Source organism: Orcinus orca, chromosome 11, assembly GCF_937001465.1.
Source record: "Orcinus orca chromosome 11, mOrcOrc1.1, whole genome shotgun sequence".
Classification (NCBI taxonomy): domain Eukaryota; kingdom Metazoa; phylum Chordata; class Mammalia; order Artiodactyla; family Delphinidae; genus Orcinus; species Orcinus orca.
This window is the reverse complement of record NC_064569.1, coordinates 10,802,138-10,946,316: the sequence shown is the minus strand read 5'-3', so window position 1 is coordinate 10,946,316 and position 144,179 is coordinate 10,802,138. Positions and strand designations below refer to the sequence as shown.

Genomic DNA, 144,179 nt, shown 5'->3' with positions numbered 1-144,179 from the left:
CAAAAAAAAAAAAATGTCATATTAAGTTGCTTTTTTTGTTGTTGTTCATGATTTTTTTTTCCTTTGCGTCATTAGTTTTCTCAAAATCATAGTTTTAAACAGCAAGCTGTGATGTGCTTCTGAGTACGTGGCTTTCAGATATCTGTGGAATAAACTTATAGAATTGAGTTTTATGTGTATCTTTTCAGACACACGTCTGTTAAATAAAGTGAGATGTGCTCATGTATATCTTTTCACAGATTTCCAGGTAGCTCATGTGTGGGGTCTGAAACCTTCTTAAGTTTTTGAGGTTTGGTATTAGTTAATCATGATTAAACAAAGAATTTAATGAATGTTTTTCATCTACTATTTTGGTATATTTCTTCCTTTATTTCTGTGGATTATTCAGTTGATTTGGAATCACACATTTTTCATGTTGCACTTTTCATTTGACATCACAATTTTAGGATTTTTTTATGACTACCAAAAAACTCTTCGGGAAATATAATTTTCAAGGGGTTCTGTTACCTACCCCTGGCTCCCACCATCTGTCTTCCGCATCAGCCTTTACCAGCACAGGAAGAACCGGAAGGCACATTTCTTCGGTAGTTGGCTGTATGATTAGAAATCAGTGTGTGTATGGGGCCCATGAATATTTTATTGATAGCAGTGGTGAAATAGAGCGTGTTTGCTGTTTTAAAATATGGCTGCTCAGATGTAATTCAAAAGCTGTTCAAAACAATTTAATCACCTTTATTTGTACACAAGCACTTAGATATGGGCAAGTGCTAGTCTTTGATCAATGTCGATCAAGTCATTGGCATAGTGAACAAAGCCCGGAACCAACCCGGATGGTTCTCAAGGGATGGGGACATGTGTGGTCAGGTCACAGCTCGTCTCTGACTCTGGGTGCGCATCCCTGGTGACTGTTGCTCTGAGCTTGCAATCCACTAGTTCTCTTTCCTGAAAGAGAAGGTACTTTCAGGATGTCAGGTGAATTCTTTTGGAGCAAGCTTTAAGATTCATTCTCTAAAACCTCAGAAATAGGAAGTCTTCCTGGAGGGCTAACGGGCTAACCTTCACTCCCTTAAAGTCCTCAAGAGAACTGTGTGGTTAATGTGGGCCATAGGCAGCCCTTGGGGCTCTCATTGGATGCTCTGGTGCCCCACTGTATTCTCATGACCGCAAGGCTTTTGAGAGGCAGTTACAGGGAGAAGCTTCTTTATCCAAGGTGGCAGTTTTTTCCTTGCCTCTCTGACCTCTGCAGAACCAAGAGGAATAAACAAATGGTTGGGGAGTAGAGAGAGTGGGAGATACAGCTTCATTCTGGCCTGTGTGATGTTTCAGCTCATGGTGTCTGGGAATCGTGGACCTTCATCGCGCCCTGGATCACTTCGGGAATTTCATTTATTCTATTCCCAACATAGGAAGGATAAATCTAGCCTGCATGATATTTCATTATGAGAATTTGAAATAGCTTCTTAAAAATAATATTCTTTATAAGGGAACTAGGACTAGAGAACCATGAGGCTATTTTATTGAATTTGACATATAAGCATTAAATACAAATTAGAACTGGGCCATTGGGAGCTGGAACTTCTGATTCCTTTCTTCCCCTGTGTTACTATAGCCCTGAATGAAAACCTTTTCTGAGAGTTAATTTAAGGATCTCACCTTGGTTTTTTGGGACAGTTGTGTTTAGCCTATGAAATTTTAACTCAACTCATTTAACAATTATTTACACATGAGTCACTAGGATGGTTTCTCTGGGTTTGAATCTGGCCTCTACCGTTTTTTAACTGTAAGATCTTGGGCAAGTATATTTGTCACGAGCAACCAATGATACGCCCATGTTGACTGCTGAGCATGGTGCAAAGTAAGTGCTGAGTGAATATTGGTTCTTGTCATTATTTTTATTAGATTGTACACTTCTAAATGGCAAGACTGGTCTTACCTTTATACTTTTAACAACTTAGAAGAGTGCCTTGTACATAGTAGGCATGTTGGATGTGATTAGTTTCTTCAGTTGCTTCTCTTGGGTCCTAGCAAGTCTTTTTCTCCTTGTAGCTTTGATGGTAGGTTGTGGTGATGATGATGGTGGTGGTCCCGCAGCATGTGTAAGACACATGTAATCTACTATTCGGAGGCTAAATAGAGGGTTCAATTTTGCAGGTGCCAGTCTGACACCTTTTACCAGCCCCATTGTAAATATCACTTTAAAAAGCTTTGTAAACTGTATTTTTTCTTTAGAAAGCTTGAGTGGCTGCATCTGTACAGTAGGTGAGAACATTTAAATTTAGAATTACTAAGGAGACTGTCAGATTCCATGAGGTTGAGAATAAAATCCCAAATTGGCAGTGAAGGAGGGTGACCCTCATTGCATTTGTAGCACACCTAGAGAAAGGCACTAAATAATGTCTTGGAATGACCATTATAGGTTTAAATGTAATTCAGTGGAGCCTGTAATTTTCTCAGGGCTTTGAAGCTCAGTGAAGTTACAAGCTGGTCAGGACCTTGAAGGGAAGATGGGGAGAGCATTGATGCAGGGGAATGCAAGGAAGATGCTCTTCCTTCTTGAATAAGAATCACAGTCCCATTAAAATAAAAATGCCAGAGTCTTGGCAGAAAACACAGATTTGCATATTATTCACATGTATTTGCATATCTAGTTCAAGAGGCTCCATCTTCAAGTATGTAAAATAAATAGTGTAATCTGCTGCAATTGTGTTCCAATCCAGTTTCCAGGGCATTGCACAAATGAAATACATAACGCATTTAAAAATCACATTCCAGAAGACGGAAGATGGCCATCAGCTAAAGGCGGCTGCGCATCAGTAATCCTGACAGGGAGCAGAGATTGTCTGGCTTGGCTAAAGTACAAGAGAGGGAAAGCCACTGCCCTCGAGTGTCCTCACCTGCAGAGGAAGCCGGCTCGGATGAGTCCTGGGCCCACTGGAGTTTGCAGCTTCGGAGACCAGGCTGCCCAGGGTATGGCCTCTCTCCCAAAGTGGAAAGTCTGCATGGTGCCCAGATAGCACTGCTTTCCCTTAAATCCTACCTGAGCCGGGCAGGAGTCACACCATGTACAGGGTATGGGTGAGATGTGGACCAGACACCCCCCATCCACTAGATTTCACGGGCTCTTTCAGTTTGGTCTTAGAGACCTAAATACTCAAAATGGTTCAAATGACAACAATGAGATAAGGAATGATGGGGAAACATCATCCCATCATAGCTATAAGCCTTCCTACAGCATCCCTTCTCCTCAATAAACATATACACCAAGGGCTTCCCTGGTGGCGCAGTGGTTGAGAGGCCCGCGTGCCGCAAAAAAAAAAAAAAAAAAAAAAAAAAAATAGCGGGAGAGAGAGGGAGGAGGATGGGTGGAGGATGTACCAAGTGATAGGGTCTGAAAAGGCATGAGGCAGTCAGGTCCTTACTGGGAATCTGGAGAACTTTGTGTTCCCCTAGAAGGAAGAAACTGTCAAGAGCCAGACAGAGGCTCAGGGCTCTATTTGGTGGCTGGAGTTCAGGGCAAGCCTCCACCTGTAGTAGGGGGTTTTTGAGCCATCAGGGAGGCAAGGTGGGCCTGCCGTATGGTCAGGACCGGCACCACAGGTAGGCAGCAGGGCCTCAGTTCCTCTTAGGCACAGGGAGGACAGAGTTAGGATAGGAAGACCATTTCAGTCCTCACTCACTGGAGGGACCCAGACTGTTGCCTTGACCAGGCTTTGCTTAGAAGCCTGAAAAAGATGAAATCTGCTGACGAGCAAGGCTGAAGAATGGCAGCGACTGACGGCGAGCTTTGTGCCCCTGCTTGTGCTTCTCTGTACCTATTACCACTGGGTATTTTAGTTTTCTGGGCTCATATTTACTTGTGAGAAACGCAGCTCTTTTTGTCATTTGAATGAAAACCAGGTGTATGCACCTTGTACTAGGGCAAAATTCCATCCTTGCTGCCATTCCACAGATGCTAGGAGGTTGAAAACACAAGCAGTTTGGAAAAATATGGGTTTGGCATGGTCCTGGGGAACAGAAATACTTTACTGCTGTTCACATTGTGGTTTCACATGCCAGCCTCTCTTCAATTTTAGGTAAGTCGTGTAACCCCTTCCTCTTGGTTTGTCCATTTACACTGGGTGCTTAATACATACAGACCTTGTGGAGGTTTGGTGAAAATTAATTAGGTAACAGTTATAAAGTAGTTGGAAGATAAAGCACTCAATAATATTAAGTTGGGTAATTGTGCTTACCTAAAACCCTCTCAGCAGACTCAGATAGTAAAGCTTTTTTATGTCCTATCCTGTGCTAATAGGCGATGACCATGTTGTTTTCCTTGCCTAGAGATGCTATATATATGAATTTCAGGGTTAAATACAACTGTCTCTCTGTCCCCTTTTATACTCATTCTCCTTATTCCCTCTTCCTCTCTCGTCTCCTTGCCTTCTCTTTCCAATGCCAATTCAGCTGTTTCGTTGTTTGCTCAACTGACTTGGAATTGGCCCAAAGTAGCAAACAGGCTTGTAAAAGTGGATGAAGGTGGACTGCGGACTGCATCGGTCCCAGGGCTCAGTCCACAGCCACTAAGACAGAGCTGTTGTCACAATACATTTGAGGACATGACATGGTTTCCTTCATATTTCGGAGTGAAGCTGCTATATAAATGTAGTACCTGTCCCCAAAGCAGGCTGCAGAAGTAAATACCTAAGAGCTATTAGCCTTCTCTGCTTCTCAAGATTGCTCCAAAGAAATAAAATCCATGAGATCCAGAAACCCCCAGTCTTCATTACTCACTTTCCATAATTATTACGTGTCCTGGATGAGTGGGTAAGTGTAAGTAAGTCTGAAATAAATCCCCAAAGTGTCTGAAAGCAGGTCACTTTGACTAAGAATTGAATTATTCTTTTAGGAGTTGTGATTTCCTTTTATTTTTTTCAGCTTCCATTCATGCCATCGTTTGCTCATCTTTTTGTAAGAGTTCTATTGAATCCTCTGCCTTATCCTCCTGCCCCTATATATTAGTTTTTTTTCTTTTAAATTTAATTTCAGGGGTAGAGAGAGCAAGCACCCTTTTTTTTTCCCATGAAAATTTCTCTGTACTTAATTATGAAGGTATTTAAAATCTTCAGTGGTGGTTTATTTTATAAGAATTCATTGAGCTGTGTGCATACTTATAATGTATGTACTTGCCTGTGTAAATGTTACCAGTTAATAGAAAGTGTTTTAAAAGTCACTTAGGTTATTCAGATTTTTGTAAACTGTTTTCTTCTTTGTGTTTTCGTTTCTTCTGTCTCACTGAAGTTTTTTCAAAAGCATTTCAGCTTATTTTTGTAATTATTTGGCTTTTCCACACTCCTCCAATTGGGGCTCCTTTATCTATAAGTGCACAGTAGAATCACTTGGGGCACTTATGAAAAATGCAGATTACCAAATTTCATTCTCAGAGACTCTGCACCACCTTTTCTGGAGTCAGGCCTGGGTTTCTACAGATTTTGCCAAGTGCTCAAGTGGTTCTGAGGCAAGGTGCTTGCAAATCATCTTTGGAGAAACACTGCATTGGATGTGAGTTCTTTAATAAACTATATACCTCGCCCTCCTTTTGTCCTTTCTGTGCACGAGTACTCTATCTTATGAACAAGTTCTATTCTGAAAGTCAGTTTCTGAGACTCTCGTTTAAAACTGGTGGCACAGTGGTTAAGATGCCGCGCTCCCAATGCAGGGGGCCCGGGTTCGATCCCTGGTCAGGGAACTAGATCCCACATGCATGCCGCAACTGAGAGTTTGCGTGCCACAACTAAGAAGCCCGCATGTCACAACTAAGGAGCTGGCGAGCTGCAACTAAGGAGCCCACCTGCCACAACTAACACCCGGTACAACCAAATAAAATAAAAATAAATAAATAAATAATTATTTTAGAAAAATAAAACTTAAGAATACACGTCTTTCGGGAAGGTTGGTAGATTCCTAAGCCAACATGTAAAAGCCTAGTTAAGCTTTCCAGAGTTTGTTACCAGCACTTCCCAAACCTTGTAGCTGGCAGTGCTGGCGTGAGGGAAGTGGGGATCCGGATACAGGTCATAGGCAAGGGGCAGAGACGGGGGCCCCTACCATAGTAGGAAAGCATTTATATAAAGACTGAAGTAGACATGAAGGAAGAAAGAGTGAAAATTCTTACATTAATCGGAAGAAAAAAGTTCGTTTGGGGGAGTTTCTAACCATACCCAGGTAGAAAGGATGCTCTTCTCTTAAGGATGTATATCTGTGCTTTCAATTTAGAGAGAGATTTCATCTTCATTTAGTTGTCACTTAGGTCAGTGTTTTTGGCTCTGACTGCTCTTACTCTGTGGTTTCGTATTTATCTTTCATCATTGCAACGTTTTCTACAACTCTGTGTACGGCTGACACCTGGAAATTGATATAAAATACACAGAAGTTACTCCCTAAATTGTCTCCCATTCCTGGCTTCTCCTTCCCAAAACATTGGTGTAGAGAACAATTTTAATATAATTTTAGTCTCCCACCTTCTCCACATCTTACTGTGCTTTACTCCTCATCAATTTCAGATCTATTATCTCCTCTCCAGCAATTTTTTTTTATGGCCTGATTATCTTCTACATGACTAGCTACAACCTTCGTGGCGGGGCTTCTTTTTGTTATACTTCAGTCAATCTGATAAACTCTAATCAGAATAACGCACTACATGTGTAATTTAAATGCACCACTCATTGCTTTTCAAGTCCTTGTGAGCAGGCAAGCTCATAGAAAGAATCTTGAAGCAAAGGCAGAAAAAAAAAAAATTCCAGTGAAGGAAACAAACTATTCATGACTAAAAAAAATTCATCAAACTAGAACTAGATGGGAACTTCCTCAACCTGACAAAGGGCATCTGTGCAAACCCTACAGGTAATATCCTGCTTAATGCCAAGAGACTGAATGCTCTACCCTTAAGATTAGGAACAAGGCAAGGATGCTTCCTGTACCACTCCTCTGAACCATTGTATTGAAGGAGGTCCTAGCCAGTGTAACAAAAAAATAGAAAAAGAAGGGAAAGGGAAAAATAAAACTGAATTTATGATTGTCTATGTAGAAAGTAGCAAAGAATAGACCCAAAAAAGCTATGAAAATGAACCAGTAAGTTTGGTAAGGTCACAAGGCCAAGATACAAAAATTAATTGTGTTCATAAATGATATCAATGTACAATTAGAAATGGAAATTTAATAGTTTGCCTCTGCTAATTCCAAACTCCCATTACTTCCCTCCCCTACCCAGCACCTCCCCCCCGTCCTTGGCAACCACAATTCTTTTCCCTATATCCGTGAGTCTGTTTTTGTTTCATAGATATGTTGATTTGTATCATATTTTAGATTCCACATATAAGTGATATCATATGGTATTTGTCTTTCACTTTCTGACTTATGTCGCTTAGTATGATAATCTCTAGGTCCATCCATGTTACTGCAAATGGGATTAGCAGATGCAAACTATTATATGTAGAATGGATGAGCAAGGTCCTACTGTATAGCACAGGGAACTATATTCAATATTGTGTGACAAGCCATAATGGAAAAAATATGAAAAAGAATGTGTGTATATATATATATATATATATATATATATTTGAGTCACTTTGCTGTACAGAAGAAATTAATACAACATTGTAAATCAACTATGTTTCAATAAAATAAAAAAAAGAAATGGCAATTTAGAAACAAATTTACAATATCAAAAACATGATATTCATAGGGGTAAATTTTATAAAATTTCTGACTTAGTATTGTTAAGATGTCAGTTTTTCTCAAATTTTTGTGTAGATTCAACACAAGCTCCTTAGAAATCCCAGCAGAATTTGTTTGGTAGAAATTGACAGATGATTCTAATATTTACATGGAAAAGCAAAAAAGCCAAGAGAGCTTTGGAATAAAAGGATACAATTGGAGGACATACACTGATTATGAGACTTACTATAAAGAAACAGTAATCGCTAATGTGGGAATGGCATAAGAATAGATGTAGAGGTCAGCCAGGCTGCGGAGATAGTTCAGAAGTAGACTCACACACGTGGGCAATTGATTTTTGACAAAAAAAGAACCTTGACCCATATCTTATGTCATGTAAAAAATTAAAAGGTATCATAGAACTAACTATGAAACTAAAACACTTTTGGAAGAAAACAGAAGAAAAATCTTTTTTGTTTAGGTAAAGATTTCCTAGATACACAAAGAGCATGGACCATAAAAGAAAAAGTGATAAACTGGACTTTATTAAAAATAAAAACTTTTGTTCTTTGAACATCATTGTTAAGGAAATGATAAGATAAGCCACAGAGTGGGAGAAAATACGAGCAAAATACATATCTTATATAAAGGACTTGTGTCTAGAATATATAAAGAACCTTTACCACTCAATAGTATGACAAACAACCCAATTAAAAAATGAGCAAAAGATACTTTATCAAAATAGAGATACAGATAGTAAATAAGCACTTGAAAAGATCCTCAACATCATTAGTTGGCAGGAAATTTAAATTAAAATCATAGTGAGATACCACTAAACATCCAATAGAAATGGATGGATTTTTCTTTTTTAATTAAAAAGGAAGGAAGGAAAGAAAAAAAAAGAAAACTCACAAGATCAAGTGTTGGTAAGAATGTGGAAGAACTGCTGGTGGGAATGCAAAATGGTATAGCCACTTTGGAAAAGTTCGGCAATTCCTTATAAAATTAAAATTACGCTTAGCATATAACCAAGCATCTTCATTCCCAGGTACTTAAGAAAAATGAGAGCATATGTCTAAGAACTTTATGTGAATGGTATAGCAGCTTTATTCATAATCACCAAAAGTGGAAACTCCCAAATGTCCATCAACAGTGGATGGATAAATACTTTGTGGTACATTCATACGGGGAGTTATCACTTGTCAATAAACAGGACCGAGTACCAGTACAAGCGACAATATTGGGAAATCTCAAAAGCCACTATGTCACGTGAAAAAAGTCAGACACAGAAGGTTGCATACAGTATGATTCCATTTATAAGATGTTCTGGAAAAGGCAAAATTATAGAGACCAAATCAGATCAGTGGTTGCTAGGGGTTGGAGTGGAATAAGGGATTGATTGTAAAGGAGTTCATAGAGAGAACTTTTTGGGTGATAGAAATATTCCATATCTTGATTATGATGGTGGTTACTTATATACTGTATACGTTTGTAAAAACTTATAGAACTGTACACTTAACAGGGTGAATTTTAATGTATGCAAATTATACTCCAGTAAACTAGACCTAAAAAAAGAGAATTTTGTTATTAGCTAAAATTTACATACTGATGTATGCATGAATGAATAATTTGTCAGTTCCATTTAAGAATAACAGACTTCCTCATTCACATGGTACCTTTCAATTTATATGCTACCTTTATACATATTTTCTCATTTAAGTCTCATAACCCTGTGAAATAGGGTTATTTTCACATCATTGTTCACATTTAGAGAGGACCACGTCTCTGAGGTTCAGAGAGCCTAGGTGATGTGCTTAATGTCACATGGTAAAACTTTTTCAAATCCAAGCCTTTTCCCACAATTTCTCAGTGCCTCTTTAAAAATGAAAAAAGAAAAACAAAAGCTGTTTTTCATTACGGGTTCCTTGGGTGCTCTTTATTCCCTTTGACTAGCTGGGGATTCCTGCTTTGGTGCCTTGCACTGATTCTCCGGTCCAGACCAACTCCAGGGAGCTTCCTGGTGCTTCACTCAGTCCCTTCCCCCCCATCAGAGCTCTTCCATTTCCTCAGATTTTAGATCTCCTGGGAAAATGCTCTTGATGAGCCCAGAGTCACCCTGGGCACCCACTGTGCCCCCTTCCTTTGGCAAATGTGGCACATATGGTTTGTGTCGGATGTAACTAGTCGATCTCTACGGTATTTCTTCATCTGTCTTTTGGAGAGATTTGTGTAAGAAAGAGCCTGTTGACTCTGGACAAGGAGACAGATGGAAACTTGGAGAATTGGTATGGGAATGACCAAGCGCATGGCTGGGAGAAGAACCAGCGAATTTCAAGGCATGAATGATTATTTAGGTGCAGGGGTAAAGGCTTAGCCGCCTTTTCACTAAACTCTGTGGAGTTCAGACTGGATCAGTTATGTTTCTGTCAAGCGACATTGCTGAGTGTCTGTAGACTCTTAAGGCAAGAGGAGACTAGGAAACAAGATGTCAGAGTTTAAAGAAAGAAAAATGTAGTTTGGCAGCCAGGAGGAGATGATTCTGGTGGGGATATTTTGATGTGAAGTGAAAGAAGAAATATGGTTGAATGAAAACATCAGGACCTTGCATCAGGTGATGAGGAAAGAATTTGGTGGGAAAACAGAGAGAGTAGCAGGGTCTGACTTAGACCTGAATATAAATTAGACAAAGGAAAATGACAAGGGCATATGAAGAGCTGTGAAAGCATTTCAGACATGTCAACCTTGAAGTGAGGCCAGACAACTAAACAGATGGATAAAAGTGTAAAACAAGACCTTTCTTTACAGGTTAGGAATGAGTAAGATTTGAGCCACCAGCTCAGTTGAGGGGAGGAGAAAGTATAAGGTTAAATTCTGGGTAGAAGTGAAGCTGCCTGGAGAGACAAGATGAGGAAAGAAAAAGAGTGGTCCAGAGAAAGTAAGAGAGCAGAGGCCGAGGCTCCCAGAGACATTCAGATGTAAGCAGACCGAGGAAAGCAAGGAGGTTAGGCTTCCGGAGAGATGATGAGATGGGGCAGAAACAAATAATGAATCCTGTCAAGCACAGCCAGGGAAAATGAGAACAGCAGGAAGAAAGAGGCAACCGGGGTTGTTCGTGAATATATCGTAAGTGACTTGTGTCAAGGTAGTTTTAGTCAAATGGAGGGGATGAAAGTGCGAAGACACTCAAAAAGAACTCAGGAAGAGGAAATTCGAAGAAAAAGAGAAGACAGATTTGAAAAGAGAGGTGAGGAATGGAATGAAAAGGATGGAGGAGAGGCCAGATGAATGAGAATGAGTTATTCTCTCTTGCTCTCTAATCCACGCACATGCAAAACCTTATACCTATTCATCAGCCACAGTGAGGCCAGAGAGAATTTGCAAACTGAAAAAAAGGCCGCCTGAGGATGAAGGGTTTCCGTGAGGCTGTGAGACAGCCTTTGAATGAGCAAGTGAGAATCCTAAACTGGAAGAGCTGAGGGACTCGATTTAGGATGGAGATAAGAGGAGGAAAGAGGCTTCGGAGCCCAGGGGCAGTTTGAAGGCAGTGGTCCAGGGCTGTGGTGTTGAGGTTCGTGTTACCAACAGGGAAATGTTCATGTTGAGAAGAGGACCGTTTCCATGAATAGTATCTCAATCAAAAGCGCTTCAGTGAATGGCATTTCATCAGTACTTCGGTTTCTTAATCATCATAAAACTGGGATCTTCTCAACAGGTCTTTTATGGCCTCAGGGCCTAGAAGGATTTACCATGCTGTAATAGGCCAGCCTGGTTGATTTCCCAAACAGCACTAGAGTTTCATTCGCCTTGGAAATTGAGACTAAACCGATTTCACGATCGGAGATCTTTTCCTTCCCCTCTCTTTCTTCTGTCATTGCTTGCCGCCTGTCTAGCAGTATGTTAAGCACCTTAGCTGAGCACCCAGATTTCTCTGTGTCCCTTTTCAGCTTTATCTCACGACTACTCTTTCCATGAACTCTTCTTCTGGCCAGACCATGCCGTTTACCGTCCCTGTGAAGCTTTGTGTCTCACTGCTTTGCTGCCTTAGTGCTGCCTGCCTCACTTCTGTTCCTGCGCTCAAGCTCGATTCCTCACCTCAGATACCCTCAGAGCTGCTTCCAGACAAAGTTGTCCGCACTACCGAGCCCAGAGCCAGCCTCCCTCTGCTCGCCTCTGTAGTTCTTTACATCCTTCATGCCATCTGACGGTCCAGTGTTGGGGAGTCTCTGTCGTCTCCTTGCTGGAGTGGGTAGTCCTCGTGGGCAAAAGCAAAGTGTTAACTCCCTGGAACGCTTCTCTGTGATTCGCAAAGTGAGTCTTCAGTAAGGATGTGTTGATTCATTGGACTTTTGAGGGGAAAGGGATAGGAGCCGGTGTGTGAGGTTGAGCTTTTTGCTTTCAAAATCGATTTTTTCCCAGTTTTATTGAGATATAATTGACATACAGCACTGTATAAGTTTAAGGCATACAGCATAATGAGTTGACTTACATTATTGTGAAATAATTACCACGTAAGTTTCGTTAACATCCATCACCTCCTATGTCAAGATCTGATTTTAACGGGAAAGTCATGTACCCAAGTCATGTACCCAATACAGGGAGTGCACTCATGTACCCTGAGTGCACTCCCTGTATTGGACAGGCAGATCTCCGTGGGTGGATTGTGGCGCTGCCTGCGACTGAGTTGTGCGGGGGAGAGGGGTTCATTTGGCCTGGGCGGGGCCTGGGAAGGGAGGTGCAGGCAGTGCCAGCTGGCCTCACCCTACCATCTCTATGGTGATAGTGGACATGGTGCTGCAGGCCTGATGTACATGCTGTTCTAACAGTGTAAAAATGCTGGACTCAGGCAGACAGAACAGCTACTTGCTTTTTAAAAACAATGAAAAATGTGAAGGGTGGCCGGATTACAACTATATTATTATCATTACAGCAAGGGAGCCACAAACATTTTGTTTTGTTCTTTTTCACTATTTTAATTTCTTTTCCACATATTAAGAAACAATACAGAGTTAACTGTCACGTTTCCTTGAAATATTACCGTTATGGTTTCTTGTGTTGCTGTATTTCTTTGTTTATACTTTGGCTTATAATTTGACAGTGAACATTTGACTCTAAAAGTCATTTTTCCATGAAACAGATTCCAACCAAACCAAAGAGAAAGAACGAAAGTTAAGGCTTCCTTACCCAGTTTGTTTCTTCAGCAACATAAAGTCCCATTTAATGACCACATCTTCCTTCATGAAAATGCTTGGCTTTTCTCTGGGTTGTGCTTTGGAGTCATTCTGATAATTGCTTGGTGTATTTTTATGATGCCCAATGCTTTTATATTCCCCACTCAAAATGCTAGCTCCTGGAGGCTATTCTCTTGAAATATTCTATAGACGTTTATCCATTCTTTGCAGGGGGGCCAGGCGCCCAGAGAATGTTACTGTTTATCATACTGCTGACCGAACCTGGACCTGAGGATAAGCAGGAAGCACCGTCTGGAGGGGCCATACCTTATTCAGTGGTGGGTGGGGTGGAATTCAGGTCCTGGTTTTGCCATTTTGAACCTGAGAGGCTCCTGGGCATTATGGAATGCAGAAGGAATCTGTATCATTTATGGTCAGAGTAGGAAACGGATAGCAACCCTCAACTGGTTTAATTTGAAGAGAGTTTAGAAAAAGGACTGTTTACCAAGATGTGGGCAATGCACAGAAACCACAAGAGGTGGTACAGTGTCCTGAGCTAAAAGTGACCTGGCGTAGTTACCACCATTTTTAGTCCCGAAGGAGGAAGCTGGGAGTGATAATCTGGAATCTGGAGGGGGAACTGGGTAGAGAGAGCCGTGTGGAAAAGGATGTTTCATGGAAGCCATGACCTTCAGTCCAGTGATACAGCCAACCTGCCATGAACCCACAGGGAGGGAGGCACGAAGGGGAAATACCCCAGTCTTGGCTTTCTTGTTCCCTCTTTCCTCCTGCTTGGGCTGTCTGTTGGGTCAAACCCAACTGGAAGCCAGAGGATTAGGACGTCCATTGATGTGCTCCAAACAGGACTGCCTCCCAGGGCTCAGAGAAGAGGAGAGGAGAGTAGGATGTTGAACTTGAGGGGGTATGGAAGACAGATTCACGGAGTTTTAAAGCCGGAAGAGACTTTGAGAACAACCAGTCCATTTCTCTTACTTCACAGATAAAGAACCAGAGCCACAGAGAGGCTAAGTAATTCTTTCTAAGTCACCTGGCTTGTTAGCAGTAGGGTTGTAACAGGGCCTGGGGTTTCCTAATCCTCAGATCTGGGTCCCTTCTACTACACATTCTTCTCGTACAGTAATTGGAGAGGGAGAGGGTGAGAAGTGAAATTAGAGAGGTATGTTTCCACTTACAATTAATTCTCTGAGTAGGTTCTCAATTCCACATGTGAGGTTAAAGGGATTTAAGCGAGCTCAGAATTCAGTTATGATTGGTAGCGTGGTGAACAAATATGGATATTGATGGCAAAAATAAAGATGGCATTTTACGTTAAGAAACATATGACTGCCCCTGAAGTTGGCCTGATAACCAGCCAGCTCAAGTGGTGTGGCTCTTGTTCCCTATTGATTCTGGCCTTGCTACCATGCTCTCTTTGAGGTCTTTTATGGCCTCAGGGCCTTGTTTTAAACCTAGGCTTTGAGTGAGGGCTGAATCATGTTTGGGTACCATCCAGCAGCAGCAGCAGCGTCTTACAACTTAGAGACCAGGGGAAAGAGGTCTAATTTGTACACATATGTATATCACCAGTATAGGCATTGATTTACCCACATATGTACATGTGCAAATGAACACTCAGATACATAGACAATTATCAGCTAAGAACACTGACCTAAGCATGACCCTGTAGAATATCAAGAAGTTGGGAATTGTATTGGTGTTTATGGTATTTCCCCTCATGTTGTAACCCTTGGGAGTGAAGGACCTAGACTAGTGCCTTCATTTATGTGTCAATGGAGATGGAGAGAATCAACTTGTTATTGGCATTCTTAGGTACTTATTTATTGGTTCATTCATTAGTGTCGCCAACAGACGTTTATTGAGCACCTACCATATGCCAGGCACTCTGCTAAGTACTGGACGTAGATAAGGAAGACACGTTATCCTTGACTTCACTTCATTAGGATTTGCTAGAAAAGCTATCTTGTTAGCCAAGCTAGTGAGAATTGGGTTCTCCCTTCCTATATTCCATGCAGGGAGAATCACTATTAGTAAGTGAAGGTATGGGTTCCAAAGATAAGAAATGAATGTTTTTATGTAGTTGAAGTTATCATGTTACTTTGCACAAAATTTGGTGGCTGTTTGGTGGCTGGTGGGAGATGGGGGAATAGGTTCTACTGCTGGGTGGTTCTAGGATTTAAAATCTATTTTAGGGACTTCCCTGGTGGTCCACTGGTTAAGCTTCCGTGCTCCCAATGCAGGGGGCCCGGGTTCGATCCCTGGTTAGGGAACTATATCTTACATGCAGCAACTAAGACCCGGTGCAGCCAAATAAATAAATAAATATTAAAAAACAAAACAAAACACTAAAAGCTTTAAAGAAATAAAACAATCTATTTTAAATATTGTTTATATTGGATATCAGGTTGTTACTTGTAGACTAGCTTTTAAAAACAACCTGTGTCTAAGGTCGGTAGAAATTGTACTAAAGCTGGAGAGAGGGGTGGGAGGGAAGGAGTCTTTGACTTCTATCTAAGTAATCAAGGCAAAAGAAGCTCCTTATCTGTCTCTGAACACAGTATATTCATATTCAGTAAGTAAATATCAGGTACGTGCTATTTGCTAGATGCTTTCAAGTAAATTGTTTAATATTCACAACAACTCTGTGACGTGAGGATAATCACCCCCATTTTGTAATGAAGAAAATGAGGTCCAGGTAATTTAAGTTACTGCCTCCCCTCCATCTAAGGGGAGTAAGTGTCAAAGCCTAGTGTCAATTCTAGATCTTTTGACGTCTAGCTCCTTGCTTTCTCCCCTGTATCGTAATATCCTTCTAACTAATATTTTATTATTTTTGCAGTTTCAGTATATTCATTACTATTCCTGCTTATGTGTTAGTACTTAGCTTGTTAATCTCCTGATCTCCCAGACAGGGTTAGGCGGCCTCCTGTGGAGCACTGAGCATGCTCTTTTCTAACTCATCACATTGTACCGTAATTTCCTGTTTATTTTGTTGTCTTGGACACTAGACTAAAGGCTCCTTGTGGACTGTATTCCATTCAGTGTCGGATCCCATCTCCTAACACATTCTCTGGTACATGGAAAGCATTTAACAAACGTTTGTCCAGTGAGTGAATCTTCACAATTATCCTGTGAAAACTGTTACTGTCTCACGTTTTACAGATGAGGGGGCTGAGGGTCAGAGAGGTAAAGAAACTGATCTAAGATCACACAGCAAGTTAAGAGTAAATGTAAAAACATGTTCTCAACTCCAGAGTTTTGCTATCTCCACCACAACGCAGCACGATTATTATTGCTGTTGCAGAACAGGCTTGGTCGAGGGTTGCAGTGGCTTGGGATGTACTTAGGCAGTAGAGTAGATCATATGGGGGACTTGGAAATGGCCCTCCTCAACACCCCAATTTTAAATCTATTTTAACACAGGCTGTTTATCTGCAGCTCAGAACACCAATGTGTTCTGGGTGGATGCGTATGGTTCTGGTGGTCCCTGTTCCATCCCTGGCTCACCGTTACCCTCCCAATATCGTCCTTTGACCTCCTTCCCAGGTGACATTTTTTCCTGCTCCCCATGATTCTCTTTTTATCATCCATCACCCATTTTTACTGCTCATCCCCCCTCTTAATAGTCAGTGACAAGCCAATCATTTTTATTAACACTTGAAAATGCTGTTTTGCTGTTAAACCAATACATGCAATTGCCCTAACCTGCCAAATGGTGATAATCAGAATCAGGTTTCCAAAGGTCTGGATTTCAGCAGGGCTGCCTACACTGTCCTTGGAGGCATATAAATTAATTATAATTAAGAACCGTGTGCAGATGTTAGAAGAGAAATTTTGGTGTCTGCTCTTGCAGAATATTGAAGAAAAAAAAACCATCAGTGGCTGTTGCTGATGAGAGTACAGATAATCACCTACATTTGTATTACAAATTTCTATGAAAATGCGTACATATAAAGTGATTTATGATCCTTTGTTTGTTATCTGTTCAACTCTTGTGTCAAGCAATTGGGTGACAGTAGAAGTGATACTTCTGCTTTGTGCATACAGCGGGAAAAAATAGGTCAGATACAAAAGCCAGGATCTAGCTCCTGGAAGGGTGCAGAACAAGGTGGTAGGTTGTAGAACAAGGCTCAGGTGGTAGGTCTGCTTGGACTGAGTGAGAACAAGAAGGCTCTTAGGTAACAGAAGTCCTGCCAAGGAATTCAATGGCACATTGGCCCTTTGCAATGCTGAGGCCATCTTCTCATAGGGTCTAGGGGACTGGTGGTCTTTGGAACGGCATCCTTACTTGCTTTATGTAGGAGGACTTGATGGAACCATCTGCTGGATCAAAGGTTTAGATAATTTTTTCCTGTATCTTTTCCCTCTCTCCCATCTATCCTGCTCTTCCCTGATCGAGTACTTTCCCAGAAATGACTTAACTAAGGCTCTGAGTTCTTTGATTGTCTATTTACATTATTTGTTATGACTGTGGTATGTTGAAATGGATTTGGGATTAGCTCTGCACAGAAGTATGTTTAGATAAGTTAAATCCCCCGACAGGACCAAGGAGAGCAGTTTATTGCCATGTCAGTCACTACATTCAAAATGGATTCGGCATGTTTACGGGATGTCCAGGTAGACTTTTCTTTCATCACTGGTTTCATAGGCACATAGTCCCAGACCCCAAACCCCAGATTACCAGGCTTTCTTACCTTGTTCCTTATGAAGAAAGAGCAGGGGCAAGGGAGCTCAGAAGCTCTAAGAGTTTGGATGATGATAACAGTATGAAAAGAGGAGAATAACAATGCAGAGAGAAGTTTTAGGTTCTAAGTCCACTAATATTAAAGATAGGTGCCTTTTATATGTTATTTTTACAGATTTAGATGAAGTTTAGATGTGTTTAGCAGACCCTAAATGCTTCTGGAGGATTGAAATTGGGTTTCCAAATGCCCTAAATACATAGATGGCATTGTGTTTCTTTTGCTAGAAATGGATATTAGTCTTGTACTTCAGAATGGCATTGGATAGATGTTTGACATCTGGTGTACTCCTACTTTCTGCTTCAGATGATTGGGGAACACATTTATTACCTAAGCTAAGCATTCGGACTCAAAAAAGCACCTCTTTGGTTCAACATTTGCTGTGCCTCTATAAATTTGAATTTAGAAAGTATGACTTAAAACCTGAAATTGACTTGGAACTTAAACGTTTTAAAAAAATGTGTTAATTAAAAAATTTTTATTTTGGATCTGTTCTGCAGAGTTAAGTTATTCATACTTTGGTGTTCAAGGCACACTTTCATTACTGGTTCAGATAAAGATGTCTTGTTTAATTAACTTGCTCTCCATGTACCTTTATTCTTCTATATATCTTTTAGAGTAAGATAATAAAATTCCTTTAAAAATCCTGCTGTTATTTTGATAGGAATTGCCTTCAAGTTACGGATTAATTTGGGAGAAAATAGAACTTTCTAAAATATTATGTTATCCCCTCCATGAATTCGTCTATGATTACATTGTTCAGGACTTCTTTCATATCCTTTAGTAGAGTTTCAGATTTTCTCTGCAGAGGTCTTGTGCATTTTTTGCTAATTCCTAAATAATTTATAGTTGTTTTTGTTATTATGACTATTATATTTTCTGGTTGGTTAAAAAGAGCTATTGATTTTTTTATAAGAGTATTATTTATCTAGCAATCTCATTCTACCCATATTAATAAATAGTTTAAAATTCTGTTGGACTTTCTCTGTAGACAACCATATTATCTTCATGTACTGCTATTATTTTCTCTTTCCTTCCCATCCTTAACACTTTTGTTTTCTTGCCTATTTTATTTACCAGAATCTCCGGGAGCAGTGATAGCACTAACTCACTGTCAAAAAAAATCTGATTAAGAGTTTTTGGTGTATACACTTACCAGGTAGACTGATGATCTCCTTCATTGCCTGTCATCAAGGAGTTAAAAAAATATTCTAACATTTATATCATAAATAGGTGCTGCCCTTAATCAAATGTGTGTTCTTCATTTTTTTTTTGAGATATTCATATAAATATCTTGTTTGGTCCATGAATGTGGTGAATTATATTCTGATATTAAACCGTCCTTGCATTCCTTATATAAACCATGCTTGAATATTATTATTAAAATATACTATTTGTTTTGGTTAGCTAATATTTTGTTTATGATTTTTTTGCCTTTAGGTTCATAAGTGAAAGGGATCTATGATAATCTTTTCTTGTACTGTAATTATCTGGATTTAGAATTCAACTTTTCTTGTTTTTCTGTTTTGTTCAACTTGTGTGAACAAGGCTCATTTCCCCACGTGTACCTGTTTTACTTCCTTTTATTTTGGCAAAGATGGGGTGGGGTGGTTTTGGTGTATTAGGGTTGGGGGCCTTTGATAACCATTTTATTTTCTTTAATGGTTATTATTCACATTTTCCATATTCTTTTGAAACTTTTTGCTTTTTAAAATTAGATATTTATACATTAAATTTAAAAGCAACTAACTTTCATAATATTCTTTTTTTTGTTTTTGTTTGTTTTTTGGGTTTTTTTTTTGCGGTACGTGGGCCTCTCACTGTTGTGGCCTCTCCCCTTGTGGAGCACAGGCTCCGGACGCGCAGGCTCAGCGGCCATGGCTCACGGGCCCAGCCGCTCCACAGCATGTGGGATCTTCCCGGACCGGGGCACGAACCCGTGTCCCCTGCATCGGCAGGTGGACTCTCAACCACTGTACCACCAGGGAAGCCCCATAATATTCTTTTATTATTTTAAAATTTCTACTGTATATGTTGTTATTGTCCCTTTTTCACCATCAGTTTCATTTGCATTTTCTCTTTTGTTTCCTTGATTGGTCTTGTCAGAATTTTGTCTAGTCTTTCAAAGGATCAACTTTTGGTTTTGTTTTTTTCTTTTCTTTGCTTTCTGTTTCATTAATTCCTGCCCTTATCTGTATTATTCAATTCCTTCTTAGGGTTGACTCTGTTAATTGTTCAATATGAAAATTTAATTACAATTAATTATTTTATTTTCTTACAAGTGAATTTAAAGGTATAGGTTTCTCTCTAAACCGTTTCATTTATGCTCTAGAAATTTTGGTATTTAATATTTTCATTGTCATTCTAATCAAAGGATTTTTCAGTTTCTGTTATGATTTCCTCCTTAACGTGTTATTTAATATTGTTTTTTAAAAGTTTTGGATGTGTGATATGTTTAGCTACCTTTAGAATTTTATTTGTAAATTTAATCACATTACAGAAAAATGGCAGTCATTCATATTGATTCTTTGGAAGTTACTGAAGCACTTTTGTAGAGCTAATATTTTCCATGTGCTAATAAAGAATATATATTCTCTCTTGTATATGTTGCTAGATATTTGAAATAGTTCAAGCTTATTATTCATGCTTTGTTTTGTTTTTTGATCATTTATGTCATTGTTTATATTTTCTCTGTTGGATTTGTCTGTTACTCCCCAGGGTAATTTTAGTTATTGCTTTATGCATGTCAAGCCTGTATTTTTAGATTCATGTATATTCATGATTATAGTATCTTCTTGGAACTGGTATGTGACATCTCTCATTGTCACTTTTGATGTTTTCACCTTGAATTTTATTTTGTCGTGATATTAAAATTTTGATAGACATTCTCACACTGCCCTCCAAAAAGGTTATACTCATTTATATTTCACTTGACTTATACTGTATGAGACTCCTTTCCCCCCCACATTCTCCTGTGTGACAAATTTTAAGGCCTGTGCATCCTAACTTTCTGTCTTTATTGGTAGCTTGGGAAACTGGACCTGATGCATAGTTCTGGCACTTCTGATCTTCATTTTATTCACTGCCTATCATATTCTAATCACAGTCGCCTTAGTTAGGTCACTCGAAACAGCGTCCTGACTCCATTAAGGATGGTGCTTGGAAAATTTGACTTACTCATCTATTAAATCACATTTTATCCTTCTTTTGGGGTTGCCCCAGGATTCAGTTTTCTCTGAGAACAGGATTGGCCCAGCTTCTCACTCAAATATGTCTTCCCTTGGAGCCTACTGTGGGCAAAGTGTCGCCTGGTCCCTGTTGGTTACCCTGCACTGGTGGTAGGCATGAACACAAGCTACTGTGGCCTTCTGCTTGCTGTAAATCTAAGGGCCACTCAACTCAAGGCTCAAGGAGGCAGAGGATCAGGAGGTGACCAGTTGACTCTCTAATCCTGATGCTTTGTTTTTGGTTCTGCTTGTGAACCCTCGTGTCTGAATTTACAGCATGATTTGGGGGTGCCGAGTTCCACCGATCCCCATTACTGCCCCTGGCCTGAATTACTCTTGAATTCTGCTGCACTTGACTGGTAAGCTGTCAGTGGAGTTTGCTGCTCCCCTGAGGCCATTATGCAGCATCTTCTTCAGGGAGTTAGAACGTCAGGGAACTCATATCTCTTGCCACCCCCCCCCCCAATCCCCACCTCCACCTGCACCTCCACCCTCCCCTGCCCTGAAGTTCCTCTCAACATTCCTCTCAGACTGTCTGCCATTCTCTCCCGGCCCACCTCCCACATGCTGACCTGGTGCATTCAGGCTCCTTGAACAACTTCTGTAGAAGCTTAAAGGTGACATCCTTTGCATCTCTAGAGATTTTATATTCTTCAAAGCACTTCCAGCTGCATATTATCATTTGATCCTCACATAAAACTCTCTCAGGTATTTAGGTTAGGTATATTATCCGGATTTCACAGATGAGGAAACAGAGACAGTGGTGAGGAATTGCCTACCCTCAGGTACTTAGTTACTGTGGAACTGCTATTAGAACACAGTTTGGTTTTGGTTAGTGAGTTTGTTTATTCATTCATTAATTCACACACTCATACTGAGAGGCAGTAGAATGGAAAGAGCAAGGGTTTCGGCGACAAACTTTGGTTTGAAACCTGATGCCAAATTATTAGCTGTGTGATCTTGGTCGTGCACTTAGCCTCTCTCTCAGAAGATCAGTTTCCTGATTGGTAATATGGGGGAAACTATATCATGTTTATATGTGATTTAACAATCCATGAAAAATAGTGTCTGGCATATGGTAGATTATAAGTAAAATATTACTATAAATATATAATATATAAAATAGGTTACTAGTGTAGGTAAAAATGGCCAAACATTGACAATTTTATTATGGTAGAAACTCAGCGGCTACCATTTATTGAGTCCTTCCTTATTGTACGTATCCAAGGCACTGCTAGGCCCCAAGAATTGCAAATACAAGTGAGGCAAGGTTTTCTTGTGTGTCTGTGTCTTCTACTAGACTGTGGTCCTGGAGGGTAGAACCTGTCTGCGTTATATCCCTGACACCGAGAACAATGTCTGCTAGGGAGTGGGTGCTTAATAAAAGCTTAATAAAAGTGCTTAATAAAAGTGGGTGCTTTCTGAACTGAAAAGGTCCCTGCCCACCAGGAGATGACCAGCAGTGAAGACAGGCAGATACATAATCATATACTCTAATACACTGTTATGGATATTTAGATAGACACACACAGGCCATGACGAGAGCCGAAGGGAAACGGTGCTCCGTTCTCCTGGGGTAGGGGGCACTGCAGTGCACAGGAGGGGGCACAGCTTCATAAAGCAGGTGCCGGAAGACTAACGTGGTCTGTTGGGTGGAAGGGAGTGCCACCAATTAGCTTATCTTGGACTACAAGCTTTCTCTCAAGTAACCCCTTCTAAGGTGTGAAATTGAGTTTGTATTCACAGCACTTCTTTGTCTCGCAGTCCCTCTGTTACTGGTATCTCCCATAATGTATTACTTCATAAAGTGCTTTGCTGTATCCTGAGTATAAAAAGAGACACTCAGTAAAACCAGAGTCTATTCTTCGAGTGTCACGACTAGCCATCGCATAACAAAGTATAATATATTGTGTAAGAAGAAATAGAGGAATGTAAGAGATTTTTTTTTTTCCCGATACCGGGCCTCTCACTGTTGTGGCCTCTCCTTTTGTGGAGCACAGGCTCCGGACGCGCAGGCTCAGTGACCATGGCTCACGGGCCCAGCTGCTCCGCGGCATGTGGGATCTTCCCGGACCGGGGCACGAACCCGTGTCCCCTGCATCGACAGGCGGACTCTCAACCACTGTGCCACCAGGGAAGCCCTGTAAGAGATATTTTAAGAGACCAAATAAAACATCAGAGTGGGAGAGTGTAGACTGCATTAAAGTCAATAAACAGTCATGGCAGAGTGGACCACTTTTCAATGTGAAGGAACCTGATTTAGTGACTGATGACTGTACGATTCGAATCCCATTGGAATGAAGTTAGCTGCTACTTTTGCCAAATTCTAAATCTTTTGGTTCTCCTTGAGAACCAGTCCTTGAAATTTAACAGATTATTTTTGTTACTGTTTTGCCAATAGCTCTTTGAAGTGCTAAAGCCATCCGTCTTCCTCAGTATTCAGTGCTGCTGGACTCGATATAGTGCTGCTGGCTTAGAGCTCTGGGAGGAGGAATTTGGGCTCTGGCTGCCCTGCTCAGCTGGGGACAGTTCATCACACGGGTTGCCAGGGCTGTGTAGTCATCCGGTCTCCACAGAGACTCAAAGCCGAGGAAGTTGTCAGGAATAAACTTGGTTCAGATGTGAACCACTGAGCTGCTCGTCTTACTTGCAAGAGAGAGACAAGGACGGTGTTACAGGGCTCCTTCTTGGCAGTGTGGAAGGATGACTACAACAGCAAGGGTTCCAAAATGTTTTCTGCCAAGAACTGGATTGGATTTTTGCTTCCTCAGCCACAAAATGTCCCCAGCATCTTAGCCCCGAATCATTAATGCCCTTTGCAGTCAGTCTGCTCAACCTGGACACTTTCTTATCTTTCTTTGCTCAACACCCTCATCATTATTGTTTGCTTTTTGTTAGCTAAACTCTCAAGGCTTTTTGATTCCTAATATCTTACCTTTTTTTTTTTTTTTTTTCCAGACAAGCAGGAGATATGAAGTAACATTATCATCCTTGATTACATTCTCTCCCTTTGGAGAAGAATGAAAATCCCTGGTTTTGGTTTGGGGTGCAGTTTATAGACTATTTCCTTGGAGTATAAAAATGCTATGTGTATTTTATTTTTTTAAAAATTTATTTAGTTTTGGCTGCGTTGGGTCTTCGTTGCCGCATGCGGGCTTTCTCTCTTGTTGCAGCGAGCTGGGGCTACTCTTCGTTGCGGTGTGCGGGTTTCTCATTGCGGTGGCTTCTCTTATTGCGGAGCACAGGCTCTAGGCGTGCGAGCTTCAGTAGTTGTGGCACTCGAGCTCAGTAGTTGCGGTGTGTGGGCTCTAGGGCACGTGGGGCTTCAGTAGTTGTGGCGCACGGGCTTAGTTGCTCCGCGGCATGTGGGATCTTCCCAGACCAGGGCTGGAACCTGTGTCCTCTGCGTTGGCAGGTAGATTCTTAACCACTCTGCCACCAGGGAAGTCCCCAAAACGCTATGTGTATTTTGTATTGGCATGTACCGGCATGCTGGTGTTGTAATATCATTGACCTTGGCAACATTATGTAACTGTTTTGAGCTTCGGTTTCTCCATTTGAGAAATGGGGATAAAATGACTAATTTATAGGGTTTCTAGGAGGACTAAAGAGATTGCAGAGGAGGAAATGCCTAGTACGGTACCTAACACATACCAGATGTACCATAAATGATTATTTAAAACAAATCAATACAATCTAAGCAGGACCAGTTCTATTTCAGTAAGGGGAGCTCTTGGAGAATGGTGAGACATGAAAAGAGAAATGACCAAGCTTTGTAGAGAGCTGTGTCCTCAGTCTGGTGCAGAGTGTAAGATTTAGGGGCACATGTGGAAGTAAAGAGGCAGGAGGAGTTTGTGGTAAAAGGTAAAAAGTGGTAAACTGCATGCAAACATGAAGTCAGTCATTTCAGAAAGGTCACTAGGTCAGTAATTTAATAGCATTTGTCCAAATCGCGATACTTTGATGCATAAACAAATGGGAATAAAACTATTCCTCGTAATAACTGATGATGTAAGAGGCAATGTGATGTAAGGCGGATTGGCCTGAAACCAGAAGATCTGGGCTCATGTTCATTTCACTTAATTGGCTTATGATCTCGGACTTCTTAGCTCTTCTGAGTCTTCCCTTCAACATCCATAAAATGGTGATAATAATGTTTTTCTTATTTCCCCCCTGCTGTTTTTTGTAAGGATCAGAGATGTTTTTAAAAGTACTGCCCAAACAACATATGGGCTGTTTTTGATTTAGTATTAAGAGCCGGATGGGTTGCTGAAGAATTTTCAGGCTCTTGTCCACCTTTGAGGTGAATACGAAGTAAAGGCATCAAGAATGGGGGCTTATGTATCTGTAACTTCCTGTATCCAGCTCTTCCAGACCACGTTTTGTAGGTAACCTCTGCTGAGCCCATTTTGCTGCTCACTTTGCCTGGCCTTTGCCATCCCTTGGTCCCGAGAGCAGTTCAAGGATGGGTTGTGACAGGAGTACCGGGGATCTCACAGCAACAGCCGGACACACTCTTGGAGACTCCTGTGTTCGTGCGCTTGGTGTGACTTGCCTGGACCACTTACCTCCTCTTTCCGTTGTTTGTCCCTGTCTGTTTGCTGCTGATGGCTGTAGCAGTAGCATCTTTTAGTGTCTTGCTCAAGGATTTCTGATGCTTTCGGAAGTTTTTTTCCCTCACTCTGCTGTGTAAACACAAGAGATAAGAAACTAGGCTAGAAGATAGAAGCTGGGTTTGATGATCAGTAAAAGGAGATAAGTTCCTTGACTTGCAGTATCCAGCCTCTTCCCAGACAGTCATGTAGTGTGGGGTGTAACATTACCATTCTCTCTTTGTGTTTCCAGGGAGTCGACGAGTTGAAGATGAAGCCCAGAGCAGAGTGCTGTTCCCCCAGGTTCTGGTTGGTGCTGGCTGTCCTGGCCGTGTCAGGCAGCAGAGCTCGGTCTCAGAAGAGCCCGCCCAGCATTGGCATTGCCGTCATCCTCGTGGGCACTTCAGACGAGGTGGCCATCAAGGATGCCCACGAGAAAGATGATTTCCACCATCTCTCTGTGGTGCCCCGTGTGGAGCTGGTAGCCATGAATGAGACGGACCCAAAGAGCATCATAACCCGCATCTGTGATCTCATGTCTGACCGGAAGATCCAGGGCGTGGTGTTTGCTGACGACACAGACCAGGAAGCCATCGCCCAGATCCTTGACTTCATTTCAGCCCAGACTCTCACCCCCATCCTGGGTATCCACGGGGGCTCCTCGATGATAATGGCAGACAAGGTAAAAGGGGGCCGTGGTGAGAAGAGCCTGGGGGGTATGTACTGAGAACTAAATGATGCATTTGTTTGAATGCCAAACTCGATTATGAAAGGTGGAGTGTAACCAGATGGTAACCAGAGGTAACCAGAATGCAGTGAGTGAATGGATAGACCAGGAGCTAGTCTAGTGCTTTGGAGTTGAAAGTGAGGGAAAGATGCTGGTGTCTAGAAGCTCCTTTTGTTTGGAACAGGTTTGTGTGTCCATTTGTTTGTAAATGGATTCACTGAAATGACTAAGAGATGTTGAAGGTTGTAGCTCGGTGATACATTTTCTTCAAATACGTGTATGAATACCTCCTTCAAAACTTTAGAAAAGGTGTGCTCTATTCTTCCTCGATAATACATGTTCTCCCCCCATACCAGTTTCAAGAATATAAAAAGCAAAATTCCCTGAGGCAGGTAATTGGTCTCCTTGAAGATTCAGATATCCTAGAGAAGTACTTCTTGCTAAGGTGTCCAGGCTCAACACGCATCCCATCTGCACATGTGAATGGATTTTAATCCATAGAACCAGTTGCAGCTGTGTTTTCCCCAGGCTTAGATTTGAAGGCAGTGGTTCTTAACCTTGACCGCACATTGGAATCACCTGAAGAGCTTTCAGCACGACCAATGCCTGGGTCCCACCCCTAGAGGTTCTGGAGCACAGCCTAGGCTTTAGGAGTTTTAAAAGCTCAGCAGGTGATTCTCGTGTGCAATTAAGGCTGCGAACCACTGCTTTAAGGCCGCAAATAAATCATAGTCTCTCCCACACTAATATTAGATTGTCACACGACAAAGTAATTATCACGTGACATTGATGCTTATTCTCTGACTACAGGAAAAAGTGTTTTGTTTGTAGTTATGTTTTGTTTTTACATTTTTCACTTATTCGGTTATTTTTCTTTGCTTTGTACAATGAAAGTACAGTACTTTTCACATACATATCGTCTTTGCGTTCATACCTTAGAATCATCCATTTCACAAATGCAATATTTGTTGTGCATCACTTTGGGTTTCTTAAATTGTTTCTACTTTTGCATTGTCATCTTATACCTCTTAGTGTCACTTTCAAAACCTCCTTCAGTGTTGTACTGAAAAGACGTGCTGTGGGCTTAACGATGTTTGCAAACCCCTCAAAACCTAGCGCAGACGCCACAAGCGTGCTACTTGGCCAGTTGAGAACCACCAGGCCACAGGGCTTAACAGAGTAAAATAAGCTTGCGTGATCACTATCGCCATCTGTCGGCAGCAGGCAGAGATGTCTGTTTCGGAGCTTCCTTTGTTCAGTCTCTAGGAGAAGTCAAGTGGAGAGTACTGAGTGCAGGGACTTCATGCTTTCAGTAGCACATGAGAAGGCTGTTGTCGCATTCGCATGCACGGGTAAGGATGTTAGAAAAAATGCTGCCCCGAGGAGCCCATGCTAAGGGAAGTGGGATAAACTTGAATAGAATGGAAAATATAGGTGGACTTGGCAAAACCTACCGAGTGTTTGCTTCAGGTAGATTTTTTAAACATCGTTGCCCTTAGCAAAGGATATTATATTTTCGCAGTGGTATTTTGAGGGCACAGTTTGCATGGAAAGAATGCCAAGATGGAGGAGCCCAGTTTTTGAATCATGAATAAGTGCAAACTTACTTTGAGAGCAAGTCCGGTGAAAATAATTGATTGATTGATTGATTTAGCGTCTGTGGACTCGTGCACAGCCTGTTAGTTCAGGCTCCCCCCTCCCCCCATCCCAGTGTAAAAGGTTGTTGGCTAAACTGGTTGGTTGCTTCCCTGCTGTGTCTCTTACAAATGCATAATAACAACATAAGAATATGAAGAATGACGCAGGCCACGTGGAGAGACTGGGCTCTTTTGTTCAGCGATGTATCCTGGGTGCTTCAGAGTGTTTACCGTGTGCTGGGAACTTACTGCTTTGCCTGCACTGTCTTAGTTAATACGCTTAACAGCCCAGTGAGCTAAGTGGTATTACTTATCTCCATTTAGCAGATGGGGAAAGCTGAGGCTCAGAAAGGTTAAATAACATCCCAAATTATGCTGCTAGGAAGTGGAGTCCAGGACTGGTTGCTGGCTCCACAGACCATGTGCTTGACTGCCTCTCAAGAAAATGGAGAGGCGGGTTGAGGTCTCTCATACCTTCCTCTTCTTTACTTTCTCCTCTGTTACGTAGCACTGTGGTGAACGTTATCTGCCTAAAAGTGACGCATCACTTGGTTCATTATGGCAATACCGGAATCTGACTAGAGGAGAGGATTAATGAGCTATGAAATGGTGGAGGCTTAGGTGTAGCCTAATTCTATAGGGGGCCCCTTGGCTACCAGTTCCAGGGGTCAAATGGAGGATGGAAGCCAGTAAGGGGGATTTTTCCGGGTCATTGTAACGAGATCCCCCTCTGGTCTCCTCCCCCTCCCCCCACTGCAACCACACCCCAATATCCCATCTTATCTTTTTCTCTCTCCATCAAAAAAAGGAGGTAGGCAATGATTGTTAGGCACTTGGCTAAAATGGCCTAAATAATATCTAACTGACTTTGGACCTGAAAAGAAGAGTTACTGAAAGTAGGTAGAAAGAGGAGAAAGAAGGAAGAAGCAAGCGGGAGGTCCTGGTGCCACAGAGGCGGGAGGGTTGAAGGCTCAGTCACGGAGTGGGAGGCCTGGATGGGTGGGGGGCGGCTGCAGGGGATGGGTGGGGCAGCGGGAGGAACTGCCCCCCCGGACCTCCGGGATCCAGAGGGCAGCAACACTGAGATGCTGGGCAGCTGTGCAGAGGGACGTGCGCAGGCCTAAAGGACCAGCCGGAAGGCAAATAAAAAGTCCCCCAGAAATCAGAGAAATAAGCTTTGGGGGCAAGTTTCAAAAATAAAACACCTCAAATTCTAAGGCCAGCTTTTTTATTTTTTGATAGAAGTTATTTTTAGTACCATGACTGTATCTTACCAATATAGAATGGGGACACAGAGTTTGACAACTCTGAATCCACTATGGGCAATAGGACAACACGTTTGAAAGCGGAACTAATGCAGAAAATGTAAGAAATACAGCTTTGCTGTGTTTAAGGCATAGTCTTGAAGGTTCAGTCGCCACCTGAAGGGTGGTGAATAAGCCTTCCATTTTGCTTCCTCCTTCTACGAGATAGGTAATTGCCACTCTGTTTTGACTCAGTTGTTTTTTGTGTGTTTGTTTCAAATAAAACTTATTAAGTGTCCTTGTGGAAGATTGGTTTACAGGGAGGAAATTCCTGATTCAAGGAGTTCGTGATGGAAGAAAGGTAGCACAGTTAGTTACAGAGACTTTTTGGCAAAAGTAGGGAGATATAGTTCAGCATCTGATCAAATAGATTACGCTCACTTTTTTGCTAATGCTAATTAATGTGCTAATTAATCAGTACAAACATTAATTAGTCTCCACTTTCCCATTGAGGAAATGCACCTCGTACCATGGCAGAAAGAAGCATGGGAGCTGATAGAGCAGAGCTGTTCTAAGCTCAGAATTCGGACTCAGAGCAGTTTTAACCATCAATTCTTAGATGTGGGGATCTGGACAACTTACCAAACCACTTACGCTAAACCTTGGTTTTCTCGTCTGTACCATGGGGATAATCATATATCCATTATAGGGTTGTCGAAGATTAAATGAGGTAATACAGAGCAGCTGCTTCACTAAGTGTCCAGCACAGCATTCAGCAGGCTAAGCTGAAGGTTGTATGGAGCAGTCTGAAGGAAAGAAGGCTTCATGATACAGGAGAAGCACGGAGAGGAAATAGGGTCACAGCCAAATAGAGAGGCGCTTCACAGCTGGAGACCAACCGAGAAGGGAGCTCAGGTGAAAACCGGGGGAAGGGCTCTGAACTGTGTCGGGAGCTTTGCTCTTGTCCCACCAGGGAGGCCCAGGCTCATTGGTGGCGTAGCCGCTCCAGGGCCAAAAAAGGGCACATTCAGTTAACGAAGAACTCTAATAAGGAAGGAACTGCTCGCGCTTGTTGCAGAAGACCGTTTAGAACAGTAACGGGGCCCATTTAAAAATGCATGAGGTGGGCTTCCCTGGTGGCGCAGTGGTTGAGAGTCCGCCTGCCGATGCAGGGGACACAGGTTCGTGCCCCGGTCTGGGAAGATCCCACATGCCGCGGAGCGGCTGGCCGCTGAGCCTGCGCGTCCAGAGCCTGTGCTCCGCAACGGGAGAGGCCACAGCAGTGAGAGGCCCGCGTACCGCAAAAAAAAAAAAAAAATGTATGAGGTGATTTTTGGCAGTTCCCTGCCGAGTATAAAGAGTCTACTTTATTTTGCCTTTTGTTATAATTGCTTTTGTTCTCCCTGAGATCCTGGATAGGATGCCCGTCAGAATCCACATGATGAACTAAAGTGAGACATACTTTCATTCCTTTGCAGGAGATTTCTCTGCTGATTTGCTGAAACCTTTCTTGGGTTTTCAGATTTTAGCTCAGAGAGGTTAAGTAACTAATCCAGGATATTACAGCTTACAAGCGGTGGAACTGGGATTCAGATCCCAGAAGTACCTGTTTTGAAGCCTGTGCTTTCTACTTATGCAGTTCTGCCCCACAAAGCACTGCTCTAAGAATTGTCCTGTGTTTCAGTCTCCATTCTCAGGAGCTTTGGAAATTTAGGCAAACAAATCACTTCAGCGACATGATACTCGGTTTCTAGTTTATAAGTGTTAAATTTTGTTTTCTGCCCTACCCACTTGACAACATTTTGAAGATAAAGTAAAATCGTTGGAAAAATGCTGGGCGAACAGATACTTTAGGTGAGCCAATTAAAAAGTGGGGACAGGGAATGACAGTCACTGAAAACGATTTTGTCACTAGCATTAGGGCCAATGAAAATGGCTTGGGCAGGAGGTAGGAAGGAATACAGAAAGTGGAAGTTACAGTAGGATCAGGCAAAAGGGTGGAAGACCCAAGCTTTAATGCTGCAGAAATGGAAGAGAGAAGGTGTGCTGAGCAAAGGGTCAGGGTCTGGAAACAGATCGGAGTGATCTTCACTCTTGATCAGAGTGGAGTACAGTAGGTAAGACGTGTGTCGTGATCCTTGTTCCTCCCTAAAGGACAGGTGAACAGATTCTTACTCTGGCATCTGTTGCTGTGATTGTTTCATTTCTCAATTTATTGGTTGAGAATTAATACTTTTACTAGCACTCTAATTTTCTTTGCAGAAAGCCACGTTTTGGAATCCACCTGGGGCCAGGAGGATGGCCCTTACTCTCCTTTGGCCCCATCTTCCCTCACTCTCCCCCTGTTCCCTACTCCCTCCCCCCACCCCGACACCTAATGGCAGTATGTTTGGAGACAGTAGTTGAGCCAGCCGTGGACTGTTACCCTGTCAATATCTTAACTGCCTTCCATCTGCTCATGTGGGTTTCCATATCCAACATAATCTTGAAACCACGATGGCCATGCGATTCATACCCCACTCTATGCTTCTTCCCGAATTTGGGGTGACTTTGAGTTTTTTTTTAACCTTGCTTCTTAGTTGTCTGTGATACGGTATTTCTTGGGACAGCATACTTCAAGAGCAAACTGTGGTGTTAGAACATTCTTTGGTGATGAGCAGAGTTAAGTCATAGAGGTGGGAGAGGCAAGACAGTAACAGAGCTGCTGTCATACGCCAGCTTTGTGCCAGGCATGATGTTAATGAGCATTTTAATCCTTAAGCAGTCCTGTGAGACAAGTAGCATTATTTCATTTGATGGGAGAGAGTTTATGTATCGTGGCCAAAGTCACACAGCTAGAAACATAGTGGGACTGGGATCTGAGTCTTCTTTTAAAATTTTTTCAGCCGACTTTAAAACTTCCAGTCCACACACTGAGGAGATCAGAAAAAAGCCAGGATAGAATCGTCTGGGGGCCTGGCGGTCCGTTACTCCTCTCCCATTTTTCCTACTTCCTTGAACTGTACTTTGGGGGAAGGCGAGCGGGCGGTTCTCTCTGAGACACCATAGACGTTGCAATGATGCCGCCCTCAAGCCTGTGTGGGTTCCAGGACTCTACACCTGTGTCTCATTGGCCAGCGTATCTGCTCTTTTCCTGTTGGAGCTGGGATTTGCTTTCAAAAGACCGGCCACTTGAAGTCCAGGTGCAGTTTTAATGCCTGGAAAAACTGAGGCTCCAGAAATTGCTTTAGACATTCACAGAAATTAAGGTGCTTGTTGCTAGAAAGTAACGCGTGAGCCATCACTTCTCACGCAGCTGGCAGGAGGTGATGGTGTGTCTGTGGAAGGAAGGAGATGACATCACATGGAGGGAAGGCGGGCTTTGTAGCCAGTAGGCTCAAGCTCTGCGCATTCCCAGTCATGTGACTGTAGTTGTGCTCCTTAAACACTCTTAGCCTCCAGTTTTCCATTTGTAAAATGGGAACAGAAGTAACACCTGGATCCTAGTGGGGTTTACCAAGCCTTATGAAGCAGCGTGCCCAGCGCTTGGTAAACCGTAGGGCCTCAGTATACGCTGTCCTGTGTTTTCCTACACCAGACCTTACCTAAATCATTCGAAGAAAATGGGACTCTAATGTTTTCCCATTAACCGAAAGAGAGGAGCTTGGGATGTCAATGCCCTTCATTTTAAGCCCGGTGGGTCAGCAGCAGCTCCGTGGGTTCCACTTCTGTGGCCGTGCAGTTACTGACTGTGCCCTGATCAGGACATATCACGATTTTCAAAGCAGAGACATACAGTGATTTCAATAAACGGATACATATAGGATGTAAGCAATGAAGATAAGCCAAGAACATTAAAAAAGAACGCAGAGCAGAATTAAACAGTCTTTGAGTCCAGGGTTACTCAACCATTTGTCACTGTTGATATAAAAGAAACAGTGAGCAATGAGATGAGGGGATATTAAAAGTACTAGCTAGGAAGTAGTAATATGTTAAAGACATAGGAAGGAACTTAATTTACTAAATGTCACCAGCCAGGTTTTATCTTTTTAATTTTTTTGGCCTCACCGTGTGGCTTGCAGGATCTTGGTTCCCCAACCAGGGATTGAACCCGCACCCTCGGCAATGAGAGCATGGAGTCCTAACCACTGGACCTCCAGGGAATTGCCTCACCAGCCAGTTGTTAATAGATTACACTGATATTGCTGAAAAACTCCTTGGAATCTGATTTATACGCCAAGAATGTATTTTCGTTCCCCTTTCTGAGACTTCTGTGATTCTATCTTTTTGCCTCATTCTTAGGCTTTATATCTATATTTTATTCAACATTTTATATATATACATATTTTAATTCATTTTTATTGGAGTATAGTTGCTTTACAATGTTGTGTTAGCTTTTACTGCACAGCAAAATGAATCAGCCATACATATACATATATCCCCTCCCTTTTGGACTTCCCTCCCATTTAGGACACCACAGTGCATTGAGTAGAGTTACCTGTGCTATACAGTACGTTCCCCTCAGTCGTCTGCTTTATACATAATATCAGTAGTGTATATGTGTGAATCCCAATCTCCCAGTTCCTCCCACCCCACCCCTTTCCCCCTTGGTATCCATACGTTTGTTCCCTACATCTGTTCTCTACATCTGTTCTCTATTTCTGCTTTGCAAATAAGGCCATCTATACCATTATTCTAGATTCCAATATATACGTGTTATATACGATATTTGTTTTTCTCTTTCTGACTTACTTCACTCTGTATGACACTCTCTAGGTCCATCCACGTCTCTACAAATGACCCAGTTTCGTTCCTTTTTATGGCTGAGCAATAATCCGTTGTATATATATGTACCACATCTTCTTTGTCCATTCCTCTGTTGATGGACATTTAGGTTGCTTCCATGTCCTGGCTATTGTAAATAGTGCTGCTGTGAACATTGGGGTGCATGTGTCTTTTTGAATTATGGTTTCCTCAGGGTATATACCCTGCCCAGTAGTGGGATTGCTGGGTCGTATGGTAGTTCTATTTTTAGTTTTTTAAGGAACCTCCGTACTGTTCTCCATAGTGGCTGTATCAGTTTACATTCCCCAACGTTATATTTTGATTCTGTGGCTTAAGGGTTCACCATGTATGAGAGTAATGTTCAAGGCTAGTTTTATTCCGTTTTTCTGAAGGCAAACTGCTTTACCGCTTCTATTCTATTTCACAGGCACAGAGAACCCCCGAGTTTATCACGGGTTGTTAGGAGGTTTCAATGAGAAAGAGAACTGACACTGATCATTTGCTTTCGTCAGGCTCTGAGCTGGTCACCTTAATATGAGCTTCATTTATATGTTGCTTCATTGAGTTCTTTCACTGCATTTGTAAGGCGTGCATTTTGTCTGCATTTCACAGATGAGGCAACTGCAGATCAGAGAGGCTGTTTTGCCCAGGATGCTTCGGTATTGGTTGCTCGTGATGGCTTAAACCAATGGGTGTTTATTGGTGTCTCAGCACAAGGTTCCTGAGGTTGGGGACTGCTGGGGCTGGTGCAGTGACATGGTGAGGTCAGGGCAGACCGCTGGGATTTTCTTGACATTTTGGTAATTGTTGTGAGGAGGCTGCCCTTGCTCTAGGCGTCCTGCCCCAAACCCAAAGCAGGGAAAGCCAGGGAGTGGGTATCATTAGATCAGGAAAAGTCTTCCCCATATCCTTGATCTCATGACCCCAAATCATGTCACATGGCCACCCCTTTGGAGGTTGCAGGCTCTCTGGTGGAGGTGGCAAAGGGACAAGCATTGGGACCAACTTTGAGGTTAGTCAACAGGCAGTGTCTCTCAAAGGAAGGAAGTGATGACCTAGGAATTCAACCAATGTTTGTGTGACTCTAAAGCTCAACATCTCTCATGTGAAATTTCTCCTGCCTTACACCAAACTCTGCTTTTGTGCCCTTGGTCCAGTCGCCTCACATGTCCTCCAGAACTTTGGCTCATCAGTTATGTCCTTTTTCTCCTTAATTATCAACTTATTCCTCCCTGCTGGCATCTGCCCTCTAGCTTAGTGGTCCTCAGGAGATGTTTGGAAATGTACTGGGGGAGTTTTTTGGATGATGATAATGACTGGTCTGTGTGTGTGTGTGTGTGTGTGTGTGTGTGTTTGCACGCACCCAGTACTGGCACTTAGAACACAGAGGCCAGGTGTGTTAAGTGTCCTGCAGTATACATGATAGTACCCACCAGTCAAGAATTGTCTTCCCCAAAATGTCAATTTTGCCCTCTTCGAACATGCTCAGATCACTCTCATATTAATAAATAAACAAACCTGAAAGCTTTCCTTGACCCTGGTTTTCCTCCCTCGCTCTTTGTTTTCATAGTTAAATTCCTTAAATGCTCATCGGAAATTGCTGTTTTCAATTCCTCGTCTTTCCCTTTATCCAAAATGCCAAATCCAAGTGGGATTTTCAAGTCGTTCGTGACCTTCTGTGGCACTGAACACCGTTGACCCTTTTAGTGCTATTACAGAAATTACGATGACAAGACTCATTAGGTTTGTCACAGACTTGGTGACAGTGGGAACGAGGATGAGTAGAATTTGGAACATGGGTGGATCGCAGGAGTGGAAACGACTGGCAAGCAGTTGGATCTGGGACTGGAAGTAAAGAGAGTGGTCTGGGCTGGAAGTTAAGAGATGAGCCTCATTAGGATGGAGAAGGTCGTTGAAACCAGGAGCGTGGAGGAGAGGCTGAGAACGAACGCGGGGGACGAGGAGAGAAGTGTGTCCAGGACAGAACCCCCACTTGAGGGATGAGAGGAGGGGGAGATGGGAAAGAGCTAAAGAAATTCTTAGAGAGATAAGAAGAGAACAAGAACGAGGAGGACAGAGAGGCTTATCTAAAGCAGGAGGGAGCAGCTGCCCAGTCCGGGGTCAACCCCGGCCACTCCCTTCCCCTCAGGACACTTATGCCAACAGGAGAGAAGCCTTGTCGTGGATCCCCTCCCCGCCGTGCACTGCAGCGACCTCAGCGGCACTTCTGCCCTCTTGTCCTCCCCGCCACGTGGCAGCTTGCCTGTGTGGTTCTGTAGAAACTCAAATCTGATGGTTACACTTTCACTTAAAACTCCATACCGGCTTCCCACAGCTGGGACTAGGACATCCTCTCTGATGTGGTCCCAGGCCACCTCTCCAGGATTTTCCCTGCACCTCCCCGCCCTTGAACAGCAACGTGAGGTCACGCTAAATCAGTCACCGCCCCTCGTCTGGTCCTGACTGTTTTACATCTCTGGGCCTTGGTCAGTGCCTCTTCCTCCTTTTCCTCCCAGAAGCACCTACTACTCACTGTCCAAGAGAAATCATGGCTCTTCTGTGAACCCTTTTCTGACTCCCATCTTCACAGAATTTACTAGTTCTTTTTTTTTTTTTTTTTGCACTTCACCTGTGCTCTATTTAAGCTTTTATTATAACCCATCCTGTTTACCTATCTGTCTCATTTGCTGTACAGGGGGCTCCCTGTGGGCCAGGCCATGCTTTACTGACTTTCGTGTCCCCAGCACATGCCATAATGTCGGGTGCATAGTAACGGCCCACTGTTGTCACACAATTAGCAATTGTTAAAATGTACACTCCGTATACACACTCTAGTGGGTTGAATGGTGGCCCCGAAATGATACTTCCGTGTCCTAACTCCTGGACCCTGTGAATGTGACCTCATTTGAAAAAAGGATCTTTACGGATGTAATGAAGGATCTTATGATGAGATCATCTTGGATTAGCCAAGTGAGCCCTAAATCCAGTGACAAATGTCCTTCTAAGAGGCAGCAGAGGAGAAGACATCTACACAGAGGGGACGCCCCTGAAAGAGGCAGGTGCTGGAGTTATTGGGCCACAAGCCGGGGAAGCCACCAGAAACCTGGAAGAGGTGAAGGAAGATTCTCCCCTGGAGCCTTGAGAGGGACCACGACCCTGCCGACTCTCAATTTCAGGCTCCAGCCTCCAGAACTCTGAGAAGAGAGATTTCTGTTGTTTTAAGCGGCCAACTATGGGATACAACTTTCATGGCAGCCCTAGGGAAGTAGCAACGCTCCCATGGCAGTTAAGAGGGGGCACTCTGGAATCTCAGTGCCTAGACTGTTTCCTGGCTCCACTGTTTACTGTGTGACCTTTGGCAAATAACTTGACTTCTCTGAATCTTAGTTTCCTCGTCTATACAATGGTGGTAAAAATAGACCCTGTTTCTTAAGGTTTATGAAGGAAAGTTATTAAAAGTGCTTAGAAAAGGCCTGGCAAATAGCAGGAATCAGTAAGAGTGGGTCTGCGAGAGTTTTTCAGTAAGTTTCCATTGAATAAATGAATGAGTGAGGGAGTGATGTGAATAGAAACGCAAGCCGTCCACGGCAGGATCTGAACTCACCTAGCTCCCGGGTACTTGGCTCGCGTATTCTGGACCTCCGGGGCCTGGGACAGTGCTGAGAGGTGAGGTGTCAGAGTTACTCAGCTGTTCTTTGGTGGAACTGATTCAGGGCAGTGAGGCTTGTCTTTTAGCATCCCTTTCTGTCCTCCTCTCTCCTTGGGTTTGGTTTTGCTTCTTTGTGTACCTGTGCGCGCGCGCGTGTGTGTGTGTGTGTGTGTGTGTGTGTGTGTGTGTGTGTGTGTTTGCCGCTGCCGTTAGTTGCCTGTATCTTTCTCTTCTCCAGTCCTCAGGATGGAGCATCTCACCTAGGGCTGCCCTCCTAATCCAATGTCATGCTTTCAGATTTTTCTTTTTCCCTCCCCTCAAATAAAAGCTCCTGTTTCTTTTCCCTTTATCCCCTTTCATTTCATACTTTTCATAGTCCTTATCACAACTGTAATGAATCATAATCGTTTTTTATTAGCCGTCTGTCCTGCTAGACTACAGGCTTCATGAGGGCAGGGGCTGTGTCTTTTGCATTTTTGTGTCTGCAGAACCTAACATATAGCTTGGCGCAGAGTAAGCCCTGAATACATGCTTATTTAAGTATTTGGGTAGATTATTATTTCAGTGCAACGGATATTAGTCGCAATTAAGAGAAAAGTATTTTAAACCCCAATAAAAATGGACGGTAGGATTAATCTCTGGTTGCTGGCGAGTACATTCCTTCTCTCTCTCCAGGCGCTATCTCCCTCACCCTTCCCTTCTTCACCTCTGCCAGACACCAGCCCTCAGCACCTTGGCACTCACAGCCACTTAATTCCCAGCAGACGCTCGTGGCAGGAGGGCAGTCTCAGGTTAGGGGTACATCTGAGGTAGCAGAGCAAAGCTTTTATCTCGCAAAGCAGATGGGTGCCGGTGATAATCTTGACTCTATTAGCCTGCTTTCAAAGGAGGAAGCAGAAAGAAATAAACATTTTTAACAAAGTTTTGAAAGGTAAACATGTGCAATTCATGTGACATGCTAATCAGCCAGGTAGCACCAATGAACTTTAATCAGTGTGATTAAGCTTCCAAAGGTACTAGCGAGAGATTTTGAAACTTCCTTTAGCAAAAAACAACAGCCTTTCTCACTGATTTATTCATTCATTCAAAAAATATTGATTAAGTATCTACTGGGTGTCAGGAACTGTTCAAGGTCTTGGAGATCTCGTCCATAAGAGAGGCATGCCCTCATGGTACAATGACTGACAATAAACAAACACATAAAGTAAACAGTATTATTTTAGGCAATGGTAAATGTTTTAATGAAAACAGCAGGGAGGGGTATTGTGGGCCATTTTGGGATTGTCAGGGAAGGTCTCTGAGGATGTGGTACTTGGCATTTGTATGAGAAGGATCCAGAAGGATGGAAATCTGAGGAGCAGCCTTTTGGCAGAGAACAGCAGGTGCAAAAGTCTTGAAGGGCGGGCATGTTTTTTTGTTGTTTGATGAGTGGCCGGAGGGTCAGTAGGGCTGGAGGGGGATGGGCACGGGGGCAAAGGTAGCAGCTGAGGTTGAAAGGTACCGTGAGATAGATCTTGGAGGGCCTGAGAGCCTTGGCACAAAGTTGGGTATTTTTCAGTTCATTCTAGAAGGTGTAAGAAGAGAGTGATGTAACTTGGCATCTTTTCAGATGGGAGCGGTGGAGTGTGGTAGACGGGACATGTACCTTGGAGCCAGTTTGAGTCTTGGCTCCGTGTTTCAGAAGTTGAGTGACCTCTTGCCATGTTGTGTGACTTCTCACCTCTGTGATAGGGTTAATGCTCATTAACTTCAAAGAGCTGTTATGAAATGAAATGAAATACCCTTTACAGGACTCATTACTCTGCCAGGAGCACGCCTGGTTTTGCAGAATCGCTGCTATTATCGTTTCTAGTGCTAGTGAAACACAAATGCCTCTGGAATCGGGCAGCATTTTCTTTTGATATATCTATGGATGATGCAGTTTTGTAGTTTTCACAAAATTTGTTTACAAACTTGGGAGCAAAGTAGCCAAGCAATGGAGGAAGTTAGAAACATTGACATTGGCTAAATAGCTTCCTCTCCTTTAGAGTTTATGGCGTTCCCATGCATACACCAGTGTCCGGTGGCCAGTTCCTGGACTTACATCTACATCACTGCAGCCTGAAAGAATCACTCTTTCCAAGGGGGGCTGATGGCACTGAGAACAGTGCCACAGGGAATGGAACAGCCAGGGCAAGATTTGATGGGGGGTTGAAGGGTGTGGGCACTGAGAGTGGGAGGTGGTGTAACGGCACAGCCAGCGTAGCCTGCCTTCAACTGTGGATTCCTGGCACACCCCCAAGACCACATGGCCAGCCACCATGTGTCTTGGATGCATTCTGTTGCCTTGACGACATGTTGTCCAGTGTTAGAGCGAGCAGCAGCCTTCAGGCTTTCAGCATCACGTTGCCAGGACAACAGACAACTACAGCCAGGCTTCACTGTAGTTTCTCCATGCTGCTGCCCCCCACCCCTCCCGCCGCCCCCCGCCCCCCGCCGGCCCTTATTCCTGCTGCCCTCCACCTGCATTCTCGTGCTTTCCGCCTTCAGAGATCCATGTCTCCATAGTCTTTCCAGCTCCCTCCAACACCTTTGCCTTTCATTCTCTTGCCATTCCAGGGTTCTCATTGCTCGCGTAAAAGCAAATATTGTAAATTCTCAGAAAATAAAGCTGTGTAGTATCGTAAGTTGAGAGGGTGGTGGGAATGAAGGAACCAAAAATCATCAAGAAAAAGAGGGGAAAGGAGCCTTGTTTTTGTAGTTTAATTGTGCAGTGTGTGGTAGTGGTTCTTAAACGGACTGGAACTTAGAAGCAACAGAGGAATTTTAAAATTTTATTATGATTGAAGAATTCAGATTCTCTGAGTCTGTACCCAGTGATTCTGATTTAATAGGTTTGGAGTAAAGCCCCACTAATTTCACAATTGTCACAAACATCCCCCAAGGGACTGGGAGACACAGCCAGGTTTGGGAGCCACTGGTGAGTAGGACGTGGCACGTTTTCAGGTTGTAGAGTTTCGCGATGGGTCGGGATCTCTCCGCTGAGCTTTCTTTCTGTACAGTGTATTCACGTGGTCCCCAATACAATGTATTCACGTGGCTTTTTGTACAGTGTATTCACGTGGTCCCCAGTGCAATGTATTCACGTGGCTTTTTGTACAGTGTATTCACGTGGTCCCCAGTGCAATGTATTCACGTGGCTTTTTGTACAGTGTATTCACGTGGTCCCCAGTGCAATGTGTTCACGTGGCTGCTTAATAACCCTTAAGGAGGAGCGAGAGTGGCTGGCGAAGGGTGAGAAGAAGCTGAAGGAGGAGAGGAAAGGAAGCTGGAAGGCAGGGAGCAGTGAACGTGGATGTGGTAAGGAGGGGCCGTGGAACTGGGGGAGGGGACACTCAGCCATCGCATGTCAGGCTCTGCGGCCCTCGGCCCTGACTTTCAGCTGCAGTGCAGGCTCTCGTGTCCTGGTCTAGAAGTGATGATCATGCTCTTTTGGATGTGTTTTCGTGGTTACTGAGAGACTGGGGAGGACTAGATCTGGAGTTTCAGACGAAGTCAGCTTCATTCTCTTTGCCCGTTTAAAAACGACCAAGTGCTTCCTACAAGTTAGGGCTACACGTTGTATGAGACAGTGCTTCAGCCACATTTAGCCAGTTTAACTCTCAAAGGAGCCCAGGATTTAGGCAGTAGGATTGTTCTCCTTCTTTTCCGGATGAAGAAACTGAGCATCAGAAAGGAAAGTAACTGGCCACAGTCACACACTAGCAGTGGCAGTGTGGCAACGGGGACCCTCGTCTGACGACAGTAACGCCCAGGGACTTCACCGGGGGGCCGCACGTGCCCTGGGTCACTGTCATGTCCTCGGTCTTCCTGGAACATCCAGCTTAGCCTGGGAGGGGACTCTCCCCATTGCCCAGACAGCGGCCAACTGGCAGTTGACCTTGAAAGTTGATTCCTCCCTCTCCCAGTCGGTCTTGCTTAGGACTTAAACATTCCAAACAAGAGAACAGGCTCTGAAGGAGAGAAGAGAGTGAGGTGAGAGACGAGAAGTAGAAAGGGAAAGAGAAGTCAGAGAGAGAGGTCCATGAGGGTGGACAAAACTGCTGGTCGATTCCCAGTCTGCTTGGGCCGGAACTGAGGCTCCCAGGAGCTGCCACGCCTTCCCAGGTCTCCGTTCTCCCAGAGGGGACCTGCCCCCTCAAGCCCACCCACTTCCAAGTGGGTGGCCCAGGATTTGACTCCTGGATCAAATCAGACTCTTCCCTGACATTTTTGGGATTGGAAAGATATTTTTTTCTAGCTTGCTGTGTGTCCGGAGAAAGTGAAACCAGATACACATCGGTCTGAGTTTCCATCTCAGCAGGTGAGAAGTTGACAAAGAAAGAGTAATATGTTTGCTTCACTCTCCTGGATGGCTATAGGCCTTGGAGAAAACTGTCTCTTGCTATTCTCTCAATAGTCTTAGGAAATCAGCTGTAAATGTTATCGCCTTGGATCAAAATCTAGGCAGGTGCCACCTTCCTGGGGGTGGTATCCAGAGGCTGCTTCAGCCAGGCCCCTCCTCGGCCCCTTCCCGCTGTTCCTCTCTTTTTGCCGGGTCTTCACCACCTACTCTCCCTTTTAGTTTCTCTGATGATCAGAGGCCTGTTTACGTGCAAGAGTTGTATTCAGGTGTGTGAATGGTATCCGTGTCGGGGTGGAGGGACGGATAGCAGGGTGGGCTCAAGCAATGCACAGGAGAGGCAAATGTATCTCGCAGTGTGGCAGCCCTTTTCTGAGGAGGGGAATCCATTTGTCTCCTCCTCGTGTGACTGGGGCCACATGGAGCACACAAGGCGCACTCAGTACATGTCATACCTCATTGGTAATGAAAGAGCCTTTGAAATCAGATGGGAGCAGGCCATATGCTCTTGGAAGAGGGCCTACTTCGCAAGGTGGGATGCATGAGTGAGATGTGGCTCTGCGAGTTCTTTTCATCTCTAACATCTGTGATTCTGTGAATAATGCTCTTCCCCTTGGCCCAGGCTGGCCACTTGCCTGGAATCTCTGCCAGAGCCATCTTCCCCCAGCCCCTCTGAATGGAGATCACAGAGGGTCTCCTACCCTGGATGGATGGTTCTGGAAGGCAGAGTTGATACTGAAAGGACGAAAGGCCGGTATCCTGGGGTTGGAGCCCAGGGACAGAGGAATTGGGGCAGGACATGTGAGTGCACTGTTCCCAGAACCAGGCAGGAGAGGAGCGGCGAGCTTCAGCTGCAGTTGTCAACAGCGGCAACGCCGGTTGCACTCCTTCGGGACCTGGAAACTTTTCTCAGGCCAAGGAGGGGCACAGGCAAAGCAGCAGGACCCCAAGACTGCTCAGCGGGGCGGAGAGGAGGGCTGGTGGCTGGAGTCTCAGTCCTCATTCTGCCTGCCTGCCCAGCGATCTTCCCAGAGACGTCTAACCTGTCTGTACCAGAAGCATCCGTAAGTTTGGGGTACTTTTTTTTTTTTTTTTTGCCGTACGCGGGCCTCTCACTGCTGCGGCCTCTCCCGCTGCGGAGCACAGGCCCCGGACGCGCAGGCCCAGCGGCCATGGCGCGGCATGTGGGATCCTCCCGGACCGGGGCACGAACCCGCGTCCCCCGCATCGGCAGGCGGACTCTCAACCACTGCGCCACCAGGGAAGCCCTGGGGTACTTTTTTTTTATGAATGCCTTGGTCTCTGATCACTGTTGCCGAGACTAAATTGGTGGCTTATTTTACCAAGGAACGTAATGTGGCCTTTGGGGTTCTGGAAGTTCTCCGATTCGTCCCCGAAGTTTCTGTGCCAAGGAGAAGTCTCCCTGGTCAGTGGAAGGGAAGACTTGATAACACCTTGAAGAGTTAACTGGTGTCATTTCAGTTCTTCTTGGAGATCAGTTTCATGATTATGATGAAAACCAGTCTGTTCAGCGGAGGAGGGGACCTGGACACAGGTTTCCATGCTCTGGAGGAGGTGCACCTCCTCTTCCTTTGGCATTTTCTGCTCTTGTCCTCTTTGATCCAATAGAGAGGCTCCCCTGTCATTACAGTAGGGGTTTCTGCGGCTTCTAAGAGTCGCAGATATCTGGAGATGGCTTCCTGTCCTCTGGGAGGTAGCAGTAGGGCTTGAATAGGGTTTTTTGGTGTGTTGCTGGGACTTCCAAGTAGCAACCGTGGCCACGTTTGTCATCCTGACCTCGACTGTTAGCCCTGAGAAAATTATGCAATTGGAAAAGAATGTGTTTTTAATCTTTTTTTTTAACTCCCTTTTCCCATGCTCCTCTCTCCTCTTTTGACAGCAGCCACCTTGTTTAACCATCCGGAGTCCATTTTCTGCCTCTTGACTGCCTGGAGGACTCCCCTCCCCGTGCCCCCCGCTCCCTGCATTGCCCACTGATTGGGCTTCCCCAAGAAGCACGTGATTCAGCCCTGGGTCTGTCCTCCATGGAGCCCCCAAGGATGTCCTCCTCGTAGGTCCCTGTTTCATTTCAATCTGGGAGACAACCTGTACAACTAGGTCCTTGCCAGGGTTTAAATAGACAAACGCAGCTAATGTGTGACCCTTTCCATGGGCATTTATATTTTAACTCAGAGGAAGAACTTTGGACTAGTGGACTTTCAGATACCCTGTTGGACCTTAAGGGAAATACACATTTAAAACCGAAGGTCCTTTCCTGACTCCCACAAATCCTGCCCCTCGTAAGGAGCCTCATCAGTGGTAGCATCAGCCTGGGCTCCGCTGGGGGGCCTGGCTGCAAACAGAAACTAAAGGGAAGCCACCGAGAAGGGTGTCAGTTACCCCCAGCGGAGAGGTGACAGCACACAACCTGCTCCGGAGCCTTTGGGAGCATCTCGGCAGCTAAGGCAGGAGGCCTCTGGAGCTCATTCTGGGAAATGGAAAAGAATCCAGTAGAAATGGGAAGCCTAGGTTCATCAGTGAACTCTAGTTCTAGACGTTTTAATTTTCCACACCATAGAGAAGGCTCAAATCCTACGTTTTGCACTCAGAACTCTGAGCTGCCTCCTCCTGTCCCCAGGGCTGCACACCTCACCTGTGTCTGCACCCTTCTTTGCTTCTCCCTCCCTTAGACTCTCTGATTTCTCCTTCTCTCTGTCCTCCTTTCCCTCCCCTCTTCCCTGCTCCCTGCTCCCCCAGCATCCCAGTTCTGGTTTGTGTTTCTCTGTCCTTCTCTCCCCTTGCCTTCCCCCGTCTCCTATGACCCACTCTTCCACGTGACTTACACTCTATGTGGTGCACGTGACTTACACTCTTCCACGTGACTTACACTGTGTGGTGCATGTGACTTACACTCTCCCACGTGACTCACACTCTATGTGGTGCACGCAGCCATCTTCATGCTTCATCCTGTCAGTGTCCGGGTCCCTCAGTGGCCCACCTTTGAACCTGGCATAGTTAAAAGTTCCCAGGTGGTCTGCTCGTGGCTGTCAAACAGAACTTTTATAGTCTGTTCGAGTGAGTGCAGTTGGTTACAGCTTGGCATTTAATGAGGCCAACCAAAGACATCTGTCCTATCTCTGTAGGATCCCGCTTGCTCTCTTCTGAGTCATGGCCAAGGTAACCTCGAGCTGCCCCCTTTCATGTCCACGCCCTCGGTCACAGTGAGGCTATGGCTGAGGGGCTGTGGCTGGATCAGTGCTAACTTATTGATGAGGGACATCGGTAATAACATTATGTATGTGAGTTTTCAAATTAAATTTTTATTTTGAGATCATTGTAGATTCACATTTTATATTGTTAAAGGTCTAAAAAAGGTTTGAGCTCAGTGTCATAGACAGAATTCAGGCCCAGACAGCCCTGGACTCAGATTCTGGCTCTCTGTGACCTTAGCCTGGTTACTTAGCTTTTCTGTGCCTCAGTTTCCTTAGCTGTGAGACAAGGGCCATGGTGACAACGGCACACGTTTGGCCTCCTTCAGCCTCCCTTTACCTGCACACCTTCCCCTGCCTCTTTTGTTACTAGGTCTTCAGTTACACTGTTTTCCTCCTTATTTGTCCTTTTGTTTGGACATTTGTCCAATGTCTCTAGAAATTCTGCCCCTCTCTTCTCCCTGTTTTGTGCTTCTCTTTCCATTTTCCTGACTCTCAGCCAGTTCCTCATCCTCCGTTTCCTGCTCTCTCCTCCATCAACCCCTCTCTGAATTCTTACATACTTCCCAAAGCACGTGTCCTGACCCATTCCCCGCTGTCATTCACTGTTCCTGGGCCCTTCGTGGCTTCTGGGAGAATGTGCAGCACTTACTTCCTTATAAGCATGAGAGAATAATTACAGAACTGATTGAATTACTTTTTTCCACGTAGATCCTGGGCTGGATGATGGTGGAGTTGGAGCATATCAGCAAGCACACTCGCTATGAGGAAAAGGGTTGGTTCGAGTAGGTTTGAGGTGGGGATGCAGCTAGAAAGAGTCTATAGCAGAGTTAATCACAGTTGTCAAAGGGCTGGGAAAACCCCACAAAAGCACAATAGCCAATTAATTCCCAGCTAGGACTATAAAATGTGAGATACGTGTCACCAATATCTGAATTGAGGGGGGAGTGATTGGGGCTAAGTTTTTTGAAAACCATTTTGGAACATAGAGGCCATAGAGTAGATGGAACACTACTGCTCATTTTCGAGGAGAGACTTATCCTTCTTGCAGCTGCTCCCTGGGGTTGAGTGGCGATATTCACTTAGTGGTGGCTGGGGTTACGGTGGAAAGCCTGGACTGAACTGCAGAATCAGGAGGCCTGGTTCTCAGACTTCCTTTATAACCAACCACCGCTGTTTGGTCATGTCCCTTGATATCTTAGTCTTACATTTTGTCCATCTGCAAAAGGAAGGGATTGGGATTTATAACATGCTGAATGCTTCACTAAAGGAGAAGGTGGCACAGAAATTAGATGAGGAAGACCAAAGTTGATAAACCAAGATTCGGAGGGCCCTCACGAAAAGTTTTGCAGCCATGAGCTACAGAGGCCAGGCAGATAGTCCATTCTAGAAGTTTCTGATACGATGTCCAAGAGGAGCAGATGTTGACTGAAGGAAAAGTGGGTAATTGAATAGGGGGAAGCCACGAAAAAGGTACAGGTGTCAGTATGTGTAGATAGAAGTAAATAAAGGAAACGAGGGACAGTGGCAAAATACGAAAACGTGTGGTTAGACTATGAGTTTTCCAACTGCATCCTTTCTGACAGATGTTGAGGTTTGAAAGGCAGAGGGTTGCAGCTCTCTTCACGCAGTGAAGAAGGGAAAGGGAATTTTGGAAAAGGAGCTTTCTGTTTTCATCCTCACCCCATCTTAGTCCCCACCCTTCCACAGAAGTCCGGATGCATGTTTTCTCTCGCTGTCCTGTGTGCAAGACCGTTTGGCCCAGAAGGGATCTCAGAGACTGGATCAGTGCGCTTATTTCATGGTAGAAGACACTGAGGCCAAGGAGAATTAAGTGACTTGCCCGAGGCCACACCTCTGCTCTCTCCTGGAGCTGGCCTAATTTTCCAGATTACCAGGTCAGTCTCTGGTAGGACTTTTACCTCCACAAAGCACCAGTCCTGCTAGTTCACGCTGTAGCAGATAATGTGATATAATGAATTGCAGTCTCTTCTCTCCTGACTAGAGGTGAAGGACAAGGGAAAATTGAATTGGGATGGGTGGGGGGGGAGATGACTTTTTTTTTTTTTTTACCATTTTTTGCACTAATGTGGTCTGAGATAATTGATTAGAAGTATTTTAACTAATCTGTCGGATATTGATAAGAGTAAATATCATTGAATGAATTTTTGGTCTCTTTATGGTAAAAGACCCATACATGGGGAGGTTTTATGAATTTACGATAATCACAGGTAGGCAGATGGAAAATAACTTTGGATAAAGTAAATTTCATCTGGTTGAGACTCTTCAATGATCAGAGAAGCTGGTATCTTCCAACTACTTACAGATCGGTCTTCCCTTTTCTCCAAAAATGGTGCCTTGAGATTACCCCTCTTACTTTTCATTTTGAGCTATTCCTCTAACTGAGATAATTAGGAAAGCAGGACTCAAGTATGCATGGACATTTGTCTGCAACTGGGGGTTCATACTGGAAGGGCAGGGAGGCTTCCAGAAAGAAAGAGGGAAAGCAGGAGAGAGATCAGAAAGAAACTCCTCAGTATATGTGGTTAGAGATTTAAAAAAAATAACCAAAGCTTACATTTTATGATGCTCTACACCTTTCAAAGAGAATTTATGTATTTAATACTTTGTCTTAATTTGATAATGACAGTTATGCAAGTTGGGAAATACAGCCTCAGGTTGTCTCTCTGAAGAATGAAGATAATAGTAACCATCATCCCTGTTCTCCAGGTAAGGAAACGAAGACTGGGAAGTTAAATGATACAGCGGAGACCAAGAAATTATAGGCTCTAGGACTAGAATCTAGGTTTTCTGGTCCCAAAGCTAGTGCCTCTGAGAGGAGAGAATCAGGTGAACCATACTGAGGGGTGTTGAGGGACATGAATGCCCTGTGGTTTCAGGTCAGTACAGGGCGGGTCACACAGAATCCAGAGGGTTTGGCCACAGGAATTCTTGGTAGATGCTGGCTGATGAGATTTAAGTTGAATGAAGAGCTCAGATGGGACTGGAGAAGGTCAAGAAGTTACTTAGAGGGAAGAAAAAGAAGCCATGGATATATTAAATCTGCATGGACACGTCAGAAAGGTCGGGCAGTATCTAGGTTGGGGAATTCATGGGTAAAGCTCATACCAAGGAATTTTAAAATAAGGACAAGGATTAAACCTCTGTGTTAGTGAACAACAGACCACACCGTTCAAGCAAAAGGTGGCAAAGCCAAGTGTACAACCTCTCCCTTTATCTGTCCTCTCTTGGGGGAAAAAAAGAACCGCTAGTAGAGCTTTTTGCCTGTGTACACTTAAACCTGTTCTGAACAAAGCTCAGGATGGGCTGGGACATTTTCCCTTCATTAACACTTCATTCAGCTTTGTCAGATATCAGCCTCCCAGCCAGATCCTGGCAAGGGACTCTTACTGAGGTGATAACGAGGAGGAAATGTACTAGGGTTTTGGCCTACTCCAGAGCTGTGGAATGTAGGCCGAAATGTATTTTGATAACATTGGCTTGCAAATGGATATTAAACGGTATTTTACACTGGGCGGTGTAAATAGAACACATAGGCACAAGCAGAAAGAGATGTGCACGCCAGTGTAACATGCCACATCTCAGAGAGATCTGGTGATTTGTTGTCAACAAGTGATACAGACCTGGGCCGTGTTGGGCTCAGAGAACCATAAGATCTTGATAGACCTGCAGCTTGCACCTGTTACTTAAAACTTGCTTCCTTCAGAAACAGACGTAATAATCTTGTGGGACTCATGGGATGTTGGTGCTTCTAGCCCTGATCGATTTCTTCTGGCTGTTTAATATTTATCAACGACCAGGTGCTCTTAGAATTAAATAACGCTCACTTTGCAGAAGCTTTCCCAGTGCTTCTGTAAGTCCTGTTACACTGCCTTAATAAACTGTGAAAGCCTGAAGGTGCAGACATTTTAAGAGAAAAAAAATATATTTAATCTTTACTTTGAAGAAGTTTTCGATTTGATCAGCCATGAAAAATTGGAAAAATTTAAAAACTGGATCAAATGTGACTGGCCCTTAGAAGTATTTGATGTGAACTCAGGTGGCTGGACGATTATATTTATAATAATCGGCAAACTGATGTCAACCAAAATTTTGGAAGTGTGTGTGTGTGTGTGTGTGTGTGTGTGTGTGTTCTGGAGAACATACCCAATGGTGAAATCATGTTTTTAAGGTGTTTTTCCTTGGCCCAGTGTTGATATTAATAGTTTTTTAAAACCAGTGTTGTGACTGCAATAAAGCAACTTTCCTAAAAAAAAGAAAAAGAAATCACGCCAGCATTCCTACAAGCAACTAGTCAGAAGAGGGCTTGGAAAGGGAAGAAGATGAACATTTATGGAGCCCTTGCTATGTGTAAGAACTTTGTATGTGTTATCTCATTATAATTATCTTAATTACTTTTGCTGGTGAAAACCCATCACTTCCCTAGACCTCACTTTCACCCTATTTCCATAATGAGCTATAGAAGTTAGCTTTCTTTTCAGGTCTGTTTTCACAAAAAAAGTCAACATTTTGATAATTTCATAGAATTATGATTAGCTTCTTGGAAAGTGATCTAGGATTAATTTACTCATTCAGTAAATATAATTGAGCATCCTTTATGTGTTATACCTGGTACACGGCACTGAGAACACAGTAGTGAGGTTGGAGAAGTAGCTGGACATAAATAGGATTTTAATCAATAGTAACGTGCAGAACGCCTCTCTAAAGGAGAATAGGGCACAGAAATTAGACGACGAGGACCGAATTTGAGAAACTAAGATGTGAGAGGCCAGCATGAAAAATTTGCAGCCGTGAGCTACAAAAACCACGCACGGCCACGTTGAATACCTTGAAGGCTTGCCTCACAGGCTCAGAAAAATGATGCATGTAAGAGCTGCTGACACAGATGTTGGCACTTGGAAGGTGGTTATCCACCAATGTTAGTTGAATGTAAAAAACAGAAGCAAAGAAATTAAAACAAAGATCCCAATATAACACAATAAAAACCCTATGTGACTGAATTCAGAAGATGCTGAGTGGTGAGTGTCATGCTGCAGTATGGTTTTATGATGCTCCCGGAAGCCCCTTGACCGTGGCAGTAGCAGGGCCTTCCCAGAGCCTCATATCTGCTGGGATGGCCCCAGCCTCAGTGGAGACTTTAGTGCTTCCTGACACACAGCCTCTGCTGCCTGCTGTTTAGAGGAGAGGTTTCCTGGTTACTTGATCTGCAGACTAATTATTTTATAATCATGATGGCAGTGGTGGCATGATCGAGCTTGATGAGTCTTTATTTTCCCAACTAAAGATATATTTTGTAAACTCTATACCGCTTTTTTTTTTTTTTTTTTTAAAGAACGGTCTTGGATACTTACTAAGAACAAAACAAAACTAGGAAATACATGATCTCGGAATAAAGGAGAGTCCTTTAAATTGAATACATTTAGCTGTATCAACAACCGCTGCATTGTTCTTAGACTTCTCGCTTCTCTGGGCGCCAATGATAAGTTTATCTTGGATTGTCATTGATCAATGGACGAGTGTTTGGGAAGCACTGCTGTAGATATTATTGCCAGAGGCGGTGTTACCGAGTAAATTACTTCTAAGAGCTGTGGATCCAGATGCGTCCCCTGAACTGTTGGTCTGGAGCCTGACAGTTAAGGGCTCTGCTCGTATCAGGTTTCTCTGCCAGAAATCACAAAGGTGTTGCCCTGAGATTCTCCAGGGTACGTCACAATCTCCTTCAGTGACTGATAGATGAGGCTCGGGGACGGGGGATGGGGGGGGAGTGATCTACGTGCTCAGCTTTGACTTTAGCGAGCCTTTTATTTCTGTCCTGCATGACATATTCATCCATAATCTGAGAAAATAAAATCTAGGCACGACTTGCTGGTGGGAAGGTTATTTCACAGTTGTGGTATAGAGGAGTAGGAGGCTCGTCTGAGAGTTCCACGTCCTGGGTTAGAGTCCTGGCTCTGCCCTGGCCAGCCATGTGACCTTGGACAAGTCACTTCATTCTTCGGTCTCAATTTCCTCATCTATAAGATGAGAATCGTATCCCCTGGGGCCCACTGGGTTATCTTCAGTGTTCAAAAAACCCAACAGGAACTTTACATTTACCCACAACTAGGCTGTTTAGGCTAAAAAAGTGATATGTTTCTTCGCTTTGAGTTACCAGTATATCAGCTCACTGATATATGGTTACCTCATAGTGTTCCAATCCCTATTAATAAAAAGGAGAAAACTATGATTACTTAATAAACACACGGATATAGGACGTTATATGATCTCCATAGTGAAGAATGAGCTGCCTTTCCTTCTTGCTTCTGGCCCCTGGAGAATCAAGCTGAAGAAGAGGTTCCTACATTTACTTTGTAGAAATGTGTAAAAAATGACAGGACAAACAATTCAAGGCTCAGAGAGGAAAGGCAAAAACCCCAGAAGATGGAGCACATCAGAGATAAAAATCAGTCATGTAGTAGTATTTTAAAATTAAATCAACGAAGAAATACTCAGTGATTTTGGACATATAAAAGATGGAAAGAGATCTAACTTGAACTGAACAGGTACTTTGTTGAGTACCTGTTCGGTTCAAAATGTATTTTATCTTACTACATCTGATTATATTATTTACTTATGTTATTTAACGTATTACCTTAATGATATCTTGGTTTCACTATAATCCTGTGAGGTAGATATCATTACCCCCATTTTATGTAGGAGAAAGCTGAGGCCAGGTGGTTGTCAGTGTTGCACATCAGCTAAGAGGTGCTGCCACAATTTAAACCAGGCCTCTTGGCTCCAAATTGCAAGGTTCCCCCGCACAGATGCGGTCATTCATTGCTTCTTCCTATTGCAGGGTAAGTGTCCAAGGCATTTTTCTCAGCCCTGGAATCTGTTTACTATCTCGTTCTGCTGTTCTCCTTTCCAATGAGATGACCTTGAGTTCCTTTCCAGCTGTGTGTTTCTAGAACGGCTGGATTCTTCCCAAATAAACAGGTTCCAGAGGGAGCAAAGCTGGCCCCGGTGATATGGAGAGGTGCAATGGGGCAGAACCGAGAGGCACAGAACGAAGTAGAGCAGCGCGTCGTGCGCTGTGGTAGCATACATAATGTCCTCCTAGAGGTGATGGGAACACGCCTCACCATTTGAGTTATGAGTGGTTTGGTCCTTCATCACAGGATAAACTTCTTCCTCCTGCGAGGTAGGGGAGAAATGTTACATTTTATTCAGAAAGATTCGAGTATAAAAATATCCCATGATTCCTACATAAATACACACGTATGCAGAATTTCCTATTATAGAGACGCTTTGTGTTCACTGAATGAGCCGTACTGGTCCATTCGATAAAAGCAAAGCTTTGACCTGGTTATTCCTCACTAAAGAAGGTGCATTTTCAATCGCTAATTGATGCTGTTGAGTGGCTTTTCGTATGCACGTTATTCTCGGATCTTGGGTTTTTCTTGTGCCTGCCCTTGTTTCTCCCAGGACTGGGGACAGCAGTGCAATAAATTTGAAGCGTGTAGTCACAAGACCTTTGTCTGACACCTGGGTCTTCCGCTTGGCTCTGCTTCTTGCTGGCTGCGTGACCTTGGGCAGATCACTGAACCTCTCTGAGCCAAAGTTTCTTTGTCCATAAAGTGACACTGGATGATGTCATGATTAAAAATGAGATAATATATACATGAGAGTGCTTTGTTAAGCTATAAGCACTCTACAGGCGTCAGGTGTAATTATTACTCTGGTTAGAAGGAAGTGAAAAGAACTTGAGGATTTTCACCACGGTGATTGTGTGTGTGGTTGCATTTCACCACTTTTAAATTTCCGTCATGCAGGAAAGGACCTAGCCCACACCTATCTTCTGTGTAGATAAGTCATGGTGAAGCCCCTCCCGGGCCCCGTCACCCTCACTCTGTCGCTTCTTAGCCCTTACCCAAACTCCCTTCTTTTGTGGTTGTCTGTGTACATTATGGCGAATAATTAATTGCAAATGATGGGAAATCAGCCTGCCGGGCTGCCGTGGAAACCGCTGGATTCTTTGCTGTTTCTTTTAGACTCATTCATCTTTCTGCACATGTGGGCGTCACGGCGCCGGGCCGACCTGACCACCGAGTGTCATCGGCACGTGTTATAATCAGGGCCCTTGGTGGCACATTTCCTGCCACACGTTGGCTGAGTGGATGGGTGAGAGGGTTGAGCAAAGAGTGGCTCAGGCACTGGGGGCCTTGCTCAATGCCTGCAGATTCGGGGAGCTTCCCAGGGGAGTGCTTCCGAGAGTGCGGATGAGTCAGGTCAGGTTGTCAGTGAGGGTGGGCAGGCGAGTCTTGGCGTGCCCGGGATAACTTCGAAGCGGGGAGATGGGTTTTATGCCATCTTGCAGCAGCAGGGTGCCAAGAGCAAGCTGCCAGGTCCCTCTATACGACACCCCTGAAATATACTCATCTCTTGAGCAAAACATCTGGCTTCTGCAACCACTCCCCCTCCCCACGTCTTGCCTGTTAAACAGCTCTGAGGCCATGTTAGAAATTCTCCTGTGTCACACCTGATCATTGGTGACTACTGGGTGAATGAGTGGTTCGACCCTGTAAGTCCTTGAAGAGGTGACAGGAGATGGAATAGGTAAGAGGGAGGAGAGACAGACGTGAACCTTACAGGAGGTGGAACCCAGAAGGCTGGCATTGGCATCGCAAGAGGCCATTTAAGTCATGTGACAAAACAATGCAAGGATAATTCAGTTCTTTTTCAATGCAGGTTAATTGACCTGAGGAATGGAGAGAGAAACAGGAAGGCCAGATAGGAAGAATAAGAAATTGACAAGAAAAACAGTGCCAGAGTCCTTGAGTTCTGGGGACCTGGGGTGCTCTGGGCATGGAAATTTCTCTGAATCAGATGGACTTAGACTAGGAATTTCTTCCTCAGAGAATGAGGCATCCAAGGAACGAGCGAGCAGGGGCTTGAAGGGTGGGAAATGGAGCACTTCGGGTCACGTCTGGCTGTGTTCCAGGCTTTGTCCTAAGTGGGATTTTAAGTAGCGAGTTTGTTAAACACTTACTACTTTCCTCTCTCCTTTTCCCCATTCACCATTTATCTCATTCTTTCCTATTCTCACTCCTCTGGTGTGCAGCCTTCTGCTCGTTTAATTTTTATAAAATGAATGGTTTCACATTTCCTGTTGTATCTCCCTCCTAAATCTTTAAATCCCTGGGTAATTCATGGATCTCCAGCTAGAATTGCAACCAAGGAATACATGGTATGGCATTTTCTTTTAAACAGATATTTCTTTGCGTTTATCAGAAAGGCAGGGTGCTCAGGGCAGCACTGAGAGAGGCTGGGGGGTAGGTGCCTTCAGCCCCTTCCCAGATTTCCATCAGTTATACCTCCCTGCCCCAACATGCGTCACCCCAAATAAAGACACATGCTAAACGCTGACTCTGCTACGCAGTGCAGCCTCGGCACAGCTCCTGAAGCCCTACCTTCCAACCGGACTGTCAGCTCCAAACGCCTCTGTGCAGAAACCCCGAGCCACCGTTGAGAGTAGGGTGGCAGTCAAGGGCTGTGACTGTGAAAGCCAAAATCGGGTTCTGCCCACTCCTAGCTGTTTGGACATTGGTAATTATATAACCTCTTAGAACCTCAGGCTCTCCTTTTTTTTTTCTTTACATCTTTATTGGAGTATAATTGCTTTACAATGGTGTGTTAATTTCTGCTTTATAACAAAGTGAATCCGTTATACATAGACATATGTTCCCATATCTCTTCCCTCTTGCGTCTCCCTCCAAGCAGGGTCATAATACCTTGCGGGGTCAACAGAGGAGGAAATGCCTTATGGCACCTGGCATACACATATACATACACATGTGCACACAGGGGTCCCTTTTCACTTCAGCCTGCAAACGGGCCTCACTCTTCCACAGTTACTTCATTCAGTCCTTCCAGCAGTCCTGGGCGGGTGGAGACTCCTGTACAAGTGAAGACACTTAGGACTTGGGAGATTGTGGTCTGAGTCTGTGCAAAGGCGGCAGAAGAGAACGTGGAAGATGCATTCTAGGTGGAGGGGCGGGGCGAGGGGGAGGGTGTTTATGGGGGAGAGGCCTGGGTTTCTTTGGCTTGACATCTTGCGTGGCCTCCCTCGTCTCTAGCTGGAGACGCAGCCAGCCACGCGGGATAAGACAGGACCCCTGCTGGGCTGGGCTGTGTTCTCGGAACAGGAAACTTTCTGAGAGAGCACAGCAGAGCAAGTGGAAATTTCAGCTTCATGTGCTAAGAATAGATCTATGGGGAAGATGATTTGATGTAAGCAGATGAACAAAAAGAGAGGGAGGCCAGGCCTGGGGAAACAATGCACACCTGCTTTTATTACTCTTGCTGTTGTTAATCCCCATCAGGTTACCTGCGATGCAGGCTCCTTCCTCCACCCTTGGGCATCCCCTGGAGCTTCTCTGTTCTCCTGCTCTGTCTCGGGCAGCCCTTAGCCCTAACAGAGAAGTGGGGAAAGGCAGGTGGACTAAAGCCAGAAGGGACCAGGAGAGGGACTTCCTAAAAGGAAAGGATACAAAGTGATGTGGAAGACAAGATAGTTGAGAATCAGTTGCAAGGTACAATAAATGCTGAACATTACGTGCATAATTTGAGTAATTAATGTTCCAGATGGGAGAACAGTTTTACATCCTGACTCATATTTTCTAAAGGTTCAGAGCCACTCAGTAAACTGTTTCCTGAATTCCTGTCATCACTGGCTAGATCCCAAAGTACCACACATGGCATCACTTCATTTAGGCATGGTTTCCAGGTGGCTTAAAAACATTTTTTTTTTTTTTTTTTAATACATGAAGTGTTTTTTCCCTTAGGCCAGAGTTCCCGACCAGGGTGCCATGAATGGGTTCCAGGTGTGGCTCAGATGTGGCTCTCCTCGGCCCTCAGGGCTGCCGGATTCCCTTCCCCTGTGGCTCAAGACCGCCGGCCCCTTGGGGGTCCTGGGAGGAGGCCTGGGCGCAGAGGGCAGCTTGCATGTTGGGGTGGCAGTTCAGACGACAAAGGTTGAAGTCCTGGGTTAACGTCTGTGTGGGGCAACATCTGGGTTCACTCTTGGGAGAGTCTTCCTTAAGATGCAGGTTACCTCTCTGCAAATACAGTCCCCAACCTGCCCAAGTGGGAGAGGAAGGAGCCCGCTCGGAACTTGCAGGTTCACTTTTCAGACCTCCCTTGAAGCGTGCCCGGGCCCTGGGTAGCACCTCTCTCTGGCCCGCAGCAGACTTCAGACTCCTCTTTCTCTCTCCGACCCCTACATTCCTCTCTTTTCCTTCTTCTTCATAACTGAACTATTTAACACGGTGTTTAAAGGCATGCCTGGCTGCCTCGTGGAGATTCAGAGTTGCCATGGCAACGTGGCCTGTTTCTCCAAATTAGGACATATTCCTGCTGCCTTCTTTTCTTTTTTTTCTTCTTCTTTTTTTTAATGTGGTATGTTTTCTCTCTCACACAACTCCTTGGCTTCCTTAAATCCTTCCCTCTCTTTCTCCCCCAAAATGCTAATTTAAGTGCCTGTCCCCAGGACTGGCTGGCTCCCCAGCCTAAGGGGGCGTTTTCCTGAGTTTCACCCTCACCCCGCCTTGTCCAACCCCATGAGGGACTGTGTCCGTGGAGGTCATTTCAGTGGCCTTCACAGAGTACTTTCTGCTGGGTTCACTCCCGGTGCGGCTCCTGTGCTATCTGGGCTGAGCTAATAGCAAATGAGTTTTTTTCTGTTTTACATAAAAGCTTCTGTGAATGGGAAGAGGTAAGATAGAGACAGCTGAAGCCAGGACGTTAAATATTCTTTCTCAGAAACGTCTTCTTAGGCACATAGTTATTCGAGGGAATGTTCACATAACCAGGATTCCAGATAAACGAGCACGCGGGCATCTTGTCTTTTCCCTTACAACTCATTTTAGGATCCTGGGAAAATATGAGCTTCAAATCAAGAGGGCACGATGACTGAGAGTAAGGACAGAGTAAGGACAGAAGTCGGTCAGTGCTTTAAAAAAGGGGCAGGCGGAGGTATTCCTTTCCTTCGGGATTCTTTTCTGCTCCATAGATGGTAGCTAGCTCTTCGAGCCACTTGAATTACAGCCTGTGATGCAAATGGGGAGAGAAGGAGAATAGGGGAAGGGACACAGATTTAACTCTCCTTTTCCTCATTTCCATTCCTGGTGCTCTGTCCATGGCACATAAAGGTCAGTTAGAGAAGGGTCCTCTGGCCCGTGCTTGGAACAGAGGTGCACAGACTCGGCTGCACTTGGGAATCACCTGGAGAGTTTAAAAAAATACAGGTGCCTGCGTCCCCCCCGCAGAGTCTGATGTCATCATTTTGGGGTGCACACAAGTGTAATTTGTTAAACCCTCCAGGGGATTCTTATGTGTAACAGGTTGAGATTTACTGGCTTAGCTGGGGATGGTTTGGCGAAGGCAGTGATCACGGCTTCCGCACACTTGGCTGTAAAGTGGCCATCCCTGAAATCCTTGGGGGGGGGAAAGGCACATAATTCTCAGATTTAGCTCAAACCTCCCTCTCCATCTCCGCATATCACCTTTAGAAAATGCAAGGTCCTCGTGAAACATGACCATTCTTTGACCTGTGAAAGGGGCGAAGGGAGAACACCACTGCAATTAGCCAGGTAAGCAGGCGGGAGCTGTCCCAGGGTCAGGGTCTGCCAGCTGCTGGGGGATAACAAGACGGGAGCCCAGGCAGAGTCAGGGGTGCCTAATGTGAGGGTGCACGGGGGGAAATCGTGCACTCCGGTGGTCACTCAGGTCGAAAGATGATGCTCTGTGTGGCGCGCGTGAAACAAACGTGACTTGGCGTTTTGATCTGCGTCTGGAACTTGACCTAAAGCTGCTGATGGAATTTCCTATGGAGGGTTTCTTCTAGTTCGAGACACTGTCAGATAGGAAAGGTGTGTTTTCACCTTGCTCTTTTTTCTTGCCTTTACCTGTGGGCAGTGGACGTCTTAGGAAAAAGTAGCAAGCCTTCAACTCACAGAATTTCTATCACATTCAGGCAGCGTCATCAGTTTTTTCTTTCCCTCTGTGATTTCCGTGAGGAAGGAATCATGGGGCTGTAGGAGGGGCCCGATACCTCTTTGTGATCGTGAGCTGTGGTCCTGTGGAGCAGTGCCTTAGCCTCTGGGGACCTCATTTCCTCCAATGTAAGAAGGGTAGGAATGGGAGTGAGATGGGGCCGTTATAGCCTCTTCGGTTCTAAGGATGTTGTTTCCATCAGTCTCACCTTAGCACCTGCCATTTGCTCAAAGTTACCTAGCAGGTGGCCACATGGTGACAGCCCCCATCTTAGATCAGGATGAGAGATATGCTAGAAGACAGGAGTTCCACAGTTGGAGAATCTTGGGCTCAGGGGTCATTCAGAAAGACCAATCAGAAAACAACTGAATTTATGGGCTTTCCTGGTGGCGCAGGGGTTAAGAATCCGCCTGCCAATGCAGGGGACACGGATTTGATCCCTGGTCCGGGAAGATCCCACATGCCGCGGAGCAACTAAGCCCGTGCGCCACAACTACTGAGCCTGCGTTCTAGAGCCTGCGAGCCACAACTACTGAGCCCACGTGCCACAACTACGGAAGCCCACGTGCCTAGAGCCTGTGCTCCACCGCAGTGAGAAGCCCATGCACTGCAATGAAGAGTGGCCCCTGCTCGCCGTAACCAGAGAAAGCCTGTGCGCAGCGGCAAAGACCCAACACAGCCAAAATAAATAAGTAAAATAAGTAAATTTCTATAAAAAAAGAAAACAACTGAATTTATAACAGTTTTATAACAGAATTTATAGTTTATAATATTCTCAACTAGTTTAATGAACTGGATTTAGGAATCAGGGAAGAGTCATAGCATAAAATTAGAGCAGGAAAAAGGCCAAGGTTCTGAGGAGACAGAAAGGAAGAATGTTCTGAGGCCCATGGTGGCTGCCCTAAGGCAGGTTCTAGTGTGTTAATCCTCCTTGTAAGGACCAGGACAGGACAATGGGCCTAACGGTTCTTACATTTGAGTGCCTACAACCCTCTGAACAGATTGATTGAAATTGTGGGATGTCTTAGTGCTCAGCCATCTTCCAAGGTCAGATTTACGGTAAGCTCCCAGGTCAATACAGATCCATGTCACCTGTCTACTTTCAATTCAAGAGATAATCGTTTTTAATACCATACCATATGCCAAATGCCATGCTAGGCACTGTTTTCAAGAAGCATGCAATCCCAGTAATAACTACAACTTTAACAATGACCATTTGTATACAAAGCCCTCGTCACATTATCCCATTTGTTTTCCATACCATTTATTCATTCATTTATTTATTCAATAATTATCCACTGAGCACCTGTTATGGACACTGTAGGCCTTGGGGTTACAGTGGTGAACACAAAAAGACACTTTCTTCATGCAGGTTGCAGCTGAGCAGGTCATTAAGTAATCACAAGTAAACTTAAAACTCCAACTGTAGTAAGTACTAGGATGTGAGGTACACAGTGTTAGGGGGACTTGACCTAGTCGCAGAGGTCAGAACGGCATTGGGATGAGTAGTGCCAACTGGGCATAGAGGGGAGGAAAGAGCATTCCAGGCAGAGGAAATAGCACGTGCAATGGCTGTGTCAGAGGAGGCTGCATGGCCAAGTATGAGAGTCTGAAGAAGGCCAGTGTGGCCAGAGCTAAGGAATCGGGGATACAAATAACTACGACACAAGACAGGACACGATTGCTGCAGACAGAGGGCTTTCTGAGCTTTGTGACGGAGAGAGCACACCTGTGGGGCACAGCGAGGAACCTCTTCACGAACTCCGTGAACGCTGCTCTGGTGAATAAAAGTATAGTCTTTGGACAAGGGCCTTGAAGGAAGGGTAGGCTTCCTGTAAGTGGAGATGGAGCGGTGGGAAAGGAGGCAGAAGGGGGAGTAGAGGCTAGGGAGCACAGCCTGCCTGGGAGGAACAGCAAATACCCATTATGGCTATTTTGTAAGGTAGATATGGGGGGGAATAACAGAAGATAAGGATGATAAAAGGCGGAGAACTGACTTTATTCTTTGGGAAGTAACACAGTTTTGAACACAGGCAGCTCAATTTCACTGACATCAAAAAATTCAAATTCAGGCTATCATGAGATACTATATTTTATCCATCAGAGTGACAATTTTTTCTGCATTAAAGTACTTAGTGTTGGTGAGAGTACGGGGAAATAGACACTCGCATAAATTCATCATAAAAATGTAAACCAGAATGACCTTTTTGGAAGACAGTTTGGTCATAAATGCCTCAAAAATATGTGTATACGTTACAGCTGTTCAGCTTATAGAAAATGACCCTATGACAATGCAAAAATATTTATCTGAAAGATGGTTATCAAAGCGTTATTTATCATAGTGATTTGAAACATTTTACATGTTCAGTGATGAGCTACTTAAATTATGGTATGGAGGCTAAACAGCCATTAAAAATCGCATTATAGAAGACAAAATTAATGAAATGGTAAAATGTTATATTCAATAAATGCATGAAAAAAGCAGTTGTAATAATTAGTCAACAAATATTTGTTGATTCTCTACTGTGTTCAGGACACTGTATTTATTATGATATGCAGGGGATGGCATGTAAATGAAAGAGACAGACCCTACACTCTAGAAGGTTCTATCCAGTGGAGATGGGGGTGCGCTCTGAAGGTTTTATCCAGTAGTGGTATGGTGGAGTGTACTCTCTGGAAGACGAAGTCCAGTGTGGTGTGTGTTTTGCTGGGGGTGTAGAGTGAACTTAGGAGGAGCCCATGTTTGTAAAAATGGATATACTGTGATGACGTGAGCAATGGAAAAAATGTTCATCTCCAGACACCAAAAGTGATAAGTTATGATCTCTGAATGGAGACAGCAGAGGTGATTTCAGTGTTCTTCTGTATGCTCTTTATAATTCCCCCATTTCCCACAGTTACAAGATCTAATACTCCTCTTACAATAAGGATACATACTTATAAAAAAGAAACAGGTCTCAGGAAGATTGCTGAAGTTTCCTGGACTCCATGTTTGTTTGTGAACACCACCTTTCTTTAAGTTTGTCCCCCTACTGCTAATGGCTGGCACCAATAAATGAAAATAAAATAACACAAACCTGTCCCCCAACCAGGAACACTCCCCCCTCCCCCGGCATAGAGCATATGTTTTGGAACAAATACATGCAAGGCTTCTCTTATAAAGGCAAATTCCCCCCAAACCTTATAGAAAACGAATGAAAAGCAGAGTACTGCTTATTGAATTTGTTTTAGCCCTGCTGACTTGTTTCTCTTAAGCCCAGATCACTTTTTGTTTTTGGATGTGTCAGTACACAGTCTTTCTTTATAAGGTTGAGTAGGAAAAGAGAGTAAAACTGTTTAACTAGGAGGCGGCCTGGCCTGGCCTGGTGCAGAGAGAGGGGCCTGCAACTTTGGTCTGCTGACTGGTTGTAGAGGAAGCTGTGAGGGGCAGTCACTGGGTTCCTCCACATGGACCCCTCTGCTCCTTTCTCCCGTCCTTGCCTGTCCGCAGTGCGTTGCCGATCTCCTACTCAATTTCAACCCCTTTCAGTCCATCACATTTACCCAGTGTTGCTGTGCCCGGGCGTCACACTGCCCTCACCCTCCCTCTGTCCTTGGCTTTACCCACCACTCCTGTGCTTTCTTGTCCCTCAGGCCTGAGCTGGCATCTCCAGTGGCCAGAAAGGGTGTTTGTTGGCTCCTGTTCTAGAAGAGACGATCACCAGCAATTGGTAAACTCTGGGAATTCTCTCACTTCTGACACTGTCTTTTGGGGCAACTTTGAATTTACTTGCATTTGATAGGGAACCAGAAAATCAACTCACTCACCTGCAGTTTTCACTTTAAAGCTGTGACGGGTACGTGGGGAGGTGTTGATGAGCGTGATGGTATTTACAGTGGGACTTTCCTGCTGGGCTCTGTTCTTTTCTTGCAGGAAAAGGATTCTTTAAGCAGGGATGTCTGGGCAGGACTGCTGCCTGTGTTTTAAGTCTTCCTCAGTGGAGAAGAGGGCTTTTGTTCTAGATGGCTTATACGGTCCTGTAGCTTAGTTTCTTAGATTGGGGAGATATATAGATAGATAGATTTATCTATCTACCTATCTATCAATTTATCTATATTATCTATTTATAATTATATTTATATCTATATTATCTATCTATCTATTTATCTATATTATCCATTTATAATTATATTTATATCTATATTATCTATTTATCTATTTATGTATATATATAGCTCCCCAGTCTATGTACATATATTTTAATTTTTAATTTTTTTCCTTCTTCCTTTGATAAGGTGTTATAAAGATAAGCTAATGCTAGTGTTTGCTCCAAAGAAGATGAAGGCATTTGTTTTTTCTCCAATTATATTCTCTGTAGTTTCTCTGCAACTCTCCTTTCATTAGGAAATGACAGACATGCTCTCTTTGGGTGTTTGTACAGGACCATAAAGCTAGAAGTCATATGTCAAAAAAATGTATTCCTCAAGGTAGAAGCCTAAGTTAGCCTAATTTGTTTCAGTTTTTGCAAGACCCATAGTTTTCTTATCTGAGTCTGTGTTAATGAGTTATAATCCAAGTCATAAAAATAATGGAATTGGGTCGTAACCCAAGGCATAAGAATGAGCTGACTGACTTGGCCCTGCTCTGGTTTGGGCCTCTTGCTGAGCTGTAATCTCTTACCTTAGGTAATGCCTTCTTTAAGGTTCCTTGCTTTTGTCAAGTATCTTTTATGTGGGTGTCTTAAGGGACTCTGGCTTGTTGACAGACCTCAACCATTTTCTGATCACAGGGTGACAGATTTGCCCTCTCTTGTCTGCCAGGGAGTGGGTGGGTCTCAGGTGCTTTGAGAGTAGGTTAGATCCACCACACACACTCTCGTGTCTCATCCCTTCCCTCATCCCCGCCCCCCCCCCCACTCACCAGCACTCCACATCCCTTCTTCATGCCTGTACCTTCCCACAGCATCTTGGAAAGAGGGAGGGGGGACACCTTCTTTGAGGTGACCCCTTTCTTTCAGACAGAGCGCTATCACAGAGCTGCCACCGCGTAAGCATGGAAAAACTGCTTCGGTAAAGGGACTCCTCCTTTCCTGCCCTGAGTTCAGGAATAGTCTCATCTGAGACACAAAGAGAAAGGCTACTGAAACCTGGCAGGTGGACTTAGCAGGGCTGGTGATCTCTTCCCTCCTACATCTCCCTCTTAGAGACTGGCATCTCAGAGGATTCTGATTTTAATTCAGATAAAGATCAGTCTCAAATATTCAACCAGGACCTGGTGAAATCTGCATCATCCTTAGGTCTCAAATTTATCTGTTAGACCAGGACTGCAGACAATGAAGCAGGAATGGGTGTGTTGAAAGAGCAAATGGAAAAGAAAGGGTGTCAGCATCTCCAAGGGCTCAGTTCCCTCTGTGTGTTTTCTCTTTCTCTAGACCACAGTCTGCTCTCCGTGTTCTAAATTCTAATTTAAAATGAACAGTATTATTTATTCAACAGATACTTATTGAATGCCCAGTATAGGCATGTACTCTTATAGGTGATGGATATTCAGGAATGAAGAGACTTGTCTCAGGGCTCATGGAGTTTACATGTCCCAGTCTTGGAGATGGTCAGATGATACATCAATGAACACAATAATTTCAGATAGTGGTAAGTTCTATAAAGAAAATAAAAGGGAATCTTTTAATGCAAAGTGGCTGGGGGAGTAGCTAGCTTAGATTGAGTATTCAGTGAAGATACTGAGGAGGTAAAGTTTGGACTGGGGTTAGATGACGAGAGGCCACCTATGTGAAGACCTATGGTAGACGCACCCTAGGAAGAGTTAGCAGCAAGGATAAGGGCTCTGATGAGGAATTGTAGAGAATAAAGAAGGCGAATGTAGCTGGAATGGAGTGAGCAAAGGATGATTAGTAGGAGTTGAGGTCAGAAGAAAAGACAGGCATCAGATCATGTACATCCTATAGGCCATGATAAAGACTTTGGGTATAATTCCACACGTAATATGAAGCTACTGAAGGTGTCTAAGCAGAGACAAGATGATATAATTTAATATCAAATATAAAAAGTGTGAGACTTTAACTTCCAGCCATGAGGGGGTAAGACAATCTAGAATTAGCCCCCCCCCCACCATAAACAACTAGAAGATTGAAAGGGAAAAAGGAAATGGCTAATTTTAGACATTGGAAAATAAGCAGCACAGGACTGTTCTTCCTGAGAAAAAGGAAGTCAGGTTATCCTAGGCTGTTTACCTGGAGATAATTCCATGACTGTGAGGCACAGGGAGGGGTGATCTGAGTAGAGTTGAGCAATCTCACTGAGGTAAGAAAACAGAGGTCAGGCTTTTGGGAGGCTGGGCAAGAGCTTTGTGGGACAGAACACCCAAAATGAGAAAGAGCTCCAGAAATATGCATAGGGCTCCTCTTGAGTCTTTGTCCAAATATCAATCTGTGCACATTCTAAGTGAAACTCCCCGAGATTGGATAGGAGCAACTTCTGAGGAAATAACAGTTATCATGGAGCTATAAGAAGAACAATCCCATGACTCCCACAGGGCCAGGGAGCATTCTAGTTCCCTTAAGCCAGAGTGGAAAGACTTCACTGAGTTCAATAGAGATCTCAGATCTAACATCTTAGAAGTGGGTTAAATTACTGTTAAAATAAGGGTTATTCTAGAATGCCATAAGAAGCAGTAAACTAACCTGTAAGTAACTCCATGCCAGAAAAAAATTCCCACATTTTTAAAAGGAATTTTAAAGTTTACCTCCACACACACACACACACACACACACACACACACACACACACACACACACACAAAACAGGAGACTATGACCTGTAAACAGGGAAAAGACCGCAACAAAACATTAGAAAGAGAGGCAGAAATAACAAAGATATTCAAAACACCAGTAAAGGGTACTAAAAGAGCTATTATGAATATGTTCAAGGATGTAAAGGAAGATGTGAACATGATGAAAAAGAAAATGGAAGTTTTTTATACTACTGTGTAGTGGTATAATATTATTTGAAGAAAGAGTATTGTAATTTAAAGATGAATATTGTAAATCCTAGAGAAACCATCAGAACAATGACAGTCCAAGAAAAGGCAAAAAACAGAAAAAAGGAACAAAGAATAGATGTAAAAAATAGAAAACAAAGAGCAAAATGGTAAATATAGACCCAAACGTATTAATAATAATACTAAATGAAAATGGCCTAAATACTTCATTGAGAGGCATAGATTATCAGATTGGGTAAAAACCAAGGCCTCTGTAAGAAGTCCTCTTTAGATATAAAGACATAGATAAGTTAAAAGAAAAAAGGTGAAACAAGATATACTATACCAGTGCTAATCCAAAGAAATCTGAATAGGCTATATTAATATCAGACAGAGTAGAATTCAGGGCAAGGACTATAGCCAGGCATAAAAAGGGACATTTCATAATGAAAAAGCGTCCATTTTTTTCTTCAAGAAGATGCAACAATCTTAAATGTGTGTGCACCTAATCACTTCAAAATACATGAAGCGAACACTGATGGAACACTGATGGAAAAGAGAAATAAACAAAAATATATTTGTAGTCTGAGGCTTCAGCACTTCTCTTTCATTCATTTACAAAACAAGTATGCCAAAACATATTAAGGATATAGATGACTCGGAGAATATTATCCACCACTTTGACCTGATTGACTTTTGTAGAAAACTTTATTCAACAACAGGAGAATATACATCCTTTTCTGGTACACTAGTAATATTTATCAAGAAATGAAATAATAAAGTAAGAGGGGAAATCAATGAAATAGAAAATGGACAAATGAAAGAAAAAAATCAATGAAATTCAAAACTATATCTTCAAAAAGATCAATAAGATTGGTAAGCCTCTAGCAAGACTGACTAAGAAATAAAGAGATTAAATATAATTGCCAATATCAGTCATGAAACCAGGACACCACTATAGATTCTGTAGAAATTAAAAGATAATAAGAGTATTATAACCAATTTTATGCTAATAAATTTGATAACTTAGATAAGTGGACAAATTCCTCGAAACACATAAAAGCATCAAAGTTCACTCTAGAAGAGAAGATAAGCTAAATAACTCTACATCTATCAAAGAAACAGAATTCCTAGGTAAAATCCTCTCATAAGGATAATGCTGGGCCCAGGTGTCGTCACTGTTGAATTCCACCAAATTATTTGAGGAAAGAATAATATAAATTCTACACAAACTCTTCTAGGAAATAGAAGAGGAAGGAACGTCTAAAAACTTAAAGCAAGTATGACATTTGGTACCTAAATGAGATAAGATTTTATAGCAATACTATATACTAATATTCCTCATGAACATAAAAGCAACAATTTTCAACAAAATAATAGTATACGGAAATATAGCAAGAAACAAAAAGGGTAATACATTATGTCCAAGAGGTGTTTATCACAGGAATGTTATATTGGTTTAACATTTGAGAATCAACCAATGTAGTTCACCATACTGACAGAAAAAGAAGAGAAAAACCATATGATCATCTCAATAGATGCAGGAAAACATTTTGACAAAATTCAACAGTCATTTCTGATAAAAACTCTCAACAAACTGAGAATAGAAGGGAACTTCCTCAACCTGATAAACACATCTATGAAAAACCTACAGTTAACATTGTGCTTGATGGTGAAAGAGTGAATACTTTTATCCTAAGATTGGAAATAAGGCAAGGATGTTTGCTCTTACTGCTTCTACTTTGCATTATACTAAGTTTTGTAGCATACTGAATAAGTCATGAAAAAGAAATAAAAGCCATGCAGATGGGAGAGGAACAAGTAAAAGTATCATGACATGATCTTCTATGTAGAAATTTCTAAGGGATATAAATAAAATCACTAGAAGAAATGAATTTAGCAAGGTTATAGGAATCAAAATTGATATGTAAGAATCAATAGTATTTTTATATATTAACAGAGAACAATTGGAAATTTAAGAAACTTAAATAAAATATTATTTACAATAACATTAAAAACGTGAAATACAGAAAATGTAACAAAATATGGGTAAGACTTCTACGTTGAAAACTGTGAAGCATTGCTCAGAACAATTGAAGACTTAAGTAAATGGAAAGATATACTGTGCTTATAGATCAAAGGATTAAATATTTATTTGAAGATTCAGGGTTTTTCACCCTAACCTTTAGACTCATGTAAATCTCAGTCAAAATCCCAGGGGGATTTTTTTGGTAGAAATTGACAAGTTACTATAAAAAGCTTATGGAAATTTGAAATTACAAAGGACCTATAATACCCAATAAAATTCTGAAAAAGAGCAAGTTTAGAGGATTTAGACCTCTTGATTTCAAAACTTACCATACTTACAGTAATAAAGAGTGGTGTTGGCATAAGGATGGATATATAGATCAATGGGGTTCTTAAATGGACTTATATGTGCAGTTGATCTTCATTAAAGATGCCAGGGTAATTCAATGGAGAAAGAGGCTTTTCAACAAAAGGAAGTGGAACAATTGGATAACCATGTGGAAAAAGAAATGATTCTCAAGCCTTGCAGGTGTCTTAAAGGAATTAAAACTAAGAATTATAGAATACGGACTTTGGGGGTCATTTATGTAAGAAAGATAGGAGCTCCAGTCATCAAATCAAAATCAACAAAAAGGTTTTGTCTCTATATCAAGAGATTAGCAAATGGACGCACATTTATATATTCTAGCTTAAAATAAGACGTAAAAGGTATAAATATTACTTGCTTCAACCAAAGTTTTCTGTCTATCCTGATCTTGTCAGATAAGAAGACTTCTACCGTAGGGACTTCGTATGGTTGTTATGAGACTTAACAGGGGTGTTGCAAACGGCTTGACGTGTAGAATCTTCCCAATAAATAAAGTTTTGCTTTGATGTTACCCCATACTTTCTTTGCTATTCATCTCATTAACCTTTATCTGATTCTGTCATATTTTAGTTACTTTTCCCCGTGGGCACACTTTATTTTAGCAAATAGGTTGTAAGTTCACGGGCTGTGTACTTATTCGTAACCCCTGCAAGCATCCCCCTTTGCCTGACACATTTAGATCTTTGACTGCATTACAGGCCAAGAGGGCTGAACCCCCTTACAAATGTTTTTCAGAATCTGTTTGATTGTTTGGCTCCTTTTGACCAAATATATTACAAGGGTGGTACCATTATTTTTAACCAAATATGTTACAAGTGTGGTTCCATAATTTTTTCGTAGACTTCTCTCCCTCTCTTTTTTGCACATCCAAATTCCCTTCTGAAACCCCTGTGCTAATAATTCGTAAGACTTTAGGCCCAGCCCTTTAGGAAATACAGTGCAGAAAAGAGAGTAGAGAGACAGAGCAAGTTACATTGCTTTGCATCTCATTCCTTGATTTTCATTCGACTTGTTATATATGTTAGAGTTAGGACATATTTCCTGGCTAGGATTGAGAATATTTATGGGCAGCTTCTTACGGCTTCATTGCCTCCCATATTTATTCTGTATAATGGAGAAAGTTAGTAATGTTTGAAGTCTTAGAAACAACAAGGAATATACTTCCTGCATTTTACGTTCAGTTGGTAGAAAAAAATCTGGCCCTGGGTAGGATGGTAGGCTTGTGATTCTTGTGAATTCGATAGTTCACTTGGTTGTAAGCTGTTTGAGGATAGTGGCTGTATCTTAATCATATATGGCTCGTACTTAATTCTCCCTAAATGACCAAATGATCAGGGTCTCTGTTACTACATGGGCCAGCATTGATCCCAGGCAAATGGTAAAAGAGGGAAAGTTTGTTTTATGTTCCTTCCTACCTCTTTTTGTGTGTGGCACCTTTCTTCCTCTCTGACTTCTCCTTCCTCCCAGGCACCAGTCCCTTTCTGTTGCTCAGCTGGCCATTAACTAATCCCTGATAACGATTAACTGATCATTAGGTTAGCCTTTGCGTGTGATACACCTTTCAGATATTAGCATTTTAACAACATCTTCTTAAAGGCAGAGGGGTACATTTCCCAGTTCAAGTCTGGGGCCAGGAATGACCTCCACCAAGTATATGGTATGCATAAGAGAGGAAGAGAGCCCTTCCTCCTGGAACCCTCCTTTACTGTATTGCTTGGTTTCAGGGGAAAAGAATGACGTTGCCTGAGAGTTGAAGAGACTCCATGTGGGAAAAGGTATTTGAGCTGGGCCCTGAACAGTGAACAATGAATGGGTTTTTTCAATGCGGAGGTGTTTGGGGGTAGGAGGCGAGGTGGGAAGGAGGAGCCATAATTAAGCATTACAGGAAAATAGAACAACAGCCTGGGGAGAGATACAGAGACGAGGGAGCAGGTGCATTTTAGGAACATGGAGTAATCTTGGGTAAATGGGGTAAATGTTGCACGGTAGGAAGTGCGAGAAGAGTGGAAAAAACAAAAAGCGAAGAAAACAAAACAAAAACCAGTTTGGACTAGATTGTGAAGTGCCGTGTATATGGTTCAAAGGAGTTTGATCCTTACCGAAAGGTCGTGGAATGATCAAATTTCTCTTTTAGAAAGCGCTCTGGGAGCAATGTGAAGTGTACATTTTTGTGGGCAGGGAGACCAGTTATCAGACTGTTGCAGTAAATAGCCAAGGGATAGTAAAGACACAGATCTGAAAAAAAAGAAAGAAAGGTTGCCTTTTAGATAATTAAAAGCATTTAGTGGCCAAGTTCTCCCTCATCCCTGTTCCTTTGTTCATTAATCCAGTCACCATTAATCTGGCAAGCATTGTGTAAAAAACTTGAGAAATAAAAAGGACATGGCTTCTTCCCATAACAAACTAAAAATTTAGTAAGAAAGTTTGGCATTTAAGAATTAAAACGCAGTACGGTGACTACTGTAGCAGAGGTAAGCAATGTGTGCTGTTGGTATACAGAGCAAAAATGTTTCTAAGAAGTTCCATGAGGGTAAATTTACTGTTTTACTCACGGTTGTATTCCTAGCACTTAGTTGAGTTGAAGAACCTACTAGGTGCTTAATGTGTATTGAATAAATATTTGAGCTTGGGTGGGTGGGTATATGGGTAGGGGAATGACAACTTCTCTACTTTGTCGTAGGCGAGAGAAGGGACCTTTCTCTTGGTTTTGAAAATGGAAGGGTCAAAATATGTAGGGTTGTGTCCCTAGGTGGTGGCACCTAGGATAGCACTAGGTAGCTGGCTATGGGCCTTCTTTCTTCTTTTCTCTTGGGATGTGGATTATTTGGGGGGCTGTAAGCCTCTGAGAGCTAGCTACCCAGAGTAGGGTCAGAATATCTCTGTTTGTTCCCCTTTGTTAGCCCTTGGGATTTAATAAAGTTTTTTTTTTTTTGAAAGTTCTAATAAGGGAAACTAAAGGAAAGGCTTTATCCAAAGTTGGCCAGAGAGTTAAGGAGAGAAATACTCACCCAGGGCCAGGAAGCAAAGTAGGAGAATCCAGCGAGGAAGGCGAGACCTCAGGGCAGGAAGCTTATGCTGCTTGTTGCTCGCTCCTATTCACCAGAAGAATCTCATTTAATTCTCACCCCTGGAGGTTCTGGATCTCATTTATTAAGGGAGGTGGATTGAGTCATGATCTCTTAATTGCAGGGGAGAAATCCAACATATGCTGAAGAACAAAGCATTTTCTGTAGTTCAATTATGGTAAAAACCTGATTTAATATAAATTCATTTGGCAGCAAAATCTGACCTAAAGTGATGTGAATCCATTTATAGTCTTAATTTAATCTTAAAAGTGTTCAGTTCTCATGTTTTGTGGGGGAAACATCTATGTGTTTGATTACAGGGTCTTACCCTAGACACCCCTAGGAAGGTGTTACGTAATGTTCAGGAAATGCACCACCATGTTACTTTTTAAATTTTGAAAAATTTTAAATTATCGAGCACATCCTGCGCCTAGAGTCTTAGATGAAGGATTGTGGATTTCTGTTTCCTTTCAGAGATTAGTAAAGGCTTTTGGACAAAATGAGTGTGAGTTGAGTTTTGCAGATGCATAGAACCTTTTTTTGCTTCTCAGCTGGAGGTGGTATTCTCTCCTCTATTGGTTTGCTAGGGCTACGATAATAAACACCACAGACCGGGTGGCTTAACCAACGGAAATTTACTTGATCAAAGTTCTGGAGGCTGGAAATCCAAGATCAAAGTGTCAGCAGGTTTGGTTTCTCCTGTGGCCTCCTTGTCTTGCAGATGGCCACCTTCTTCCTGTGTCCTCACATGGTCTTTCCTCTTTGGGGCATGCCCCTGTTGTCTCTATGTGTCCAGATCTTTTCTTCTTATAAGGACACTGGTCATGTTGGATTAGGGCCCGCTCTAATGGCCTCATTTTAACTTGATCAGCTCTTGAGAGGTCCTGTCTCCAAATACAGTCATGTTCTGAAGTGGCGGTTGGAAGGGAGGATAGGGCTTCCACATGTGAACTTTAGAGGGACACAGTTCAGCCCATAACTTGCCCATGGGGTGTTTGGAAATAAATGTGTGGATGTACATTTCAGAGGTTACATGACTGTAGGGTGTTACTGTCACAAGGGAGAGGGGCTAGGGCAGCCTGTAGTATAAAAGAGAGCCCCCCAGAAGGCCGACCACTGGTGTGGAACACAGAGGGAGGAGCTGAAGAGAGACTTGGACCAGCCCCTGGGATGGGGTGTGTCAGGATGGTCCCATCTTTGATGGGAAATTGAAGTCTGGCAGTCTTCAGGGGATGAATGTTCTTTTCTTCAAACTGCTGTCCCCTCTCCCCTCTCCATGCCCTTTTTGGCTGGTTCCCTCAGGCAGCATTTCTGGACTCTGTGAAGCAGATGTCATGAGGAAATGGATTTAAGTACATGAGGTTTGGATTGGAGTTTGGGCTCCTTCGTCTCTAGGAATAATGAGAAATTGACACTTTCTATGTTTCCCCAACTCACCTGTGACTCTTAGACTGAAATAACACCCCCCCCCCCCCGCCTTAAAATAAATCCTGCCCTGCCTCTAGGCTTGCGGTGGTGTGAAATAAGATTACATGTAGAGCTTAGCACAGGTGCTCAAAAGCCAGGGCAGGAATCAGTGCCTGGAAATGTGCCTCTGGCATGTGTGGGTGCTGATGTCTTCCTGGAATGGCCTTTGGTCCGAGAACGTCCCTGTTCTCTCCCACTGGATCCTTTGCTCCTTCCTACCCTTTGGTAGAAACGAAGAGATTGAGACTGTTCAGTCCCTTTCACGTTTAGAACACTGAAATGCTTTACAAATATTATCACGTTCATTAGAGCCATTGTAGGTTGTTCATTAAATTATAAACCAGTGCATCACACAAGTGTTAAGACTAACGGCAAAGTGAATCTCTCTCATAGGCATTCACTGCCCAGACAGTACCCCGTTTATGTTTTCTTGAGTCATGCTGAATTATTTAGTCTTCTTTTTACAATTTTCAACATCCAGGAGAAACAGAAAAAAAAAAACTGTAGCAATTATCACTACAATACACAAATAAAAATGAATAATTCAGAGCTCCTGTGTTACTTTACTCCCCCTTGTCTAACTCTGACTGATCCGGGCTTTGCTTTCCATCTCACAGTTCTCAGCAAGGCAGGCAGAGGAGACTTTTCAGGTGAAGAAATAAAGACGTAGAGCATTTTAGTTATTTGCCCCGAAGAAGCATTCCTGAGGTACTGGAAACTCACGGCCAGACTTTCATCCTCTCTGCATATATATGTGCACTCTTCCTACTCTTTACTCATGATCGGGTGATGCTGAAGGGGTTAAAAAACAATCACAGGGCTTCCCTGGTGGCGCAGTGGTTGAGAGTCCGCCTGCCGATGCAGGGGACGCGGGTTCGTGCCCCGGTCCGGGAAGATCCCACATGCCGCGGAGCGGCTGGGCCCGTGAGCCATGGCTGCTGAGCCTGCGCGTCCGGAGCCTGTGCTCCACAACGGGAGAGGCCACAACAGTGAGAGGCCCGCGTGCCGCAAAAACAAACAAACAAACAAAAAACAATCACAGCCCCATCTTTCCCCATCAGCAATTTTTGAAGCCCTCCTTTACTATGTTTCCTCTCAACAATTTTACCAGGAACTGTAGCTTCCGGCTCTTCTCAGGTGTAATGCTTTTATGCATCTGTGCATTACACGTGTGGCAAGGTCAGGGTCCCAAGTTCATTTTATCAGGTGGAGAAAGAACTGAAAACAGGAAGAGGATTCTGAGGGTCCCAGGTGCAGCCTCCTGGCTGGGCCAGGAGCCATCCTGCAGTGCTCTGTCAAGTTCCCGAGCACCTGCTGGCTCGCAGGCCTCCTGAGCTCCCAGCTACTCCTGGTCCCTGGGCATCGCTCCAGCTCGGCTAGAGGGCACGTCACCCAGCCAGATTCCAGCCCCGTGCACTGCTGGCCTGCTGTCACTCAACCCTCAGAGGGACTGGAGAGAGGGGCATGCAGGATACAAGGCGTGCTCAATCACCCATGCTTCCTCCTGTTGGAATTGTCTACCGGATTCCAGAAGGCCATTTCTGAACTTTTATTCTACTTTCGAGATCATGACCAAGGGATGGAGACTGAGAAAACAATCCTACCAAACCTCCAATTGATCACCCATGATAACGGTTAGGGGAGAGGCTCTTGTGCATCCTAACAGTTAATTAAATCCTTTAGATTTGGACACTGGCATTCCAGGCAGACAAAAGAGGATGAAAGAACCCACTGCATGAGATTAGTAAGCCCATCTTTAATACGCCGCTTGTCAAGATTTTTACTTTTGCAATTTCAAGTTTAGGGGTTTGAGCCTTTTGGTTTTTATTCTTCTCTTTTTTATCCACCACCTCCCTCCCACCCCCAGTGAAAGAGGAAGAAACATCTGATTTTTTTTCTTCATTCAAGGATATTAATGTATATTAATATAACCAGGCAAAAGCCCAGTTAGGGCCCCGCTTTCTCAAAATACCCCTTAATCATTTGTGAGGGGTTGGGGGCATGTGATACGGAGGTGGATGTTAGAGCAAAAAAGGGAGAGATGCTTCAGTTCCAGAGGGCCTGGAGGCAGAGTCACAGAGAGCTGTTTCCATGGCAGTGCTATGGAAACCAGGCTCTGCCGCTCACTCCTTCCCAGAGTAGAACTTCCATGCTTCATATAGCATGCGCTCCGAAGAAGCCTGCCAGCCTCTTACCTGAACTGTGACTTTAACCTTCGTACCTCATTGTAACCTACCGTTCTGGGGAAGAAAATAGGAACCTAGTCCAAACCACTGGTGGAAACTCTAAACCTTAAATCTTCTGTGAATTTTCCAGTAGGATGGAGAGAAACATTCGTTTACCATGTGTCGGTTGTCATATCCATATGCATCCACTTTTCCGGGTTCCATTTTATAGCACTGTCAAATAGCACCCGTACTATTACAGGTGTCAGCTCCTTGTACCTATTTTTTTCATAATCTGTTTGGAGTTAGGGTGCAGGATCTGACCCTTTAGGGACCTGTCATCTCTTACCTCTGGCCACAGATGGTGGTCTTAGCCTTCATATGACTTGTATGTGTAAACTGATTTTCACGAATGGGGACCATATGACAGACCATGGATGGTTCTTCTTCACTCTGCAAACACCTCTCCTGTGTACGCACCGCTGGCCGTGGGTTTGTGGCATCATTTCATACATGGAGAACTACAGCTGTGTGTGTGTGTGTGTGTGTGTGTGTGTGTGTGTGTGTGTGTGTGTTTTGGGTCTCTTGACTCAGGGTATTGATGTACACTTGAAATTATCACCTACTTGTGTTCTTTTAATGGGAAGATTATTGTGTAAGGAATGACGTCAAAAGAAGCCCATGAATACAAGTAGCAGAAGAAAGGCTAAAGTCTACAAGCACATTTTTAGAAAGAGAGACAGAAAATGCATTTGTATTTTAACCCACCTTTCCACTTCAAAGATAGGCACAGTGGGCTTTCGTGAACACCGCCAGGCCAGATTGTTTGCAGTGAGAGCTTATTTTGTTAGACTTTAAAAACTGATGATCTTTTTTTTTTTTTTTCACTTCTCCAGTTCTCATATTACACAGAAATATTCCCAAAGGCCCATTATTAGACTGTGACCACATCTTTTCCATAGCTTCTTCAAATGTCTCTGGTACCTATCCCCAAATCTCCTTTTTCTAACGACTCCATTTCCCTCCTCAATAAACAACCCATCCTTAATGATTTTTAATCATTTTCTGCTCCAGGAATTCGTGAATCCCAAAGTACTCATTTTATTGAGAATGATTATTTTGTTCTCATAACGTCAGAAGTTTGTTCTGAATGGTGCCTAATACTAGATGCAGTTGAAACATATTCCTGTTGTGTGTTTTTGATTTGAGAGGCTTTTGCCTTGTGGCTTAACCTCAGCATCAATTATATTTGCCCACTGATTCGAAGACAGGTACCTTGAGTAATGCTTAAATATTTGCTGGCCACCTCACTTTGTCACCGTTTATTCAGCCAGTATCCATTTGTTTGTTCATTCATTCATCCTTTCATTCATTCATTCGACCACAGATGGTTCCTGTGTGCATAGCTTTGTGTCACGTATTAGTCATACCAGAGAAACCTAAGATACATTATATAGAGTTGAACCATAGGAGACTTTCAAATAGTCCACTGTTTTTGACCTGTAAAAGGGCAATTTTATATACTTTAACCAAAGATAAAGGTGCCGTATAAAAAGACCTCGAAAAACAAGATTGACATTTAAAGATAGATTTTTAAAAATCCAAGAGATGAAAGTTAAGGGAAGAGTTGAAAATAGCATTCAGAGACAGGAAGAACTAGGAAATAAGAAGCCAGGCCTGCTCAGTGCTCTAAAGTTTCTGCCGTGACCAATACAGTAGTCACTAACCACCTGTGGCTACTTCAATTTCAATGTAAGTTAGTTAAAACTAAATAAAGTTAAAAATTCAGTTTCTTAATGGTATGAGCCACATTTCAAGTGCTCAATAGTCACGTGTGGCTACTGGCTCTCACATTGGACAGCACAGGTAGAGAACGTTCCTGTCATCACCGGAAGCTCTGCTGAACGGTGCTGCAACATAGAGAGGGAACTGATCATGGCAGAAGATACAGGTTAAGAGAACTTAAACTTCCTTAAGAATATCTGTAATGATAGAGAAAAGGTGTGGTGACTTGGAGGAGGCTCTGGTTATTCAGTGAAATTCTTTTGTTCTCTCCTGGGGTACTAAGCTTTGTGGCTGTTTTGTAAGTCTTAGTGGCCCCAGTGAAACTGGTCCCAAATCTTAGGACATATAAAATAAGCATCACATTCAAAAAACACTTGCCTTGTAGTGATTCTCTCCTTTGCTGGCCATCTCAGCCAACCCTAACGGCAAAACATGACATGTGGCGTTGGACATGGCTCTTTTCTCTCTTGGGTCTGTCTGGCTGGGACTGCACACTGAGGGATGCACAGGAGAGGGGAGCTCTCATTTGCCTGCCTTAATCTCTTTTATTTATTTATTTGGTTGTGCTGGACCTCAGTTGCGGCATGCAAATGGCATGCAAACTCTTAGTTGTGGCTTATGGGATCTAGTTCCCCGACCTGGGATCAAACCCGCGCCCCCTGCATTGGGAGCACAGAGTCTTATCCACTGCGCCACCAGGGAAGTACCAAGCCTTCATCTCTTTTGAAAGCGTTTTGTACTTTAGGCAATAAGTTCCTAAATCCAAACACTTCCTAGGTTACCTGGAAGTGCAGGTGTTTGATCCCAGCTCTGAATCTCTGCTGTCTCCTTCTTTATGACTTAAAAAAAAAAAAAAAAAAATCAATGGCCACTTTCTTATTTTGTCTAAAAGGAACCATTTGGGGGAATCCTGAAGTGACGATACATCCATGGTTTTTGCCTCTTGAGTCATTGCCCACGTTGATCTGAAGACTCAGTCAGTGGAGCGTGAGAACACGTGTACACAGAGGCATAAACGCTGTCAGCCTTGAGATTTTCCAATTTCCCCAAAGGTGGGGCTGTACAGCTTAATTAAAACAAGGCCAAGAAAAAAATAGAAAACATCTCGAGAAGGGTAACTTTTTTACCTGTTTTGTGAGCTTGGCCACACCCTTACTGACTTGTATGTACTCACTTCGAAAAAGGAATGTGTTCTCAAGTCTTCACTGCTTCCACTCTATACCTCATTGAATGAATTAGCACTTAGAGGGTAGGCAGGCCTGGGTCTAAACCCTGCATAAATGACCTCTGGCAAGTGTCTTCATCTTGCCGACCTTCCTTCCATTTCCTCTTTTTTTTTTACAGAACCTTGCAGAGTGGTCATTAGGATGAAATGAGAGTGTGTGTCAAGCACTGGCACATAGTAGGTGCTCGTTACTTTTAGCTGTTATTATTATTGCGTTTATTTTGCTGCTGCTGCTGTTGTTAACTGCTCTCCACCCCCCAACTTTTTATCCTCACCCTGTTCCCAACTTCCGGTACCCCGAGTCCCGGAAGTGGAGTGTTTGGGATCCACCGCATTCTCACATGCTTGCTTTGCCATCTGGTTCTCATTTCTGCGCACTCTTATTCTAGCCTTATGTCATAATTCTGATATTCAGTATTCAAATGGATGGCTCTTTAAATAGCTTTATTGCTTGGTCTTTTCTTGATTCAGTTTTACATAAAATTTCCCTAAACTTCTCAGTTGCTTACCTCATTGTAGCCTGGATCCCAGTTTACCATGAAATGCCTTTACTGATTTCTACAGCGGTCACTCTAGGCGAGTCCATTATCTTTTCACTCCCAATGCAAATGGTTTCATGGTTTTAAATATCGCATGTGTATGCTGGACGCCCTGATCAACATCTCTATCTTCCTATTAATTTTCTTATTTCTCTTCCTCGCTTCCGTTTCTTTCAGACATTGCAGTTTAATCTCTTGCAGCTGCCTCAGATTTAATAGAGTAAAACACAGAATGTTTTATTTCATTTGCAGTTTTTATCTGTTGGATTTTACACTGTTCTTCCTTTATTGAATGCAAAGCACTGTGGCAGAATTTTGCTTGTGGAAAATGTTCAAAGTTGAAATAGATTCAGCAGCAGATGAGAAGAGGATAAATGAAAAAAAAAATGTTATGTACAGATGAAAATAGAGGTTGGGGAGAGTCAATAGTGGAAAATGCAAATGTAACAGGTGAATAAAATTCAGTCCAAATGCCTGATCCGGGAAGTTATTTCAGTCAACATTTCGTTAAGAATTTTATTCCCTCATAAAAAAAAAAAAAAAGAATGCTAACATTTTCTCGAAATTTCTTCTGTTAGGCACACCCCCGGAAATGGTGCTACACAGTGTCTTGTACAGTCTGGGTCTTAGCAAATATTTGTTGAATTGATTTTTATGGTTGGATAGATCGATTAACTGAAACATTGAACCCTGCCTATGAACACCACTATATCTTAAGAGTCACAGGACATACTTCCTTTTTTCTGTGGAGACTTGTATAAAGCAGTGGCCATGGCTTATGGAGCCTTTAAAGACTCTGAAGGAAGCTATAGATCCCTTTTCAGAAAAGTATCCACAAACCCCATTCTGCATGCAGTTTCAGGGCATTTATGGATCCTCTGAGGCCCAGTCATGAGCCCAGGTTTAGCATCCCTGCTTCCTATTCATAGGTTTCCCTGGATGTCTTCCTTCTTCCTTATCTCCACTGAAAGGTGACCTCTGTGCCCAGTTCCGAGCCAGAAGTCTTAGTGTAATTACCCACTCTCTGCCCTCCAGTTAGGCTAGTTGTGTCAGTTGCCAGAGTTTGCAGCTCCATCTAGCCCAAGTTATTCTATTTTACGAAGGGAAAAACCTGCTCTAGCATTTGTAAGTACTATTGTCCAGAAGGTCATTGTGCAGGCATAGTGAGGACCCTTCTTGATGTTTGACCGTATTTTACAACTGTAAATAGGGCCCGTCCCTTGCGGAATGGGAATGGGATCACAGGGAGGGTTTGGTTCTCATATTGCCAACTCTAGTTTGCTTTGGCATCTTCCTCATTATCTCCTTCCCCAGTTATACATGCCCACCGTTCATTCACTGAAACGAGGCCACCGTTTCCGGCTAGTTACCGTAGATGGCAGTGGCTAATGATTAGATAAATGAATCTTGCCACTGGATCTGATAAATTAACCCTACTCTATGTGACAGGCAGCCAGGGCTTTGCTGCCTACTGGTGCATTAATCCAATTCACACAGTCAGCCTTCCCTACAAGGTGGTGGACTGTTATTTGTGGAGATGGTTTAGCAGTGCTGGGAAGGAGGCGAAGACAGCCTTTCTGTGACCCTCTTCTTATACAGTACGAACACCCGGCCCAGGATTTGGATGTATGGACAGAGCAAAGAAGGTGTATTATTCCCTCTTCCTCTGATCTCTCCGACGGCAGAAGCCATCAACATTTTGGGGTGTCTGTACCAGGCACAGTACTAGGCATAAGGCAGAGGTACAGAAGCGCTATTAAGCAGGACGCAGTGACTGTTCATTCAGGAGTGACGGGGGTTACTCCGCTTCTCAGGGGCTGGCGCTCAGGGATGTGGGCTAGCTGCACTCGGCGGTAAGAAAATCCTTTAGAATGACCATGGATGCACTCACCTGCAGTTCATTCGACAAATACGTACTGAGTGCCCAGGGCAGGCTAGACCCTGGGGCCACTGAGCGGGCTAGATAGAGTCCCTGCTTTAAACTTACATTTTCCTGAGGGAGACAGACAGAAAACAGGTAACGCCAGATCTAACTCACGACAGAATTAAGTCCTGTGAAGAACGGAAAGCAGGGTAAGGGGATAAAGAATATGGGACGATGAAGAGTTCATTTGGAGAAGCTGGTTGAGGGAGCTCCCGCAGAAGAGACAGCATCTGAGTGAGGGCTTGAAGGGTGGAGAGGAGGGAGGTGCTTTCTAGGTTAAGAGAGCAGCAAGTGGAGAAGTCGTGAAGCATGAAGGCGTTGGGCAGTTGGAGAAAGAGCTAGGAGCCCCCCTGGCTGGAACAGCAAGCAGGGGAGGGGGCAGCAGCCGAGGTAGGGGCAGACTGGGCCCACAGGCCAGGCTGAGATGCCTGGATGCTATGCTAAGTGTGTGGAGAAGGACCGGGCGGGCCTTACGTTTACAGAAGGGCGCTCTGAGTGCTCGTGGAAGATGACCTGTTGGAGGTGGGGACACCCGAGCGGGCCCGGAGGCCGGTGTACATGGAGGTTCTCCTGATTCAGCATTCCCGAGTAGGGCTGTGGCCCAGCTCCAGGGGGCCTCGCCTCTCTCTCTCTCCCTTTCCCTCCTTAAACCCTTTTGGCAACAGACTTTCACGGTGACCAGGTAACGTGCTTAATGTTTCACTTTACAAGTTCTCTCTTTCTCTCTGGCATGTCATTCTCTGTCTCAGATTTGGATTTTAGGATTTTGAGTAATAATGATTGCCACTGGTTTTCGACGTCTCCTCTATGACCAGATGCCAGGCACATAGTAGTATACGCTTTAATCCTCGTAAAAACTGCAAGGAAATTCTTCTTCTCATTCTCCTAAAGCTCAGAGAGATAAAGTACCTCAGCCGTGGCCACACACAAACGCGCGGTGGCTGGGACTTGATCATGGGCCTCTTGGCCTCCAAACCTCACAGTCTTCCTGTCTCTTAGAGCTGAAGGGCATGACGAGCTTATTTGGGAAAACTTAGGAAATTGGTTTTTCTGAGATTGCTGTTATTCTAGAGCAGTGGTCCTCAAGGGAGGGGACTTTTGACCCTCGGAGACATTGACAGTATCTGGTGACATTTTTGGTTGTGCCAAGTTGGGGTAGGGTGTGTTACTGCCGTCCTGTGGGTAGAGGCCAGGGAGACTGGCAAAGCATCCTGCGGGGCATGGGGCAGCCTCGCATGAAAGAGTTATCTTGCCCAGAGTGCCAACAGAGCCAAGGTTCGGAGATGCTGTTCCAGAGTTATTTTTCTGCATTCCTGATGTGTCTGTAACTTTAATCAGTATCCGTCTCCTGCATCAGTCATCACCCTGATTATGTGTCTTTGCTATTGTTCTAAGGAGAAATTGGGATGCAACCCAAGAAGAAAGACTTCTGTTGTTAAGCTGCTTTTTCACTTTGCTTTGTTTCACTTTGGTTAATGAGCGGTTTTCTCCCAGCACCGTTTATTGCTGGTGGCCTGGGCTCTGATTCTGGGGCTCAGGAGTCCCTGAGCCATTCTAATGAAAGCCTGGGGCTTCTGCACTGAACTGCCCCGTTGCTCCATGCTGTGCTTCCTTTGGCGTGGTGCACGTTAGGCTATCAGCACTGGAAGAAGCCCTTCCACCAGAAAGTTGTGTGAATTGGGAGCAGGTCAACCCTGACTCCCTCCTGCTACCAAATTCAAAGCAACCCCAGCAGCTGTGAGGTTGAGAACACGGTCTCGTAAGCAAATTGCCTTCTACTGGAGAGCGCACACCTTCAAAGTTTAAAAATGCTGGTGCACACTGATGGGAGAGACAGAATGACCTCTGTGCCCCTCCCCCCTCCCCCCCCAAATAAAAAAGTACACACATGCAGTCTTTATGGCTTTCTCAATCTAGACACTAACACAATTCAGAGCTGTACAGCGGATGGCCCTATGAAAGCAAGTTCTCCACACGTTGGATTTTAATTGTACAGTGCATGAAGTTACCCCTAGTCATCATCTGTCTCTCTAGTCATCAGAATGTCTCTCATCGTTCTGTTACTTAAAGGATAAAGGACTATGCATTATCTTACTGCTTCTTGAATTCCCCTTCAGAGGCGTGGTCCCCAGCTGGGCGGGCTGGTTGCGCCCCGACTCTGTGACCGTCCTTCCCTGGGAGAACCTGGGCGTGGAAGCCGGCGAGGGTCCTCGACTGGCTGTCCTTCTATCCACAGCTCCTGGCATCTTTGCTTTCCCTCCGACTCGCCTGACTACAAAATATGCCTCCTGCTTAATAAACTCCTGCTTGTAATATTCTGAAACAAGGAGGCTAATCAAAGGCCCTGTTCTGCAGAACAGGACGCTAAATGACAAGATTAATTTCCGTAATCAAGCAGCTTAATTTGGACACTTTCCCCTCTCTGTTGCTGATTGAAATTGAGGCAGATTTCACTGTGGTGAGATTCTCCCCTGGCTTAGTAAAGCTTGCTTCCTGAGGCGAGAAGAGGGAAGGCAAGGTGACTGTGGTCAGAGAGGAGATGGGAAGTGAGAGGCAGGAGAGGGCAGCACAGGGAGTGAAAGGTGAACAAACGCAGAGACCTGGCTGGAATTTTTCTAGGGCCCCTAATTATTAGACACGGTGTGAAGCCATTGGTGCGGTTGTCCACACGACCACCACCCACTTACCTGAGATGTTTCCATCATTTCAGATGGTAGCCACGCAGATACATGCGGCTGTAACCTGTTTGGGCAGGAGAACATCTTAGACATCTTCTAATCCACCTGCCTCTTTGCATAAAACAGCCCCAGAGACCTTAAGGAACTTGTGCCCTGTTCATTAATACCAAGCAGGATTTCAGGACAGAAAGTAAAGAAGCTTACGCAATCTCATGGGATTTGCAGGAAAGTAAACATAACACAGTGATAGACCTTACATTCGTAGAAAGTATTATAATTTACGAGGCACTTTCAGAACATTTAAGTGGCAGGCTATATTGCTCAGATTAGAGTTTGAACTGAACATTTTTAGATTTTTAATAACATATAGGTTAATAACCTACATGCTTGTTGTTTCTTAGAAAAGCAAACACCTTACAGTGGAGATGCGAGCAGCTTCCTTTCTCCGGTGCTATAGTTAGCATTGAAAAGTATTACTTTCAAGGAAAAAAACCCACCAATCCTGCAGTTCGGGATAACTGTTTGGATTTGTGAGCTTCAGGTTTTTCTTAATCCAATCTTGTTTGGGTTATGAGGTTCTTTTATGCTGATCCCTGAGCCCTGGTTTCTGGTGGGAAATGTGGTGACACGGGGGAATCTGTGGGCAAGAAGCTTTAGAGCTGTAGCGTTTAACACTGACATTATCTTTCATCCTCCATGAGTCATAGAAGCTTTCTGGGCTTCAGTTTCTTGACTGTAAAAGAGGGATGACAATACTGGTCTGTCTCACAGAAGAATAACTAATACATGATTGCAAAGCTCCTCCCAAACACGAAGTACTAAATAAATACTAAAAGATGAAATAAATTGACTCTTAAATAAAATGTAGATAGGGAAAATGAAATCAAGGCCAGACCAGACTGAACTTAATAGCCAAGCAGCAAGGCTCCGTGTGTGTGTGTTGGGGACAAGAGAGGAGGCAGCATCCTGCCCAGGAAACCCATGAACTCCAGGTACACTGTGCACCTTGGCCCTTGCCCTCATGACCAGGATCTTGGAGAAACACTGTTGGGTTCATTCATTAAAAAAATATTTGAGTACCTATTAAGGGCAAGGCATTATTGCCTCAAGACACTCTTCCGGACCTCATGGGGTTTAAGAATTTATTGGAGGCAATAAGACCATAACCAAGAGTATATAATATACATCTGTATGAGAAATGCTGCCGGAGCTGTAAAAGTAAGTGTAACGTATGAATGCAGAGGGAAGCTTTAATTAGTGTGATCAGAGAAGGCGGTGGTATTTGAATTTCATGGATTTTCAAGGACACAGAGGAGGGCAGTCGAGGTGGAGGGGCCACCATGACCAAATGTGGATGAAAGTGGAATAATTTTCACAAACGAGGAGCCTGGATGACTTGCTTTTGGATTTGTGTTGAAGGACTAAAGAGAAAGGACTGAAAAATAAGTTGGGGTAGAATGTGGAGAAGCCTAAATGACTGCGGAGTGCTAAAAGGCATAAGAATATACGAATGTACAAATTTTAGGAATAACAATCTAAAACGTTAAGAAAGCTCTGATCTGCAGTAAGAAGAGAGTGAAAATCAATTTATTAAATCTAAGTCATGCACAGTGTAATTTGGACAAAACAGACAATAGAGGATTAAAGCAGCATTTAAAAGATTTCTTATCTCAATACAATATCTCACTAACAAAAAGACTCTGTAGAAACCACAAGACACAGTGAGATCAGAAAGAAGAGGCAGAAGTTTGACAGGCTCATACTTGATCACCCAGGAACGTGTATCCCAACACAAAGATATAATTTGGCAGGAGCAGAGAAAGATGAAAATGGGTAAATAATGAATAAAGCACCCAGTGAAGTGATAGTCCATACTGAGCACAATATAATTCCAGGGACTGTACTTTACACAAAAGCAGAGGGGCATAAAATGACTGGTTGGGACAAACATAAATGCAGGTTCCCAGGCAGGAAGGCAAACGCCCGTCTGGTTGACTTTCTCCATCAGCTGAGACTTGGCTGTGGGTAACCCTGCGTGAATTGTTCACACATGAGTGTCTTCTGGTTTTTTTTTTTTTTTTGACTTCCTACTGTTCCTACCCCATCCCCCTCTCATCACAGGCTTTAGGAGGCTTTGCTGTGAGCTCAGATATAAAGTGAAAGAACACTTTTAAAGGCACTTTTCTGCCTGTTCACAATCCCCTAAATTTTATTTTAGGTATTGCGTTGGTTTAAAAAATGTTTTGGTTTGGCTTATATAAAAAACTCTTTGTAACATCATAGTGAAATCGATGAAAAAAGTCTTAATTTTAGGCAACAAGTATTATGAACTAGCCAACAGGGAGGGAAACAGGAGTTTGGAAACGTGGTTTCTAATCTCGACTGCTGGTTTACCAGTTGTCTGACTAGGTGAGTCACTTAGTCTCGCTCACCGTCTGCGGGACTGTGAAAATTAGAGATGGTGTACACACAGAGCCCCCCAGCCCAGTGCCTAGCCCAGGAAGTGCACTTTATTTTCTTCTAAAGTTAAGTGTAACTTTATTTTTCTTATTACAAAAGCAATACATGCACATCAGAGACAAAGTGGAAGAGAAGGGGAAAATGAAAGCAGACATCATCTCACCAGATAGCAGCACTGTAAACGTCTCTCAGTGTGTGTTATGCAAAATAAAAAAATGAGGTCATACTATGCATATCGTTTTGTATCCAGCCTTTTCTTTTTATCAACATACAGTGATCGTTCTTTCCTGTCAAAAGCATCCTTCTACATCATTTCTACTGACTGCATAGAATTCTGCAATTTAACCAATTCTTCATGGTTCAGCATTTTACATTACTTTCAAAATGAGGACTTTTACAGATGCACATCCTTGCAGATAAATCGTTTTGTCTGTCCTTAATTATTTCTTTAGTATAAGTTTGTAAAACTGGATTTACTTGGTCAAATAGCATCAACGTTTTGTGGCTTTGAGTATATATTGTCAAATTGATCTCCAGAAATTTAAAACTATTATATGTGCTTGTGCTTGTGTGTATGTACGAGAATATCCATTACTCTGACTTTTGCAATGAAGAAAAAAACCTTGCATATTTAAGAAGGTAAAATGTTATTGTTTAAAACTCAGAAAATGAGATCAGACTTGTGGTTACCAGAGATGAACGTCAGGGGGAGGGGAAATTGGAGGAAGGTGGTCAAAAGGTATAAACGGAAGTTATAAGATAAATAATTATGGGGATGTAATGTACAATATGATGACTACAGCTAACACTGCTGAATGATACATAGGAAAGTTAAGAGAGTTAATCCTAGGAGTTCTCATCACAAGGAGAATTTTTTTCCTTTTTTTCTCTTCTTCTTTCCTTTTTAAAAGTTATATCTAGATGAGAAGATGGATATTAGCTGAACCTATTGTGGTAATCATTTCACAGTATGTATAAGTCAAACCATCATACTGTATGCCTTAAACTTATACAGTCATGTAGGTCACTTATTTCTCAGTAAAACTGGAAAAAATGTTTAAATTTCTATTCAGTTGATTTATCAGTGAGCTTGAATTTTTAAAATATACTTATTAGCCACTTGATTTTTATTTTGCTTTTGTGAATTGTCCGTTATTCCAGTAGGGACTTTAAAGCGGCAGCCTGTTTTCCCCTGGGTCTGTCTCCATGATTTCACTTTAATAAATTATTATTCTTTGTTTACATGTTTATTACTTCAGCGACACTTCACATTCCTTCAGGGAAGATCATATCTTATTTTTTCCTATCCTGAGCACCAGCATGAGGACTCAGTAAACCTCTGGTGGGTGTGTGAAGAGATGGGCCCCAAGCGAATGGAAGGATGGGGGACGTGTATGAAGCTGAGCCGGGGTGAGCGCCTCCTGCCTGCTCTCCCAGACTCAGCGCAGTCAGCGAGTGTAGGTAGGTCTCCTCTAAGCCATGCTGGTGAGCGGAGCTCAGAGCCATTCCCAGGGACCGACTCAAAGTCTCAGTCCATCCAGAGGTGGATGACATGTAAGATAGTGAGTGAGTCAAGTGGCCAGGAATTCAGAGAATGAGCTGAGTGGTCGGTACAGGTTCAGCTGGAGGCCCGATGAGGGACAGCGTGTCCACAGGGCTGCATTTCTTTTGTTTTGTCGATGTTTTCCCATCTGACACCTTGGAATTGTTATATCTGATTTCCTCAATTGATCATCTCACGCAGAAGAAACTCTTTGGAGTATAATGGGTCTTTGCCGTATTTATTATTGAAAAGGTCATTTTCATTTGGCCAAGACCATTTGCTTTCATAGTGGATGGTGGAGCCTGGCTGGGATGCTGTCACAAGGTTCTCTGTCCCCTCAGTCATTGGAGACATTGGACCCGGTGGTGTAGCACCTCCTGTAGGAATTCTTCCAGCTTTTTCTCTCTGGAGGTCTTATCTCTTTTGAGCTCCCCAAACTTCTAGTAAAAGATACAGGAATGAAAAGAAGGGAGGACATTGCCACTAGGTAATGAATCATTTATAGATTCTTACAGAGTTATGACACATGGGTCACGATGTGTAATCTGAACATATCATGGCAGAGTGTTTTATACAGTCTCTGTATGTTGGTAATATTTGCACAATGTATTCCACATAATGTGCTTAATAAGCAATTACTCTACTTACTATAGAACTTAATTCTAAATCTGTAGTTACTATCAGTAAGTATATGTTGATATGGCAGGTTTGGGCCTATAACAAATTGTATGGTCTGCCAGTTGTTGCTTTAGCGGGACAGATAGTTTTATGAATCTCCTGCTCATTAGGCATTTAACCAGAAACAAAAGAAAAAGAAGATAAAGCTCCTTGAGGAATGCACTCTTAATCTGTATAAACTGTTAACATATGCTGATCTACTAGAATATTCTATCTGAGATAATAACATATATAGAACTTACATCTTACATCATTTACTTACATATTTACATCAGAATATGATGTCTTTGCAGTAGAAAGTGAATTTTTGATATTTGCTTGGTTTATTGGATTACTGTGAACTTCCAAGTTTTCTGACTTATGTTCATAGTAAATATTTGCTTGAGCCTGTGACATCCAGCTTGGTCATCCATAGAAGCAAAATCAATTAGATCATAACTGTTTTCCTCATTTTAAGCATATGCTGCCCAGGACTGCCCTGTTGGTGTCATCTTGTAATGTCTGTGCTTGTGAGACCAGAGATTTGTATCATATGGGAGCCCCAGGGGTGGGCAGAGAGTGATCCTTTGGACAATGAGTGGAGATTTAAATAAACTTGCCCACACACACACACAAAAATCATGAGAAACATTAATAACTTTTGAAGCAACTTTAGCAAAGCGTGATAAAAATGGTCAAGAGTTTGGATAATGTGAGTCAAACCAAGGCTAACAAATATCATGGGTGAAGGCAGGGCTGAGAAATGAAAACGAACATGACTGTGCCCTCCAGTTCAGTGAACATTGTAACTATCCCGCTGTACCCACAGGATAGAAGAGGGGGCAAGGAGAAGCTAAAAAGGCCTTACACCCAAACCTAGCAAAGGCAGCAGAAAGTGGGGCGGGTCTTCAGGGTCAAAATTGAGCCCAGCTGCAGGTGAGTCATTTGGTGCTAAAGCTCTTGCAGCAGGGAACGTCCTGTCCTGTAAGGGACCGTGGCTCGGTGAAGTGCTGGATGCTGAGTCGAGGGGCAGCATGGCGCGCCTTGGTTGGGTCTGACGGAGCCGCTTCGTACCCCGGACGCCGGAGCTCTTTATATTCTGGTGCTGATCTGTCATCAACATTGACCCAATGGCTCGTATTGTTCGTACTGTTGAGCAGGGTCCCCTGGGAGAAGTAGAGTGTCCTGGAGCTGTGCCACGTCCCAGGCGGGCGGCAAGTTTTCAGGTCTGGCAGATTTTCATATTAGGATCCTAGGCTCTCTCCCAGCCCCTGCTTAGCACATTCTCCTGATGCCTCTCCCTCCCTGGCTCTCACCACGGGGGACATCTTTAACTTGCCTGAACCCCCTGCCATCTTTCGACAGTCAGTTTTTCACAGAAACAATCCGTGATGCTCCTGACCACCTCCCCTCCTCCTTCCCTTCTCCTCCCTTTCCTTCCTCCCTCCCGCTGATTTGTTATTATGTACTGCAGCTGCCCGGAGGATTTTAAATAGACCCATAATGGCACAGCAGCGCCTCTTGGAAGTTTAAATATAACCTTCTTGTTAATCTTGCCCGTGGCGGCAGCAGGAACAGCACCTGGAGGAGAAGGCAACGGGCAAGAGATGCCCGGAGGTCCTACCCTGAGATGGTGGCTCAGCCATCTCTAGGAGTGCTGTGCTGAGAGCCTTTGCACTCAGCCCCTCAGCGGCTGTGCCTCCGCTGAGGTGGATCCGGTGCTGGATCGACAGTCCCTAGAAATGGAAGCACCGTGTACCACCAGAGCGAAAGAGATGCGGTGAACAATGGCGAAAGCCTGAAATTCCTCTCCACCCTCCGCCAGCGTGTCACTCACCCTCCACCGCGCTGAGAGGCGGACTGTGTTTGTGTCTTATTTAGCCTTTGGCCCTGCGCGGGGACCTGGAGTGAGAAGGGCTAATTGGTGTCAATTACGTGAGTGGCCACCATTCTTAAGGAACAGGTGTATAAATCATAAGTGCTTCCAAGGCACGGTATCAAGGTCTCAGACAGCTTCCAGGGGATATGATGGGTGGCTGCCCTGACCCAGGGCAATGAAATTGTTCATGAAGGGAAAAGGGCTACAGATTCTGGCTCCAATTCCCAAACCCGTCAGTATCTTCTTGGATTTAACGAATGTCAAACCCTAATATTAATTTAGTCATTCAATGAATTATTTACTGAGTGCCAGCAATTGTGGGAAATGTTCTGAGATCAGTGGAAGAAAGGGGCCACCGGGAAATGAAGCGCCGTGTTAAATTCAAGGAGGAACTTAACGGTGGAAGGAGAAATCGCTCAGAGCAGAGATTTTTGGAGGATGTGTCCTAATATCCATCTGGTTCAGGTTTTTTTCTTGTGGAAATGTTCTAGGATGTATTGTTTACCCAACAATGGGAAAAAAGAGAGAAGACAATCCATGAAAGAGAATTTAAATTCCGTAAAGTGTAAAGAGCCATGCTAAACTCTTAGTTTTGGTAGAAGGGAAAAAATGATATTTCTTATCTTGAGGCAGTTTACAGTATAAGAGGGAACCTGAACAGATAAGAATGAGCACATCAGATGTTTTTATAGTACATTTTGGAGTGTACTGTGAGTTCTCATACATGCTTCTCTTTTATACTTATGCTACCCTGTAAGGTAGACATTGTTATCCTTATTTTATAAAACAAAAAACTAACACAAACGGATTAGGTAGTTTTTCCAAGTTCAGTCAGCTAGTAACCTGTGGAGCCAAGACATCTGTCTCCAAATAAGGCTGTGTGTTGTTCATCTCTGTATCCCTAGGGGCTGGTATGATACATGCCATATTGCACGTTGATATATATTTTTTTAACTGAATGAATGACACCATTGGTTAATTTTCATAACACTGCAATCATATATTCATTTTACAGTAAACACACACAAAGCATCTTAAACACCTTAGTAAAGAGGTTACTGAGGAAAGGGGATGAGTCAGGAATAATGTGGGTTACTAGGCCGACAGAGCAGGTTACAGTTGCCACGTATGTGGCATTAAGGAAAATCCCAGGTCACAGGAGACACACCTGGGGAATTAGACATCTGAGGTCATAGTTGTCACACCTGGGGAATTAGGGAAACATCCCTGGGCAGAGTAGACACTCTCCGAGTTTTAGGGAGATATCCAGGTCAGGGTAGACAGACTTGGGAAAACAGGAAGACGTCCCAGGTCAAGGTTGGGTAGTTGATCGCAGCACCCATATGTTCAAGGACCTGGTTAGAAGTGCACACTCTTGGGCTCCACCCCAGACCTTCTGAATCACAATTGTGACTTAAAAGATGGGTTGGAATATGAAAGTTATTGGAGGTAGGAGATATAATGGTGGTAAGGAGTTAAGCATTGCTAGAACATCACTGTCATAAAACAGCAGAAAGTAAGAGAGGATGGAAAGGCTCACAGGAGGGCATATATCCAGCTTCTGTCTTCATATGGGAGAGTAGCTGAACCATTCAAGTTGGACAGCATTATTTCATTCATTTTAAAATTCATTTTTAATTGAAGTGTAATTGAATTACAGTGTTGTGTTAATTACTGCTGTACAGCAAAGTGACACAGTTATATTGGGTTGGCCAAAAAAGTTCGTTCGGTTAATGAATACGTTGTTCAGTAAAGCTCTTGGTGAAAACGAAAAATGTGTCTTTTATTTTTACTTAAACCTGAACGAACTTTTTTGGCTGACCCCCCCAATACATATATATTCTTTTTTATATTCTTTTCCTTTATGGTTTGTCACAAGATATTAAATATAGTTCCCTGTGCTATACAGTAGGACCTTGTTGTTTATCCATTCTATATATACCAGTTTGCATCTGCTAACCCCAAACTCCCAATCCATCCCTCTCCTACTTCCCTCCTCCTTGGCAACCACCAATCTATCCTCTATGTCCCTGATCCTGTTTCTCTTTCATAGATAGGGTCATTCGTATCATATTTTAGATTCCACATATAAGTGATATCATGTGGTATTTGTCTTTCTCTTTCTGACTTACTTCACTTGGTATGATAATCTCTAGTTGCATCCATGGTGCTGCTAATGGCATTATTTTGTTCTTTTTTACGGCTGAGAAATATTCCATTGTATATATGTACCACATCTTCTTTATCCATTCATCTGTCGATGGACATTTAGGTTGTTTCCATGTCTTGGCTATTGTGAGCAGTGCTGCTATGAACATAGGGTGCATGTATCTTTTTGAATTATGGTTTTGTCTGGATATATACCCAGCAGTGGGGTTACTGGATCATATGGTAATTCCATTTTTAGTTTTCCGAGGAACCTCCATACTGTTTTCCACACTGACTGCACCAATTTACATTCCCACCAACAGTGCAGGAAGGTTCCTTTTTCTCCACACCTTCTCCAGCATTTGTTATTTGTAGACATTTTAATGATGGCCATTCTGACCTGCGTGAGGTGGTATCTCATTGTAGTTTTGATTTGCATTTCTCTAATAATTAGTGATGTTGAGCACCTTTTCGTGTGCCTATCGACCATCTGTATTTCTTCTTTGGAGAAATGTCTCTTTAGGTCTTCTGGACAGCGTTATTTTATAAGATTTGTAAGAATAAAAGTCACACCATGGCATTTTTTTAGAGTTTTATGCCCATTGAATAAGGACATTATCTCTGTCTCATGTACCATGAAGCTCTTATTGCAGTTTATTTGATAGCTTTTAATCCTGTATGGAAATGGAGAATAATCAGTTGTTACTTTACTCAAAATGAATAGCTTTCTGCCCACTTGCATGAAGCTGGGCTTATTTGAAAATGGCAGGCTGGTCCTATCCATATTCTGAGAACCTTTAGGGATTTTTCAAAATTATTAGCACAGTTATGTCTAATATGAGTGATCCTTGCCCACATGGGTCCTGGTTCCTCTACTCTCCACTGTCATTTCCATGAAGGTGCAACTGATAAGTATTTTTAATCTATTTATGGCTGTGCATGAGAAATACAAAAGCTGGATGCTTTACCCTCCTTCAAGGAGCTTGCTGTCTATTAAACAGAGAGAAGTGAAGGCATCATATTCCTTGTCATAAAATCTTTGAGGTGAGAATGAACGATGCAGGTATGACGGGTAATCAGGAAAGCTAGAGTCTCGTACCAGTTTTGCCACTAAATTGGCGTTCTTGGAAAACACCTTAATTTCTCCCAGTCTCAGTTTCTCGTCTGTTAAAATGAGGAGTTTGGACTGGTAGGACTTGAAGGTCTTTCCTGTTCCTGCTCCCAAGCCTGTGGGGAAGTGGCAAGTCAAGTGGCAGAGTGGTGGATGGGAAGGATCGGTTGACCAGATGCAGGAGGCTAGACTGTGGCAGGAAGCCTGCTTCTCTCACAAAGGTTTTTAAAATACGTTGATCTTGTTCTTTTGTCTTTATAAGGTGACACAATATTTGCATTACTAATCGCCTGCTTTCAAGGTTAATGGACATTTCTGTTTAAAATGGTCCTAAAAGCATTTCAGAATTGGGGAAGGGCTTGGCTGGTCATGTGCAAGCCCGCTGCAGTTGATCCAGGCCTGTGCCCTGTGGTCACAGTTACGGCTCCGCTTTGGCCCTCTTCCCTCCACTCACAATGTGAAGTTAAAGGGAAAGATCACCAAGGAGTCTGGCTGATTCCTTAGGCTGAGCCTCGCAGAACGGGGGTAGCGGCGCAAAGTGTGACGGCCTGTCTGGTCCTTAGCTCTGTAGGTCCGTGGTTGGTCATATTTTCAGGAGACAACATATTTTACGATATTTAAGGCATGCAGGGTTCCCCAAGAACCTTCTACAGTAGGGTTCCCTAAGAACCTTTCTTCCCGTCTTCCTTTGGCAATATCAGAAATAGATGTTCCCTTAAGAGCTCACATTTACTGAACCCTTACTCTTTGCCATGCACTATAAAGTGCTTCATGTGCGTCACCTCATGAATTCTTACGACAGTCTAATGAATTATGTATTGTCTTTTTTCTTTTCTTTAGTTGTGTATTGTTATGTCCATCTTATATGTGAGAAAACAGGTTCAGAGAGTTTATGCTGGGTGGCATAGTGAAAGTGCATAGCAAGGTCAAATCCAGTTCTTCTATGTGTAAACCTATTATTATTATTATTTTTTTTTTGCGGTACGCGGGCCTCTCACTGCTGTGGCCCCTCCCGCTGCGGAACACAGGCTCTGGACGCGCGGGCCCAGTGGTCATGGCTCACGGGCCCAGCCGCTCCGTGGCATGCGGGATCTTCCCGGACCGGGGCACGAACCCGTGTCCCCTGCATCAGCAGGCGGACTCTCAACCACTGCGCCACCAGGGAAGCCCCTGTAAACCTATTTTTTATAGTTTGTTTTGTTTTGTTTTTGCCGCTGCCCCAACGTGACTTCTTTCTCTAGCAAAGATCTGTAGGGGAGCAAAATTTGCCACTACAAACTGACTCTTTGGCTGTGTTTTACTTTGAGCTGAAAAGACTTGGGAAGAACGCTTGACTTTCCCCCAAACTGCCTAAAGAATGTAGATAGAAGACCTGTTCCAGGAAGGGGAGCTGTCACCCTAGATCACTAGAGTATGAACTAGGTGTGGAGAGAGGGAGGAACCTAGTTAAGTCTGTTAAGAATCCTCTCTGTGTCCCATGGTCTCTGCAAGGCCCAGCAAATGTTTGCTTTTCCACCTCCATGTCAATCGCCTTCCTTCCCTTTGAGGTCCCAAACCACTACCCGCAACATCCTCTTTTGTCTCTAGCAGAAGATGGTGTTTAACGTGAGGGTTTTAGCCATTTTGCTGAGTTGCTTAGTGTTTCCGGGTCTCTCGCATGTACATATGTTATTAAACTTCTGTGTGGTTTCCTCCTGTTAATCTGCCTCATGTCAATTTAATTCTTAGACCAGCCAGAAGAACCTAGAAGTGCTGAGGGAAATCTCTTCCTCCCCGACAGATCTAACCATGTCGTACTTACGGATGATAACCCACCTTCCTACGTCTGCCTTGCACTCTGAAATTTAAATATCCTGATCTAACTTGTTCTAACCTTGTTACACCACTGACTCAGTTGGCGTATTGTCCACTAAACGTTCCTGGACTTGTTTTTTTCTCTGCTTCGTACAGACTGACTCAGCCTCTTGGTACTCAGCACAGCACTTGTTCCTGTTACTTTACTCTCTTGGTTCTGATCATGTCTCGATTTCGTCCTACAGTCATTCCGAATTCTGGTGGGTGAGCTGAGCTGAGTTCTGATTGCTCCCTTAGGTGCTGAAACATCAGAGTGGCCTAAGGAATTCTTGGGCTTTGTGGCCTTCCCCAGCCTTCCCAGGAGCTGGCTCTGGGCACGGCAGCTCCTCTCCTGGCCAAGCTAGCTGGCAGTGGAGACACGGAGCACATACCTGCGGTGCAGTCTGGCTTCTGTGCCCGGGAAGATGAGATGGCTTGGTGTCCATCTGGACTCACCGATCACCTCCTGGGAGGACAAAACCTGAATTAGATTGTCACGGCTGAACAGAAAAGGGCATTTGTGTATTCTGAGGCTTGGCGGTTGGAGAAGCACTTGCCAGCATTTTGCTGAGTTACGTCTTCCCACTCCATGGCTAACATTATTTTTAGCCTCATTTCTTCTGATTACTCAATTGTCTTGAACAACTTTGTGAGAAAAAAATGATGTCTCTGCCAGACAATCGTAGAGGAATTTCTTGCTGGAGCTGTGCTGATCTAGAAATATTTTATGTTCCTGTTGTCACCAAATCTCTATGACCTCTTGGGTTTGGGAAGGGCAGGTGTCACAGTAATGGAATTAACTGAGGGATGATAGTTGGTTCTGGTGATAGCTCATCCCCATTGAGTGTTTAATTTGGTAGAGAGGAACTTCTGCAGATGCACTGAAGTGGACCTGCTGCTATAGAAGCAGCTACTGGCTCATTGCCATAGAAACGGAGGTGGTCCTTAGGAGCATATAAATAAGTAAACTACTCACCTTTCCTTTGCTTTAATGTTTTCCACTTTCTCTAAGGAGTTGAAGACATAGATGGCAACGGAATTAAAACTTGCCCCCCTCTGTTTCTATCCCCACGAAAGTCTGATGGTGAGGTGGAAATTACCTATTGTGCTCAGATGCTGAGACAGGGTTTGAAGAGCCCCATTTGGAACACACCATTCAAATAAGGGACCAAAGCATGGAGAGAGCCAAGGCCAGAGAGGGCTTATCCACCGCACGCTTGTCAGTGAGGTGACGTGCTGGGGCTAGGTTACTGGAGCCCTTTGGGGAATCGGAAATGGATTCAAATAAGGAAACACAGGCCAGAGAGGAGTGGGAGAAAAACAGAACCACATTTGGTAGGGTCCTGGATGCTCAATTCCTTCTGTTTGGAAAGGAGAGAGGATGCTGAACACATTTTTGATTGGAGGACAAGTGTGTCCTGAAATTTTCTTGAGGACTAAAGATTTGTGAGTTTCATCACTGTATCCAGAAGATTCAGGTCCGCTTTGGGATTAGTCTGAATGACAGACGTCACAAATGCAGCAAAAATTAACACAACATTGTAAATCATCTATACTTCCAGAAAAAAACGCAGTTAGGAATACGATACAGAGCACCGATTTCCCCAGCCCTCCCCGCTTTGTGTGTGTATATCAGCAACAGCTCAGATCCCATCCGTTCTTACTTCCTCCCTACTCAGTTAAGACCACAGCCCCCCACAAACTCATTATCTTCTGGTGTGGCGTGTGCAGCCCTCGGGAGGGTGTGGCACAGGTTCACAAATGGTTCTGGTTCTGGATTTGCTGGGAATGGCTGCCATTTTCTGTGGGTTTCCTGGTTTTTCTCCATGGTAGCACTGTCATTTCCTGCTGCTTTCATTGAGTTCCGTGGCATCTGCCTTGCACCTCGGCCTCTTTGCAACCCCACTCCCTGTGGATATGCTGGTTTCCCACTAAGCACCTGCCTCGAGTGCACTGGGGCCTTCCTGATGCCAAAGCTTCAGCATGGTCAGTGGTGGGGTGTCTGGTGAAAGGTCTCATCCCCCGTTCCGTTACAGGCCATTACCAAAGCCACAGGCATGCTCGTGACATAATTTCTAATATATATATATATTTTTTTTTCCGGTACGCGGGCCTCTCACTGTTGTGGCCTCTTCCGTTGCGGAGCACAGGCTCCGGACGCGCAGGCTCAGCGGCCGTGGCTCACGGGCCCAGCCGCTCCGCAGCATGTGGGATCTTCCCGGACCGGGGCACAAACCCGCGTCCCCTGCATCGGCAGGCGGACTCTCAACCACTGCGCCACCAGGGAAGCCCTCTTCTAAGTTTTTAATGAAACAGTTTTTCAGCGTTTACTTACGTCTCCACTTTCCTCATTCCCTAGGACCCACAGGTCAGGCTGGGGCGAGGGTAAGCAACAGCCATTACGGCGGCTTCCAAACTGCTCCTCCCACCCTGTGGCTACAGCCTTGTGAGTGGATAGAATTTATTTGGTTCCTCCTTTTCTTAAGATAAGTTCTCCCCCAGCCGGCTCCTTCATTTCTCGTGAAAATAGACTTCTTTATTTTTTCTACATAGAATAAAATTCATTTATTCTAAGCACATAATTAAATGACTTTAGTAAATGTGTAGAGTTACACATCCATTACCACAATTCAGTCTTAATATTTTCATCAGCCCCAAAATGTTTTCTTGATACAGTTTTCTTTTTTAAAAATTTTTATTGGAGTATAGTTGATTTACAGTGTTGTGTTAGTTTCAGGTGTACAGCAAAGTGCATCAGCTATACATATACCCACTCTTTTTTAGATTCTTTTCCCATATAGGTCATTACAGAGTTTTGAGAAGAGTTCCCTGTGCTATACAGCAGGTCCTTATTAGCTATCTATTTTAGAGATAGTAGTGTGTATGTGTCAATCCCAATCTCCCAATTTATTCCTCCCCCCCTTTCCCCCTTGGTAACCATAAGTTTGTTTTCTACATTTGTGACTCTATTTCTGTTCTGTAAATAAGTTCATTTGTACCATTTTTTTATTTTAGATTCCACATATAAGCGGTGTCACATGATACTTGTCTTTCTCTGTCTTACTTCGCTCAGTATGACAATCTCTAGATTCATCCATGTTGCTGCAAATGACATTAGTTCGAAACTGGATGGGCGGGCTCTGCAGACGTCTATTTTCATTCATGCATAAAAGACGAAAATAGTCTTCTGCAGAGCCCACCCCTCCAGTTTCCAAGACATGCCTGAACATTGAAAAGTCCATTGCTGGCTCACGCTGGAACAGGACCTTCACGGGTCCCAGGCCAAGCGCTGCCCTTTAGGAAGTGGGAGGCTCTGCCCTCAGTGGTGGTCGGCAGCGGAGGCTTATTGAAAAGAGCCCCGGACGCAGAGTCAGAATGCGTGCTCCAGTCCCACCTCGGACACCCACCCACTTCACGGCCTTGGGGCACGTCCCTTAGTATCTCAGAGCTTCAGTTGCCTCATCTTCACATTTGAGTGAAAAATTCCTACCTCACAAGGCTGTTGAGAAAACGGAAAAGTTTATAGAGAGTGGTGTCCTCTCTGCACCGTCATTCTTTTCTGCAGCTGTTATGTTGCTGACCGGTGCTGAAATTAGTAAGGACCACGCGGGGGGCTCCCCTGAGCACCTTCTCCTTTGGCTGATACGGGGCCTGGACTCTGACCCCCATGTTCTTCAGGCCTCGTGTTCTGTCTGTGGGGTGGAGCTCCGACCTCCTCACCCCTGCTCTGAGGGCAGCCCCGGCCTTGCTCTGCCTTTTCATTCCTGGCCCCGCTCTCTGGCTCCTTACTGCAACCTCAGTCTTGCCCAAACCAAACTAACTGCCCAGCTTAGGCCCTGCTTTCAGCCCTGGCTTGGGTCCTAATAATGGTGTTTATTTCACTTTAACATCTTCAACAACAGGAGCGTGTGCCTTCTCTGGTCCCAAGGTTCCTGCTCCATGTTGTATAAAATCACTGCCCACTGATGCTGCCCACTGCCCTGCCACTATTCCGCCTGCCAGAAATAGAATAGAAAAGAAATGATTCTCCACAGAGCATTCATGGGAGGTGACTATTATAAAATGCAGTTACTCCCAAAGTTATGGAAAACGTGAAGAGAGACCTCAGGGGGCCCGCTGGTGCTGTCTTTAACTGTCCATATCTATTTGCATCTCGCGAAAGGGGCAATAAAAACATTTTCTTCTGGGTCAGGTGGATGTATGATTAGGGAACAGTATAAAAAAATAAGTTTTTTCTTTCCTTTTTAAGTGAAATGTATTTATTCAAGGAAAGCAGAGATAATGAGCTCAAAGAGAGACGTTACAGATCAGAAGGGCTCAGGGAATGAGTGGGCCGGGGAAGACTGAGGAGTGCGGAGGAGAGGACACAGAAAGAGGGACTGAGGCTACGGACGCAGGTCCCTGCAGGGATATTGCCCGAGGGACCGAAGGCCCTGCAGGCCGAAGCTTACAGAGGTTTACTGCAGAGGAACCCTGTCTGTGATGGACAGGCAGGTGGAGGCTGGGAGAGCTGAGGACAGACTCACACCTGGACCAGGTAGTGCTTTGCACCCCACAGTTCCATAGGAGTTCAGAAGTTTGAAAGCTGGGTGGACATCTCGAAGGAGGAGGTGTCCCCAGCTGATACATCAAGTATCAGGTGTCGCATCAGGTGCTATGCAAAGAGAGAGATGACGGTGTGTTTCTGCTTTAAGCTCATGCCAAGCTAGCTGACATGAAACTGTGCTTCTGATTTGCCTCACCTCTGTGGTCACGGGGCCTCTCCACATTTCAATGAACGCCAGTAGCGTAAAATCACTGCAGGGCATCAGAAGCTCTGTGGCCTGAAGAGGGAAGGAGCAATGCAGAACGAGCGAACGACTGCCCCTCCCACACCCAGCCTCCCGGCCGCCACCGGGATCTGATCCCCCTCCCCAGTTGTACTTCTGGGCGATGGTGATAGCAAGTGACTATCATTCGAGACCAGTGGTGATGGGGAAAGCTGAAAGGCATCTGATTTCAACAGATTGTTTTCAAAGTATCATTTCTATTTATTTAATTTTTATTTTATATTGGAGTATAGTTGGTTAACAATCTCGTGTTAGTTTCAAGTGTACAGGAAAGTGATTCGGTTACACATATACATGTATCTATTCTTTTTCCAATTAGGTTGTTACAGAGCATTGAGCAGTAGGTTCTTGTTGGTTGTCTATTTTAAATCTAGTGTGTATATGTCAATCCCAAACTCCCAGTCTGTCCCTTTCCCCCGCTCCCCACCCCCGCAACCATAAGTTTGTTCTCTAAGTCTGTGAGTCTGTTTCTGTTTTGTAAATAAGTTCATTTGTATTTTTTAGATTCTGCATGTAAGTGATGTCATTTGATATTTGTCTTTCTCTGTCTGCCTCACTTAGCAGGATAATCTCCAGGTCCACCCATGTTGCTGCAAATGGGATTATTTTATTCTTTTTTTATGGCTGAGTCATATTCCATTGTATATATGTACGACATTTTCTTTATCCGTTCGTCTGTTGATGGACATTTAGGTTGCTTCCATGTCTTGGCTATTGTAAACAGCACTGCAGTGAACATTGGGGTCCATGTATCCTTTCGAACCGTGCTTTTCTCCAGATATATGCCCAGGAGTGGGATTGCTGGATGATAGATAGTTCTATTTTTAGTTTTTTGAGGAACCTCCGTACTGTTCTCCGTAGTGGCTGTATCCATTTACATTCCCACCAGCAGTGCAAGAGGGTTCCCTTTTCTCCACACCCTCTCCAGCATTTACTGTTTGTAGATTTTCTGATGATGGCCATTCTGACCGGTGTGAGGTGATACCTCATTGTAGTTTTGATTTGCATTTCTCTAACAATTAGTGATGTTGAGCATCCTTTCATGTGTATTGTTTTTTTAAAAAAACAACGGCAGCTAACATTTATTGAGCACTTACTTCTTGTACTCATTGCTTTGCCAAGTTCTAATGCATAGCCCGATCATTTCATCTTTCCAACAGTCCTTGTACAAGGAAAAGGGACCATTATTATCACCTTTGCAACTGAGGAAACTCAGGCTAATAGTGGTCAGGCAATATTCAGAGCCACTAGCAAGCTGACCTTGGACTGACACTTAGGTCTAACAGCAAGGTGTTTACCACCAAAATATTCTTCTTCATTTTAGGGTGTCTTGGGGTTTGAAAAGGACTGGCCCAGGGGACACAAGGAAGCAGGGCACCCTTTATCCTCCTCCAGCTACTTTCAACCTCAGCCATCTTCTAAAACCTCTTGAAGGAATATGAAGGCACACACACTTAGCTTAATAGTAACATCCTTTTGCAGTTATTGCCACTTAAGATCTCCACTCGTGACAGGAAGCCATTACTGCACCGTTGTCAGTGGTTTATCGTCGTGCGGCCCTGGCATGCATCCTGTAGAGGCAGTTGCTGAATGTAAGAGTTTATAACCTTCGGCGTGCAAGGCTATGGAGAAAACACTATTTGACTGTTTTAAAAACATTCTCTCTTGCTTAATGAGGTTTTTAAGTGTGTGTAGAAAAAAAAAAAATTAAGACTGTTTAAGAAGGCATTGGCAAGAAGCTCCAGGGGTTTAGGTGGGGCTGACTTGCAAGGTGGAGATGAGCGGTTAATCAGTTGGTCAGCAAATTAAGTGAGTTTGACATTCGCAGTTTTATTGCTCTATCACCAGTGCCGTCTTCCACTTGCTCGGAGGTAGCGAGTACAGAAGGCCTGATGCTCAGGGCCAAGGATGGCCTTCCTTGGAGAAAAGGGAAAAATAGGCTCTCCCGGCTGCAAAGAGAGTTCCAGCGGAGTCCTCAGAGTTCAAAGGGAGATGCCTGGGATGAGACCGTTAATACCTTCCCTCAAATAAACAACCTCTGTGGCTGGGAGTGGGACTTAACTCCCAGGGGGAGCGTCAATGCAGAGAAATGAAAGGCTCCTCAAAGAAGGGAAACCAAAGTTTATATAAGAGGCACATGAAATAGTGTCCCCAATGGACACCAGGTGATTTCTGGATCTAAAGAACTGGAGTACCTTCTGGAAACCACTCAAGTTTCCCATCCTTTGGTGACCTCATTTTTAGAATGAAGGTATTGGGGTAGATGACCTCCGATGCCCCCTTAAGTGCGAAACTTCTATGGTGCTAGCGCATTCTTGGCAAGAGTTGAGTGTATTGATAAGATCATTAGACCTAGATTTTTTAAATTGTTATCTTTCTATAATTAGTATATAATGGTTATAATCAATCAGTAGAAATGAGAGAAATATGGTTTTTTATTAGTTACATTTGCTGAGAAAGTTGTGTCTGCAGTCAGCATTCTGCTGAAAGGCTATGGTGGCCTCTTGAGACTTCCCTCGTGTTGTAGTGGCTAAGATTTTGCGCTCCCAATGCAGGGGGCCCAGGTTCAATTCCTGTTCAGGAAACAAGATCCCACATGCCACAACTAAGATCCCGCATGCTGCAACTAAAGATCCTGCATGGGGCAACAAATATCCCGTGTGCCGCAGCTAAGACCCTGCGCAGCCAAATACATAAATAAGTAAATACATAAATAAATATTTTTTAAAAAGGCTATGGTGGCCTCTCTGATGTTCTGAAAGTCTAGTTCTGTCCCCTAAACTCAACATCTTTTCTTAGGATTAAAGCGGAAAGTTTCATCACATACCATCTCCCTTCCTCTCACGTTCCCTGACTTTAGGAGGAATGTTGTATCTTTCCACCTCTCCCACCGGAGCATCTGTCCAGCCGCCACAGTGATGGAACCTGATACGTTTTCCTTCTCTCCGCCAGCCTTGGCTCTGAGATGTCAGGATATTGGTACGAAAGGGACTTTAAGATTCAAGGAGCCCCCATGGGCTTAGGTTCAGAGAGGCCTGGGGCTCCTAGGAAGACCCTTCCTGGTGTATCTGAGATAAATGGGTGTTTGCAGGCTGGCCTGAGACTGCAATCACCACCTATTACATTGGCTCAGTGAGAGAATGCTTTTGGGTTTCTAAGTGATAACTTTTTGGAGTTAATTTCTGGAAGGTGGTGCATTTGTATCTTGGGGACTGAGCAGTCTAGTTAGTGAGATAAAAATGTGCGACCTGACAAAGAGATTGTCATACTGAATGAAGGAAGTCAGACAGAGAAAGGCAAACATCATATGATATCACTTATATGTGGAATCTAAAAAAGAGTGATGCAAATGAACTTATTTACAAAACAAAAACAGAGCCACAGGCATAAAAAACAAACCTACGGTTACCAAAGGGGAAAGGGTGGGGGGGAGGGATAAACTGGGAGTTTGGAATTAGCAGATACACACTATTATATATAAAATAGATAAACGAGGACTTACTGTATAGCACAGGGAACTGTATTCAATATCTTGTAATAACCTATGATGGAAAAGAATCTGAATATGCAAACGCATATATATGGAATCTTAAAAAGAAAGAAAAAGGTACTGATGAACCTAGTTGCAGGGCAGGAATAGAGGTAGACATAGAGAATGGACTTGAGGACATGGGGTGGGAGGGCGAAGCTGGGGCGAAGTGAGGGTAGCATTGACATATACACTACTGAATGTAAAACAGTTGGCTGGTGGGAAGCAGCAGCATAGCACAGGGAGATCAGCTCGGTGCTTTGTGACCATCTAGAGGGGTGGGATAGGGAGGGTGGGAGGGAGATGCAAGAGGGAGGAGATATGGGGATATATGTATATGTATAGCTGATTCACTTTGTATAAAGCAGAAACTAACACACCATTGTAAAGCAATTATACTCCAATAAAGATCTATTAAAAAAAGGAGAAAATATATGTATATATATATATGTATGAATATATGTATGTCTATGTATAACTGAATCACTTTGCTGTACACCTGAAACTAACACAACATTGTAAATCGACTATACTTCAATTAAAAAAAAAAAGGTGAGCTCTTTATTCTTAGAAATGTAGGTTACACGTTTATGCTAATTGTTCACCTTCCCTTTTCTCTTCCACATCTGGAGTGAATAAAAAGCGGTTTGACACCTTATTTACCAAAGGGTGCTCCCACTGGCCTAAACTGTGTCTTCCAGTGTGCTGATGAGTCTGTTAACGTGCACTGGAGTTAGTTATAGGCCTTAGGAGAGAATAATAGGATACCGGAAATCCTTAGATAACTTGCAAACGTTCTGAAAGCTCATGTTTCCTGCTTTTTTCCCCCAGGAGATCTTTTTCTAGCTGAGCTGGTCGTTATTTGTGTGTCGTTTCACTGGTAGTCCCCGGCCTTTGGCAGAGGTGCTCATAAGCTTGCAGAGTGGGAGGGACTGGGGGAGAATCAGTGGTTCTAAGTTAGACTTTGAGGAAAGGACGTCTGAAATAGTGCACGTGTTTCTGGCAGGTAGATGCCCAGCCCTAGCATCTGAAGGGTTCTTTTCTAAGGGCATTCCCAGCAGCAAAGACCCATCTTATCTGCCGTTACCTCCCTCTCTCCCGGACTGAACAGAATCGAATCTTCATCTTTTCTTACGGTACACGTGAGATAAGCAATGAATAACCGAAGACATCCGGAATTCAACTGAAATTCCTCTTTAATACAGGGGCTTCTCAAAAACTTAAGAAAGTTTTCAAATAATATTGAGTGGATACTTTTCCAGGCCTAGGTTAAGCCTCACCCTCTGTTTCATCCAGTTACTTGTTATGCCTATTTTATAGGTCTTAAGAATAAAAAAACCTCTTAGATGAGCCGGAACTGGGGGAGGTAGAGGATGGACATAAAGCAGCAGGAAGAGCTGCCGATCAAAGGTTCCTCGGAGGAGGTGGATCACTGTAACATTTTCTGTTCTCCTTTGAAGCCTGCATTTGTTGTCTCTCTTTTGTGGAGAGTCTCAAACTGGGAGGACTAAGCGCCCTTGAATAGACCCTTTCCCCCGCTGCCTCTGCAGCCCCTGCCGCTCGCGGTGGCAGCTTGCGCCCGCTGCGCAGCTGCGTGGACCAAGAAAGGGAGTGGGCAACAGGCACAGCGGCCAAACAAGCTGTGTCAGTTTCCCTCCCGTCCCCTTTGAGTTAGCAAAAGAGCTATTTCTAAACTTACATGGTTCACCTGGGCTTGTATTCAGCGCTTTTCTCTTTCTTTCTTTTTCAACCCTGATACTTGTGGGCAAAATCTGCTATGTTCTTGGTTCATACTCCTTTCTTTGGCCCTAACCTCTGGAGACTCATAGCTACAGGCCAGTCGCAGGCCTGCACTCCTGAGTGTGCAAGTGTGTCCATCAGGACCAGGGACTACCCTGGCTGACATTTCCCATAATTCAAAGGAGCACAGTTCTTGAAAAGCAAGTATATTCAGCTATGTATGGGGTGCTCTTTGGGAGACCAGTACCTAAAGTAGGACAGAATGAGATTAGCATGTTTAAGGCATCAGTGCGACCTATGTGGTCCCAACAGAATTAAACACAGTTGGGAATATGGGAAATTTAGTTCATTTGTATATTAACAGTTACTGGGTGGACTGTTGTTGACATGTGAATCAGATGAAGCTAAACATTAATTTGGTTTTAGATTCAGTTTCTTCCTCTAGTCTTGGAATGTTGGCTGAAGAGCTATGGACGATCACAGCAGCAGGAGAAACTAAAATCCACCTGCTTAGTTTAGTTGAGGCATTCTAACTGAAAAAAACGGGCAAAGGCAAAAACGCTCATGCTTTGCTGGGGAGACCAGGCAGCAGTTATATTTTCCCTGGCAGCACAAAATTAGCATAAGATTGGAGGATTCAGAATATTTGATTCATGATCTAGTTCTGCTGGTGACTCTGCGGCCTTGGCAAGTCATTTAAACTCCTTTGTGCTTTACTTTATTATAATAAATATGGGAAATTCAAATGAAACCATGATGTAGCTCAGTGTATTTGCTCCTCGAGTCCTAGATCCACATTTTAGCTCTGCCACTTAGTAGGTATTTGATGTTGGACTGATGAACCTTTTGAGCCACAGTTTGCTCATCTATGGCAGGCAGATAGTGGTAAGAATAGCTATGCCCCAGGACTGACGTGGTTAAGAGAGAATGCATTTGGAGTGCTGAACACAGCGCTAGCTTATGGTACATGCTTACTAAGTATTATTATTGGCATGGTTGTTGTTATTATTATATCATTTTTATTACATAGAGATATAGTGGAAGATTAGGGTAGCTTCTTAGGGTGGTGGCTTTAGTGGGATTTTCACCAGTGGGAAATTGCAAGCATATGAAACAAGTTGGACAGAAATATGAGGGTGGGAGAGGTGGGAGTACGGAGGCAGACAGGTGTCCTGGGGCATGAGCCATGGAGGGCTTCTGGTGTGAGGCCACACTGGGAACAGACATTGGAGCAAAAGTGTGAGTGATGTGACTGCCATATGCGTAGTTCACACTTTCTTCTGTGCGTGATGTGAAAGGTTTAAACTTTTTGAGGAGAGGAGTGACATGATGACACATATGTTTTAGGATGATAACTCTTACACATTGTGCAGATGGAGTTAGAACAAAGATGGATGCCTGGAGACCAGCTAGGGACTGATTTTAATAGAAAAACTCAGACGTAAATGAGGACTTCAAGAAGTTAGAGGCAAGAAGAGGGGAAAGAGAAAGGACATTTAGACATAAGTTATGACTGAACGAATGATAGGGATTCTTTTTGCTTTTCCTTTTGAATTAAACTATTAGGAGTGAAAATATTTCACAAACATTTAAAGACAAGGTCAGTGATAAAGGACAGAAAAGCAACATTTAGGGAGGTGTGTCAGTTTGCTATTGTTGGGTTAAAAGCCGCTATCCAAACATAGTGGCTTGAAACAACAACCATTTCTTCTTTCTCATGAGCCTAGGAGTGAACTGGGCAGGTCTTCTGGTCTCAGCTGGACTCAGGCCTGCATCTGTGGTAGGCTTTGGGTTGCGTTGGCCTCTCTGAACGTGTTGGCCGAGTTCCCTCATGTGTGAATGTTGGCTGGCTATAGGCTGGTCTAGGATGACCTCAGTCGGGACAGCTGGGCTCTTCACCATGTGGTCTCTCATCCTCCATCAGGCTAGACCAGGCTTATTCTCAAATCATGGCAGGCTCCCAAGAGAGAAAGCAAAAGTGTGCAAAGCCCCTTCAGGTCTAAACTTGAAACTCGCACGGTGACACTTCTCCCTCATCATATTGGCCAAAGTGAGTCATTAGGCAAGTTCATTTCAAAGGGTGAAGAAGTAGACTATACCTCTCGATGGGAGGAACTTCAGAGGAGGCCACCAATGGCAGCCATTAGTACGTTCAGTCCACCATTGATACATGGGGACAACTTGAATTGAGGTATTGTATTCACATAACAGATATTTATTAAGCACTTACTATATTCTAGTCACTACTGCAGGCCTCCCCTTCCTTCAGGAAGCTTCCTATTGAGCTAGGACACAGCGAGATATGTTCTGTATTAGTCACACAAATCCTGAAGACATTGAACCCTCAGGCTCAGCACTTCCTGGTTCTTTTTTTTAAACATATATATATATTTTATTAATTTTTATTGGAGTATGGTTGCTTTACAGTGTTGTGTTAGCCTCCACTGAGCATCTCCTGGTTCTTGAGCTAATCTACACCAAGTCTGGCCAGCAGGTTCTAGAGCTCTGCTGCTTGGAGTGGACTTCTTTGTTTATTTAGAATAAATTTATTTCACTTCTTTTCTCAGATCATTTGCTTCATGACAAAGAAACATATTTTGTCCTGTGAAAGAGCCCAAAGGCCTTCATCAGTCTTGCCGGGTATTCACAGACCTCCGTCAGCCACCTTTGTTCTTATGCCCCAGATTTTTGTGCCTAGATCATAGTGTCTTTATTGTCATAGTGTTTTAGCCTTTGAAATATTTCTCTGTTAATACCCACCTAACTCTGCCTATTTCTTGGAACAAAGGGCTGCATTTTCCCCTACTGCCTATCTGTGGTTTTCTAAAAATCCACTCATGTTAGTATTTCTCTTGTCTTATATTTTGGGCATCAACAGAACATCCATAGCTCGTTACATAGGGAATCCTGTTGCTTATAAGCCAAAAGTAGGTATTGTGTATGGCATCACTAACGTACTCCCTTCTTCATCCCTAGTGCATGAGTCCTTCTGTTTTTTCAGTGTCCTGCTCCTTTGATTATTGGGGTGGGAGAAGGATGAGCTGACCTGGAGGAGACCTGAATGAATTTTCAGTGAAGACATTGAGTAAAGTGAAGCTTTATCTATTTTTTTTTTTTGGTAGCCAATCATAAACTTGTTGAATCTTTCTATTATTTAAATGTGACATTGAGAATACAAAATGGAGTTTTTTATACTCATCGTATTTAAAAAATTTCCCGCTCAGTCTTTGAAAAATTTGATTTCTTTTGGGAATGATGGAAGGCTTGTGTCAAGTCATGGGTTCTCTCTAAATGTGGGAGAGCTCCGGGGGCTCACACAGTCTATGCCTCTTTCTATGAAGAGCAGGAAAAGACCTATTTTCCCCGTCTCCATAGAGTAAAGGATGGACTCCTTCCATATCGCTGCCTTCTGAGTTCCTGGCCTGCTGCTGAGCTGCAGCTCTGAGCGTTAGTGGGGAGTTAAAGGGAAAGCAGGAGTGTGATGGGGTCTAGAGCAAAGAGCCTCCCGAGCTGGACTCACCAAACTGGAAGCTAGCTGGAGAATGACATACAAAGTGGAACTCTAAAGTGGTGAGAGGTCTTTTCTCAGATCTGTAAGAAATGAGCCTCATCATGTTATTGTCCAAAAGGGAGCCACATTGAATCATCAGTTTTGAAACCGGAATGGCTGGGAGAGGATACGGAATTCTTTCTGTATGTTATTGTGTCCTCAACTCAAAGACAAAAATGATATCTGACAATCTGACAAATTCATCCCTTGAGAGAAGGAGAAATATAATACTATTCTTAACCTCCATGGTAAAGATCGTCTGGATATAGAAGAGGAACCTTTGCTCTCAAGCTGCTTAGAAATGTTGACAGTCACAGAAGCCTAGTGTCTGGCTGCTACCATGAGAGTGAGAGTGTGTGTGCGTGTGCGTGTGCGGAACAGCCCCTTCCCTTCCTTTCCCCTGTGTTGCCAGCATAGGCAGGAGAACTGAAAATGATTCCTTTTTCTCTGTAGCCTGTTTCCTTCCCTCAACAGGCCTACTGACTGACCTGTGCTTTCTAGTTATGGAAAAGTGAAGCCTGTTTCATCAACTCAGATAATTCTGATCCTGTTCTACATTCAACCTCACTAGCTCAAGGTCAGCACGTAACTCTGTTGACATAACTGATCTACAGACATGGAAGAGCTAAGGTTTGATTCTAGTAATAACACACGTCCTCTGTGATGGGGGTATATGTATGCGTAATTACCTCACTTACGTTACAGTGTCAGAAAGAGCTGACTCAGCTTGTGCACATTTCACTGCATAAATACCATCTTAGCGTAGCCGCAGAAGGAGCCCTAAAGGTCATTCGGTTCAGCAGCTCGCTCAGAGCGGGAATCCCCGAGAGGGAGGTGGCCCTGAGACTCCTTCTGGTGGAATATTTCTGGTGGCAGGGACCTTACCTGGATGGCCAAGGGAGTCTATTGCGTTCAGCCTGTGAAAGGCTTTCTTTATATTGAGACAACGTCTGCCATGCTGTAACTGCCATTTGGAGGCCCATATTCTACCCTCTGGAATTATTTCTAACCTTTTTCCACATGACTGCCTTCAGGTACATCAGCACAATACTCAGGCAGCCGCCGAGTCTCCTCCTTCACACTAAGCAGCCTAAATTTCCTCAGCGGGTTTCCACATTCAGTGATTTTCAGATATTTCACGCCGGACATTTGATCAAGGTACCAGTGATCAGTTTATCACCGTGTTCCGTTCACTGTTGACTACAATTAAATGATCACATCCCTTGTTTGGTATGATGCCCTTCTATTAAAGTACCTTACGATTGCATTAGCTGCCCAGGCACCCTGGTTACCCAAGTTTACAGTGATCTGAGACCCAAAGTAAGGCAAGCCTTCCCCACGCTCCATCTGTGCAGCTGGTTTTAAATGTAACCCAGTTCGTATTGTTTGTTTAGGTGGATCTCATCTTTCCGGCCTGCCCGTGTATTTTTGACATTGGATTCTTCCCTCTGTCCCCTTAGCATCCTTTCCATTTTCTTGTCTTGTGTGTAGTTTGTAAATTTGCCGAACTATTCTGCCCCACTTTGTTGATAAAAACGCTGAATAAAACAGGATTCTATCCTTCGGTTGTCCCCCAGAGACCTCCCTTTAGCTGGTTTCTCCACCTTTTCTGTCCACCAGGATTTCATAAGGGTCTTTGTTGAGTGTCCTGCTGAAATATTTGGCCACGTCTGTGATCAGAATGTATTCCTTCTTGAGAAGAATAAAATATAGTGCATACTATGTGAACCAAATTGCTTCTCTTTTTTTTTTCTCCTTTTTTTTCAGGCTTCATAAATCATGCCACTTACATATGCCAAAGCATCTTGTATGTTTCTTGGCAAAACCCACTCTTAAAACACCTTTTCTGAGTCCCCCAAACTCTATTTTTCTCTATAAATAATATTGTACAACTTGGTTCTGCAAATACTTTTGGCCCTAGATTATTTCAGACTCTTGCCTTCTGACTTTCTCCTCCATTATCATTTCTCCTGCCACAAAGCTTTGTAAACGTTCGCCCTCTGTTAACAATTTCACGCTCAATAGAGCTGGGTTCTTTAGATTCCCTTCCCACCATTCTGCATACATCCCTTAATTCCCAGCTTTTCAGTCATTAATATTCCCAGTTCTCCTGGCATCTGCAGGGTTGTTTTTAAAGGAGTTTTGGGAAACATGGTGCCTCTGCTGTTTGTTGTGGTTGAAATGAAGTCATGGCTGGGGATGGACATACAACCTGCTCAAAGGCCGCATAAATAACATCCCGTAATATTTGGGAGGGTATATCAAGGTGAATGCTTTTCTCTGGCTGATCCTTCATGAAATACTGGCTAGAATTCAGGCGTAGAGATAAAAGTTGCTTACATAAATGAGGAGACTGGTTTAAAAAAATAGTTCAGTGGTGAATAAGGATTCAGACACCAGGTAAATAAAAAATGTACGTCTCACTGTGTCTGTACTTGGGCTGTACTTGGCTGAATTCACTTTGTGTTACGTTTGGTCTGTTTCGGCCAGGATGGACACCATGTCATTAGTTATTAAAGATATGGGACTGTTCTAGGTCATTATTTCTCCACCCAAAAAAAGGACAGAGGCTGGACAACAGGTTCCTAGAGAGAGAAGTTTATAGATGTGGCTACTACCCCCGTTCTTTTGGATGTTGAATAAAAAGTTGGAATATGGAGAGCAGTATTGGGAGATGACGTAGCAGCATAATGCTGGTGATAACAATAGCTAACGTTGGTTGAAATCTTATTATGTTCCAGGAATAGTGCCTTCTCACTGAATTCTCACAACAGTCTTATGAGGTATGTACCATTATTATCACTTTTTTGGCCGATGAGAAATTGAGGCACAGATAGAATATTTACCCAAGACTGAGCAGCTGAGAACTGGTGGATCTGTAAGTAGCTGAGTTAGACAGTCTGGCTGTCCAGCCAGCAGCCACTAGCCCCATGAGGCAATCAGCACTTTCCATGTGGAATTGAGATGTGTTGTAAACACAAAATACATACCGGGAATTGAAGACTTTGTATAAACGAAAGAATGTGAATTACCCCATTAATAATTTCTATATTGATTACACATTAAAATAATATTCTGGATGCATTGAGTTAAATAATATATACAAATTAAGTTCACTGTTTCTCGTTACTTATTTTACTGTGTCTGCTAGACAGTTTCAGATTACCTGGGTAGCTCACCATTGTACTTCTGTTGGATAATGCTGTTCTAGAGCTTAACTCCCAAGGACTGCTGTTTAGCAACAAACAAATAAACAAACACACCTGAGTTTTGGTAATGTCCGTAAAGTTAAAAAGGAATGAAGAGAGTTACAGAGCAGAGCAGTTTGGTTAGTTGAGTTGGGTTCTGTAAGGAAAGGAGGCTGCTGGTAATATATGTTATACCTGGACTCTGGAAAGGCCCCAGAGTCGATTTGGGGTAACTTTGAAGGAATTGATTTCTCCCTAAAATATTTGATCAAGAGTAAATTGGTGGCTTCCCTGGTGGCACAGTGGTTGAGATTCCGCCTGCCGATGCAGGGGACGCGGGTTCGTGCCCCGGTCCGGGAAGATCCCACATGCCGCGGAGCGGCTGGGCCCGTGAGCCATGGCCGCTGGGCCTGTGCATCCGGAGCCTGTGCTCCGCAACGGGAGAGGCCACAACAGTGAGAGGCCCGTGTACAGCAAAAAAAAAAAAAAAAAAAAGAGTAAATTGGTTTCCCAGAGACCAAAAAATCCCAGGGCACTGGTCTTAATCACTGGCCAAAATCAAAACCAAAAGTGAACAGTCAAGTTAAGGGCAGGATGACCAAAATAGTGGGTTCCGGTTGATTTTACAAACAGGGAGGACTGGGGAGAGATGGATCACCATTTTCAGCAGATAAAATGGGATCGAGTAAGATTGTTTCTGATGAGTGGCCAGGGTTCAGCTGGTGAGCGCTAGTGCGGTTGTACATCATTAAACTGTAGAACCACTTCTATACCAGTCGGTAAAGAGCAGCTGCTCTGAAGCCCGTGAGTGCACCTGGTCCCTCCTCCAGGCTCTCCCACAAGTCAGCGGAAAGGGCTGATGCCTGGCAGAGTAGGGGCCCAGGACCCCACTCCATCTCTGAGGCCACCTTCAGTTCTGATTGGCTGGCGAAGGTGTCAGTTGCTAAATATTTTGAATATTATTCATGCTTAAGGGAAACTGTAACCTGTAACTTCTCTATAATTTCGTATAATTTGCACCATCATGTGTTATAATATGACTAGAGAAAGTTGTATTCTCCAGAATACCTTTTAGAGAGACTAATCTATATTTTTCAGAATAAACAACTTGAAAGATCTGCCTGGGGTAGAAGCTGAGTTTGAGGGACTTCAGAGTGGGAGAAACTGTTCTGCTTGATCTATGAACAACTACATGAGTAAGATATAAATAAAAACATATATAATATGTATTTTATATGTATAATATGTACATAATTATATATATAAATATATATGTAATTTCCCAGAATAGGAGGACGATAGAGGTAGAGAGTGGGTCACAAGGGTGTGGACCAGCCGTGGAAATGGTACTGGCCCGCTCCAGCAGTAATGTGGCCCTTCCCTAGGTCTACCCAGATCTTATGTGAAATTACTAAGCTCACAAGGTGGATGAAACAAGTGGATTTTTTCCCTTTATGTAGATGCCAGTTAAGGCTGGACTCAGATTTCCGTTGGTCTGGCTGGAACAACGGTGGACAAGCAGGTGGATGTGGGAACTCGAGACAGACTGAGAGAGAGTCAGCCACAGGAGCTGTACGAAGTCCAGGAAAGATTCTTGAGTGTGCTAGCCTGAGAGCTGATACGATAATCTTGAGTGTGCTGTAGCCTAAGAGCTGATACGATAAGACTGCCCCAGAGTCGGGAGGCACCACCTGACCTGCGGGCTCTAAGCATATACTTCGCACCTTAAATATCCGTCGCATATCTTCTGAATGTCAGTGTTCTTTGAGGAAGGAGAACAAGGGAGAAAGGCTAACGAATGACGAGGCTTTGGAGGAGAAATCGTTCCGGGTTCCGGTGATGGGAAGGCACCAAATGATGTCGCATCTTCTCTCCTCTCGGGGCCTTTTATCCCAGCCGCTGTGGGTCTCGCAGCTGCTGTTTTCTTGTTTTGCTGACGGCTAGGGGGTGTTGCACAGTACCTCAGGCAGTGGAGATACGGACTTGGTTTAACTCTTTCTTCTGCTGCCTTTCCTTTCCTAGCTGACATGTCTATCCTGCACTTTCCTGGCACAGGTGAGGTGGGCTGAAATTGACATGGAAAAGATGAGGTCCAGAGGAGGCTGGAAGCTCTTGAGTGGTCAGGATGTAGACAAGCGTTTGGCTAAGTGATCACTCTTGAGCAGAAGGAGTGTCCTTAAGCAAGTTGATGAGAAGACGCTTTTGGCTCCAATTCCCTCCTATTCTTGGCCTCAGTTTTAACTCTGTTTTCTCTGTGTTGACCTTCTGTTCTTGGCACCAAAAGGGGGCATTCCAAAGGTGACTTGGGCTGAAATATCCACATCCAGAAGCTGTTTTGACTCAGGTTCTTCTTTTTTTGCTTCCAGGTCAGGTCAGAGATGAGGCCATCAGGTTAATGGAATGGGGCTCAGGATTACCTTGCCTTTGAGAACGGTGCACCTTTGGGACTCCCATTAGCGTGCCCTTGCTCTCTCCTTCCACGCTTACCCTCCCCTCCACATCAGTGTACATTTTGCAGCACAAGCTATAGAGCTAAAGCCATATTTGTTCAAGTACAGAGGCTGGGGGATGAAAAGAAACAAACTATATGTAAATTTTATCTTATTTTATTTATTTACTTTTTAAATTAATTTTGTGGTTTTTTTTTTTTTTGGCGGTACGCGGGCCTCTCACTGTTGTGGCCTCTCCCGTTGTGGAGCACAGGCTCCGGACGCGCAGACTCAGCAGCCATGGCTCACGGGCCCAGCCGCTCCGCAGCACGTGGGATCTTCCAGGACCAGGGCACGAACCCATGTCCCATGCATCGGCAGGCAGTCCCTCAACCCCTGCGCCACCAGGGAAGCCCTTAAATTAATTTTTACTGGAGTCTAGTTGATTTACAATCTTGTGTTAGTTTCAGGTGTACAGCAAAGTGAAACAGTTATACATATACAGATACCCACTCCTTTTTAGATTCTTTTCCCATATAGGCCATTACAGAGTATTGAGTAGAGTTCCCTGTGCTGTACAGTAGGTCCTTAGTTATCTATCTTATATGTATGTGTCAATCCCAATTTCCCAATTTATCCCTTCCCCCTATATGTAAATTTTAATTGGGGGGCTTATTTCTCATCTCCTTCCTTTCCTTGCCTGCCTTTGGTAATCGTGTTGCTCTCACTGTCTTTTTCTCTTTATTTTGCTCCCTATTCCTCTTTCTGTCTTAATGTTTTCAACTTATTCTCTTGGCTCTCTTCTAATCCATTCCTGCTCCAAACTCCCCCACACCCAAACTTTCCTTAGTATTAATTTAGTTTATTTTTGTTCTTTCCCAATAATATGACAAGAAATGAACTAGCACATGTGCACTGTAGCATAAGATCATTTCAATTTGTTCCCCTCTCAGTAATTTTGAAGCAGTTCCCATTTTCTGCCTTTTTAAGTCCAAACTCTGCAACCAAAATTCCCATTTTTCCCACTTGTAAAATGGGAATATGATTTGATTGAAGAAAAATATGTGTGCCTCATACACATAAAAAACGTTTAACCTCACCATAATGAAAGATATGAAAATTAAAAAAGCAATGACATTTTTCACCTACCAAATTGGCAAAATTTTTAAAAATAGACTAACTATGGGGTATAGTGAGATCAGCACTTGCTTACGCTTTGCTTACGAGAGTGTGAAATGATACAACGTTTTTGGAAAACAGTGTGTAAAAATGCATTAATGACTTATAAAATTAGTATCCTTGACTGACTCTTCCCTAATTCTACTTCTAAAGAGACTGTCTTCATGACATCAGATATTCAGACAGAAGTACAAACATATTATTCTTTAAAAAAATTATTTCACTGAAGTATAGTTAATTTACACTGTGTTAATTTCTACTGCACAGCAAAGTGATTCAGTTATACATATATATACATTTTTTTCATATTCTTTTCCACTATGGTTTATCACAGGATATTGAATATAGTTCCCTGTGTCATACAGTAGGACCTTGTTGTTTATCCATCCTATATATAGTAGTTTGCATCTGCTAATCCCAAACTCCCAATCCATCCCTCCCCCACACTCCCTCCTCCCCCTTGGCAATCACAAGTGTGCTCTCTATGTCTGAAAGTCTGTTTCTGTTTTGTAGATAAGTTCATTTGTGTCATATTTTAGAATTCACATGTAAGTGATATCATATGGTATTTGTCTTTCTCTTTCTGACTTACTTCACTTAGTATGATAATTTCTAGGTCCATCCATGTTACTGCAAATGGCATTATTTTATTCTTTTTTATGGCTGAGTAGTATTCCATTGTGTGTGTGTGTGTGTGTGTGTGTGTGTGTGTGTGCGCCACATCTTCTTTATCCATTCATCTGTCGATGGACACAAACAAATGTATTCTTTATAGTAGCATTCACTAAGCACTTTGTGTCCATCACCATACCAGGTGCTTCAGAGGCAGTATCTCATTTACCCTGTGAGGTAGGTGCATTACTGACCCATTTTACAGATGAGGAAACCATGGCGAGAGAGGCTAAGTAACTTGCCTACGGTAACAGCCTGTTGGTGATATGGTCCTGTCCCCACCTAGACAGTCTTACCACAGAGCTCCTGCACTTAACCCACATGGTGTAATGCAGTATAGTGCTTACCTAATATGTTATTTTTCTGTTTACCTTTTGCTCCCCGTGAAAGCTTAGGCAAGTAGCTCCTGTCTCTGTCCCCGGCCTCCAACCCAGCCTTTGGCATTTATTAGGCACTTGATGAATATCTGCTGAAGGAATAGCCTAATTGAACCTTTATTGTCCTCAGAACCAAATCCTCACTTATGCTCCCACCACTAGAATCGGCTTCTCATCCTGTTAGTACCTGGTCATAATCATCACCATCACCACCACTGCCACCATCGTCCTACTTCTCCATCATGAAAATTTTCCTCATTCCTGATCATGTGTGATCCCTTCCCTTTCTAAGCCCCATAACATTTATTTTAATTCACCCTGTGATAATTACATTACACTTTGCATTATTGTCTCTTGTACATTCCAGGTGTCAGGATTTTGGTCAGGGATAATTTCCCATAACTTATTGCATCCTCCTCAGTGCCTAGGACAGGGCCGTTCATGTCTTGTGTGCTCAGGAATGGTTAAGTGCATATTATGTCTTTAGCAGTAAATAGAGAAGGCTAGACTATACGTAAAACACATCCGCCAACTAGAGCTCTTGATAAAAAGACTCAGCAAAGCACTGTAACATGGTGGCACCATTTTGAAAAATGATGTTTACTATTACTTTGTGCGTCAGGCTCGGCAAGGTTAGTAACCCAGTGGGTGTCAACTCCTTCGATGCCCCTGTACCCCAATGAAGGCCTGTAAATCATTGAATACCTGCTGTAGACTCAAGGATTCCACTCTTCCCATTCTCATCACTCCATCTTCTATCTCAGGGATGAGCATCCTCTGATAAAGTTGGCTTGGAACCACATTGGTTTCAGAGTATTGGGCAAATGAGCTATAATGAGCCATCTGGATGTTCACCTTTCACCTCATTACACGTCACCTTTTTCACATTTTGATTAAAAACCCACTAGCAAAATTAACTAAATTGAACCCAAAGGGGTTCAATCTTTATCTAATATGTGTAACTAGTTTTGTACCCGTTTGTACCAGTCATCAGCTTGGGTTAAAAGAAGGGTCACATCTTTTATTTTTAAATTTACTGTTAAAACTCCCTCCTACCCGTATTATCAGGAAAAGCAAATTCACCCTCTGAAGGTCTCGCTAATATCCGTGCCAGATTGTTCAAGAACACGAGGAGTTTACTCAGGCTATAGATCAGCCTCATTCTAGACCTCAGAAGGAGAGAGAACTGGACGGTCTGAGCAGCCTACGTAGTAGACCCTGCTTTGGTTTGGTTTGGTTTGGTTATCTGGTTTGCCTTGGGCTTACAGTGCTTCAAGTTACATTCATTTGCTCATCCACTGTTCCCAAGACAGGGTCATTGTCCTGGGAGGTCTATATCTGAAGGACTTCCAGCTTCAGCCTTATGCTGTGTTGAAACTGCTTCTCCTCCAGGAGCCTCTTGTCCCTTATAAGTTGAGCTGGGTTCATATCATACATTCCCCATTGCCTCATGGCGAGTTCCACCATTTTTCTTTCCTGTCAGTGGTCTCAGTCTGAACTATATCAATCTACAGAAGAGTGTCTAGTAATTTTGAAGGAGTTTGGGGGCATCAATCTGTTTTCTCCCAACAGAATCCTTGACTCTGTATTACTTTCTCCACCTCTTCTCTAGAGATCAGCATTGTCCATACCAAGAGGGATACTTTTGTTATGCCCGAAAGTCTTCTTTTATTTCTCCCCCCAGGAAAGGAGGTGTTTGTTTGCCTTGGGGAACTTCTTGGGAGGATGCAGCCTTCTTTCCAGGTCCATCTGAATGAAGAAGCAGACCATGGCTTCTTTTACTAAACAATGTTAAGTCCTGTCTCACCAGGACCTGCCTCGTGTATTTAACAGATATGTACTCTCTCTATATAGATCTTTCTGTGTCGACTTCCTTCTTCCTGTTTTGCACATGTGCACACAATATTGTGCAGGTGTGTGCATGCACAAGCTCACAACTGAGAGCACACTAGCTATGTCAAATGATGTAAAAATTGAATTTGGGAAAAACAAGGAAAGTGTGAGTCTTTGAGTAGAGAAAAATGTGTCTCTTTCATAGAGCCTTGCAGTTTCTACGTGACTGGATGGGAGGGAACTTACCAAGCCCGTGTTTGTGAGTCACTGGGTGGGCACATGCTAACACTGGTCACTTCTGCAGTTCTGACCATCCTCTCTAACCCAGCACCCTGGCGGACTGCAGTTGTTCAAGAGTTCCTACTCTGCTAGTGTTTCAGTGTGAAATTCACCCACAGCCATAATCAGTGACATCTCTGGACCCTCCCAGAGAATGGACCCTAAAGCACTGATTTCACCACTGAGGATGTGGGTATGAATAAAGGTTAAGACTTTGCTGAGAATACATTAGTTAGAGGCCTGGGGGTGGCTTTGATGATGAGGAACAGTGTTGGAAAGTGTGATTATTTTTTTAGACTTGTGAAGATATTTAGAAATTAGTTGATCTGTGAAAGAAAAAAAATCTGTTACAAGGCTGCTACGTTGCCTGTGATAGAAATGTACTATGTCTTAAGTGATTCAGATATTTAGAATTTCAATTTATTATTTCTGCCTTATCTCTTCTTGCTTTTAGTCAGGTATTTACTCTGTGCAGACATGATTTAAATACTGCTTCTTTCTCAGTAAGAGTTATTTTGCATACTTTATGTGTGCGCCTAGAGAGTTTTATATTCTAAAATTTTGACTGGAGGACATTAGATAGATATTTCACTGTATACATGCTGGCTGATGAGTCATGAAAGAGAACCAAGGGAATTGGGTGGGGCTAGTGGCCTGAGCCATGGGCATGAATTGGAGTGAGAGGTGGGGAGTGTTAGTCTTTCTTTATGCTCAGAGCAAACCAGTCTGCAAATGAGCCAGAGGCTAACGGTAGTCTTCAGACCGGGGGCAGAACTCAGATTGGGGGAAGCTGAGAGGAAACCTGTGATCTTCACATGGGAAGAAGAAAGGGGTAGTTTTCCTTAAGATAATGAAGAGGCATTGTGTCTGGTAAAATAGGTAACCTGTTGGTAGAGAGCCACCAAAGTGGCACCTGCCCAGCAGACCCAGTAGAAGCTCTTCCACCTGAGACCCGACGGTAGCTGGGAGCAATGGCTGAAGAATATGACTTTTATGATACAGTAGAATGAGTATCATCAGTGGGCTGGTGAATGCTGTTCTGATCGGACAGTGAGAAGCAAGAAAGAGGCAAGAGTATGTCTCTTGGGCTGGAAATCATAGTAGTCATTCAGTGGAGTGAATGACCGAAGTCATGGAAAGAATCAGTGGGACCCGTATCAAGACCTGAGGAGGTAGAATGTTCTCACACATTCAGAAAAGGACAACTTGGGAGCTCAGCTGTTCTGGGTTGTATTGAATATCCAGTCAACCTTGAAAGCTGTTTAATCAATTATAACTGATGCTTAGGCAAGAAGGACAATAAAAATGATGATGACTATATCAACTTCACCCGTTTGTAAATATTTATGAAATAAAACTTTTCCTTGCCTATATTGTTGGTCATCATACGTGGTAAATAACCTCACGCTTACTGAATCTGAGAATTTACTCTGTGCCAGGCATTGCAGTAGCCACTTTCACAGGTATTACCTCATTTGATCCTCTTTTTTCATTTGAATTTTATTTTATTTATTTTTTTATACAGCAGGTTCTTATGAATCATCTATTTTATACATATTAGTTATACATGTCAATCCCAATCTCCCAATTCATCCCACTCCCCCATCCCCCCCATTTGACCCTCTTTACAACTCTATACATTAAGAATTAGCACTGTTATTTCCTAGAGGAAAATGACGGGCGGATAAGTTAAATTACAGTCTAAGATCACACAGACAAGAAGTATCCAGATTCAGATCTGAATTTCTGATTCCAAATCCAGTTCTTTTTCCATGGCCCTAGTATGCGTTTTCTCTATTTGTACCTACTGCTTTGTTACCTTGGCTTCTTCCTTCTAAAACCATGTAAGTTTATAAAGAGCAAACTCTAAATTTTAGATTTTCACTTAGGGGTCATTATGAAGCGGTGGCTATGGGAAACCAGTTATCAAAATCACAAAGAAGGATGAGGCTTCTGGGGTTGAAACCCAGAGAGTAAAAGTTTGTAGAAATCTCTAGAGGTCAGGGCCCCTTATTCCTGTCAGACAGAATTCACCACAGAATATCTTTAGACTATTCTTCTCAGGAATAAATAACACATATCTATCTTTCAGTGTGGTTAAAATAGAGGGAGTTTGCAGTTTGTACATTAAGGGTGTTGAGATGCTAATGCCAAGGCCTAAATTAATGTTTGACCTTTAATCTCAATGCCAGCAAATATCTCCATAACCTCCTCCCGCTTAACCAAATTTCAGTGAAATCAATTAAATATTCTGGAAACTAGTCTTTTTGACAGCTACTCAGCCACTGTTTCACAGAGCGTAATACCCTCAGAATGAGCCAAATTTGGTCAAAGTCAATGAACGTTAAGTTCTTTTGAAGTGATCATGGACAGACAGGTCACTGTGAAATGCCCGATAATTCAGAAGAAACAGAACACGAACTTTCTCTCCTCCTGTATTTATAAGGATATAGGAAACGATGTGAACAGAGTGCACACTAGCTTTATGTGCAATGAGTGAAAGTCGAAGACTGGCATGAATTTGGCTTCCAGGGCGTATCGATGAAGTTCTTGAGCTTGCAGGGCAAGATGGGAGAAGTTTCATTTCTTGTAATGGTGGAGAACGGGATGTATTAAAATTTTAGAAACTAAGAGCCATGTTCAGAGTAGCAGAAATTAAAAAAAAAAAAAAAATAGAACTCCAGGTAAAATAAATAGCTTACTTTCTGAACTGTTAGGTCCTGACCTGGCATTGCAGGACCAGCCTCCCTCAATGCCTCATAGAGGTTTGTGTGGGTCCCAGTGGCCTCGCAGCACGTGGGGCAGCTGTCTTGTCGCCGTGAGTTATGTGGAGCTGCTCATCTTTCATTGTACGTGGATAATCTGCGTGTAATAATCTGAGTTACCTGACATCATCAGCTGGCTGGCTTTTTTTCTTTTGGGAGCATATTTGCAAGCAACTCACGGTTAACCCTTTCAATGCCTGTGAAAGGTCTGTGGTTTTGTTAACACCAAACATATCAAAGAAGGAAGCTTAACCGAGTCTGACTCTAGAAGTCACTCACTGAGCAACATGGCAGTCCTCTACTAGTACATATTTAATTTAAAAAAAAACACAATTAGGTATTCAAGGAGTTTTACTGTGACCAGATCAGGAGGATCTTTGCCTTTATGGGAAGGAGACGCGAGGGGAATCTGGGAGTTATTCTCCCTTACAGTAGGAAGAGATTAAGAAGCTGAGAGATGGTTCCCAGTGTTGCTTTCCAAGTTCAGGCCAAGTGTTCTAAGAGAAGTTATCTGTCTGGGGGGTGGTAGTGGTGGGGATGGAAAAGGCCACATGTAAGCAGCAAGATTAAGATGGTTTGAGCTCATGCAAGGAAAATGGTCCCACATCCTAGGAGACTAGAGAAGAACTTAGTTTATCTATCAAGCCCAAAATTTGAATTTTAAAGACAGTAAAAGTGTAAAGGATACCAGATACACATCTCTAGTAAGTCCCTTCTTTTACGGTCAAGGACCCTAATAAAAAACAATGGAATGCTGAGACTTGGAATGGGGATATTTTCGTGAATATGTCTGAGAAAGTTGAATTCCCAGATTACCCTGTAAACTGGCAGAGGTTTTTTTTTTACTTGCTAAAGAAGAACCTCTCTCTTGCTTTTCCTGATGAACGTGGAGAAGTACAAGCATGATTCACTTTTAAAAATGCAATTGGACTTCAGATTTAAAATGTCTGTTCTTTGAAAGATGTTGCTATAGCATAAAAAGATGCAAAAAAAAAAAAAAAGAAGTTGAGTGAGATGAGCTTATTCTTTGTCACCAAAGATTTGAATATTAAGAACTTATAACCAAGCGACTGATTCCATAGAGGTCCTGGTAGGAGGTCTTTTGGGGACTCTGTCTAGATAGTTTAGATAATCTTTGCATCATTGTGGAACTCAGGAATATAAATACAAGGAGATATTTTCTTATGAGCCAAGACAGCTTTCCTTTTTGTGTGAAACGTAACTTGCAAACTGAACTGATTAGTTCTAGTAACGTTGTTAATAGGTTGTTGCATATGTAACCAACATGAGCCTCAACATACAGTCAAGGACATTGTCTCATTCCATTTACACCTGGAGGAAGCACCCCGCTCAGTTCAGGTGTGTCCTTTTTTTTTTTTTGCAAAAGGTGAGAAACTGTGTTACTTCTCAAGGATGCCATTGCTACTCTGTATTCATTTAATTTCATGGAGCCAAGAATAAAAGCAGATCTTGAAATATACCCTTGCTTTATTAGTAGGCAAATAAAATTAAAAAGAACATTATGTTAAGAGACATGGAGGGGGCTTTGAGAATTGATAGCGCTTGGGTAGTTGTCTGTGCATTTTTAAATGAATGGGGGGGCATAGAGACTCATAAAGTGAACGGAAGAAAATTTGGTGTCAGGCTACTTTGGTGAGTTGCTTGGATTTAATTTCGCCGTCGCAGGCTATCTTTATGCAAGGAGCACTGAGGTAATTGATTGATCTCCCGAATGGTGCACACAATTATCGAAAACTGTTGGAGGATCAGACGAAAAAGGCCAGAGTAAAGAAAAAAAGTACATGGAGAGAAAGGAAAGACTAGAAAGTATCCCTCCCCTAGCTTTTCTGAAGGAACACTGAAAAGAAATCTTAACAAAATCAATTTGCAGTCATTTGAAGAGAAGAGGGTTTTTTAACTGGGTAGCTTGACTTCATAAAGGACAAGTCCTGTCATACTAATCTAATCTTCTGAGATGAAAATGAAAGACGGGGTAGATCAAGGAGAAAGATTTATATATAATTCATTTAGACGGTGGAATGCTGTGGATATGATGCTGTGTGGTATTTCTATCGGCCCTTACATCGCTGCCCGAGATAGTGGACATCAGAGGCTGGTTGTCCACCTGAGGACAAATCTAAGGCTGAGTTCAAGGCCAGTGTTACTTATATTTCTGCCCATAGTCTGGTATTTGGATTAAAATGCGTGGGCGTTTAACTTGCTCACCGCACAGAGCTGGTGGGAGAACCGGCAAAGAAAGAGATAAGTAAAAAGAAGCTTAAAAAAATATAGCTGTCCAGCCACACTGCACCTCTATTCTCACCATTCTTATGACACATATTCGAAACCTCATGTTATCGTCTAACTTAAGAAAGCCATCAGTTATTCTGTGTGTTTTGACCTATCTTCCAGTCAGCTCACTCTGAGGATGAGGAAGAGTTATACTTCGTCTCTACTTCCCACAGCACCTGCATTTAATAAATCCTTGATTGATTAGCAAACAGCTAATGAGATCATAAAGAACCGGTTGTATGAGGTCCAATAAAAGAATACCGTAGGGTGATAACATGGACCAAATCCATCACTAGTTAGCAGTGCAACTGTGCTAGTAGGTGGATGCATAGGGGTGAAGCTTAAGAACTCATGAAAATAGTCTCTGTACTATACTAGGCGGGGGTTAGACTTTTACTAGATAACTGTGATCATTCTGTGGTTCACAATTAAAACAGGAGGTGTAGATGGTTCAGATGGGAGCCACAGCACTGATTCATGGAAGCTTGAGGATGTGTGGGGCGTGGTTAAGTCCACTCTGAAGTCAGACCCAGCTAGATTCTCAGACCAGCAGTGACCCTTGGGTGAGTTACTTAACTTCTCTAAAGCTCACTTTCTCTACTGATGAAACAGAGAGAGTAATAGGGCTTTACTTCATAGGGGTATGAGAATTAATTGACATAATGCATGTATAACCGAGTACAGTGTAAACTCAATAAATATTGTAATAAGAAACATAATAAAGGAGAAATAAAGGGGGTTGTTTAGGCTAAGGAAGAAAAGGCTGAGAGTAAGTGTAATTATAATCTTTACACACAAAACAAGTCACAGACCATCGTCTAAGTTGACATCACCTTAATTTAGTTCAATAAACATTTTGAGGGCCTTTCACCGAGGAAAATGTGAGAGCCAAAGGGCTTCATCTGCAGCATGATGGAATTGAGATAGACATAGGGAAGATTTTCTGAAAGTCAGGATTGCTGGACTCACTGGCCTGTATATCTGAGGGAAATTGTGGAATATTCTTTGAAGGCTTGGAAAATAATCTAGTTCCACCTCGCAGTCTCCTAATCTGGTTTAACCGTGGTCCTATTCTGAGCTGGACTAGTGTCTTCTCGGGCCACTCTGGTTAATGTGTCTTCTTTGAGATCCCAGGCTGGCATTATTTAATAGAGAGTTTTAAGCTGTGCTTGTACAGGGTTAACGTATTGGCGCCTTTCAAGCAGTACCAAATTAGCATCAAAATGTCATTGCTGAGCCATCAGGATCCGCCATTTTGTTTTTGTTAGCGTGGATCCGAATTCACAGCCAGCTGACGTGAGCCTGAGAGGTGAGTGGCTTTACCGCCAGGTCTAAAGATAATGAGACCATGTAAGAATCATACTTGTCTGGGGTGATTCCTCTATAGGCAGAGGCCCCACTGTGAAGAATCTAGATGAGAGATGAAATGTGCCGGCATCTGATTGTAACAGTGGCTCTGTACTCCAGAGAGTCTGATGAGGATGCGTAAGAGGCTAAGCTCGAAACTTCTTTGTTTGAAATGCCAATTGGCATTTTCTTTTAAAGAGCTCTTTTTCTGCTCACATGCTTCCATCAGAGGAAACGTATTTAGGTGAAATGTATGAACTATAGAAATGTAGGAGACCCTTGAATGTGGTTTAAAAACAAGAAATACACAAACTTCAAAATAAGAATGTATAAATGGGCTATTCCTTTACTTGTCCAGCTCTTATTTTCAGGAAAGATCTTGCCAACTGTGATACCTCCCTCGAGTGATAGCAGCTGCGCATCCCTGCTTGGCCAATCTTCCAGGGTCAAGTTGAGATACTGACAGCATTTCAGCGACCCAAGGCCCCAGAAGGGAGAATGGAAATGTTGGTTGGGCTGAAGGTGTAGGCCAGTTAGGACATTCCAATGGGGTCTTTATCTGTGGAACTAGGACTGTGGGCAAAGAGAGTCAAAGAAGGAAGAAACCTCAGCCCGGGCTGCAGTGCCCATTACAGCAGTGACAAGATGGCCAGGGATGTTGGCAGGGTTGCTACTTCTCCACTGGGGCAGGGGTTAGGCTGGGCCAGAGACAGTGTGATGCTGGACCGTGTTGGAAGCTGAATCCACAGCATTCCGTACCTTCTTGGCCAAGTATTCCTTCCGTGTACAGAGAGGGTAATAGGTGTTTTCTAGGGACGTGGACAGCATCGTGTGGCTCTCCCTGTGTCAGGTTAGGCACTGGGTGTCGGTTGCAGCCAATGGCGTCGCGTACTCAACGAGGCTTCACATACACGCGCCTCCCAGAGCCTGAGGGAAAGAAAATGAAGGGTGAGTGGGTAGGAACTCTGAACTCTGAACGAGCCCTTTTTAGTGCTTTTACCCAGCAGGCACAAATGAGGAACAGCAAAAGTGAGAGTTGAATAATTCCGAAAAAGGAGAGCAATTTTCAGTATAAAGAGAACAGAGAAAATCTCAAATAAACTTAGATGTAACCAATCAAACGCTGGACACCATTTTTACCCTTCTGCGGGCCGGGCATACTGGGATCTGCGCAGTGAGTCTAGGGAGAGGCTGAGGGCTGGTAGGACCGGACTTAACCTTGTCCACTGCCTGCCGCAGGTAGCAAGCGTCGAGAAACCTATTTTAGGCCAAATAACCCACTCGGTGTGACTCAGGCTGGTGTGGGAACGCAGGGCTTTGGTACAATAGAGGACAAAGCCACATAAACTCCTCACTGTTAAGGGTAGGAAGGGGTGTCCAGCCTCTGTGGGCACCTGCAGATAGAGGCAGCAGGGTCCAGCATCCAGGGTGTCCGGGACTGTGCAGAATAGTTGCAGGTCCTGAGTAGGGCTCCTCATCCAATAGAGACTGGGATAAAGGTCAGGACACGTGGAAGGTCTTCGGTTGGTCACATGGTTAGTCTGTGAAGGAGGAAGGCTTCTTCTGGGCGGGCACGTCTGCATCCAGTGGGCTCACCACATCAGGTGCTCCAGATACTGGGCTTAGAGCAGCCCAGTCAGCTTTAGACGATGATGTTGGTGAGGACGGGACAGGGCCAATCCTGGTTTAAAGGTTGGCAGGCATGCCTGGTGGCTAAAATTCTAAGTCCTACCATCGAGTGAGGCTGAGCCAGGCAGGTGCTGACGAGCTGTTGAAGATGTATATATATTTTTAATCTGCCTGTATGCAATTTTATTTTCATTTCTGGAGCCCTTCAAAATGCGATGCCTCTTTTAGACGGAGGACCGAATTGCTTTGGGACAAGTGAATAAATTCGAAGCCGCGTTAATTGTGAACAGCCGTCCTTGGCTTTATGTGAGGAAGTAGCAATTGGTTTCTCAATCCAGGGACCTGGGGAAACAGATCACTGATGTTTGTTGAGAAAAACTTTCTCAGGAAACTTCTTTCTGCCACTGGAGGCTACGGCTTGTTAACCTGTGCCAAACGACCATGTTCGGTCCAAACTCTATAATAAATTCAGCAATGCTTCATCTTTCTATATAGAGCAGGGATAGGAGGACAAAGGACCTTTTGTTTTCCAGGGATCTCTTGCAGAGACCCGTATGTATGAACATAATCACTGTATTGGGCGGCGTGAACACAGCCTGCAGGGCGTTAGTGCACCGCGGCTAGCCGGGAGAGAGTCCGGGGAAAAGTCTGGACCTGCCGAAGAGGCAAGAGACTTTTACGTCCCTCTTTGTTTCCTGGTGCACGAGGAGAGGGGATTAAGAACGCTGTTTGAGAGAGCTCCAGGGACGGGCGCGAGCCGCGGCTAAAAGTGCGGAGCCCAGAGACAGACATGAGACGCTAAGGCCGCTGCTGCCGCCACCAGGAGGCCTGTGTGCGAACACAGGTCACTAGCCACACGCCCTTCCGGGGAGCCTGTGCAGCCCGCCACTGCCAGGGTCCCGGGATCCAGGGACAACTCGCCCGGGAGATCGCACGGCGCGCCTCAGGCTGCAACGTCACGCCGGCCTCTGCCGCTGCAGGCCCGCCCCACACTCCGTGACCCTCCCTACCCCCCGGCCTGAGTGAGCCAGAGCCTCCGAATCAGCGGCTCCTTTAACCCCGTCCTGTCTGAGCAAAGAACAGACGCCCTCCGGCGACCTACACGCACAGGCGGGGCCAAATCCAAAGCTGAGCCCCTGGGAGCTGTGAGAACAAAGAAGAGAAAGGGAAATCTCTCCCAGCAGCCTCAGAAGCAGCGGATTAAAGCTCCACAATCAACTTGATATACCCTGCATCTGTGGAATACCTGAATAGTCAACGAATCATCCCAAATTAAGGAGCCCTGTGGATGAAAGGCTCTTGGTGCTGCAGCCAGGAGTCAGTGCTGTGCCTCTGAGGTGGGAGAGCCAACTTCAGGACACTGGTCCACAAGAGGCCTCCCAGCTGCACATAATATCAAACAGCAAAAATCTCCGAGAGATCTCCATCTCAACGCCAGCACCCAGCTTCACTCAACGACCAGCAAGCTACAGTGCTGGACATCCTATGCCAAACAACTAGCAAGACAGGAACACAACCCCACCCATTGGCAGAGAGGCTGCCCAAAATCATAATAAGTCTACAGACACCCCAAAACACACCACCAGACGTGGACCTGCCCACCAGAAAGACAAGATCCAGCCTCATCCACCAGAACACAGGCACTAGTACCCTCCACCAGGAAGCCGACACAACCCACTGAACCAACCTTAGCCACTGGGGACAGACACAAAAAACAACAGGAACTACGAACCTTCAGCCTGCAAAAAAGGAGACCACAAACACAGTAAGATAAGCAAAATGAAAAGACAGAAAAACACACAGCAGATGAAGGAGCAAGATAAAAACCCACCAGACCTAACAAATGCAGAGGAAATAGGCAGTCTACCGGAAAAAGAATTCAGAATAATGATAGTAAGGTTGATCCGAAATCTTGGAGATAGAATGGACAATAGAATGGACAAAATGCAAGAATCAGTTAACAAGGACCTAGAAGAACTAAAGATGAAACAGGCAACGATGAACAACACAATAAGTGAAATTAAAAGTACTCTAGATGGGATCAATAGCAGAATAACTGAGGCAGAAGAACGGATAAGTGACCTGGAAGATAAAATAGTGGAAATAACTACTGCAGAGCAGAATAAAGAAAAAAGAATGAAAAGAACTGTGGACAGTCTCAGAGACCTCTGGGACAACATTAAACGCACCAACATTCGAATTACAGGGGTTCCAGAAGAAGAAGAGAAAAAGAAAGGGACTGAGAAAATATTTGAAGAGATTATAGTTGAAAACTTCCCTAATATGGGAAAGGAAATAGTTAATCAAGTCCAGGAAGCACAGAGAGTCCCATACAGGATAAATCCAAGGAGAAATACGCCAAGACACATATTAATCAAACTGTCAAAAATTAAATACAAAGAAAACATATTAAAAGCAGCAAGGGGAAAACAACAAATAACACACAAGGGAATCCCCATAAGGTTAACAGCTGATCTTTCAGCAGAAACTCTGCAAGCCAGAAGGGAGTGGCAGGACATATTGAAAGTGTTGAAGGAGAAAAACCTGCAACCAAGATTACTCTACCCAGCAAGGATCTCATTCAGATTTGATGGAGAAATTAAAACCTTTACAGACAAGCAAAAGCTGAGAGAGTTCAGCACCACCAAACCAGCTCTACAACAACTGCTAAAGGAACTTCTCTAGACAAGAAACACAAAAGAAGGAAAAGACCTACAATAACAAACCCCAAACAATTAAGAAAATGGGAATGGGAACACACATATCGATAATTACCTTAAATGTAAATGGACTAAATGCTCCCACCAAAAGACACAGATTGGCTGAATGGATACAAAAACAAGACCCATATATTTGCTGTCTACAAGAGACCCACTTCAGACCTAGAGACACATACAGACTGAAAATAACTAGATCACGGCTTTTAAAACCCATGGTCTCCAGTTGTGATGCGCCTGGGAAGATACCACTTGACTGATCATCCTGACCTGACCTAAGTGGACAGCTGCTAGAACAAAGGATCGGACACCAAGAAGTTTGCAACAACTAACCACACCTCTCCCTCACCTTGCCTTTAAAAGTGCTTTGCTGAAACCCTTCCAGGAGTTCAGGGCTTTTTGGTTATGAGCCACCCTTTCTCCCTGCATGGCCCTGCAATAAATCTTTCTCTGCTCCAAAAAAAAAAAAAAAAAATTTCAATCTGACAGGTTTTTTAAGATGGAATGGACAGTGGGACCCAAAAGATTAAAAACCTCTACTCTAAGAAAACTTTATGTTTACCAGCGGCATTGGAAGACTAGAAGAGAACTGGGGGTTTGGGGCTTTAAGCCACAGTTATAAAAGGCTTTTAGAAGCAGCAATCTAGCAATAACAATTCTGTGAACTTTCTGGAACCAGTACCTGAGACCCAGGTGGAAGAGCCCTGCCCTGGACCCCACATGTCACAAACATACCTAAAATGAACTTATTAAATAACACACAGGCACCTCTGATACTTGGAATCCAGTGCATATTGCTGGCACAATTGTGACTCATAAACATCCATTCCTGGAAATAACACCATTTAGTCCCCAAGGAAGTAATTCTCCACATCTTTTGCCTTACATCCACAATACAAAAGCCAACTGAATACAAATACCATGGAATACAGTTTATGGTGCGGTTGACATAGGAGAAAGAACTTGCTTTGGAATGTGGGGAGGATTTGAGTAGCAGAGACAGATAAGAGAAAAGACAAAATAATTAACTTGTCAAATTCTTCCTCTCATTGTGAATGCAATAGCTTTTGGCCTAATGAAGTATCTTCCCTAGTGCCAAGTATCCATTTTCTTGCTTCTCTCAGGACACCAGAGATACTCACAAATTAAAGTAAAATTTCAAACAGTTGAACATAGTAGCTGAGGAACATTTTACAGTACTGAACACTTTTATATTATTTTTCAAATTGTGTGTATGTAGGTGTAGACATAGCATACATGAAGTGTGATACAAACTCTACATTAGCAAAATGGACGTGTTATACTAGAATTGCAGATAGTTTGATTTTCATAAAAATATGTAATAAGGTTTCATTAAATTTTCAAAAATTAAATTTAAAAACTTTAAAAAAAAAAAAAAGAAGTAATTTATCATGTTTTTGCAGCAATCACGTTGATCTCGCTTATCATTTAAGGCTTAATGATGATTAAGTGTACTTAGAAAATTCAGGAAGGCTTTGAGAAATGGACCTTACCTTTTTGTTATGTGTTCAAAAAGACCCTATGGTAAACAATTTAAACACTAGCAATTGTTTTCTCCTCTGGTCAGGTTCCCAAAGCATTTGTTTTCTAACAAATATGGTAAAAATATAAACATTTCCATTATGAGATACTTAGGGATAGATGTAAATTGGGCATATTTCAGATTTCTAGTAAGTTTAGGGATCCTGTTTCAGACAGGGAAATTGAGGCCAAAGAATATTATTTCCCTCATTTTAGAAATGAGCAATCCAAGGCTAAGAGTAGTAAGTAGCTTAGGCCATATCTGTTGGAGCAGGGAATTTAATCTGGCCCTTTGGAGCTACAGGCCAGGGAGATTTTAACTAAGAGGTTGAACAGGGATGGAACTGGGATGGAATGGTTTCTCCTGGTCAAAACAACAAATTATCTCACAAAGGAGGCTTCCAACCTGGATACCTCAATTTAATGATTAGTGAACAAGAGGCTTTTCCCTGAAAAATATCTTTTAAGATTATTATTATTCATCTTATATTTAATAAACATTTAAGAAATTCTTACTATCCTTAAGATAAAATAGAACAAGATAAAATGCCTGCTTTCAAGAAGATGGTAAATTAGGAGTCCTGTGATATGCACAGTGCAATTAGGAAACCAGGTAGAAAGCAAAAAGGACCTTGAGAGAGTTCCAGAGAAGTAGAGTGCCCCATTCTGGGGAATTCTACCATTATTTCCTTCTGGGTTGAGTGAAGTTTTTCTGGAGGAAGCAGCATGGATCTGCACACATAGATGTGAAGAGGTTCAAGTCTGCCTGATCTGAGGGGCAGAGAACTGGAGCAAGGCACATATAAAAGAAATGATGAGTAGGTCTGTTTGTCTGCAGAGGACTAAAAGAAATTAAGCCTGAAGAGAGGCACTGAAGCCAAATTTAGTATGGCTTTGAAAGCGAAGATAAGAAAATGGAAAGTCATTGAGGAATTTTACCTGGGAAGAAGTGTCAACTAAAAGTATTATATATACAGTGGATAAAGAACAAGGTCCTACTGTATAGCACAGGGAACTATATTCAATATCCTCTGATAAACGAGGAAATGGAAAAGAGTATGATAAAAATGTATATATATGTATAACTGAAACACTTTGTTGTACAGCAGAAATTACCACACTGTAAATCAACTATACTTTAATAAAATAAATTTAAAAAAAAAAAAAAGTTGATGGAATAGGAAAATAGAGCTGTAATTAGTTATAAAAGTAGTCAACAGAAAAGATAAACACAGTAATACAATTATGAATTTGGAAAAGAAGAAAGGAGGAGGTGTGCTAAATCCTATACCATGGGGAGGAATAGATAATATATGATGTTTATCAATAGTTTATACATAGAGTCTGCTCTGTTATTTTAGTGTTTGTCTTGCTTTTACCATACACATGCATTACTTTGATAATAAAACAGAAATAAAATAAAAAAAAAATCACTGTATTTAGAACCAGTGCTTTGTTATTTTTAGCAACAAAAAAGGTACCAGCACTCTCAGCTTCATCAAATACAAAATGCCTTTTCTACCCTCCCCCTCTCTTGGGCATCTCCCCCATTCTCTGCTCCCATTGGTATATGCATGTGATGCTCTGAGCAAATACATATGCAGAGATGGGAATGTTTATGTATTTGAAAGAAATGTCAACGTCTTCCCTCTGATAAATGCTGCTGGTGTGTCAAGTACCATCACTGACCTGTACTTCACCTTGTTCTTTAATAATGATCACAGTTCTTCTGTAAACTCTACCCTCTCAGCTTAAGTTAAATGGAAAGATTTTGATAGTATTGGATTTTGGATTTAGTATTTCATACCTCATAAAAAAATTTTTGTTTTCCCTTGGTTGTATGGTTTAGTTTTATGATGCCCTTCTTTTTATCTATGAACTGCCCTTCTTTCTATCTACGAAATGCTCAGATCTATATTTGTGTTGAACACACTTGATTTTGTAAACTTGTCTAAATAAATTTAGTCTGATATTGATAATCCTAATTAATACTGTTAGTTTAATATTTATACTATTTTTTCTCTATTTCATTTTTTCCCAACTTTTCCTATTCCCCTACCTTCTTCGCTTGCGTTTACTTAAAAGTACGTTGATTCAGTCACAGAATGTGGTTGTTGCTGAACTTGTCAGCTCGCTCTTTTATAGAAAAGGACCTCTTAATAAAAATACAAGTCGGTCCATCTGAGAGTTGTTTTGATGTGCATAATGGCACAGGCCATAGTGAGGGATTTTAATTTCAGATGAAATGTAAGAGCCTTGTTAAAATTTTGGCATCTTGATACCTTCCAGAGGAGGACAAGCACGTTCCAGAAGTTCTCTTGGTATTCTCCAGGCCTTCTGCTCCCCGACTTAATTCTTTAATTCTCTTGGGTATCTTAGCAAGAGGGATAGGCCTTTTTATTCTTCTCCTCTTATTGCCCTGTCTGTTGCTTGTAAGCTTTCTTCTTGCTATAAAATCATCTCTGAGACCTAGAATAGGAAGAACCTTGTAGACGTTCTCAAAGTGAATACTTTTAGTCTGTTTCTCAGCTGTGGCTTAAATTCAGCGACTGAAGCACATCCAAGAGGGAGACTCAGGGAAGAAAACGGAACAAAAGTCAAGGAGAAAGTGAAATTATCTTCTGAAAGAACAAATAAGAAAAAGACTGCTGGCTTCTGGGGGAGTTGTTTAGTTATCCAGAATGGCTCTTAGACTAGCTCAATCTGCTTGAATATCTGTTCATGGGCTCTTGAAAACCCAGAGTGTTCTCCTTTGTGTGCCATGGTTTACAAAGAATGAATCTGGCAGGAAAGATCATGATTCTTCACCGGTGAGCTTCCTTTGTGTGTTTCAGTCATGGTATTTCTGATGAATGGCGAGGTTGGAGAACATCGGGTGCTTCTTTCCTTCTTGCAGGGCATTGCTCACTAAATTGACACTATCCAAACCCACCCTAAATAGGTACCGCCAGCCTTAGTCACCTGAAAAAAAAAAAATGATGGTTGGAATCAGAATTTATAGTCACCAAAGAGGGGGTCTTGGAGTTAGTTCGGGGAGAGAAAATCCCCTCCTCGTGTTGGGAGAGGAAAGACATTTTGTCCCCATGTTCTGCTTCTGCCTTGTGCTCAGCATGGAAGAAGTAGAGAAGAAATACCCAGGACGAAACCAGCCAGGGTGAACCTGGCCTCTTAATCCATGATTTCTACACTCACCTTCTAAATCTGATAGTAGTGGAGAAAGTTTTCAGCAAAAGCCTAGTGATTCTAGACATTTATCAAACACAGATCCTCCTTAAGAACTGAATTCAGAAGGAAAACAGCAGGACTTTTTTGCTCATATACTAGGAGGAAGGACTCGGAGAAAAATCAGATTTATTTACCCTGAAATTACTTTAATGTCCTAGCAGGCTCATAATCCCTATGATGTTATAAATTACCAAGATTTGAGTAGTGTGGGAGACTTTAAAATACTGGAAAAATATATTGTCAATGCGATAGCCAACAAAAATAAAGTAGATTTGAGAATTATCTGGTTGAAACATCGATTGCCACGTTTTTTAGTTGAGGTGTAATTGGCATGTGATGTTATATTAATTTCGAGTCTGCAATATAACGATTCCATATTTGTAAATACTGTGAAACGATCACAGTAAGTCTGTTACCATTCGTCACCATACATATTACAAAACTTTCTTCTTTTCTTGTGATGAGAACTTTTAAGATTTACTCTCTTAGCAATTTTCAAATATGCAATACAGTATTATTAAATGTAGTCATCAGGTTGTACATTGCATCCCAATGAGGTATTTACTTTATAACTGGAAGTTTGTACCTTTGACCCCCTTCACCCATTTCACTCACCCCATCACGCCCCACCTCTGGCAACCACCGTTCTGTTCTCTGTGTCTATGAGCTTGGCTTTTTTGTTTGTTTTGTTTTGTCTTGATTTGATTCATTTGTTTTGTTTTGTTTTTTAGAGTCCACATACAAGTGAAATCATACGGTATTTGTCTTTCTCTGCCTGATTTATTTCACTTAGCATAATGCCCTCAAGGTCCATCCACGTTGTCACAAATGGCAAGCTTCCATTTTTTTTATGGCTGAGTAATACAGAAGCAAAAATAAACAAGTGGTACTACATCAAACTAAAAAGCTCTGCACAGCAAAAGAAATCATCAACAAAATGAAAAGGCAGTCTACTGAAGGGGAGAAATATTTGTAAATCATATATCTGATAATCATATGTCATCTATATAAAGAACTCATAAAACTCAATAGCAAAAATAGAAACAATCATTAAAAAATGGTCAGAGGACTTGGGTAGATATTTTTCCAAAGAAGACATGCAGGTGGCCAGCGGGCACGTGAAAAGATGCTTGGCATCACAGATCATCAGGGAATGCAAATCAAAACCACAGTGAGATATGACCTCACACCTATTAGAATGGATTATAAAAAAGATAAAAAATGACAAGAGTTGGAGAGGACGTGGAGAAAAGGGAACCCTCGTGCACTGTTGATGGGAACATAAACTGGTTCAGCCACTGTGGAAAACAGTATGGCAGTTCCTCAAAAAATTAAAAATAGAACTACCATATGATTCAGCAATTCTACTTCTGGGTATTTATCTGAAGAAAATGAAAATACTAACTAGAAAAGATACATGAACCCTCCCATGTTCATTGCAGTATTATTTACAGTAGCCAAGATGTGAAACCAACCTAAGTGCCCACTGATGGATGAATGGATAAAGAAATTGTGAATACACACAGAAACATACACAATGGAAAATTACCACATTTTAAAATTCAACAAATATTTACTGGGAGTCCACTTTGGGCCAGGCCCCATTCTAGGTGTTGGGTTATGGCAATGAGCAAATAAATTGATCCTTGCCTTCACGGTGTTTACACTCTAGTTGGCACAAGGCATACGTTCATAATAAATACATCACGTCATCTGTTCAATGGAGATAAATGCTATGGCAAAAAGCAAAAGTGGAGCAGGATAAGGGGGCTCAGGCCTCCCTGCGACAGGAGAGGGCGGCTGTCGCATTGCATTGCAGGGTCAGGTTTGGGCTTTGTTGAGAAGGTGAGGTTTTAGCAAAGACTTGAACCTGGTGTGTGTGTTATCCCTGTGAGTGAGTACCTGGGTAGCTGGAGGAAGTGTTTCAGGCAGAGGAAATAGCTTGAAATAAAGGTCTGGAGCGGGAATGAGTATCTTTAAGAGCAGTCAGCGTGCTTGGAGGAGAGAGAGGGTGAGAGTCAGAGGATGTGGGATCTGAGGGGCAGTGGGGTCCGAATCAAGGGTGTTGGCTTTTTCCTTTTAGGGAGTTGGGAAGCTATTGAGGGTTTGGGGCAGAAGGTACCATCTTATGATTTAAGCTTTAAAAGGATCATCCTGCTTCTTTGTTGAGCATGAGACTGGGGCAGAGGCAGGGGGTCCAGTTAGCAGGCCCTTTCAGTGATGGGTGAAGGATGAGGGTGGCTCAAACAAAGTGGGTAAAGAAAGGTTGTGTTCTAGATACCTTTCGAAGGTCAGGCGGTCACGGTGTCCTGACTGATTGGATGTAGGATTCCAGAGAAAGAGAGCAGCTGGCAGTGGAAGGATAGAGTTGCCTTTAACTGAAATGGGAAAGGCCGAGTTCAGTTTTGGAAGTGTTGGAGATGTTTCAAAGATATCCAAGCAGAGCTGTCAGGTAGGCAGTTTGATGTACAGGTTGGAAGTTTTGGAGACAGAAGTGTGAGAGTGATCATCATGAAAAAGGGATTTAAAGCGGGAGACTGAGTGAGATTTCCGAGGAGGTGAATGTCGATAGAAACGAAATGAACACCAAGGATTGACCCTGGGGCAACCCAGCTTCGAAAGGCCGGAAGGAAGAGGAGGAACCAGCAAAGAAGATGGAGGAGCAGCAACCAGTAAGGTAGGAGGAGGATCAAGAGAATGTGAAGCCCTGGAAACCAAGGGAAGAAAGCGTATCTTGGAGCAAGTGATCACCCAAGTCAAAGGCTGCAGACGGATGTGGAGTTGGCAATAGCAAGGTCACCGCTGCCTTTCACAAGAGGATTTTTAGAGGAGTGGTGGGGTCAAAAGTCTGGCTGAAGTTAGTGCGAGAGAGAAGTGGGGAAGAGGAGTTGGAAGAAGTAAGTATAGATGATGCTGTCATGGAATTTGCTGCAGAGAGGAGTGAAGAAGTGGCTGGTACACTTTCTGACTCTCTGGCTGGCTCCAAGGTGGATTCCCCTCACATTTTGTAAGAGCGCACAGCTCTTCAGGCATACCTTATTTCCGTGAAGTGGCTATGAGCCATCAGCGTAGAAGTTTGGAACCGGTTGAGATCATCAAGGTCATTTCAGTTCATCTCCCACCTGACAATGGAATCTTCTTTGTAATATTAATACAACCAACATTTAAGTTTTTTTCATGTGCCACCTAGGGATCCAGAGATGAATAAGGCACAGTTCCTGCTCTTGAGAAACATACCTTTTTTAATGGCATGAGGCAGGCATATATGCTTCCCAAGAGAAAAGGGAACCTTCTTCATACACTCTAGGTAGGAGTGTAAATTGGTGTAGCCACTGTGGAAAACAGTATGGAGGTTCCTCAAAAAACTAAAAATAGAACTGCCATATGACCCAGCAATGCCACTCCCGGGTATATATCTGAAAAAAAAAAAATCACTAAAAAGATACACGCACCCCAATGTTCATAGCAGCATTATTTACAGTTGCCAAGATATGGAAGCAACCTAAGTGTCCATCAGCAGATGAATGGGTTCACAAGATGTGGTATATATATACAATGTAATACTACTCAGCCATAAAAAAATGAAGTTTTGTCATTTGCAGCAACATAGATGGACTTACATTAAGTGAAATAAGTCAGAAAAAGACAAACACTGTATGATATCACTTACATATGGAATGTAAAAATACAACGAACTAGTGAATATAACAAAGAAGCCGACTCACAGGTATAGAGAACAAACTAGTGGTTACTAGTGGGAAAAGGAACGGGGGAGGGGCAATATGGGGGAGCGGATTAAGAGGTACAAACTATTAGGTATAAAATAAGCTACAAGGATATATTTTACAACATCCTGGGGAATATAGCCAATATTCTATAATAACTATAAACGGAGTATAACCTTTAAAAGTTGTGAATCACTGTATTGTACATGTGTAACACATAATTTTGTACATCAACTATACTTCAATAAAAACTTTAAAAAATATATAAATATTATGATAGAGCCATGTATAAAATATTGCAAAAGCACAGGGGAGACAGAACTAACTTGACCTGGGGAAGTTAGAAAAGGTGATATGCATAAAAAAGCTGACATTTGAACTAGGTCTGAAAGATGAGCATGACATTTTCCAGATGGAGTGCTGAGGAGAATCCCTTTATCAGGTAATAATCCAGCTCCTTTTTGAATGTTTATAACTACAGAGAGCTCCCTACCTTATGAGGCCCATTTCATTTTAAATAGCTGTAATTGTTGCAGATGTACTTTCTACATTGAGCCAAGCAGTGCCTTTTACTATTTCTGCTCATTGGCCCCGGTTTTCTCCTCTGGAGCTAATGGGCAGAGACTTATCTTTCTACCATATAAGTCATTTCTATATTTGCAAATAGTCATCTCTTTTCCATGTTGAAAAAAGGGAAATGGATAAAGTCTCCAGTTGCGTTCCCTGAGAAGCTGACCTGAGACTAAGTTGGTGGACAGGGGGTTTAGGAGGGAATGCTTTTGAGATCAACACCATGAAAGGAAGGGAAGATTGGGCAGGAGTGGGCAGAGAGAGAAATACAGGTGAGACGCAGTATTAATGGAAGCTTGTGGGAAGTTCTGAAGACAGACTCATCCCTCAGAGTTGCCTAGAAATAGGGCAAGAGGACCAGGTCTTTAGGCGCCATGACCACCAGTCATTCAATGCATTCTACCCTAGGAAGGGGACGTGACTTTGGGCCAGGTGGTTCTCTTCAGCTGACACAGTCCCCAAAGTGGGATGGCAGCTGAAACCAATTGCTAGGGGCACCAGCTGGGGTAGTTAATCCCTTATGTCTGAAGGGGATCTGGAAGGGATCTCAGTGATGCAGAAGAAGGATCTCATGTACTGCTAATTCTTTAGGCAGCTGTTTTCTGAGACAGTTAATAGAATGAAAAAAAGTACCTGTTTTTGTTTCTTCTTATTGGCAAATAAACACCCTGAACATCAACGTGATGAGGTTCACCATAACAGTTCCAGACTGATGGGGTCTAATGGACAATCGTGTCTTCCCTGTGCTAACTGCACCTATCAGTCATGATAGCCTTTTACCTAGGACTGCTTTAAGGGGCTCTCAAGACAAGTTGAAGAAGTACATTCACGCAATAAATTTGACTGGGAATCTTCCCAAGGAGGACGAGACTGCTCCAAGGAGCCCTGCACATAACATTTTGTAATGACATTAGGAGAATAAAAATGTAAGTGTGGAAGCATAGTGAGCTGAATTAGATCCCTGTCCTTCATCCTAGAAGATGCTGCTTCTTGTGGTGATCACAGTGCATGCTGGGAGCCTGCAAAGATGGATGTTGGCCACCAGTCCTTTCCACTCCGTGCACACGTGAAGATTGCTCTTTGATCTGTGGCTGTGACCATAATTTGCAAAGTCTGTCACTGCTTCCAACTTTTAGTTAGCCCAAAGCTTTGTTGAAAAAGAGCTGTCCCATTCCCAGTTACCATACACCAGACTGATGGGTCAACTAAATGAATAATGCTGGACCACTCATTATACTGGGAAGCATTTGCCCAAGCTATAACTTTGTCTCTCGATTTCTGTTTGGTTTCATTAACCTCCTCTTGGTGCCACAGCTAAAATGGCCGTGTAAGGCATCCTTATTTGATGAAGGATTGGCAAGATAAAATGGTTGAACTGGGCATTGACGGGAGCAGAGGAATCGGAAGAAGGATGATTGTGGAGGAAGGGAGAAGTAGAAGGCTAGATGGGGATGTGGTGAGGGTTAGATGGAACCATATTAATTTTTCTCTTTTCTTACTTTCACCACATATTGGCTTTCTTCACATAGTAGCTGGCGGTTTCTTTAGGAGCTCATTTATAATTGTGAGCGAGTTTTAAGAGAAGACTAAGAGAGGAGAGGGTCAGGTTGGTATGTAGTAGATTGGTTTTCTTTTCAAGTCAGTCTCATTAGCATGGGCTCATTTGCTAAGGACCGTCCTGCCCCCTCCATGGGTTTCCTTTCAAGGCTGTCTCTAGCTGTGTATTTGAACCAGCTGTGGTTTCACTGTAGATGCAGCTTTGTGGGTATTCAAGAACCTCCTTACGATATGTTCATTTATCATAGAATGGGTAGACTTACTTTGTTTACAGTGGGGATTCCTCCCATCCTAAGCCTGTGCATTTTAAGGTACATTTAAAAGCTTTTGTCACTTTGTTTTGACCACTGGGCTGGTGAAAACTCAAGTGATAATACGTCTCATTTGAGAATTCCCCAAATTCCCTAACTTAGCTGGAACTAACAAGGAGAACAAATGGCTGTCCCTTTAAAGTGATAACCATTCTGGGTGAGTTGTTCTGTCGCAGGGCCTTCCTTTCCTGTAGTTGTGGTTCGCTGCGGGCCCCTGACAAGTCTTGTCATAATTAAGCTTTGTTGTCCTGGATTCCCACTCTATCCTACGACCTAAGGACAAGGTCAGCTTCCCCTGAATAGCAGTACATAGTGGCACTGAAGTAGAAGACCAGGAGCAGGGACTGGCCACATACGAAGCCACTGTTCTATCCTGAATTAATTTCCATTCCCTCCCCTCCCATTCTTGCTGCCCCACCCTCTCTACTTCTCTGAATTCCACTGTCCTACCAGGCTCCTCCTTGACTGTATATTGAAGCCAGGGGAGGGAGCCATTATAAGCACCATTTTACCCTTAGCGGAAAGAGTTGCCCCCAGACGACCAGGCAGCTACTGTTTCATTCTGGATCGCTTGCGGGGAATGTGACGAGTTCAAGCCACGTGAAGCACACACAGCTCTGTCAGAGCCTCGAGGGGCTGGCGGCTTTCATTGCCCAATCAGGGTCTTTGGGCACCAGCTGGATAGTTCCCAGCCTGCATTTTTTTTTTTTTCAATGGTGGGTGCCCAAAAAATACTCCGCGGTTTCTCAGCTGTACAACAATGTGTTCCTGAACTAAGAAATCACTGCATCATTTTTGTTTAAAAGCCTGATCTCTTGTAACCGTACTTTGAAGCTCTAGTTTGGGGGATAAAAAAGAACCGCCCCTTTGAATTAAAGACACAATTTTGTTAGCTTGGATTGTTATAAAATGGAGATGAACCATCAGATAGGCGATAGGGGCCACTGACCAAGAAAAGAGATGTCGTTACCCAGGAGGAAGTCAGGGGAAAATGGACTGAAAGAGAAGGACGAGGCTGAGAGGGTCTTCACTGTGTGGCTTCAGATTCTTCTAGCTGTAAGATCGAGACAAAATGCAGGGCTTGACATCTCCAAACAGCAGGTGAAATACAGCTTAAAATGGGACCCATTTAAAATGGCTTCTCCCTCAAGAGGTGGGAGGAAACATAAGATGTTTAGAATTGACAGAGGGTTGTGTGCAATACACAGGTCAGACGGAGACCCGTGGCATTACATAGGTAAGAGAAAGAACAATCCTTTCTATGTTGTTCTCATATAAAGCTTAATCATATATGATCTTAAAGACAAGTCATTCTACCTTGCAGCTGACACGTACTACTTGTGCATTACTCCACCTACATACCTCATTGTCAGAGTAGAAGACAGAGAGAAAATTCCATGTGCATTTCACCTAACAATTATGTGTTTATAGAAAATCTTGTATTACAGCGTGCCTCCCTGCTAGCCATACCTGAGTACCACCCACCTGCTGGGCGACTAGAGGTAGATTTAAGGGCAGATTGATGGCATTTTGGATTCTTCACTCCGATTGAATAATACATATCCCCAACTGATGAATCCAAAAGCCTCAAAAAATGGAAAGTGTGTGTTTGTGTTCATATAACTCCTTTGACAGCAAAACCTGACCTGAACTGACATGACGCCGTTTACAGTCTTTATCCCACTTTATGTGACCCTTCACATGTTTTGCTCTAGAAATACTAGCATATTTGATTTTAGGAAGCTGCCTGAGGCTCTGCAGTAGCCCCAAGGATTTCAGACAAGAAGAGTATAGACCCATGTCAATCTTCTCAAGAGGAAGGTTTTAGGAAGGAAAGTATTACGAATGTTTGCAATTTAAACATATCCAATTTTAGAGGCATTATGTGGAAAGAGTAAATAATGAACACAAACCTTTGTATCCAGATGGTCCAAACTCTCCCTCACCATCTTCGTTTTGGTTTTTCTCTCTCTCTCTCTTTCTTTGTGTTCACGACTTCAGGATGAGTCCTCAATGTTCTTCCAGTTCGGCCCATCGATTGAACAACAAGCTTCCGTGATGCTCAATATCATGGAGGAGTATGACTGGTACATCTTCTCTATCGTCACCACCTACTTCCCTGGCTACCAGGACTTTGTAAACAAGATTCGCAGCACCATCGAGAATAGCTTTGTGGGCTGGGAGTTAGAGGAAGTCCTCCTGCTGGACATGTCCCTGGATGATGGAGATTCTAAGATCCAGAACCAGCTCAAGAAACTTCAAAGCCCCATCATTCTTCTTTATTGTACTAAGGAAGAAGCCACCTACATCTTCGAAGTGGCTAACTCAGTAGGGCTGACTGGCTACGGCTACACGTGGATTGTGCCTAGTCTGGTGGCAGGGGACACAGACACAGTGCCCTCGGAGTTCCCCACCGGGCTCATCTCTGTGTCCTATGATGAATGGGACTATGGCCTCCCTGCCAGAGTGAGGGATGGAATCGCCATCATCACCACCGCCGCTTCCGACATGCTGTCCGAACACAGCTTCATCCCCGAGCCCAAGAGCAGCTGTTACAACACCCACGAGAAGAGAATCTACCAGTCCAATATGCTGAACAGGTGAGTGTGGGAGGTCAGAGGAGAGCTTCCAAGACTGGGTTGGATGTTCAGAAACTGTGGGAGGGGCAGTTCAAGAGGTCTGAGGTTGAAGACTGGTGTTGGGGTGGCGATCGTTCGTGACGGTGGGAGACCCGGATCCAGAGCTCGCTGCGCTGTGTGCTTGTTCTAAGAAATGCAAAACATCTCCCTCTTCTCGACCACCTCCCGTGTGCCGGGTCTCACTCCGAGCGTTTCGTGTGTTCGACCTCATTTAACCCTCAAGGCGACAACTCTCATTAGGCAGCTTTTAAAAATTGTTTCATTTTATAATACAAGAGAATAGGCTTGTCCGAAGTCACGCTGAAAGTAAGAGGTGCAGTTTGGAGTTGAACCCAGGTCTCTCTGACCGCTACACGCCTGATCACTATGAAAGATGAGACAGGCGTAGAAATGAGGGAAGACCAGCCCCCTTACCTTTGGGACACTGCTGTACCGAGAGGGAATGGGGAATAGGGTCCATGGGTCTGTAGGCACATGAAGAGGATTCGTCCCTTGGTTTTTAATCTGCCTTTGCTTCGCCTTTCTCTGCCTTTGAGATTAAGTGCTGGTGTAGAGCAGCTTTGATGGCGGCTGTCAGTCTGGCTTATTGAACGAGAAGAAGGTGTGGGTGGAATCCCCCTCCCCCGACCTCACCTCAGAATCCAGCTACGATGGCAGCACATCCTCTTAGGGGCCATCGTGTGACCAAGTGGGGTAGAAAATTCTACACTGTGCTTTTGTGGTTTTGTTATGTGTATAAAACTGCTACGTGCGTACACTGTAAAAATTCAAACAATATAGAAGAGCTCAAAAAAAAAAAAAAAAAAGTAAAAACGACCTTAAATCTGACTAGCCAAAACGGTCATTATTGAAATAATTAATGACTGTCTTTCTAGCTGTCTCCCGGTGCGTGTATACCTGTGTGGAGGTACAGCTACAGTTTTCCATAAATGGAAATATACCCAGACGTGCTGTTCAATAACCTGCCTTCCTTTCACTCAACAGTGTATTTTGGGTATCCATTTCACCTTTATTATGAACTATATCAGACATATAGAGAGATATTCAGAAAAACTTAACCCATGCTCAGGTACCCACCACCCAGCTTAAGAAATAAAATATTAGAAAGTGTACTGCAGGGAGGGTGAAATACATTCAGAGGAGGTTGAATGTGTACTGACTTATACTTATTTAGCTTCTGGAAGGGACTTGGACTCTGTAGCCTCTTGTCTAAGCTCCTAATTCAGAGTTGACACTAAAAGTCGTTTTTCTGTGGCTGCATCTGTGATCCAATCCTGCTATTCCCCCACCTTGAACTCTCTGCTTTCTCCGCCATCCCTAGTTACCCCTACATGTTGGTACAGACCATCTTGGCGTTCTTCTTGCCTCCCTGGCGATTCTGTCTCAGGCTTTACCTGTCTCTTAAATATTGGTGCTTCTCCGGGGTCTGTCCTCTACCCTCTTTTCTCTTTTCTTTCTGTTTTTCTGGCTGCGCACTGCGGCTTGCAGGATCTTAGTTCCCCGACCAGGGATAGAACCCGTGCCCTCGGCAGTGAAAGCTCAGAGCCCTAACCACCGGACCACCAGGGAAGTTCCTAGACTCTCTTCTTTTCTCCTCCACTGCCAAGAATACAATCGATGTCTGTAAGTTCCCCCAGATGGACATCGCTGGCTGAAACCTCTCCCTTGAGCCCCACGTCCATCTATGTGTGACCACATCTGTTCCTTTGGATACCATGCGCCCTAGAACATACCATACCCAAGGCTGCACAGCTGTCTCCTCTCCCTTCAACCCTCCCACCCTCTTCTAGCCACATTGGCAGCGCTTATAAAGGGTACCTCCTGTGACCCAGTCTCCTAAAGTAAAAATGCCCAAGGTGTCCTAGATGCCATAGCCCTGACACCGCATAGCCAGCCGTGGCCTTGTCTGTGGGCTCGCCTTGGAGAGCTTTCACTTGTTTTCATCCCCGTGCCATCGCCCAGTCCACCTCTTCCTACTCGCATTGCTGCAGGGCCTCTTAAATCTCTTCTGGCTTCCAGTTCTGCTTCTTTTCAATCTCCTTTGCAGCCGGAGTGATCTAAAATGAAAATGTGATTTCATCACTTTCTTGCTTAATACCTTTCAGCGGCTTTTCATTGCTCCTATAATAAAGTCCCATCTCCTTAATGTGGTTTATAGAGTCTTCCACAGCATGAGCCTTCCTAGCTTTCCAAAACCGTCTCCCGCCCCTCGTCGCTTCAACACCGCCTTCCTGCCACGCTGAACTTCCCGTGTTCTCTGTCCCTCCCAGCTCCTACTGCTGCCTTGAACGTGCTCCCCAGG

General features: G+C 43.3%; 1 protein-coding gene across 1 annotated transcript; it reads left to right on the top strand.

Annotated features, from left to right (window-relative positions):
- The first annotated feature begins 25,702 nt into the window (after positions 1-25,702).
- Positions 25,703-143,704, top strand: LOC125960441 (glutamate receptor ionotropic, NMDA 2B-like). Its single transcript, XM_049694426.1, has 3 exons — positions 25,703-26,124; positions 141,240-141,838; positions 143,668-143,704. Exons 1-3 carry the CDS (start codon positions 25,714-25,716, stop codon positions 143,702-143,704), a joined length of 1,047 nt encoding a protein of 348 aa, XP_049550383.1. The 5' UTR covers positions 25,703-25,713.
- Positions 143,705-144,179: the final 475 nt, after the last annotated feature.

Excerpts from the sequence above, each read along its gene's own strand:
- LOC125960441 (XM_049694426.1), top strand. The coding sequence starts at position 25,714 with ATGAAGCCCAGAGCAGAGTGCTGTTCCCCCAGGTTCTGGTTGGTGCTG. Across the intron at positions 26,125-141,239 it reads CGATGATAATGGCAGACAAG|GATGAGTCCTCAATGTTCTT; the intron begins GTAAAAGGGGGC and ends TCACGACTTCAG. Across the intron at positions 141,839-143,667 it reads CAGTCCAATATGCTGAACAG|CCACATTGGCAGCGCTTATA; the intron begins GTGAGTGTGGGA and ends ACCCTCTTCTAG.